At 40.3% G+C, this 107,904-nt stretch overlaps 1 protein-coding gene, 2 long non-coding RNA genes and 1 other non-coding gene across 4 annotated transcripts; all 4 read right to left on the reverse strand.

Moving 5' to 3' along the window:
• Positions 1 to 27,688: 27,688 nt before the first annotated feature.
• Positions 27,689 to 97,647, reverse strand: LOC140692880 (uncharacterized). Its single transcript, XM_072957099.1, is given in 13 exon segments — positions 27,689 to 29,362; positions 34,243 to 34,329; positions 34,777 to 34,903; positions 36,404 to 36,495; positions 37,157 to 37,605; positions 44,487 to 44,949; positions 60,043 to 61,775; positions 74,568 to 74,573; positions 83,044 to 84,220; positions 91,217 to 91,309; positions 92,414 to 92,528; positions 96,149 to 96,237; positions 97,169 to 97,647. Coding segments are annotated over 13 exon segments (5,964 nt in total). The 5' UTR covers positions 97,206 to 97,647; the 3' UTR covers positions 27,689 to 27,866.
• On the reverse strand, positions 38,032 to 40,944 carry LOC140692889 (uncharacterized). Its single transcript, XR_012068492.1, has 2 exons — positions 40,864 to 40,944; positions 38,032 to 38,299 (listed from the first exon to the last, which is right to left on the reverse strand). It is a non-coding gene; the product is annotated as an uncharacterized lncRNA (long non-coding RNA).
• Positions 48,211 to 48,282, reverse strand: TRNAW-CCA (transfer RNA tryptophan (anticodon CCA)). The gene has a single exon. It is a non-coding gene; the product is annotated as a tRNA-Trp (tRNA).
• On the reverse strand, positions 67,258 to 69,913 carry LOC140692888 (uncharacterized). The gene is made up of 3 exons (XR_012068491.1): positions 69,888 to 69,913; positions 68,697 to 68,792; positions 67,258 to 67,364 (listed from the first exon to the last, which is right to left on the reverse strand). It is a non-coding gene; the product is annotated as an uncharacterized lncRNA (long non-coding RNA).
• Positions 97,648 to 107,904: the final 10,257 nt, after the last annotated feature.

Consider the following 107,904-nt stretch of genomic DNA (forward strand, 5'->3'; position numbering starts at 1 on the left):
ACACAGAATATAGAATAGAGAATAGAGAATAGAGAACCCAGAATATAGAACATGGAATGTAGAACACAGAATTTAGAATATAGAATACAGAATTCTGAGTATACTATACAGAATATAGAATGTTGAAAAGAGAATATAGAAATACGAAAACAGAATAAAGAACCCAGAAATTAGAACATGGAATGCAGAGCACAAAATTTAAAATATAGAATACAGAATTCTGAATATAAAATTTAAAATATAAAATGTAGAACACAAAATATGGAATGTAGAATAAGGAATGCAGAATATTTAATACAGAATATAGAATATAGAACACAAAATTTAGAATATGGGGAACAGAATTTAGAACCCAGAATTTAGAAAATGGAATGCAGAACACAGAATTTAGAATATAGAATACAGAATACTGAATATAGAATTTATAATATAGAATGTAGAACACAGAATTTAGAATATAGTGAAAGAATACAGAATATAGAATTAAGAAAATAGAATGTAGAAAACAAAATATAGGATATAGAATAGAGAATATAGAAACCAGAATTTAAAACATGGAATATAGAACACAGAATTAAGAATATAGAATACAGAATACCGAATATAGAATTTAGAATACAGAATGTAGAACACAGAATATGGAATATAGAATACGGAATGTAGAATATAGAATACAGAATATAGAATGTTGAACACAGAATATAGAAATAGGAAAAAAGAATACAGAACTCTGAATTTAGAACATGGAATGCAGAACACAGTACTTAGAATATAGTATACAGAATAGTGAATATAGAATTTAGAACATAGAAGGCAGAACACAGAATTAAGATTATAGAATGCAGAATACTATATATAGAATTTATAAACAGGAATGCAGAACACAGAATTTAGAAAATAGAATAAAGAATACTGAATATAAATTTAGTATATGTAATAAATAACACAGAATATAGAATATAGACTACGGAATGGAGAATATAGAAGGAAGAATAAAGGATGAAGAACACACAATATAGAATACAGAATAGAGAATATAGAACCCAGAATTTAGAAATGGAATGCAGAAAATAGAATTTAGAATATAGAATACAGAATAATGAATAGAGGTTTTAGAATATAGAATGTAGAACACAGAATATAGAATATACAATAGGGAATGCAGAATATAGTATGCAGAATATAGAATGAAGAGCACAAATATAGAATATAGAATAGTGAATATAGAAACCAGAACTTAGAACACGGAATGCAGAACACAGAATTTAGAATATAGAATACCGAATACTGAATATAGAATAATACTAAACAATATACAACACAGAATTTAGAGTATAGAATAGAGTTTATTGAACACAAAATTTAGAATATGGAATGCAGAACACAAAATTTAGAATATAGAATACAGAATACTGAATACAGAATTTAGAACATTGAATGCAGAACACATTATTCAGAATATAGAATGCAGAATGCTGTATATAGAATTTAGAATATAGAATGAATAACACAGAATATAGAATACGACATGCAGAATATTGAATACAGAATAAAGAATATAGAACACAGAATATAGAATATGGAAAACAGAATATTGAACCCAGAATATAGAACATGGAATGCAGAACACAGAATCTAAAATATAGAATGCAGAATTCTGAATATAGAATTTAGATTATAGAACGCAGAACACAGAATATAGAATATAGAATACGGAATGCAGAATATAGAATACAGAACATAGAATGTAGAACACAGAATGAAGAACACAGGATATAGAATATAGAATTCAGAGTAAAGAATTTAGTACATGGAATGCAGAACGCAGATTATAGAATATAAAATAGATAATACAGAACCCTGGCATTAGAACATGGATTGAAGAACACAGAATATAGGATATAGGATATAGAATACAGCATAAAGAATGTATAATATAGATTGTCGAACACAGAATATAGAATTTAGAATAAAGAATTCAGAACTCAGAATTTACAACATGGAATTCAGAACACAGTATTTAGAAAGTAGAATACAGTATACAGAATATAGAATGTTGAATATAGAATGTAGAACACAGAATATAGAATATAAAATACAGAATACAGAACCGAGAAATTAGAACATGGAATTCAGAACACAGAATATAGAATATACATTTCAGAATATAGAATGTAAAATATGGAATGTAGAACACATTATATAGTATATAGAATAAAGAATGCAGAACCCAGAATTTAGAACATGGAGTTCAGAACACAGTATATAGAATATAGAATACAGAATACAGAATATAGATTGTAGAATAGAGAATGTATAAAAGAGAATATAGAATATATAATACAGAGTAAGGAACTCAGAATTTAGAACATGGAATTCAGAACACAGAATTTAGAGTACAGCTTACAGAATATAGAATGTAGAACACAGAATATAGAATATAGACTATTTAAATCAAAACCCAGCATTTTCATTATGCAATGCAGAACACATAATATACAACATAAAATACAGAATACAGAACTAGGATATAATCATGGAATTCAAAACACAGAATATAGAATACAGAATTGGAATGTGGAATATAAAATGTAGAGCACAGAATATACAATATACAATACAGAATATAGAATGAAGAATACAGAATGTAGAACACAGAATATTGAATATAGAATACAGAAATCAGAACCCAGAATTTAGAAAATTGAATGCAGAACACAGAATATAGAATACAGAATTCAGAATATAGAATGTCGAATATAGAATATAGAACACAGAATATAGAATATAGAATACAGAATGCAGAACCCAGAATTTTGAACATGGAATTCAGAACAAAGAATTTAGGGTATAGAGTTCAGAATACAGAATATGGAATGTAGAATATAGAAAGTAGACCACAGAATTTAGAATATAGAATACCGAATACAGAATATAGAATATGGAATACAGAATATAGAACACAGAACATGGAATACAGAATACAAAATATAGAATGTAGAATATAGAATGTAGAAAATAGTATATAGAATTTAGAATACAGAAAACAGAACCCAGAATTTAGAACATGGAATGCAGAACACAGAATATAGAATATAGAATACAGAATAAAGAATGTAGAATTTAGAATCTAGAATGTAGAACACAGAATATAGAATATACAATGCAGAATACAGAACCCAGAATTTAGAAAATGGAATTCAGGACATAGAATTTAGAATTTAGAATAGAGTATATAGAATATAGAATTAAGAATACAAAATGTAGAACACAGAATATAGATTATAGAATTAAGAATACAGAACCCAGAATTTAGAACATGGAATTCAGAACACAGAATTTAGAATACAGAATACAGAATATAGAATGTAGAATATAGAATGCAGAATACAGAACCCAGAATTTTGAACATGGAATTCAGAACAGAGGGTTTAGAATAAAAATACAGAATACAGAATATACAATATAGAACATAGAATGTAGAACACAGAATATAGAATATAGAATACAGAATACAGAATGCAGAATTTAGAACATGGAAATCATAACACAGAATATAGAATATAGAATACAGTAATGAAATGTAGAATTTAGAATGTAGGACACACAATATAAAATATAAAATGCAGAATAGAGAACCCAGAAATTAGAATGGAATTCAGAGCACAGAATACAGAATAAAGAATACAGTATATAGAACACAGAATATAGAATATAGAATACAGAATACAGAATACAGAACCCAGAATTTAAAACATGGAATTCAGAACACAGAATTTAGAATATATAGTACAGTATATAGAATGTAGAATATAGTATTTAGAACACAGAATATAGAACATAGAATACAGAACCCAGAATTTAGAACATGGAATGCAGAACACAGAGTTTAGAATATAGAATAAAGTATATAGAATGTAGAATATAGAATGCAGAACACAGGATATAGAATATAGAATGCAGAATACAGAACCCAGAATTTAGAACGTGCAATTCAGAACAGAGAATTTAGAATATAGATTATAGAATACAGAATATACAATGTAGAATATAGAATGTAGAAAACAGAATATAGAATACAGAATACAGAACCCAGAATTTAGAACATTGAATGCAGAACCCAGAATTTTGAACATAGAATACAGAATATAGAATTTAGTATATAGAATACCGAATACAGAATATACAATGTAGAATATAGAATGTAGAACACAGAGTATTATAGAATGCAGAATATAAAATGTAGAATATATAATATAGAACACAGAATATAGAATTTAGAATGTAGAATACAGAACCTAGAATTTAGAACATGGAATTCAGAACAAAGAATTTAGAATATAGAGTACAGAATATAAAATAAAGAATGTATAATATAGAATGTAGAACACAGAATATAGAATTTAGAATATAGTATACAGAACACAGAATATAGAACATGGAATTCAGAACAAAGAATTTAGAATGTAGAATACAGAATATAGAATATAGAATGTAGAATACAGAATGTAGAACACAGAATATAGAATATAGAATTCAGAATACCGAACCCAGAATTTAGAACATGGAATTCAGAACACAGAGTATAGAATATAGAATACAGAAATAAAATGTAGAACATAGAATGTAGAAAACAGAATATAGAATATAGAATACTGAATACAGAAAACAGAATGTAGAATACAGATTTTAGAACACAGAAATTAGAATGTAAAATAAAGAATACAGAACTCAGAATTTAGAACATAGAATACAGAACACAGAATTTAGAATATAGAATACAGAATACGGAAAATAGAATGTAGAACACAGAATATAGAATATAGAAAACAGAATGCAGAACCCAGAATTTAATCATGGAATGCAGAACACAAAATTTATAATATTGAATACAGGATACAGAATAGAGAATGTAGAATACAGAATGTAGAATACAAAATATAGAATATAGAATACAGAATGCAGAACATAGAATGTAGAATATAGAATGTAGAACATAGAATATAGAATATAGAATGCAGAATACAGAACCCAGAATTTAGATCATGGAATTCAGAACAGAGAATTTAGAATATAGAGTACAGAATACAGAATATAGAATGTAGAACACGGAATTTAGAATATTGAATACAGAATACAGAATATAGAATATAGAATACAGAATGTAAAACACAGAATTTTGAATATAGAATTCAGAATACAGAATATAGAATGTAGAATTAAGAATGTAGAACAGAAATATGGAATATAGAATTCAGAATACAGAATATAGATTGTAGAATACAGAATGTAGAACACAGAATATTTAATATTGAATACAGAATACAGAACCCAGAATTTAAAACATGGAATTCAGAACAGAGAATTTAGAATATAGAATACAAATAAAGAATATAGAATGTAGAATATAGAATGTAGAACACAGGATATAGAATATTGAATACAGAATACACAATATAGAATGTAGAATACAGAATTTAGAACACAGAATATTGAATATTGAATACAGAATACAGAACACAGAATTTAGAACATGGAAGTCAGAACAAAGAATTTAGAATATAGAATAGAGTATACAGAATACAGTATGCAGAATATAGAATGTAGAACATAGAATTGAGTATATAGCATGCAGAATACAGAACCCAGAATATAGAACATGGAATACAGAACAGAGAATTTATAAAAAAAATTACAGAATACAGAATATAGAATGTAGAACACAGAATATAGAATATAGGATACAGAACGCTGGATTCAGAACATGGAATTCAGAACACAGAATACAGAATATAGAATAAAGAAATAAAATGTAGAATATAGAGTGAAGGACACAAAATATAGAATATAGAATACAGAATACAGTATGCAGAATATAGAACAAGGAATTCAGAACACAGAATATATAATAAAGAATACAGAAATAGAATGTGGTATTTAGAAAGTAGTACACAGAATATACAATATACAATATAGAATACAGTATATAGAATGTACAATACAGAATGTAAAACACAGAATATTGAATATAGAACACAGAATACAGAACCCAGAATTTAGAACATGGAATGCAGAACACAAATATAGAATATAGGATAGCGAATACATAATATACAATTTAGAACACAGAATGTAGAACACAGAATATAGAATATAGACTACAGAATGCAGAAACTTGATTATACAACTTGGAATTCAGAACACAGAATTTAGAATATAGAGTACAGAATACAGAATATAGAATATAGAATATAGACTGTAGAACAAAGAATATAGAATATAGTGTACAGAATACAGAATATAGAATGTAGAATACTGGATGTAGAACACAGAATATAGAACTCAGAATACAGAATACAGAACACAGAATTTAGAACATGGAATTCAGAACACAGAGTTTAGACTATAGAATACAGAATACTGAATATAGACGGTAGAACACAGAATGTAGAACACAGAATATAGAATATAGAATACAGAATGCAGAACACAGAATTTAGAGCATGGAATTCAGAACACAGAATTTAGAATATAGAATACTGTATACAGAATGTTGAATATAGAATGTAGAACACAGAATATACAATATAGAATACAGAATACAGAACCCAGAATTTATAACGTGGAATTCAGAACACAGAATTTAGAATATAGAGTACAGAATACAGAATATAGAATGTAGATTTTAGAATGTAGAACAAAAACCATTGAATACAGAATACAGAACCCAGAATTTAGAACATTGAATGCAGAACACAGAATATAGAATATAGAATACAGAATATAGAATGAAGAATAAAGAATGCAGAATATAGAATGTAGAATTCAGAATAGAGAACAAAGAATTTAGAACATGGAATTTAGAGCACAGAACATAGAATATAGGATACAGAAATATAATGTAGAATATAGAATGTATAACACAGAAAATAGAATACTGAATACAGAACCCAGAATTTAGAACATGAAATTCACAACACAGAATTTAGTATATAGAATACAGAATACGGAATATAGAATGTAGAATATAGAATGTAGAACACAGATTGTAGAATATAGAATACAGGATTCATAACCCAGTATTTGGAACATGGAATGCAGAACACATAATTTAGAATATAGAATAAAGAGTACAGAATATAGAATTAAGAATACAGATTATAGAATATAGAATACAGAATACAGGAACCAGAATATAGAATATTTAATTCAGAACACAGGATTTAGAATATAGAATACAGAATATAAAATATATGAATTAGAATATATAAAGTAGAACATAGAATTTAGAATAAAGAATACAGAATTCAGAACCCAGAATAAAGAACATGGAATTCAGAAATGAGAATTTAGAATAAAAATACTGAATACAGAATATACAATGTAGAATATGAAATGTAGAACACAGAGTATAGTATATAGAATACAGAATACAGAACCCGAATATAATCATGAAATACAGAAAACAAAATATAGAATATAGAATACAGAAATAGAATGTGGAATATAGAATGTAGAACACAGAATATAGAATATAAAATACAGAATATAGAATATAGAATACAGAATGTAGAACACAGAATATAGAATGCAGTATATAGAATACAGAAAACAGAATTTAGAACATGGAATTCAGAACACAAAGTTTAGTATATAGGATAAATTATACATAATATAGAATGTTGAATACAGAATGCAGAACACAGAATATAGAATATAGAATTCAGAAAAAAGAATTTATTACATGGAATGCAGAACGCAGAGTATAGAATACAGAATAGATAATACAGAAATCTGAGATTAGAACATGGATTGAAGAATACAGATATAGGATATAGAATATAGAATAATGCATAAAGAATGTAGAATATAGATTGTAGAACACAGAATGTAGAATATAGAATAAAGAATTCAGAACCCAGAATTTACAACATGGAATTCAGAACACAGTATTTAGAATATAGAATACAGTATACAGAATATAGAATGTTGAATATAGAATGTAGAACACAGAATATAGAATATAAAATACAGAATAGAGAACTCAGAAATTAGAACATGGAATTCAGAACACAGAATATAGAATATAAAATTTAGAATATAGAATGTAAAATATAGAATGTACAACACATTATATAGTATATAGAATAAAGAATGCAGAACCCAGAATTTAGAACATGGAGTTCAGAACACAGTATATAGAATATAGAATACAGAATACAGAATATAGATTGTAGAATAGAGAATGTATAACACAGAATATAGAATATATAATACAGAGTAAGGAACCCAGAATTTAGAACATGGAATTCAGAACACAGAATTTAGAATACAGGTTACAGAATATAGAATGTAGAAAATAGAATGTAGAACACAGAATATAGAATATAAAATATTTAAACCAAAACCCAGCATTTTCATTATGCAATGCAGAACACATAATATACAACATAAAATACAGAACAGAATACAGAATATAATCATGGAATTCAGAACACAGAATATAGAATATAGAATACAGAATAGGGATTTGGAATATATAATGTAGAGCACAGAATATAGTATATACAATACAGAATATAGAATGAAGGATACATAATGTAGAACACAGAATATTGAATATAGAATACAGAATTCAGAACCCAGAATTTAGAAAATTGAATGCAGAACACAGAATATAGAATATAGAATACAGAAATAGAATGTGGAATATAGAATGTAGAATGTAGAACACAGAATATAGAATGTAGAATACAGAAATTAGAACCCAGAATTTAGAACATGGAATTAGAACACAGTATTTAGAATATAGAATACAGTATACAGAATATAGAATGTTGTATATACTATGTAGAACAGAGAATATAGAATATAGAATACAGAATACAGAAGGCAGAATTTAGAATATGGAATTCAGAACACAGTATATAGAATATAGGATTCAGAAATAAAATGTAGAATATAGAATGTAGAACACAGAATATAGAATATAGAATTCTGAATACAGAATGTTGAAAACAGATTGTACAACACAGAATATAGAATATAAAATACAGAATATAGAACCCAGAATTTAGAAGATGGAATTCAGAACACAGAATTTAGAATATAGAATACAGAATATGGAACATAGAATGTAGAATATAGAATGTAGAACACAGAATATAGAATATAGAATACAGAATGCAGAACCCAGAATTAAGAACATGGAATGCAGAACACAAAATTTAGAATATAGAATATCGAATACAGAATATAGAATGTAGAATACAGAATGTGGAATACAGAATATTGAATATAGAAAACAGAATGCAGAACCCAGAATTAAGAACATGGAATGCAGAACACAAAATTTAGAATATGGAATACAGAATACAGAATATAGAATGTAGAACATAGAATATAGAATATAGAATGCAGAAAAAAGAACCCAGAAATTAGAACTTGGAATTCAGAACAGAGAATTTAGAATATAGAACACAGAATACACAATATAGAATGTACAACACGGAATTTAGAATATAAAATACAAAATACAATATATAGAATGTAGAATATAGAATGTAGAACTCAATTATAGAATATAGAATTCAGAATACAGAATAAAGAATGTAGAATATAGAATGTAGAACACAGAATATCGAATATATAATTCAGAATACAGAACCCAGAATTTAGAACATGGAAATCAGAACACAGAATATAGAATATAGAATACAGCAATGAAATATAGAATTTAGAGTGTAGAGCACAGAATATAAATTATAAAATGCAGAACACAGAACCCAGAATTTAGAACATGGAATTCCGAGCACAAATTACAGAATAAAGAATACAGTACATAGAACACAGAATACAGAATATAGAATAGAGAATACAGAATATAAACCCCAGAATTTAAAACATGGAATTCAGTGCACAGAATTTAGAATATAGAGTACACTATATAGAATGTCGAATTTAGAATGTAGCACACAGAATATAGAATATAGAATACAGAAATCAGAATTTAGAACACGGAATGCAGAACACAGAATATAGTATATAGTATACAGAATATAGAATCTAGAATACAGAATGTAGAACACAGAATATAGAATATAGAATACAGAATACAGAACACAAAATTAAGAACATGGAATGCAGAAAACAGAATATAGAATATAGAATACAGAATACCGAACCCAGAAGTTAGAACATTGATTTTAGAATACAGAATTTAGAATATAGAGTACGGAGTATAAAATGTGGTATACAGAATGTAGAACACAGTATATAGAATATAGAATAAAGAAAGCAGAAACCAGAATTTAGAACATGGAATTGAGAAAACGGAATTTAGAGTATACAATAAAGAATACAGAATATAGAATGAAGAATAGAGAATTTAGAACACAGAATATAGAATATAGAATAAAGAAATAAATGTAGAATATAGAATAAAGAACACAGAATATAGAATATACAATACAGAATACAGAACACAGAGTTTAGAAGATGGAATGCAGAACATAGAAAATAGAATAGAGAATTTAGAAAATAGAATGTAGAATATTTAATGTAGAACACAGAATATAGAATATAGTATGGAGAATACAGAACCCCGAATTTAGAACATGGAAATCAGAACATAGATTTTAGAATATAGAGTACAGAATACTGAATATTGGATGCAGAATATAGAATGCAGAACACGGGATTTAGAATATAGAATACAGAATATTGAATGTAGAAAACAGAATGTAGAACACAAAATATAGAATACAGAATACAGAATATAGAAGGTAGAATATTGAATTTAGAACACAGAATATAGAATTTAGAATACAGAATACAGAACCCAGAATTCACAACATGGATGTAGAACACAGAATATAGAAAATAGAATACAGAATACAGAATATAGAATGCAGAAAATAGAATGTAAAACACAGAATATAGAATATAGAATGCAGAATACACAACCCAGAATTTAGAACATGGAATTCAGAACAAAGAATTTAGAATATAGAATATAGAATACAGAAATAGAATGTAGAATATAGAATGTAGAACACAGAATATAGAATATAGAATACAGAATAGAGAACGCAGAAATTAGAACATGGAATTCAGAACACAGAATATAGAATATAGAATACAGAAATAGAATGTAGAATATAGAATATAGAATACAGAATGCAGAACCAAGATTTTAGAACATGGAATTCAGATCACCGAATTAAGAATATAGAGAACAGAATACAGAATATAAAATATAGAATATAGATTGTAGAACACTGTATATAGAATATAGAATACAGAATACAGAATAGAGAATGTAGAATACTGGATGTAGAACACAGAATTTAGAATAAACTATACAGAATACAGAACGCAGAATATAGAACATTGAATTCAGAACACAGAGTTTAGGATATAGAATACAGAATACAGAATATAGAATGTACAATACAGAATGTAGTACACAGAATATAGAATATACAATACAGAATGCAGAACCCAGAATTTAGAACATGGAATTCAGAACACAGAATTTAAAATTAGAATACAGAATATAGAATGTTGAATATAGAATGTAGAACATAGAATATAGAATATAGAAGACAGAATGCAGAACCCAGAATTTAGAACATGGAATGAAGAACACAGAATTTAGTATATAGTATACAGTTTACAGAATATAGAATGTAGAATACAGAATGTAGAATACAGAATAAAGAATATAGAATACATAATGCAGAACCCAGAATTTAGAACATGGAATTCAGAAGAGAAATTTATAGTAAAAATTACAGAATACAGAATATACAATGTAGAATATAGAATGTAGAACACAGAATATAGAATATAGAATACAGAACGCAGGATTTAGAAAATGTAATTCAGAACACAGAATATTGAATGTAGAATAAAGGAATAGAATGTAGAATATAGAATGTAGAACACAGAATATAGAATATAGTATACAGAACGCAGGATTTAGAACATGTAATTCAGAACACAGAATATAGAATATAAAATAAAGAATAGAATGTGGTATATAGAATGTAGTACACAGAATATATAATATAGAATACAGTATATAGAATGTAGAATACAGAATGTAGGACACAGAATATTGAAAATAGAATACAGAACACAGAACCCACAATTTGGAACAAGAATTCAGAACACAGAATATACAATATAGGATACACAATACATAACATAGAATGTAGAATACAGAATGTAGTACACAGAATATAGAATATAGAATACAAAATGCAGAACCTTGATAATACAACTTGGAATTCAGAACACAGAATTTAGAATATAGAGTACAGAATACAGAAAATAGAATATAGAATATAGATTGTAGAACACAGAATATAGAGTATAGAATACAAAATGCAGAACCCAGAATTTAGAACATGGAATGCAGAACACAAAATTTAGAATATAGAATACAGTATTCAGAATATAGAATTTAGAATACAGAATTTGGAATACAGAATATAGAATATAGAATACAGAATGCAGAACCCAGAATTTAGAACACGGAATTCAGTACAGAGAATTTGCAATATAGAGCACAGAATAGAGAATATAGAATGTACAACACGGAATTTAGAATATAGAATACAGATACAGAATATAGAATGTAGAATATAGAATGTAGAACTCAAATATAGGATATAAAATTCAGAATGCAGAATATTGAATGTAGTATATCGAATGCAGAACACAGAATATCAAACATAGAATGCAGAATACAGAACCCAGAATTTAGAACATGGAATTCAGAACAGAGAATTTATAATATAGAATACAAAATACAGAATATAGAATGTAGAACACAGGATATAGAATATTGAATACAGAATACATAATATAGAATGTGGAATACACAATGTAGAACACAGAATATTGAACATTGAATACAGAATACAGAAACAAGAATTTAGAACATGGAATCCAGAACACAGAATTTAGAAAATAGAATACAGAATACAGAATATAGAATGTAGAATACAGAATGTGGAACACAAAATATTGAATAAAGAATACATAATTTAGAACCCAGAATTTAGAAGATGGAATTCAGAATACAGAATTTAGAATATACAATACAGTATACAGAATATAAAATGTTGAATATAGAATGCAGAAAATAGAATATACACTTTTTTGTAAATCTATTAACCTTTACCCGTTTTTAATAAACTGATAATAACATGATCTCAAACCCATCCTACTGTTAAAATAATTTTAAAAAAGAAAGAAAAAAAATTCTATATTTCCCTGCCTCCCTCTCCCACTCTCAGTGACTTGTATGTCTTCTTTTATAATTTCGTGTTTTCTTTATTTGTAATTCATGAGTTATCACCTTTCCAGTTGTACGTTTCTCATTTCTGTATCATCCTGCTGCTTTTCTATTTAGAATAGCCCTTTCAATATTTCTTTTAGCATGGGTTTAGTGTTGCTAAACTCCTGCAGCTTTTTTTTGTCTGTGAAACTCTTTATTTCTCCTTCTATCCTAAAGGATAGCCTTGCTGGATAAAGTATCCTAGGCTGCATCTTTTTTTCATTCAGGACTTTGAATATATCTTGCCACTCCCTTCTGGCCTGTAGTGTTTGTGTAGAGAAATCAGCTGAGAGCCTTATGGGGGTTCCCTTGTAGTTCACTCTTTGCTTTTCTCTTGCTGCCTTTAGAATCATTTCTTTATCCTTGACTCTGGCCATCTTGATTATGATATGTCTTGGTGTGGGTCTATTTGGGTTCTTCCTATTTGGGACCCTCTGAGCTTCCTGTACTTGGATATCTGATTCCTTCCTTAAGTTTGGGAAGTTTTCAGTCATGATTTCTTCAAAAACCTTTTCAATCACCTTTGATCCTTCTTCCTCTTCTGGGACCCCTATTATGCGAAGATTGGGACGCTTTATATAGAATATAGAATAAAGAATACAGAACTCAGAATTTAGAACATGGAATTCAGAACACAGAATATAGAATATAGAATTCAGAATATTGAATGTAGAATATAGAATGTAGAACACAGAATATAGTATATAGAATACAGAATGCAGAACCCAGAATTTACAACATGGGGTTCAGAACACAGTATATAGAATATAGAATACAGAATACAGAATATAGAATGTAGAATATAGAATGGAGTACACAGAATATAGAATATAGAATACAGAATACAGACTACAGAATTTAGAACATGGAATACAGAACACATAATTTAGAATACAGGGTATAGAATATTGAATGTAGAACATAGAATGAAGAACACAGAATATAGAATATAGAATACTCAACATAGAACCCAGAATTTTGACAATGCAATGCAGAATACAGAATATAGAATATAAAATACAAAATACAGAACCCAGAATATAATCATGGAATTCAGAACACAGAACAAAGTATATAGAAATCAGAAATAAAATGTGGAATATAGAATGTAGAACACAGAATATAGAATATAGAATACAGTATATAGAATGTAGAATAGAGAATGTAGAACACAGAATATAGAATATAGAATTCAGAATACAGAATTTAGAACATGAAATGCAGATCACAGAGTATAGAATATAGAATAAAATATACAGAACCCAGAATTTAGAAAATGGAATGCAGAACACAGAATATAGTATGTAGATTACAGAATTCAGAGCCCAGAATTTAGAACATGGAATGCAGAACACAGAATATAGAATATACAAAACAGAAATAAAATGTAGGATATAGAATGTAGAACACAGTATATAGAATATAGAATACAGAATACAGAACCCAGAATTTAGAACATGCAATGCAGAACCTAGAATATAGAATATAGAATATAGAATACAGAATACAGAATACAGAATATAATCATAGAATTCAGAACACAGAATATAGAATATGGTACAGAAATAGAATGTGGAATATAGAATTTAGAACACAGAATATAGAATATAGAATACACAATATAGAATGTAGAATACAGAATGTTAAAAACAGAATATAGAATGCAGAATACAGAATACAGAAAACACAATTTAGAACATGGAATTCAGAACACAGAATTTAGAATATAGGATAAATAATACATAATATAGAATGTAGAATACAGAATGAAGAACACAGAATATAGAATATAGAATTCAGAATACAGAATTTAGTACATGGCATGCAGAACGCAGAATATCGAATATAGAATACATAATACAGAACCCAGAATTTAGAACATGGAATGCAGAACACAGATAGAGAATATGGTATACAGAATACAAAATATAGATTGTTGAATATAGAATGTTGAACAGAGAATATAGAATATGGAATATAGAATACAAAACCCAGAATTTAGAACATGGAATTCAGAACACAGAATATAGAATATAGAATTCAGAATATGGAATGTAGAATTTAGAATGTAGAACATATAATATAGAATATAGAATGCAGAATACAGAACCCAGAATTTGGAACATGGAATGCAGAACTCAGAATTTAGAATACAGAATTCAGAATATGCAATGTATAATAAAGAATGTAGAACACAGAATATAGAATGCAGACTACAGAACCCAGAATTTAGAACATGGAATTCAGAACAAAGAATTTAGAGTATAGAGTTCAGAATACAGAATATGGAATGTAGAATATAGAAAGTAGACCACAGAATTTAGAATATAGAATACCGAATACAGAATATAGAATGTGGAATACAGAATATAGAACACAGAACATGGAATACAGAATACAAAATATAGAATGTAGAATACAGAATGTAGAAAATAGTATATAGAATTTAGAATACAGAAAACAGAACCCAGAATTTAGAACATGGAATGCAGAACACAGAATATAGAATATAGAATACAGAATAAAGAATGTAGAATGTAGAATCTAGAATGTAGAACACAGAATATAGAATATACAATGTAGAATACAGAACCCAGAATTTAGAAAATGGAATTCAGGACATAGAATTTAGAATTTAGAATAGAGTATATAGAATATAGAATTAAGAATACAAAATGTAGAACACAGAATATAGATTATAGAATTAAGAATACAGAACCCAGAATTTAGAACATGGAATTCAGAACACAGAATTTAGAATACAGAATACAGAATATAGAATGTAGAATATAGAATGTAGAATATAGAATATAGAATATAGAATGCAGAATACAGAACCCAGAATTTTTAACATGGAATTCAGAACAGAGGGTTTAGAATAAAAATACAGAATACAGAATATACAATATAGAACATAGAATGTAGAACACAGAATATAGAATATAGAATACAGAATACAGAATGCAGAATTTAGAACATGGAAATCATAACACAGAATATAGAATATAGAATACAGTAATGAAATGTAGAATTTAGAATGTAGGACACACAATATAAAATATAAAATGCAGAATACAGAACCCAGAATTTAGAATGGAATTCAGAGCACAGAATACAGAATAAAGAATACAGTATATAGAACACAGAATATAGAATATAGAATACAGAATACAGAATACAGAACCCAGAATTTAAAACATGGAATTCAGAACACAGAATTTAGAATATAGAGTACAGTATATAGAATGTAGAATATAGTATTTAGAACACAGAATATAGAATATAGAATACAGAACCCAGAATTTAGAACATGGAATGCAGAACACAGAATATAGAATATAGAATACAGAATACAGAACCCAGAATTTAGAACATGGAATGCAGAACACAGAATATAGAATACAGAATTCAGAATATATAATGTAGAATATTGAATGTAGAACACAGAATGTAGAATATACTATGCATAATACAGAACCCCGAATTTAGAACATGGAATTCTGAACATAGAATTTAGAATATAGAGTACAGAATACTGAATATAGAATGTAGAATATAGAATGCAGAACACAGAATATAGCTGTGCCTGTGCCGGCGAAAACCGCTCTGCCCTCCCCACTGGGACCCAATGAAGCTGCCCTGCCTGCAGCCGGATGGCAATCAGGTGCTCCATAGAGCTGGAGCTTGGGTCTCTCTATTTTTAAAAAAATTTTTTGAAGATGTTTTTTGTCTTGCACATCAACTTACCAGATATTTATTGAGAGTCTCTTTTACCCAGACACTGTTTTATTTATTTACTAAAAAAAATTTTTCTGTGGAGGAGGTAATTAAGTTTACTTATTTATTATTACTTTTTTTTCAGAGGGAGTACTGGGGATTGAACCCAGGACCTTGAGTATGCTGAGCATGTGCTCTACCACTTGAGCTATACTCTTCAGTTTTTTAAATTCTTAAAATTTTTTTTCCATTTTCTTTTATATTTAGGTCTTCATGAGACAAGGAAGATGGTTTTCAAGTCTAAACACTGGAGTAATCTCAATGACATTAATATTACAATCCTCATCTAACGGAAATGAAATGTTTGAATGGAAAAATAGTATTTGATATTTAGCTTTCAGAACATAGAAATGTCTCAGAAAAACTGACACCAGTGTATGTATATCTGAGGTAGTTCTTGTATAATTAACAACTCTCACAGTGATGGGAAACACTGCTTTTTGGATATATCACACATTAACTTTCTATGTCAGGAATTCCACATTGCTGTAAAATAATTTCAGTTCACTGCTATGGCAATTATGCAAATAGATGTAAACTCCATTCCTAGAAGAACTTTTAAAAAGCAGAATGCTTACGAATTATGTGTTAACACAAATGTCAACAAAAATCATCCAACAGGTGTAGAAGCACAGTAACAGAAATGCAATTATCAATATAGCTGCCCTATGAGAGTAAACTACAGCATTTCCCATCCTCTGGTCCATGAACAAAGGTTTTCTCTGCTACTGACCTAATTCATCTCTTTCTGTTGGCTCCAATTATATCTAGCAGAAGGATCCTCATTGGGGCCCGGCTCAGAGCGGTCCGTAACAATCGGACAATCCTGCTGCCTTCATGTCTTCTTGTCCTGGGCCTTGCTGATGTCCCCAGATTTTAAGAGGAATCAAATTGGCTGCCAGCCTGGAAAAGAGTGGGAGAGAGAGCCTACCTCTAATGTTTTATTTCTGAACAACAAAATAAGAAATTAGGCAAATCGGGCAGGTTAAGAATGAACAGGACAAAGAGAACATTGGTGTTGCTTATGTTCTTCACTTTACTTTTCAGTGGGGTGAGATGTTTAACTAGCATAATACAAAAAAGAATATAACTTCCCTGTGTGGCAGGGAAGACTAGGTTTGCTCATCTGGTTGGAAGAGTGAAGGCTGGGAAAGCTGAACAGTGAGAATTGAGTTGGGGGAAATGTTGAATTCCTTATTTCACCAAAAGGAGAGTTAGAGGTTAATAACTGTGTACCTTTGATAATAGAGTAATTCATATGCATTTGTTCACTTTTCATTTTTATAAAAAATATATTCCCATGGAAGTAAAAGTTCAAACAGCGTGGAAGGATTTAAATGAAAGCAAATCGTGCAATTGTTAGAGCAGTAAAATCATATATTCTTTATAAATTGTCAATATCACTACTGATTTTTTATCTCCTTATTTTACCAGTTACTGACAGATATGTGTTACATTACCACATTATGATTGAGAATTTATTTCTCTGTTCAGTTTTGACAGTGTCTGCTTTCTGTATTTTGAAGTTTTGTTATTAAGTGAATTATAAATTCAGAACTTTCATATCTTTCTGGTAGATTAACTCTCATCATTATAAAATTTTGCTCTTCATTTGTAGCAATTCTTTCTGCCTTAAAGTCTCTTTTGTCTGATATTAATATAACAACACCAACTTTCTTTTGATTAGTGTTTGCATGATACATCTTTTTCCATACTCTTACTTTCTACTTTCTTGTGTCCTTTTAAAGTGCATCTCTCTCTTTCTCTCTCTCCTTTTTTTTTTTTGGCGGTGGAGGTAATTAGGTTCACTTATTTTTGGAGGAGGTACTGGGTATTGAACCCAGGACCTCCTGCATGCTAAGCATGTGCTCTACCACTTGAGCTGTGCCCTCCCCCTAAAGTGCATCTCTTTTAAACAGAATAATTCTTTAAAAATCTAGTCTGACAATCTTTGACTTGAAGTATTTATTCTATTTATATCTCCTGTAATTACAGATGTATTTGAGTTTAAATCTACCTTCTTACTATTTGTTTCCTACTTGTCCCACCTAACTCATGCTTCTTTTTCTCTCCTTTCTCGCCTCTTTTTAGAAACAACCTGAATGTCTATCATTAAAGGACTAGTTTAATACACTCCGTCCAAACAATGATATGCATTGTAATGCAGTAATATGCAACTGTAAGAGGAGGAATGAGATCTATCTCTGTGATCTCCAGGGTATATTTTTATGTGGAAGACGTGGAGAGACATGTGTATAATAGGTTACAGTCTAAAAAAGGGTGGAGGGAATATACAGTTGACCCTGGAACAACATGGGTTTGAACTGTGTGTCCACTTACATGTGCATTTTTTCCATAAATATGTATTGCAGTACTGTGTGATCTGTGGTTGGTTGAATGGGCGGATGCTGAACAGAGGAGGAAGGGACTACTGTAAAGTTATACACGGCATTGCCCACAGGGTCGCTGCTCCTAACCCCCTCGTTGTTCAAGGCTCAACTACATATGCATACATTTTCTTATATTAAAAAAAAGGAAGAACAAACTGTAAACTTTGTAAATGGTTAGTTTTAGGGGAGGGAGGAGATTGAGTAGACAGTACTTTGTTTTATAGATTTTACTTTCATAGCATGAAAAACTTTACCTAATTAAAATACAAAAATATAGTAAAGAAAAATAAAGCAATCCCTGAATTTTGTAAAGTGACATGAAACAAATGAAACTGTGTATATTAGTGTCTTGAAACCACTGTCTGGACTATGAGAAACGCTGCCAAACAGAAGACCCAGTTTCTCCAAGAAATACGTTAAAATAAATAAAATAGAAATGTCAGAGTGCCTTACAGATTGAAAAAGAGACTTAGGTGACGTATCAACTTAAAAGTGTGCAATCATCTAGGATCCTGAATCAAATGAACAGTGTAAAAAACCAAAAAAAAAAAATCAAGCAGGGAAAGCTAAACATTTAATTGCTTTTTATAATACAAAGAGGATTTTTTTTGATGCAACAAGTATATGGCCCTATGTTTTAAAAGTCTCCATCTTCAGAAGTGTACGCTGAAATGCTTACAGGTAAAACACTGTGAGGCTGAGATTTGCTACCAAATAACAGGCGGTGAGTGTCGGTGGCGGGCTCTGGACTGAGAGCGAGACTGGCTGGCTATCCAGGCAGGTGCACAGGTACATGAGGTTCACCTGGAGACAGAAGAGGCGGCTGCACTCTTGGAGGGAGGCGATGGGAGCGGTTATAATGCGGCCGTCGCGGCTGCTCGACTAGCAGCGTCGACCAGCCGCTCGGTCCTTGAGGGCTGAGCTCAGGAAACAGCTGCAGGAGGTGTCGGGGTGCGCGCCTGGGGCCTGGGGCGGTGCGGGGACCCCGCTCCCTCCTGTTCCCCGCTGCTCCCCGACCGCCTCCGCACGGCCGGGAGCGCGCAAGCAGGTGCTCGGGGCCCGAGGGGCGGAGCCACGACGATGGAGGTGCGCCTGCGCCGGGAGGCACAGCCCACATTTCCCAGGAACACCTGCGTGCATGGCCCCGCCCAGCGTCCCAGAATCCCTTTCAAGCCAGAAGCTAGGTATCCGCATACGGGTGTCTGGTTTGTGGTCTTGAGGTCCTTGACGCTTGGTTCAGGGAGGGTCGCTCCGCACGAGCTTTATTTCGGACCCTCTCCTTGCAGATGGTGAGCTTGGCCTCTGGCCGTCCCTCCACTCACCTGACAGCGGGCCGTCCCCGGGCGGCGAGGGGTCATCCCCCGACTGGGTGGATCTGCAGCCCTCGGGGCGGGCGGAAGTTGGGCGCTGGCGGCGAGGGGGCCTACAAAGAGCTTCACGGTTAGGAGTGGAGGGGGCTCTCACTGCCAAGGAGCCACGCTCCCTGCTCGTGTGGTTGAGCGGCTGCAGTTAGAGCAGAGCTGGGGCGAGTTAACCCACGGCTCCTTTCGCAAGGCTGGCAAACGATTCCGTGAACACCGGCGCCTCCAGGAACACTCGGCTAACCCGCGGGCCTCCGCTCGCATTGGGAGGGGGCTTGTGGGCGCCGGTCAGGGGGTGGTCGGCTCGTGCGGGGCCTCGGCAGTCCTGGCCGCTGGCTCCCTGAGCAGACGCCTGTGCTTCCCTTGTTGGCCCGGACTTCTGGCGATGCCCGTCTAAACGCCTTTGCTTCTGAGCTCTCCTGACCTTTCCTAACTCTTGCTCTCCTCCCTGCATCTCATGAGTGATGCTCTTTTTACTAATTTGCCTGGTGTCTGGCTTAGTCAGTAGACCTAAGCCCCTACCTTGCTGTGCAGACGCCGAATCAGTTGACTTGTTCAATAAAGGGTCAAAATTACTGATAGTTCTGGCTTTGCAGTCTCTTTATGTAATAAGAGTGTTGTCATAGAAATCTGAATTTCATGTGTCAGGAAATATTTTTTACCCAACCATTTACATCTCATGTATTACACTCTAGTGCAAAGCATGATGCCCAAAACAAGATAAAGTATCCCAGGTGTATTCTGGGGGGCGGGGGTACCCAGGTGTAATTTTAAATCAGTGTACAGTGGTGTGAAATCATTACTCTTCAACCTCTGGGTATAGGTCTGATTTGGTATGACCTAAGATTTTTTTCAGGAAAAGACCTCTACTCTAGGCTTGAAACAGGCAATTTCATTTTGCTTCCTGTCTTCTTTACCTATAAGCCAGAACAGCCACCAAGTTCTCAGTGGGATATTTCCAGTCTTAAACACTAGAAAGGACACTGTTGGCAGGGGCAGCATGCCATAGGCCCTGAGCATCCCTACCTATTTGTGCTGGGCATCCAGGAATGCCAGGTCTAACTGTCCTTTACCTGGGCCACGTTTGCTTACAGGTTTGCTTACAGCAGGCAGTGTCTCCCAGGACAGAATACACTTGCTTACAGTTCTCTGTAAAAGCAGCAATTCTCTCAAGTGTTGCTTTTCTGTAGTGCAGCCCACTGTGCTGAAATCCATCTAGGCCCACCAGGGTCACCCTCTTGTGACTGAGGGGTAGGGGAGGTAGTGCTCAAATGTGAAGTCTGGCTACTGCTTTTGCCATGAGTAATAAAGTCCTTTGTGACCCAGGAGTCTCGTGTCTTCTGCCAGCACCCATGAAATAACAGGCTAGTTTATTACCTTGGTAGGTTACAATCCCAGACCCTTTACTGTTCTGGATGGACAGGTGAGATAACTTTTCTGAGGAAATAATCTTGGTTATTGTGCAGAAGTTTCTGCAGAGACGCACTAATCAAACATTTATTGAGGGCCTGCTTCCTACCAGGTGCCGGGTGCTGTGCTGGGTACAGGCGGTAGAGAAATGAGGATGACGTAGTCCCCCTTGTAAGAGCACATTCTCTAGTAACAGAGACAGTTGTCCCTGAGTCCTCTCTGTCTCACTTCCCAGTCCAACTCATCAGCAAGTCCTGTATTCTGTCTTCAAAACACACCCGGTGTTGGGTCACTTCCCATCACCCCTACTGTGACCTCTGCTATTTCTCCTCTTGTAAACATAGCTTCCTAACTGGTTTCCCTGCCTCTGCCCTAGCTCCACTTTAGAACATTAGGAACACCTGGGGAGTTAAGGCGTCCTGAAATTCAGGCCCCAAGCCAATGAAATGAATCAATATTCCTGGAGGGGGAGCCCTGGCACTGGTAATTTTAAAAGCTCCTCAGGTCATTCTAATGTGTAGCTGGGAGTCAGATCCACTGCTGTTGACAATGAAAAGGTGCTGAGGGCTTTAAGCAAATGGTGACTTGGTCACATTTACTAGTCAGTCTGCACAGCTGGACGTGCTGGTCCTAGTTAGATGTTTTCAGATGACTTTGGCAAACGTGGAAGATACACCGAAGGGAGCAAGATCAAGGGCAGGATGAACACTTACCTGGGCACGACATAATCTAAACGAGACCTGATGAAAAGTCTGAAATGAGGTAGTGGCTGTGGGGACAGAGAAGAATGAGCTGAAACATAGGGGGGTAAAGCCTAAATCTGATAGTCCGGGTGGTCCCTGACCACATGGTTCTGAGCCGTGGGGGAAGATCTGGGTGGGAGGCCCAAACTGGAGCGGGGAGTGCAGAGTGCATCCTTTGTTGGGCTCATTCTCATTTAAAGATTTGAATCTAAGAAACTCTACGGGAGGGGAGACAAAACTTTCAGTGCTCTAATCTCATAAAAATACACAACTTTATAAAATTGTAGGTACATACCTTTTGTGTAATGAATTTCATTTAACTCATTTTCAGGAAGAACTCAACTAAGTGCTGAAGCCAGGGGTTCCAACCCTTATTCTGTCGCTGTGTGTGGCTATGATGTCAAACAAGACACTCCAGCGTCCTGGGCTTCACGCCGCTCCCATACAGAGGACTCGATGCTGCTGACACGCTCACACGCACATTTATACACATCACCGTAGTGTGCATGCTTGCCATTTTTAATGGCTGTGTTCTAAGGGGGTAATCATTAGAGTGACATACAGAGCCATGAGGAAAATGACAGAGACAGAGGACTGGAGTACAATTAAAGTGAACTGATACCAGAAGATAGAGAAATGAAACCTAATGACTTTCACGTTTCAAAGACCAAACAAAAGTTTACCAGTACTTGGCATGAAATAGATGCTCAGAATTCAAATTTAGATCAGAAACCTGCCGTAAGGAAAGTGATGGGAAAGGAGTGTGATTAGCGTATCGATACAGTAAATCATCAAGACATGCAATAGGTAAGACACTACACAGTAGGAGCCATACATTTAGTTGCTCTTAATTGCTCTCCTTAACCCACTTGCCAGGTTAACCGACCAGCTCCCTTCCTCTGTAAACACACTGCTGATGGCCTTGGCACAGGACCTCTTGCAGTTGAGTGTGCTGCTTCCCTAGTACAGGTAACACTTGTGTTCTCTCCAGCTTCGCTGTTTGCTCCCAGAGTCGTGGGTCTGGGTGGGCCTCCCATGTTCCATAATTAGATATGATGTAACTGGTGAAACGAGTGTGGAGCTGCCTTTACGCAGACTCCGCTGAGTGGCTGGAAATGCTCGGCACACGTGCTCAGCACGCCTGCAGCAGTGAGCCTGCCTACTGCCCAGATCCTGGTTTCTAAATTGCTGCCTATTAAAAAGAGCCAGGGATTCCTGGAGAAATGGCTCATCCCACACCTGGGGGTACTTAGAGTGCAAGCTGAACCTGGGAGACCTTTGTCAGAAGGCAGTTAGCTGCCAAAAGCTTGGAGAGGAGGTGCCAAAGGACTGAAGAGCTACTTGAACGGCTCTAACTGGCTGAATGGGGGACCATTTGAGCCTCACAAACAATGATCATAGCTGCTTGTGACTGGTGAGCCGCCTGTCACCACCGCCAGTAACTCCCTTCTCTGCAGACTGCTAACTCAAGAAGATCTGAGCGTGACCCTGCCCCTGGCGCATTCTCAGGTGACGGAAGAAAGCTCTTCCTTACAGAGTGCCAGTCAGTAACGGTAGGACGACAGGATTAGAAAACTGCCACTTTGCAAATCTTGATGAAATAATCGATTCTGGCAAGGATCACCACCCCCAAACCACCAGGTAAGTGGTAAGCGGGCTGTCCACACATGGCCAGTGTCAGGGCACAGATTATCTGTTAACCACAACAGCAAAAATGTCCCTTTATGTTGGAAAGACATGGTGATCGAATTTTGCATCCCAGTGAGTCAGCCAGATATTAGTGAGACTTCGGGCGTGATGCAGTATGAAATACATCTGACGTGTTAACGTTAAAAATGTTTACCCTGAATTCATGAAGCCTTTGGCCCTAACTGCTAATCTACAGAAACTACAGGAACAAGATAAACAAACCACACATAAAGAACCAGGTAAATCCTTAAAATGAGACATTCTACAACTGACTTGCTCTATTTAAGAAAAAAAATCCTGGAAAAAAGTTGAAGGCGGGAGACTCTTGGGTAGACGAAACAGAAATAATCACCTGTGCTGTGCGAAACGTGACTGGATTACAGGGAGAATGTAAACACGAACTGAGCACTAGGCATCAGGGAATTACTGATCAGTTTTTGAGGTATGTAATGGTACTGTGGTTGTTTTTACGAGATGCACCCGTTAGTGTTTAGGGGTGAAATGTCGTATCTTCAAGTTTCTTTCCAATTGTTCAGTAAAAAATATGGCAAAATGTTAATTTTTTATGCTAGGTGGTGGATATATAGTTTTATTATTCTTTAACTTTTCTGTATATTTGAACATTTTCATAACAAAAAGCTGTTAAAAACTTGAAAATGTGGGTCAGATACTGTGAAAGTGGGGAAAACAAAGAGATCTGGGGTTCTCTACTGTCACTTGTTATTTTATAAGGACATCAGGTGCCTCAGGGCTTCAGTGGAAGACCTCATGAATGCATATTTACATAAAACACACAAAGGCAGGAAACTCAGGTTAATGCAAAGAAAGGCGCTGTGGACTGCAACACGCCACACGTTCGTTCCAGGAGAAAACGTGTTGTGTAAGGTAAGAGGTGGTATTACAAAAATTGCATCTTAAATACAGTGGTTGTTTTTTTAACACGATACTATGGCATAAGTGTAATGTGAGTACTGTGCAACCTGGAGGAAGTCTGCACTTCATGAAAGGTGACTCCACGACAGCAAGGTTAACTATCATGAGGACAAGGGGAAAGCAACTTATTGAAGAAAACACTCAACAAGAAAGCCTTGAAGATGCCAGCAGCCCAGGTCCTTGCCCCCCCAGCTCCCCAGGTCTTACTGACATCCAGATGAAGCTGCATGGTCAGTACGTGTGCAAATTGATATTCACGGCACCAGAATTTCTATCAGCTTTTCCTCATCTAGCTCAGGAAAACTTCCTGTGCGAGGCTGTCCCGTGATTTTTTTAGGAATATCCCCAACGTTAAGATTTGGCGATTCTGAGCCTTCATTTTTAAGTAGCTCCTACTACCAACAAATGACCAGTATTTGTTAAGTACTTCGTTGCATGTGTGCACAAAAAAGTATTTTCAATTTTACCAATTTCACTCTGTATCAGTTACTTCTACCTTTTTACTCAAGTCTAACTTGACTACTTATTTATTCATTAATTCCACCAACATATACCAGCCACCTACCTACCATGTGCAAGGCACTGAAGAAAGAAACAAAGCAAGATGAAACGTCAGCTCTCAGAATACGGTCTTAAATTCTGAGAGTGGAACGCTGTGGCCATTAAGTACAGTAGTATTCTCACCTGTTCCTATGTGCATTTCTACCAGTTGTCCTTGTATGCTGTTTGGGACCCCAGGAGCTCAGATCCTGTTCAGTAATTACTGCATCAGTGACGGTTTCCACACCGGTGCTTTTTCCAGTGAAGCTTCCCCCCATCATAGGAAGAGTAATCCCTGTTTTACTCATGTGTATGAGGAGGACCTATTTCAATCTTTCCTTTGAAACCGGTCATTTCAGTTCTAGTTTCTTCTTAAGAAACGACAGGCTGCGTTTTGCTTTTTTGGTCAAGCCACTCGTATTTTCTTAGGTAAGCCAAGTCCAGTATCATTTCAGTTACAAATGTTACCTATGCATTCTCTTTCCTCACCCTTAAGTCTTGAATTTCCCCCCCGGACCACTCTGTGCACTGAACTCAAACCTACTGTCCACGACTTATTTTTTCCCATTACTTCCTTGTCTTAAGATACGGGGCTGCCCTTGGTGACCCACTTTAGCAGGTTCGGTCTGTGACACACTGGCTAAGATCATGCCCTTAACTTTGTTATCTTTCGTTACTTTAGAAAACCTTCTGTGGCTTAGATCAGCTGTGATTTTCAGCACTCTAGGTCCTGGGAGGATCCAAGTAGGCAGTTTGGGCCATGAGCACAGCAGCACTCAAGAAACGTGCTTCAGTGGAAGCAGTGGACTTAATAGTGAAACAGTCCAGGGGGAACCTTCAGTTATGAATTTAGGAGTCAGGTGGTGGCAGGAGGAAAGGAACTGTGTTATTCCTTCCTTCCAGATGACAGCTGTCAAAACCTAGTGAAACTAAGACTAATGTGCTTTAAAGATAAAGCCTGAGTGTTTAATTTTTGCCTGTTTGATTAAATTTGTACACGTCTAAGGGTCATATACACAACATTAGTTTCTCTATCCTAACGTCATCTTTCATCAAACCTCCTTTAATATTTCAGTATTTAAAGGAAAGTGTAATTAAACAGTGGTCACATAGAAATCTTTAAGATATTTTCAACTTTTCTTTTTTTTTTTTTTTTTGCAAACCTACTGGCTCCACGTGGCAGTCATGGCCTCATTGGAAAAGAGAAGCAAAGGTGGGGAGGGGACCCTTTACGTACTTAAGGCTTCAAGGCTGGGAAGAACCAAAGCCTGAAAGCAGCCTTTTCTTTTCTGTTACTCCCGGATTACTCTCTAGGGTGAAACCTCTACTGGGTGGAAGCTTTCATGTTACACTCACAAGGCCTCATTAAGACGTACCTGAAATACAGGTACGACAAGTCGATGAGTTACGGGCTTTTGAGGACCCTTACTTCCCTAGGGTTTCTTTCTGGAGTGAATTAAACTGGTATCAAATAAAGGTTAAGCAGTAAATGTTTTCTTCTTAAATTTCACATTAAATTTATATAGGTTACATCCTCGTTATGAATTCTGATGCTTCTGCTGAGTGATAACTAACCTATATTGCACTTCTTTTGAATAATGTTTTTAACACATAGGACACAAAATAAAATCCAAGTGCTTAAGTTTTCAAACTTAGATGAAGTCTCCCGTATCCGTTAGTTTCGGTGTTTGGCACCTGTATGAACACGCTGGTGCTGAATGAGGTTTGTGCTCTGGGTGAAGATTTTACCACATATGCGGCATCCATAGGGCTTCTCTCCTGTGTGAATCCTCTGGTGTTGAATAAGGCATGTTCTCTGGCTAAAATCTTTATCACATTCGTTACACTTATAGGGCCTTTCTTCCGTGTGAGTTCTCTGATGCTGGTTAAGCGACGAGGAGTAAATAAAGGCTTTGCCACATTCATTACACTTATAGGGCTTCTCTCCAGTATGAATCCTTTGATGCTGAGTAAGGTTTGCACCCTGTCTATATGCCTTCCCACATATATTGCATTTAAAGGGCTTCTCCCCATTATGAATCCTCTGGTGCTGAGTAAGGTGCACACTCTGGCTGAAGGCTTTCCCACACACACTGCACTTATACGGTTTCTCTCCAGTGTGCGTTCTGTGATGCTGGGTAAGGTTTGCACTCTGGCTGAAGGCTTTCCCGCATATGTTACAGACATAGGATTTCTCTCCCGTGTGAGTAGTCTGATGTTAAATGAGAGTGGAGGAATGAGCAAAGGCTTTCCCGCATTCGTTGCATTTGTAACACTTCTCTCCAGAATGAATTCTCTGATGTCGAATGAGGTAAGTACTCTGGCTAAACACTTTCCAGCACTCATTGCATTTATACGGTTTCTTTCCCGTGTGTATTTTTTCTCCCGTGTGAACTCTCTGGTGATTAATCAGAGATGAGCTGTGGCTGAAGGTTTTACCACATTCTAAGCACCTGTACGGCTTCTCTCCGGTGTGTGTCCTCTGGTGGATGGTGATGTGTGCACGCTGGCTGAAGTCTTTGCCGCAGTCATCGCACTTGTAGGGCTTCTCACCGGTGTGGATCCTCTGGTGGATGGTGAGGTGTGCGCGCTGGCTGAAGGCCTTCCCACACTGGTGGCACTCGTACGGCTTCTCCCCAGTGTGCATCCTCTGGTGGGTGATGAGGGAGGAGACGTGTCTGAACTCCTTCCTGCACTCTTTGCACTCGTGGGACCTCTCTTTGGCGTGGCTGCTTTGGTGCTTGAGGAGGGATGGGTATTTCCTAAACTTTTTCCCGCACACGTTACACTTGTAAGGCTTGTCCCCAGGGTATATTTTTCCTTGCACGATACCGTACGAGACGTGACTGAAGGCTGCCCGGCCCTCGCTGTACACGGAAGTCTTATCATCTGACTGGGTACCAAACTGTATAATCAGGTTGGAATGCTTTTCAAAGTTACTTCGATATAGGTCATATTTACTCAGACACCCTCCTGCAGGAGCATCTTCCTGTGAAAAGACTGCCTTCAGACCGAAGTTCCTGCTGCTGGCGGGGATTCTCCTGAAGGCCGCTGGCCTCTCTGACCTGTCATACTCGTAGGGCTCTTCCAGCTTGACGGTCTTGGTTCCACCCTTTGTGAGTTTAGAAGTATTTTCCACTGAAGTACAGTCTTGGGCTTTTGCTTCCCATTCTGAAATTTAAAAGAATTATGTGTGTATATATACATATATGTTAAGTTTGCCTCTATTTGGAGAAAGGGAACTGCCAAAGCAGAAACAAAATAGTAACATGAATAAAATGCCTAAAGACTATGGCTCTGACAACCTCATAGCATGGTCCTTGAGGCTTGGGAAAGGAACACAAAGGGGCAGAACACAGGACTAGATTTGCAGAAGAGGGGAGGCCCCTCACTAGTCAACATGGGCACAGAGTTAACAGAGTAGCTCAGGTCAGGTGACAGAGCCAAGAAGAGAAAACAGACGGCAAGGCTGTGGGATGGTTTGAGGTGACTTATCACACAATCACGTACAATCGTATAAACTGTAATTCACATGACGGGTTCACAGAGCAGGCAGGCTACCCCACTCCTCCTCCCAACCTACTCTGCGCAACCCTATGTGATACTCTGAAGGCAATTTCATGGAGTGGGTTCCACGCTTAAATACATCCAGTAACTCCTACAGCCTAAAGCAATGATTCTCAAGAGAACAGTCCCCAGACCAATGGTGTGAGCACTGCTGTCACCTGTGAGTATGTCAGGTGACTGGGCCCCTCCCATACTGAGTCAGAAACTTCGGGGGTGGGGCTGAGTCCTCCAGGAGGTTTGGGATCAGTGACTTAAAGAATAAAAGTTGAAGAAAAGAAAAAGTTCAAAATACCTCCACTGGGTATCCAGTCCTCAAATAATCTAGTCTTTTCTATTCTACTCTGCCTTCTACCACACCTCACATTCAGCTAAAGTTCAAAGTTATCCACGTAACTTAAAAATACATCCTCATAATTGTCTAAATTGCCACTAACTCCAGACTCTGGGCCTTCTCCTATGATACGTTCTCCACGTATTAAAAAAATACTCATGGGGAGGAGGGTACAGCTCAGTGGTGGAGCGCATGCTTAGCATGCACGAGGTCCTGGGTTCAATCCCCAGCACTTCCATTAAAAAGTAATAATAACAATAATAAATAAATAAACATAATTACCTCCCCTCCAAAAAAAGAGAGGTACTTATGGCCCAGCTCACTTTTCTCCTCCTTAGAATCCTAAACTACAGACTAGGCTGAATCATACAAAATCGCCCTTGTTTTGTAGGCCTATATGGCTGAGTATCAGCAGTTTTATGTGGTTCAACCTAATATAATATTGGGCCCACAGCAGAACTTGGCCTTATGTTATTATTTCACAACTTTGTGTGTTTCTTCTATTTCCAGCTCAGATGCAAACTCTGGAAATGGCTTCTGCTTCCGCACTGCTTGCAGGTCTGGGTACGTACACGGGTGAGGGGAGGGAGCCGTTCTTTCATTATGCTTCCGTGAACTGTCTGAATTTATGAACTACTTTTATTACTTTGATTCAAATAGAAAAATTAGACACTAGAAAATGCCTACGAGGAGGAACGTTAAATGAGAAAAAGCAGTACCGTTAACTAGTGTGAAAACTCATTAGACTAGACTAAGTTATGAAAATGCAACAATGAGATTACAAGTTTTAAAAGATATTTTCTGATTTTTGATAAATTGGCTGTATTTCTTTAATTGTTATTTAGTACTAGAAATGTTGTTATATTACTTTTTCTATAGGAAAAAAATTTAAAACAACTCTCTCAAACCAGGATTTATTACTCCTCCCACACAAAAAAAGAGAATGCTAATGGACTGTGTGGGTGGGTGTGTATACACACAAAAATGACGTGACAGTACCAGAAGCTGAGCTTAACTTTCACATAATCAGAATCAGTCTATGACAGAGGGGGATGGCTCAGTGGCAGAGTGCCTGCCTAGCATGCACAAGGTCCTGGGTTCAATCCCCAGCACCTTCATTAAAAAATAAATGAATAAACCTAATTACCTCCCCCTCCCAAAAAGCAAACAAGAATCAGTCTATTACAGAACCATCCATATACTTGAGAAGGAAGTACTGAAGTTATAATTAACAAGTGTTAAGTAGCAAGTCTGAATGATGACCACGAAGACATTGCTACCGTAAGCTTACATTTCTAAACCAAATCAGTTTATTGGTAATTCATGAACTGAGATGATTAAGCACGGCTTAAATTTGTGTACATAACTAAGCAGAAAGGAGTGATTAGAAGAGTTAAGTATCTAACAGTGGTATGATATTTCTAACAGAAGAGATCAGTGCTGATCAGGTGGTCAAGGGATGCTGGATGAGGTGGGTAGGTCTGGTTTGGGCTGAACCTGAAAGAATGGCTGGGTCCCTATGACGGACAGGACCATATCAAGTTCTGACACAGGAACGGACACCAGAGACCAAGAATACTGCTCTGTCTGTGAGTCATGGGCTTCCGTCCCCCGAAGTATGACTGATGAGACGCCCCACCCAAAGGTTCAACTCATTGCATGTCTCTAAGCTGGTAAGAACATAACATCCCCGGAGGCCACAAATCAGGCAAAAGCAGGAAGACCGGACATAGGCAGAGCAGAAGGTGGCTGAGAACCTCCTCCCTCCTGCTGATGACCCTCAGCTTCCACTCGAGGGTGCAGGGGGCCTAGGAGAGGAGGCTGGCAGGAGTCCGCACACTGTGTTCAACCCCACATAAGGACAGGCTAGAGAACAAACCAAACCCCCCAAACCTCACCTCTGCGGGAGAAGAGGAACTTGCTTTTCTCAGTTCTGCTGCTCTTTGGTGGAAGCAGAATCTCCCCCCAAAATACATAACCATAAACTGCCCCGCTTGTGGGTTTACAGCCTTAATTTAACCTGAGTCATCTAAAAACTCAAGTGGTCCCCGGCGGGCAGCACCTCCAGGAAGCCGGTCCTGACCCCAGCGCAGGCTTGCTTCCACCATGCCATGTGTCTGCCTGGGGTTCAGGGTGTGCTGAACTTAGTGTGCTATGGATGTATTTCGCATCACTCTGCCAACTAAAGCAAACAGACCATAAGTTATAAGAATTAGCTTTTCCAGTAGTATGACCCTTACAATACCTGATGACCAGATAAAGCTAACTTTTTAAAAAAAGTGAAGCAATTCACTCTAAGGTAGCATATTACATGGTCATTATTGTTTAATTTACTGTTAATCCTGTATTCCAGCATCAGTGTTGGTAGATATACTAGAAGTCAGTGCCTTAAATTGAAAAAAAAAAGGGAATAAAAAAAGCAAAATGCAAAAGAGTACTGGGTACTTCTTTCATATACAGGAGATAAAAGAATATATTTATGATTTATCTCTGCAGAGAGAAACACAGGAAGGACAAACCAGAAACAAAGGAACATGGTTACCCACAGGGAGTGGCTGGGGACAGGGCAGAGTGTAGACCTTTCTATACAGGTTTGACTTCTGAACCATGTTAATGTTTTTACATACTCAAAAATCTAAAATTAAATAATCAAGAAATAAGAAAATACTGAAACTGAACACAGATGGAATCAAACAAGCTTAACTGTCTATCAAACTGCTAAGATAACCAGAAGGGAAGAATTCAAGTAACTTCTGCACCCAGTATCCTGTGTGCCTTTAGTGGAATATATTCTAAGGACATGAAGAAATTCTGAACTTTGCCTAAGCAGTTTATTTGAGTGATAGTGCTATAATTCTGAGACCATTTTTGTGTGTATTATGTGACAGAGAAAATGAGTAAATATACTGATGTTGGGAACCAGGTGATTCACTGCGCGAGAAAGGAAATACAAGATGGATACGGGAAGGGACAAGATGGGCTCTTGCGGTGCTGGACCTGAACGAGAGCTGTCAGTATGAACTCGTGACTAAAGACGCCCACAGACACACACACACGTCACAGCTCTATCTACTGAACAGATGTTGGAGCCACGGTACCCAGAGCAGTGAGTGCCCTGTCTGCCCAGAGCCTGGTTTCTCATTGCTGATCCCCATTAATGAACCACTGTTCCCTAGAGAAATTCCAGCTCTAAGCTAGGTAAGAGGTGAGCCTAAAGACCATGCCCTGCCAGAAAGCAAGGAAATGCTACAAGACTAGAGGGACGTCTCAGAAGGACACAGGACTTGCTTTGAAAGTCTCCCCCTGCCCAAATTTGTGACACTTGAGCATCAAAAAAAACCCCCCAACACCTGGAATTAAAGCACTAATAACACATTGAATTTTAAAGAATTCCATGAGACCGCAGTGATACATACACATAAAAACGGGGGCAGAGGAGGGACAGCTACTCTTTACAGATTAATCACTTAGAAGAAATGGTGGAATTGAAATCACCATTTTGCAACCAGCAATGTAATAAAGCCAGGATCCTCAATGGACCTCACATGAAAGGTCATCGGGGAACAGAACAGTCACGTGGCCCTCAGGTGTCAACCCACAGATTACAACACAGGTGCAGGAACTGGGTGGATGGGGCACACAGCTGGGGGACTTGTCTGCATAAATCTGGCTTTACACAGTCTTACAATTTTTGATCTTGTGATCAAAAGATGTTATCTTGTTAAATAATTAGAAGATTTTAAAAAAGGAATGAGTTAGGAGAGTGGAGGCAGGGGGCTACAGGGTTTTGTCAGCAAACAGAATAAAGGAAATGCAAAAAGAAGTTAAGACGGTTTGAAATTTAGGATTTTAGGGGACACTCACATATACTTAAAAATAGAGGGAACGAACACAGTGAAAGCCCCCAACAAAGTTCCAAGGGATGGAACCCCGGGGTTGAGGAGAAGCAGAAAAGGTGTAAAAATGATGTCTGGAATATCTCTTCCTGAAGACGGTCTCCATGAGGAAGCAATGCCAAGCAGCTCAGTGTTCTCGACAGGCTCAGGCGTCTTTGTGCAAAGTGACCTGGCCACATTTAAAACCGACTTCACCACACGGAGGCTAATACAGGCTCTTAACCACAAAGAATCCCACCTGCTGGCTGTTCTCTCACCTGGACTGGGGCCTTCTAAAATTTCTTTTATCACCATCCATGGTTCTTCCAATATGGGAATCACAGTTGGTCTGTACACTGTAAGTCCTGTTCAGGAGGAAGAGAATGAGTTTTGTCCTGGAGCTAAACAGTTGTTCAAATTTTATTACCTGACTTCTCATCCCCGAGGATGCACGGACCTCTATGTGAAAAGAATGGCTCACGGACATGAGCTAATGGATTAGGTCACTGTCCTTTCCAGAGCTGGCACAAAAATTCCCTGCCACCCTGGAAGATATGTGCATAGAGACCATGGGATGGGGGGGCAGGGAATGGGTAAGACACAGAGTTGGGGTGGCCCTGGGAGGCTGGTCATCATAGTTTCTTATGACCTTCCACTTAGAAACCTTTCATTTGGGAAAAGAGATTAGAACTTGGCCATTTCTGTGCCTGGACAGGAGATGCACGCTCACCTCTGTGCCAGCCCATTTTTAACAGCTGAGGAAAGAAATACTCTGGTGGGTTTGCTTGGGGGGTGGCACGGACGATGCTCACCCAGAGAAACCATGTTCCAGTAGTTCTGCAACGTGACGGTCTTGTACAGCTCCTTCTGCACAGGGCGCATGAGCTCCCAGTCCTCTGGGGTGATGTCCACGGCCACGTCTGTGAATGTCATAGATTCCTGTAACAGCAAACGTAACTTCACTTGGTTCGAGAACTAGCAGGAAGGGGACAGGGATGGCACAGGGGCGTGTGTGGTGAGGACCACAGAGCCTTGAGCTTGGGAAGGCCCCTAAAGTCTACCTAGTCAACACCTTCTCCCAACATATGGATGAGCAGATCTGAATGGGACATCCTAAAATGAAGCAGAATTTATCATTTCTAGTGCACGCATGGGTGGCTCCATCTTAAACAATGAACAGATTTAAACACAGATGACAGAGAGCTGAATGGCTCTGCTTTTCAAGTGCTGCCTGACGAATTAATTACATGTGTTATAATTTGAAATTTTAAGACATCCTGTGCACCCTGTGGTGGAATGCAGAGCCCCTCCTTCCCTCCTGAAATGAAACTGGTACCAATACCCACACTCAACTGCTGTCCTAGGTACATCTCAGTCTGGCAAAAGGTGCATCATTCTGCCCTTCTTCCCTTTGTTAAAAAACATTTCTTGATTATTCTCACGTTTTTCAAATTAAAAAAAAATTTTTTAATTAAAAAAATGATATTGGAATTTTGAAATCACATTCAAGTTTATAATTTAGGGAGAACTGACAGATTTACAATATTCAAGGCTTCTTTCATGTCCTATAGAATGACACAGGACTGCAAAATTTATACTATGTTTAGTTTTAGTTATTTTAAGCTTGGGGGCTAATACTGCGAGCGGAATCTTTTATTTCATTTTCCCATTGATGCGATTTTTATGTCTATGTAAGAAAGTGAACACTTTTTGTATGTCATTTTCCATTGCAGTCACTTCACTCAAACTTTCTATTATTGTTCCTAACAGTTTTTCCCTTTTCTCAGGTTTTCTGGATAAACATTCATATCTATAAATAATAATTTTACTCTGGTTACCAATTTCAGACCATGTCTATTTTTTACAGTAAACTTTTAAGATGGCCTGAGTTGCTCTTCTTTAAAATAACAGACTTGTAATCAACAGTAACACCAGTAACACATGGCCTTGAATTACCTGTTAACAAAGAAAAATGATGCTGCAACTAGTGTTTAATCTCACTGTGACTTTCCTGATCACCTCCTGAAATCCAGGCTCGCAGGTCTCACAATATTTAATCCTCACCCACCTAAGAGGAGTTGAGAGGTGAGTGGCTCAGGCTGCGAGCAGTTAAGTCTTGCCCCAAATCACAGGCTCAACAGCAGAACCAGGAACCAAACCTAGATGCACCTGGCTGTGGAGGGCAATCCCTCAGCCCCTCTGTGCTACTGCTGCTCACAGCCGCAAAGTGAGGAAAGGGACATCAGGGGAAGCAACGGACCCCGTTTCTTACGCAGGGTCTACACCCACCTGAACAGGCCAACATGACTTACGGGGGGAAAATGGAGGCTCGGGTGCCTATTAGGACTTCTGGGGCCACAGAAGTTAAAGGGCCAGGTTAGAAAATGTCCTCACACATGAAGACGGAATTTTCAAGCCACAGAAGAAACTGACACTCACTTTGGTCACCAAGTCGTTCAGCCACCCTCCTGGTCTTCCTTTGGGGTCTTCCTCTGGGATCTCTTGCCAAAGGGTAGAGTTCTGCGGAGATGCTAGGGAAGAGAAAGAGTTCACAGTGGAGGTTAGCCCTTTCTGAAGAGCCGAGGAAACTCTTCACCAGTCGATGCCTACATTTTCTTAAAGTGAGGAGTCAGAAGAAAACCAGAAACAGCATACCCACTTCAAGGAACCAGAGGGAAGGGTCAATGGCTTATCCTAAGACATCAGCACAGGCTTCAAAAGCAAGCCTGCTCTGGGACTCTGAAGAGTATGTACCAAATTCACAACGTTCTTCTCAATCTTCACACAACATAAATTCTGGGAGCTGTCTCTTAGTGGAAAAAAAATTTCTCTGGACACTTTTCTACCTGTTTGGAAGTATGTTACCATAAAATCCAAGTCAAAAAGCAAACAATGTATCAGCAGAATGGTTCAAACCTCTGTAGAGAAACTTCCTGAGGGCTCACCTGGGGGGAACTTGGTTGTGTCTGGTCCCAGTTTTGTGACACATGTGGCTGGGTTTAGAGAATGTGTGTTTGTTTCTAAGCACGCAGTAGGAGAAAGCCATGGGGGGGGAGGTGCTCAGGTGAAGCCCGTTCTCACCCACTCACTGACCTCCATCCTCCTAACCCCTTCAAAGGGCTGCTCTCTGACATGATGGCTCTCTCCTCTGACCACCCAGGATTCCTCCCCTCTCTGCCTGACAAGCCTTACCTTCTTCTTCCTCTAGAATCTGAGTCAAGTCCTCCACCAGAGTCACCACTTCCTCGCCGCTCCTCGGGTACTGGGACTTCACCCAAGTCCTGACCTCCCCGGGCAGGATGGTCAGGAATTGCTCTAGAACCAGCAGCTCCAGGATTTGCTCCTTGGAGTGAATCTCAGGTCTCAGCCACTTAAGGCAGAGCTCTTGGAGCTGATTCAGTGCCTTTCGAGGTCCAGCCAGGTCTGGGTACAGAAAATTCCTAAAATTCTGCCGACAGGTCTCAGTGTCCCGCAAGAGCCTTGAAGCGAGGGTTTCCTTATCCACACCACGGGGTCCGCTCTGAGCCCTGTCTGGCTTCCACATGAAAAGAACTTGGGCGCATGAAGAACTGGTCATCCTCTTACTCGGGGTGAACACTGCTACAGGCAGGAGGGTCAATCTGTCAATAGCCTTTATTTCTCTGGGAGTGAGCCAAGTGTGTGAAGTTGCATGCTAGAGTCATAGAGACACTTTTCAAGAGAACAGAGTCAAGGCAGGGTTGGCAGCAGCCTAACTTACAAATTCTGGGCCCAGAACTTGCCAGGATGGTGAATAGACCCTGAAACACAAGAACAGACCGCAAGGTCGAGAATTTCTGGCGCTCTCTGCCATACACACACACACAAACAGAAGCAGACAACCCAGAGTGTACAGATAAACACAGACTTCACAGTGGTCTCCTTCCCTGAAATCCTCCGACTTGTAAGACAAATGCAACCTGCCGGGGCACAGGTTGGGACAGCCATAAAAGGTGGGGGTAGAAGCAAAGACTTGAACCCTGGGCAAAATGTCAGATAAAACTTCTAACTTGTTGAAACAGAAATTAAACATTCGTTTACACAAAATATTTTAGTCAACAGATTATACAGAAGCTTTAATGACTGAACTGGTTCTCAGAGACAACAGAGCAAATCTGTTACTCAGAACAAACTGGGAGGAGAATTTCTTCTCCTTTAAGTGCTCAAGGTTCCCAAGGGAAACGGTCAAGAACTGAGGGCGAGCCGCTGATGCTCTTTGGACATTAACGCCAGCCTGTCCCAGGTCTCCACTCCCTGAGAGCTTGGGCTGGAAACAGGCAGAAGAGACCGGTGCGGGGTGAAGTCTCTGAAGATCTTCTGCAGAACACAATTCCTCATGAATACATTTGAAAACAGGATTCCCAAAGAAAACCTCTTTTGCATGCCTGGTCTGGAGGAGAACCGACACCACTGGTCCAAGGGCTCCGGCTCCGATCCCTCCTCCACCCCGTCGAGTCCTCTGAAGCCGGCTGCTCCCCAGGCCTGCAGGGCGGACGCGCCCCTGCCTCCCCTGGGCCCTAGGCAGGTCTCCCTAACTCCGCAGCAGCAGGGCCGCGGGCCGCTGCGCCGGGACTGCCCCGCAGCGTCCACCCCGCAGGCCGCCCGCGACATCCTCACCTGCAGCCAGACCTACGGACGCGCAGCCGAGCGGCCCGGGGCAACAATGGCGGCGGGCGCGGGGCCTGCGTGGCGGGCTCGCTCCCGCGCTGCCGCGGGGTCTCGGCCCCGCCACGTCCCGCCCCGGAGGGCACGGCGCCTCGGCCGGAGCCGGCTGTCCAGCCTGGTCCTGGGAAGCCCGGCCCGGAACCCACCGCGCCCCGGCTTCGCCGCGACCTCGCCTCGGCGCCACTGCGCATGTGCCCAGGCCTCCCCGCCCCAGCCGCGGACCGTGGACCCGTCTCCATGGCAACCTCCTCCACCCATCACGGGGATCTGCTTGCCAGCGGCTACGTTCTGAGGGAACCATAAAGTTTCCCTGGGCAGAAGCACGACTGGGGGGAGGTCGGGGAGCTACAGCATCTGGGAGACGGGGAGCCGGATAAGGGGCGGAGATGGAGCCTCGCGCTAATCAACCAGAGAAAACGCGGTGCCGGAGTTCCTAGAGGAAGGATGGGCAGGGAAGCTGCGGCTCTTAAGGCAGAAAGCTCCAAAGTGCTGGTTCGGGCTTTACTGCTCATAGCCATTCACTGCTCAAGGTTTTGAGTCCCTCCTCAGGAATCTGATCCTGACATTCTCAGATTGGAAAAAAGAACAACACCCAGCATCATGTTGTTTGTAAGAGACCCAAAACATACATAAAGTGCATGAAAATAAAAGGATAAAAAATTATTCCAGGTGTTCCCATTAGCTAATGCTGTCTTGGCAAACTGCCCCAAAACTTAATGATGTTAAAGAATAAGCATTTTGCTACTATGTTCTTGGATTCAGTGGGAAAGGAGTTTGGAAGGGGAACCGTGGACGTGGCTCTCCTCTGCTCCATTGTGCCTGGAGGCTCAGTTGAGGTGATTAGATGGCAGGGAGGGCCCACTTCCAAGATGTCTTTTTCACTCATATGTCTCCTGGTTGGGCTGAGATGGCTTAAGGATGAGTGCCTCATGTGGCCTTTTCAGCATGAAGGGCTCAGCTGGCAGCTGAGAGGTGGCTCCCCGCTCCAAGAGCAGGTGTCCTATGAACTAGAGAAGCTCCATGGCTGACTATGACACAGCCTCAGACGTCGCATAGCATCACTCCCGTCATACTCTTGGTCAAAACCGTCACTAGTCTGTGCAGAATCAAGTGGAGGCAGATGTAGACCCCTCCTCAGGATGAGTGGAGACTCAGAGTCTTAATATTACACCCTAGGCAAGTTTGAACAACAAGACAGTTGGGTAGCGTGATGGTCTTTGATGTGTCAACCCCATCCCCTTCTATTCAATCAAATCCTAATCTAGGTCGTTTGTAAAGTTGTTTTGTAGGTGTGGTTAAAGTCCATAAACTCAGCTGAATTAATCAAAGGAGATTATCTTAGATAAGTTGGAGGGTCTGAATGAATCAGGTGAAAGGCCTTAAAAACAGAACTGAGGCTTCTTTGATGAAGAAGCAGCTCTGACACAGCCTCCAGCCCACCCTTCCTGACAGACTTCCCTACAGATTTGGACCTTGCATAGTCAACATCCACAATCGAGTAAACCAATTCCTTCCAGGAAAATTCTCTTACAATCTACATTTCCCTCCCGTCCTCATCATTAGATCAGTAATGAGGGTCAAGTCACCACAAAACCCAACAAGGGAAGTGCTGGGCTTGATAAGGGAGGAAGGGGACTATTCAGGTGCTGCGGGCCCTGGCCAGTTTGTATCGGTAGGAACCAGGGGTACAGGGGCCTGAATCCCCAGAATGCTGGAGCAGGGAGTGTAGAACATACAGCTGAGTCCTGGAGAGTTTATTGAAAAGGTGCATGCTCCTGTGATAAGGATTCGAACACTCTGGCGAGGATGCCAGGAGATGCTAACACACTGCTAGATGGGCTTTTGGAGGCCTGGAGTAATAGATGGCTCCACCCTGAACAGAGATGCCAGAATTGCTTGGAAAGCAGTGAAAAAAAGGTGTTAAGAGACTCAGAGAAGTGAGCAATCCAGGACAGGCAGAGGATGTAAGGCTGGAAAATGTACCAGCTCTGTTTCATTGGGAGGCCAGAAGACCCGCTGCTGGGATACAGAATGTGCTGGTGGGAGGGGCACCAGCATCCCAGGGAAGCACAGTGGGGGCTGTCCTCCGCAGGCTGAGGCTGCCTGCAGGGGCTTGTTACAGAGCTGGGCTCATTTAACCTCGGAAACAAGGACCACATGACGGAGCAGTAAGGTCAAAGTGGAAGGGGTGTGGGAGACCGGAGGGAGCTCTTTACCTTCAGACAGCAATGGAGACAGTGGAACAAGACGCCTCGACAGGCACGACACGGGCAGGGCTCGGTCTGTACCATCAAAGGACATAAAGGCCGGATGATGGAGAAGTTGAGGTTAACATTTGCTGACCAAGAAAAAGAGGAAAAACACAAAGTAATCAAAATAGGATACAAAGTGAAGACATTGCTATAGATTCTACGCAAATAAAAGATGTTATAAGAGAGTGCTGTGGACAATGTACGCCCACAAGTTTAGATAATTTAGATAAAACGGAAAATTCAATTTCAGTGATTCAGCAGGCGGCCGTCTTCTGAGCACTGCCCGCCGCTGGCCACAAGAGGGCGCGCGAACCCGCCCTTTATGACGGCCTACCGCCACTCTGGAGCGCATGCGTACTTCGCCCGCGGAGGGGGCGCCGCGTCCACGTGGAAGAAAAAGCTTAGTGTCCGCTTCTCGGCAGAAGCTTCCACTTTCTAGACTGTGCCGGTGTGTCTCATTCTTTACTTTCTCATGTAATATTTTATCAGGACTTATTTTACATCCATAGCCGTTTGTTGAGGCGTTAGAACGTCGTTCTCATAACGTGAGGGAGTATTCCATAAAATTCAGAGAAAGGAGACACAGACAGCAGTGAAGGAACGGACAGAATGTCGGCTCCTTCGATCCCAGTCCGAGCTGGAAGTGTAGGGGGAAACAAGCGCCTCCCGAGACGTGCTTTCATTAGATTTTTAATGTTTCATTTTACCTATAATGCTAAACTATTTGAAAACAGATTGAAAAATGGCATAGTAGGGGTGTTAAAAAATCTCATTAAATTTTAAGTTTACTTGATTCAAAAGAAGACTTACAAATTTACTGCCTGGCTTTACTGGACTCAAACTCATCAATAATACCTAAAAATATACTTCTTACCTCATCTTGTTTTCACTTGAAATAACTGACATGTTTGGCAATTTCTCACGACCCAGTAACAACCTTAAATAATTTTTCACTAATTTCAGTTTTTCTCTAGAAGGACTCCGTTGTGACTGCAGTGGGCTATTTATCCCCAAAGACTAATTAAGAAACTTTCTTCATTTTTATGGGTAGACAGCCCACATGTTAAAACATCTGTGTTAGATTTTTCAAATAAAGGAAAACGAACGCTTTAAACAGTTTATTGCAAGATGGGAGGCACGCTTACTTAAGTTGCTTCATAAAGAGCAACCCTGAGCCCAGCAAGTATTTTTTTTTTTTTGGCGGAGGTGGGGGGGCACTCTCCACAATTCCTGGGGGACAGCCCAAAGAGCCAGTCTGGTCTCTGGTCACCACTGTGAGACAATTTCACTGGTAGTAAATCCTTTGGGTTGTTTCCCACAGAACTATCATGCCCCATTGGACCAAGGAGAAATTTTGTGCACTTTGCCACAGGAAAGAAAGTGGTAGTGTTCTTCACAAAGACTCTCAGCCTCCGCGGGTTGCTGGGGGCTTTCTGGATTTAGTTTGTTAATCCAGCATTTCTCCCATAGCCTTGTCATTTAAAGAGTTATTTCCAGTCCATAGAGACAGAATGGACCTGAATAAAAATTACAAAACCAAGCCCTTTATTAGATACTTAACAAGTTAGCCTTAAAAATTTGAAAACATCTTGAAAAAATGTCACAATCCCATACCTGTGTTTAAAGTGGGAAGTCTCCCTGCCAGTCTCAATGATCTTCTTCTGCAACATGGCTCTGAGCTATGGGAGAAAAATACATCCACACCTGTCCTTCCTGGCTGACTTTACATAAAAGGAAAGACAAAATTGTATCCAGTGGTCACAATGTTTCTTCTCAAGAGAAGTGATCACAAGAAGACAACACATCAAAGAATATATTATCAGAGATTCCAAGGGCCATTATAACTGCCTCTGGGAGTGAAGAATTCTGCAAACTTCGGGCAGATAGAATGTTACTTGGTGTCAGAATGAGTGTCGTTTATCTTTGCCTGTGAGTTCCGACTGCTTTCATCAGCTAAATCACAGTACTGAACACAGTTCTAAATATTCTGCCTATGTTGCCACTACCCTAGCAGCTAAACCCTAATGGGTAAGAAAGACTCTTATAAAACCAAGGAAAATGAAACAAAACAGTGGCAGAATTACTACTGTATGTTAATTTTATTGAAATGTTGTTCATAGGTATAAATGACTACTCATAAGTATTATATTGCTGAATAATGTTGGCCAAGCATTTAACTAAAGTTGCTGTTTAAAAGTTTGCTAAATGATTTGTCAGTTATACCTCAATGAAGCTAGGGGGGAAAACAAAAAAATTAAATTAAAACCTTTGTTAAGGGGGAGGGTATAGTTCAGTGGTAGTGTGCATGCTTAGCATGTACAAGGTCCTGGGTTCCATCCTCAGTATCTCGTTAAAAAATAAATAAACCTAATCACTGCCTCAAAAAACAAATAAAAACAAACAAACAAAAAAGAATATTTTTAAAAACCTAGTTAAATGTACCATCAATATGTTCTGTATTAAAGTATAACAAAATCACACATTTCAAATAATCCTCTGGCAATGGATGAACATCAAAGTGTTTCCCTACAAAGGACTTGCCCCCGGAGTACCCCCATGTGTCCTGAACATGAACCCCATAGAAGAAGTGAAGACTTGAATGACCTCTCAGCCTGTGTAAGGCTGGTGTCAGCCTCCCTTGCGTGGGACTCCTGAAGCGCCTCTTCCCATCCTAGCAGTTCTGCTGGATAAAGAAGGCTGCAGATGGTGAGGGGTAGGAAGGCTGGGTCAGCAGTCAGCGACTCCATCTAACCAGCCATCTGGGATGCTTCAGCAGTCCTGGGCCTGTGGAGCGCCGCTGTCTACACCAGGCGGAGGCTCCGATTGGGGTGCCACCAGCAGTAGTTGGAGCTGGACAAGGTCCCTCTGTGAAACTTCCGGGCTCCCAGGACAGGACCTTCGTCCAGCCCCCTGAGGACCGGTTCAGGCTTCCTGGGACACCCTCTCAAATTCCTTTTTCTTGACCAGGACTTGGTCTCCCTTCTGGTCCCACACTGATACCTTCCACTGCATGGGAGGTTCCTGGGCTATTGCAGGCCTGCTGCAAACCTGGGGGAGGGCAGAGGGCAAGTGAGGCGAAGGCTGGGTCATGGCCACGAGCCTCCATCTGGCTGTTCATTCTGGCGTCCCATCAGCCTTTCTTTTCTGAACCAGTCACTGTGCCTTCTTCGTGCCCCCAAGATCACTGCCATCCAGATTCTGCAAAATTCCAGGGCGTCCTTGTCATCTACACCCTCAAGAACGCCTGCCTGGACTTGGAGACAAGGGGTGCGAATGTCCACGCAGCTGGGAGTCACCCAGACTAGATGGGGAGGTGTCTTTAGTGCACAGAATGTGCATGTGAGGAAATTAGGGATTTTCTCGAGGCCTCTGGATAAGACTGTGTCCCTAGGAAGTGGGAGGAGCTCCCTTGGGGAAAGCCCCCACTCACAACTCACAGGAAAGGTTTGAGCCGACAGTGAAGACGTCCGGGGCGCGTGGCTTCCCACCTCTTTCCGGGAAGTGGACTAGGACTTCCTCTCTTGCTCACCTGTGAGTCTCTGACCAAGCCAGTGGCCCTCTCTGGGCCTCCTCAGGGGAGATCGGACCTCCTGAGGAGGTTCACAGGCCTGGTAGTCGGTGGTCGGAAGGGCTGAGGCAGCAGAGCATCGCTGCGGATTCTTGGGCCCACGTGGCCCAGGTCTGGAGCACGCACAGGCCGAGTGGAGATGGAGGCTGCTGAAGGCGGAGGTTCCACTGCCTTCAAGGGCGGAAAGAACCGAGGTGCTTCAGCACCGAGGTCTGGACAGCGCCCTTCTTGCGGGCGGGAGGCGCCCGAAAAGGAGGTGTCCCCATCCCCTCTCCCAGAGCTTGGGTCTGGAGGCGAGGGGGAGGGAGCCGGCCCTGCTGTGCTGACCCGACAGGGACAGACCACAGACAGTTGGAGACGGTGGACAAGCATGACCCCGGTAGAGCTATCCCAGAGCAGCATACCAGGCCCGACCCTTGGGCAACCCCACTCCTGTGCAGGTAAGAGCGCAGCCTCATCTCCACTCCAATCCTGCCCTTCCACTGCTCAAGGGCAACACAATGTTAAAACTGGAATTTCTGCTAAGAATCTAAGACAGTAGACATCAGAAACGCGAGTGAGTTGTGAGGCAGGCCACCATGCAGAATTGGGAAAAAAAAAAAAAAACTCAAAACAAAACCCCCCAAAAAACCGTAGGGCCAAGAACCTGCCAGAGGACTGCTAAGTCCCTCACCTATATCAAAGTGATCCTAGGAGCGACTAAAGACATTTCTATACTTTTGGAAAGAGCTTCACAGGAACGATGGTGAGGAGGTTACTTGTTCCATTGTTCAAACCTAGTGAGAGAGGTTTTCAGAGGCCAGGTGGACAGCTTGATATGTGTCCCCTGGGGTCTGGGGACTCAGTGGCCTAATGTATGTATTCGCTCAAAAAAACTAAGGAGCAAGAGAGGCCTGACTAGCTGCTCATGGTCAAGTTGAAAGAGGCATTTGTACACTTTTTAATGCACAAATTTGGGGGCAACAGATGCATGAATTCTTCCCATGGTCTGGATATGATCTGCATGCATGAGAGGTGGGGGAGGTCCTCTCAGGCACTCTCCGTCAGAGGGGCTGCCTGGAGGGCTGATCACGTCTCCCAGAAGACAGTCCTAGATGTTGCTCCAGGAGAGGGCAACCAGCTGAAGTAAGAATATTTTCACCAGGGCTAAGTGAAATTCAGGAGAGGGGTCCTCAGCATTGAGGGAGTCTCTCAAAATTCCACCAAAATTCCAGAGAGTAGGATGCCTGCTGATGACACTGCTGACCATGGAGACTTTCCCTGCACCCTTGTTTATCTTCCGTCTGTGGGTGCAGACCCAGAAGTGCAAGGCCAGTCAATTCATGTTCAGAGATTTGACTATTACATAGGATGGCTGTCATAGTCACAGCCTGGGGGAGCATTTCTTATCTCAAAGTGACCAGAAAAGTAATGGAATTGCCCCTCACCCTATTCCCTCCCCTTCACTCTCTTGTCCATGAAAAGGAGAACTAGAAACTGAATATTCCTTTTAAAGAGATAATAGGAAACAAAGTCACTTTATGATCTCAGCTCAACTGTTGTACATACTCAGACCTTTCCAATCCAGATTCCTTGGAGACAAAATGTAGCTGGCTCTGCATCTGTCAAGAGAGCATCTCTCTGGCCAAGTGTTGGTCCCAGGGCCTACCTGGCTGGAGATAAGGAAACGTTGAGCAACAATGGGCCAACAAAATATATCAAATACTGTGTCTGCAGCAAGGCTGGTCTGTCTTTTAATTTTACCTTCCTTTTAAAATGAAGCAATACAACCAGTTTGGCGTGGAGCAGGAATGTACAAATAGAACAGAATAATCTATAGGAATTTTAAAAATTTAAAAATATCTGATGCATTGGCGCAGGTGGGCTAAACCTTTGAAATTAAGTGTAAGGCAATTTTTCTATCCTTTTCTTTCTCCTCATCCCTACTTTTTCTTTCTAAGAAGTGACACTTTGCCAACAAAAAATACTCTTGCCCCAGTTTTTCTAAAAATGTATGCTGCTTTTGTTTTCTCAGTATTGAGGGGAACAAGTGCTTATTAATCTGAAATAAATAAGCTGAGGGTTAAAACTGATGACTGATAAATCTTCTTTTATAACAAAAAGAGATTGTAATGATAAAATATTATCTGACAGTTTTATGACCTTTTACAATTTGATTTCTGAATATATGAAAAGAGGATTTATTAACTTACATAAGAAACTTGAAGGACATCAGTGAAAGTTCAAAATTAATAAAGTTTGCATAGAACTAATTCTTAGGCTAGAATATCTACAAAATAGGTTCTTGGAAGTAAAATTCTTGAAAGAAGAAGAATCTAAGGGATTTCATAGTATCTGCTTGACATTAAATTAATGTTACATTTAGGAGATTTAAGTGAATAGAAAGGTGGTGTGTTTCTGCCTTAGCCAAGGAGGCAAGACTCATTTAAGACAGTTATGTTGAAACTCATGCTGAAATGTGGATCTCTAGGGTTAAGTACTGATTTCACTGGTTCACTGTAGCAAGGGAAACTCACAGGAGAGGAGGTGGGTGGGTGCTGTGGCCCCAGCCTGTCCTCCAGCCAGTGGCTCTGAGAAAGGATTTGACCCCCACCAGTGAACAGAGAGCAGGACCACGTGTTAGCACAGCCCCGCCCGTTGCCGCACACTGAGCCTTACCAGATTGCAGAGGATGAGCAAGGCTGATTTCAGAGTAGGAGTAAGATAAAAGCAAGTGGTTTTTTGTTTGTTTGTTTTCGTTTTTGTTTTTGTTTGTTTGTTGTTTTAACTCTGCAGAACTAGGAAAAGAGAGTATAGGTCCCAACAGAAGGAAAACATACCACTGAAAGTGATGGGAAAATGTTCAGATTTTTTTCCCTCAGAAAAACAGTATGAGGCTTCCGCCAAGATATGGCTTCTTCGAAATGAGGTGTGAAAAGCCTTATGGAGCAACTGACAGTTTAAAAGAGAAGAGAATGAAACAGAGGACCCCTTAAGGAAACTGAAGTGACAGTAGTGGAATCACAGTGCACTGTCTTTAAAGAGCAGAACACAAGTTGCAGAATATGGAATCCCAGATGGTGGACAGCACCTGAGAAGACAGCGCAGAGGGCAGAGAAAATGTAAAAACAGGAAATATTTTGAGAGATTATAGATGTAGGGGACAGAGAAGTATAATTATCCATCCATTTGCTGGTAATTATTCACCATATGGAAGGGTGACTGCACTCCTGGAAAAAGTCTAGAACAAAAGGAACAGAAGCAATGTTGAAAAATATACCGGAACACTTTTCCATACTGGCTGAAAAGTGTTCTTTTACAATTATTTTAATCTCCTCTGCTCCTGCCTATGTCCCTGTTCTTCACAGCTTTAAGGATGTGAGCAATGTAATTCAATACAAACTTTTTGATCATAGGTTAGCCAGTCTCACAGGTTAAAAACAACTCGCTGAACTTTATTTTGTATTTCTCTTACTGTGAAAAAAGTTATTTTCACTTGTTTAGGAATGACATTTCGTTTTTTTAACACTGTTTCGTTCTGTACCTGTTTTCTACTGTGCTGTAGCTCTTCTTTTTTTTCCTTCTTCTTAACCGTAGCTTTTCGGATGACAGGGAGAGCTGTCGGCAGAGCGTGATTCCGGGGGAAGTGCCCAGGGGACCTCAGATGCGAAAACGCCGCTCATCTCGGCCTTCCTGGAGTTGCAGGATAAAACCCCAAGGAGCTCAGACTCCCTGGTTCGTTTGTGGGAAAAAGCAGGCGGTCATGACCTCGACGTGACTTGAACACGCAACCTTCTGATCTGGAGTCAGACGCGCTACCATTGCGCCACGAGATCGCGAGGGAAAGCTGACTTTTGATCTTTTAAGGCTCTTCCCTCCTGCACATCCCAGTCGCTTTCCTATTATTGCTCCTTCGTTTTTCGGGTGAACTTCAGGTCAAACGATAGGAAAGGAGAGAGGGGCAGGCCCTCGGCGCGGCTGCGCGAGCCCCGGGACCCTCAACCCAGGCTGCAAGACTGCAAAACCCGAATCCGGGTCCGCGGAAGGATGGAGGGAGTGATGGTGCAGGAAAGGGTTAAAGGCGGAAACCAAACCCGGACTCTGCAGGCACACCTGGGAAGCGACTTGGCAACTTATTATAAAAATAGCGCTCTCGAGTCCACCCCTCCGGCCCCGCCCCTACTCCCACCCCTTCCCAAATGTAAAGCTAAAAGTCGTTTTTGAAAATTTGAACACTATAGAAGAGTGTAATAAAAATCAAAACCTATAGCCCCATCTCCCGCTGTGAAGCATTCTGTTGTATTTCTCTCCAGGTTTCCTTCCTCCCAGGTATACACAGGTGTCCACCCGTGTTTGCTAAACCTTCTTCACTGTAGAATATATCAAAGCTGCAGAAAACGGCACAATGCAGGGGTAACAGGCTGAGCTCACCTGCCCCACCAGACCGGCCAGCCCCCGCAGAGCATGAAACTGCCTTCCTCTCCCACCAGCAACCAGTCGTGACGTTTACTGAAAGCTTCTTTGCTTTTCTTTACAGTTCATTACCCAAATGTGCATCCAAACACACTATAGTTGTGTTCTGTCTGATGTACATGTTACTTTTAATTCGCCCCTTTCTCCTCACACCCTCCCCTCACCCCAGCGAAATGACATGGTGACCCTCTTGGCTCAGGGTTTCCGGACGTTTGCGTTGTCACCGTGTCTCCTGACCCGGGATGCTAACTTGGATAATTTAGTTAGCACGCTTTCGCCTGTGGTCCTCCACTATATACTACTATTTCCCTCTTGGTAATTAATAAATATTTGGGGGTAAATGCTTTCAGACTATGCAAATACCCTGTTTCTTCTCACACTTGCACCCACTAATTTTAGCATCCGTCTTGACTGCAACAACTAATACTATGGTGTTTGTCTCATGGTGATTTTCTTTTTCCCCTTTTCCTTCTACATTGATCATAATTCTTCTATGAGAAAGAATGGTTCTACTCTCCCATTTACTTATTATATACTATATATTCAATTATTTGTTTGCATCAATACAGATTCATGGATATTGTCAAATTCCATCTGTTTAATCCATAGAACATAATTTATTATATTGTTTCTGAATATTTCTCAGCTTTGTCTATTGTAAGCTCCTTCAGGTTGGCTCCTTTTGACCTCTGCCACCCTATTTTTAGCACTTCCATAGTTTCTGGCACAAGATGTTCCAGGCTTGTCTTGTAGTTTCCCTACACCAGCCCTGGAATCAACCATTTCTCCAAGGAGTCCTGGTTCCTGTTGCTGGAGAATGGTGCTTAGAAATTCAGATCTGGGTGTTAGATGTGCTCATTGCAATGTGATGTCATTCTCCTTTTCATTCTTTGTAATTTCTCTGACACTGAGAAGCCCAGATCTCATTAGCTACATGTATTTATTATAAATACACGTACAGGTATACACACATGTGTGCATTTATGTATGTTTCAGAATCACTAACCTGTGCACCTGTAAGAAAAGATTGACTAAGAGGATTTACTTTGTATGTGTACAGTTTTTTGTCTTTAGCTTTACAGTCAAAATATTGTTTTGCACAGTTATTTAGGTTAGTTCTTCTCTTCCCCAAGCTCTTCACTCTTGGTTCGATTATTTCTCCATAGTACAGTTATTATTTTTGTATTCCATTTCAGGTTCATGCAGGCACACACTGCTTGATAGTTTATTATTTTCTATAAATGTTTGCATTTGTAAAACATTACCACAGTTCTAAGTGCCAGAGCTGTATGAAAGGTACCAGAAACTGTGTCACTCTCTTGTCATCTCTATTTCCCAGACCCACTGCCCCTTTCTTTCCACCCACCCCGTAGGTAACTAATCTCTTCAGTTTCTAGTTGATCCTTCCTGCATTCTTTTGCACAAATGGGCAGGTATATGCTTATTTTATTACATCTCCTCCTTTCTTAGATAAAGGATAGCATACTATAATGATTATTTTTGCACTTGGCTTTTTTTTAGCTCAGTAGTTTTTTCCTGGTAATCACTCCATGTCAGCTCATTGAGATCTTTATTTATTTTTTTACAGCTACATAGTACTTCCTGGTGTGGATGTAAGCATAGCTTATTTAACCACTTTCCCATGATATTTTCAAGGTTCATCCATGTTAAAGCATGTATCAATACTTCATTCTTTTTGTTGCCAGATAATATTCCATTGTATGGATATACAAATTTGGTAGAATTACAATCTACCAAAAATCAAGTGGGAATCAGATTCTCCTCCACCACAGGTTTTGTTGTTTTCTGGTTGTTAAAGGCTGTAGTAGTCCATTTGTTTAGTGACTTTAGCAAATTACTTTGGCAAAGTCTATATTCCTTGTTGTGTGTGGTTACTTTAGCATCTCTGTTCCTTAGCTTGTTTTCAGCTAGTTTTCTGACAGAGATTTCCTTGAATTCCAGGTGCTTTATTTAAAAAAAAGAACAGCAACAGCAAAACTCTCCCATTTTTTTTTCAGACTGGCTCCATGCTGGCCCACCTTTAACATTTAGCCAGGCTCACACTAAGCCTAGAAATAACATGAGGTGAAACCTTAGCGTCTTCTCAGATCTGTTCTGAGTTTGTGTCTTTCTCTCTGCATGCACGAGGCTTTCTAACCTCCCCCACATATGTAGTACTTTGGAATGCCCTAATTTCCCAAAGAAACTCTTCCCAGCTTTTGCTCCTGGGCCTTAGGTGGTCCAGGGATGGGATGGGGCACAGGCAAGGAAAAATGCCACAAAGCTTTCCTTCTGCTTTGAAGTCATCCCTTTCTTGATTCAATGTTCACTTGGTTGCTGAAAACCTTTGACTGTTTTCCAGAGTTTCTGACAAACTTAATTTTGGCAGTTCCTGTGTTTTTGATGTTTCTGTGTGGGGAGGAGAACTTGAAGCTTCCTACTCTGCCATTTGGCTGATGTTACCCATCTGCCTTTAAATAACTTTTTCTCTGCCTATAGAATGCTGGCTTGACAGTTATTTATTCTTTTACATTTTAGAGACACTATTCCTTGGTCATCTACCTTCCTTAAGTTTTTCATTGGTAATATAATGCCTTTTTCCTTTTCCTTTTCAGCAGATCACTATGTGCCAAGTATACTGACCTTTCTAGTTAAGCTTTTGGGGGATGGCTGAGCTTGTTGAACTTTGTGAGTTGACATCTTTCAATAAACTTGGAAAGTTCTCGATATTTTTTTTTTGCAAATACCGCATCTGCCCACCGTCTCTCACCTGTCTTTCTTGGACAGCAATTACACGTAGATCCCTTGATCGTGTCCCACAACTTTCTTACTTCTGCTCCTTCTAGTCTTATTGCTGTCTGTTGTTCAGTTTAGATTATTTTCTACCTGTTTACAAGTTTAGTTATGGTCTGTTTTCCATTGTGCGAAGTCTGCCTCTAAAGTCATCCAATGAATTTCAAGTATCTTACTTTGCAGTTTTAAAATTTCTGCTTGATTTTTGGCAGAATTTTAATTGTTTTTAAATACTCGATCCCGTATTTAAAAAAAATCAGTTGTCACCCTCTTGTCTTCTACTTTTTTAAACATATAAATTATAGCAATTTTGACTGCTCACTCCACGCCTGGATTGCTTCTTTAAAAATTTTTATTTAAGTCGTTTATGATTTTTTAAAATTAGGGGGAGGGGGGAGGTGATTAGGTTTCATTTACTTACTTTAATGGGGGTATGGAGACTGAACCCAGAGCCCTGTGCGTGCTAAGCAAGCGCTCTGCCACTTGAGCTACAAGCTCCCCTGGGATTTGTTTCTAGGACTGTTCTGTTACCAGTCACCTGTTTTTCTCTTCTGTGTGTGTTAACTTTGTTTTTTTTCCTGGGCAATGTGGATGATACAAATTTTAGAAGCCCTGGCTTGATTACACTAACTTCCTTCCCTTCTGCTTTGTAAAGCCATGAGCACTGGCCCCATAGAAAAGCCACTGAGGGAGATGGCAGCTTCTCTCTCAGAAAACACAAGTCCAGAACCTCCCCAGGAGCTTCCCACTCAAGGGAAAGAGCAACTGTCACATCAATCCTCTTCTCACATTTCCAGATATACCAGGGTTTCCCTGGCATACCTACTGCCTGGGGATGTGGAACACCAGGATTTTCCATGGCGATAATATCACCTTAAGTGACAGTGTGGTGCTCTGCTCACATGAAGGATTCAGAGGAATTCCTGGTGCAGATCAATGGCAGGAGTTGAAAGTTTTCTCTCAAAGATATGGATCCTGGTCTCCTCAATTATTTTGCTATTCTCAAAAGCTCATTTCTTTCTTCTAGATATTTTATATGGAAAAAACAAGGCTCCTTTTCTGGTTTGTATGGGATGCAAAAATTCTCAAACTTAGCGAAGGCAATGTCAAAACAGCAGTTTTTATAAAGGATGTGACTGTGACGCTGGCAAAGATGTCGGGGCAGGATGCACTCTTGTACACAGCTGGTGAGTCCAGAGATTCTGGAAGGCATTGGGCATGTGTATGAAAAGGTCTTATGAATATATGTACTTTGCCCCAGAAATTCCACATAAAGGTAGCTGATTTTAAGGTGTACACTGCACCCTGAGGATGGTGCCCCATCCTTGTAAAGTACTGCCTGAACGCTGGCACTTGGGGTGTACCTTCAACAGGCCATTTCCATCTCTAAAATCTATCAGCCTGGTAGCTTCTAGGGATGTGTGTGCTATGACCAGTGGATCCCATGATAATATGCATGCTCCTTTACCTCCTCTGCTGTAAAGTAGGTTCTGTGGTTTGATGTGATGTCACATGGGTGAATCAAATATTCCACAGTCCCCCAGATAGTGAGTGGCTTTGTCTGAGGCCTTGCAAGCAGGAAAGGCAAATACCAAGAGTATGGGTTGATTCAGTCATATGAATTACTGTTGCTTCCAGAACAAAAGGGTCCAGCATAGCCAACTTGCCACCAAGTGTCTGACTGGCCTCCTTATGGGATGGTAACCATACTAGGGACCCAGCATTGGAGACCCTGTTGCTGGACGGTTGGATGGTCAGGAGTTGCAGTAGCTAAATAAGTCTTGCGAAGGGGCAGCCTATGATACTGGGCATACACAGAGCTTCTATCTCTGTCACCGTGGCTCCTCCATTCATGCTTGTACTGCAGCCCTGGGTGACTAGACAGAAGCCGACTGGCATTAGCTGAGATTTTTGATAGTATAAGAGTGTAAGTATCAGGTAAGACAGTGTAAGTACAGAAAGCCTTCAGAGAGACCTGGACTATGGGGAAAAGTCTGACTTGTACACAATTAGAATCCTGGAATAGGGAGGAAGCAAATGGGGAAGAAGCACTATTTGAAGAAACACTGGCTGAGAATTTCCCCATACTGAAGGGAGACATCATAGCACAGTCTCAGGCTAGAAGTGTTACAAACTCTAAATATGATTTAAAAACAAACAAAAACCTCTACACCTAGGCAAATCACATAAAAAAATTAATGAAAACCAATGGCAAAAAAAAAAATCTTAAAAGCAGCTGGAGGAAAAATAAAAAGAATGCATACGTGAATTTCAGAGAAACTCTGGAAACCAAAGACAATGGAATGCCATTTTATTTTAGGCGATGAAAGGAAAAAACAGCAACAATAATGAAAAACAAATGCCAGCCTAGAACCCTTATCCCAGTGGAAATTCCCTTCCTAATTGAAGGCAAAATAAAGGTATTTCAGACAAAAGCTGAGATAAGCCACTGGAATGCTATGATAAATGCCCGAAAGGAATTAACCAGGCAAAAGGAAAATGATCCCAGTGGAACACGGGATTTCAGGGAAGAGTGCACACTAGAGTAGGTAAATACGTGAGTAAGTATAAATAAACGTTGCTTAAAACAAGTGATAATATCCTTTAGAAGTTAAAACCTGTAGAAATAAAATATATGACAACCATGGAACAAAAGGCAAAGAGTAAATGGAATTAAACTGTTAGTATTTTCAATGCTTTCAAATGCTGAAATGTTAATTTCAGGAGTGCTCCAATAAGCCGAAGAAATTTTAATTAAGAGCAATAATTTCCAGACATTTCAGTATCAGGATAATGCTACAATTTTGTCGTCATTTGTTTTTTTGGGGGGTAATTGTTTGTTTGTTTGTTTGTCTATTTATTTACTGGAGGGACTGGGGATTGAACCTAGAACCTCATGCATGCTAGGCACGGGCTCTACCACTGAGCTAGACCGTCCCCTTAGGACAATGCTACAATTTTAAAAATTATTGAGCAAACTAACATGTTCTATTTATGTGGGTTATATCTATTGATATTTATTGTATTTGAAGTTAAAATGGGAAATTTTTGAAATGTTTAATTTATTAAAAATAACTATTAACTACATATTTAAAATATTTTTAATAAAATGTCTTCAAAACAAAAGATCAGTACAAAGAGTGGTATTGATTTAAATATCTGCAAATCTCTTTACTGTCTGACCATATTAAGTTTGCCAGGGCTGCCATAACAAAGTGCCACAGACTAGGTGGCTTAAACAACAGAAATTTATTTACTTACAGTTCTGGAGGGCAGAAGTCCAAGATCAAGGCGTCTGCAAGGCTGATTTCTCCTGAGGCCTCTCCTTGGCTTGTTGGTAGCTACCCTCTTGCTGCCTCTTCACATGGTTGTCCCTTTGTAAGTGTGGTGACCCTCTGTGCATCCAAATTTCTTCTTCTCATAAGGACACCAGTCAGATTGTATTAGGATCCACACTAATAGCCCCATTGTAACTTACCACCTTGTTAGAGGCCCCTTCTCCAAATACAGTCATATTCCAGGGTACTGGGAGCTAGAGTTTCAACATATGGACTTGAGGGGGACACAATTCAGTTGATAACAATGGCTCAACTGAAGATAGCTGAATTCTGAGATCTTCTTTTGCATTAAATCTTTTGCAATATCACATGGCATGCAGCTTCTGAAAAACACCACTCTATACCCGTGAGAAAAATGAGAGTGAAAAAGGCAAATAATGTCTTAAAATTATTATGAAAATAATTCTGAGAACCACTGCTCTAGAGTAACAACCAAAATAATATATGAACATAAAAAATTAAACTGAATGGAGCAGATAATGAGATAATGAAACATATCTGATTAACTGAAGGAAATGCAAGAAAGGAAAAAGAAAAGAAACAGGTAAAACACATAGACTTACACCCAAATATATTAGTAATTACATTAAATGAAAATGGATTACATTCATCAAATAAAATATAAAGATTGTTACATTAGGTAAAAATAAGACCCCAAGTATATACTGCTTACAGGAGGCATACTTTAAATATAATGATACAGTTAAAAGTTAAAAAAATGATGAAAAGACATGTACCATGTATTTGTTTGCTTCTGCTGCATAACACATAATGTAAACAGTAGCTTAAAACAACAACTACTTTTTAGTTTAGAGTTCAGTAGATCAGAAGTCGAAGCACAGAATGGTTGGGTTCTCTGCTCAGGTCTTAAAGGCCAAAATCAAGGAGTCAACTGGGTTGAGTCTAATCTGAAGCTAAGGAAGAGGCCATTTCCAAGCTGAATCAACTTGTTAGCAAAATTCAGTTCCTTGAAGTTAAAGGGCTGAGGTTCCTGTTTCCTTGCTGGCTGTCAGTCACAAACTGCTCTCAGCTCCTAAGTGATGCCCACCTTCCTTGTCACATAGCTCCTCTACCTCCAAAGCCAGCGATGGAGAATGTCATCTCATGCCAACTCATGTTGACTCCCTCTCATATGCCAAATCTCTTTCACTAGGAAGAGCTCCATACTTCTTAAGGTCTCAACTGATTTGGTCTGGCCCTCTGAACGTAATTCCACTATTTTGAGTCCACTGATTTGGGAGCTTAATCATATTTGCAAAATTCCTTCACAAAAGCACCTAGTGTTTGATTGAATAACTGGGAACTGCATGTATACTAGGGGCTGGGAATCTAGGGACCAATTTAGAATTCTACCTATCACACCATGTAGACCCTAACCAAAAGAAAATTGTTTTGGCTATATTAATATCAGAAAAAACAGAATTTATGACAAAAAACATTACCAGAGATAGAGGATACTTGATATTGATAAAAGTGTCAACTCAACAAGAAGATATAACAACCCTAAATTTATATTCACTGAATAATCTACCTTCAAGATATGTAAAACAAATATTAATAAAAATAAAAGACTGATCCACAATTATTGTTGGAGATTTGAAGACACCATCCTTAGCAGCTTATAGCTTATTTAAGAACGTATATGAAAATGCCAAGGATCTAGAATTACAGCAACAATTTTGAAGAACAAAAGTAGAAGACATGTACCATCAGATGCCAAGATTCACTATAAATCCACTTTCACTACGAGTATTTGGTGTTCAATGGAACAATGGAATAGGATAGATAGTCTAGTAATAGACTCTCAAATAATCTGACCTTCTGATTTATCACAAGGGTACCACCGCAATCCAAGGGGGAGGGGAAAAGATGGTCTTTTTAATAAATGATGTTGGATAGATTGTATACCTGCATGGAAAATGTTAATTTTGACCTCTACCCCCGCCACCACATATAAAAACAAGTTTCAGATGGATTGTAGCTCCAAAGTGAAAAGTAAAAGAGCAGCTGTGCAGAAGTAAATGCAGGAAAATATCCTTATGACTGAGTTAGTAAAATACTTCTCAAACTGGGAACAGAAGAGCAGTAATCATAAAAGGAAAGATTGATGACATACTCATCAAAGTTAAAGACTTCTATTCATCAGAAGACATCATTCAGAGAACTAAAAGGCAAGCTGCTGATGGGGAGATGATATTTGTAATAGAAATACCTAAAAAATATCTTGTATCCAGAATATATAAAGAATTCTACAAATAAACAGAAATGTATCAATTAAAAAATGGGCAAAGTCTTGAACAGGCATTTCTCAAAAGAGGATATTCAAAAAAGCCAATAAACACCTAAAAGGGGACTCAACATCATTAGAAAGCAAGGAAATGCAAATTAAACCTGTAATGAGGTACCACTGCACACTGGAACCAGGCTTTGGCACTCTACCAGTCCATGGAAACTGCTCTAGTAAAGGTGCCCCGTGTCATCCCCATCCCCTGACCCAGTGGACACTTTTCAGTTCTTACGTCATTTGAACCTGCTGACCATCCTGTCTTGAAATGCTTGGCTCTAATGCAGGGCTGGAAGACAGGGTTTAGGTGTGGTGAGAATTTGAAGGTTGAAAGGAGCAGTCAGTAGAGTTGGCATCGAGTCATGTAGACTGACAGTAGAGTATTTTAAGGGTAGTATTTCAAGGTCAGATCCTCAAATTTTCCCATCAGAAAGTGGTACATTTTGTCCAAAAAAGATACCTCTCTTGGTAATAGTTAATAAATTTCACTATTAAAATTCAACCAGAAACAGTAATTTTAACCACACTATCAAATTATTCATTTAAAAATGGGAGACGGCTCACATAATTTATCCAATACCCACTTCCCAATATTAAATACTTATCCTAGCATTGTGGGAGGGGTATTTAATTTTCTTCCCTTCCATCTCCACTGAAGTGTAGCTCATCATACCTTGTCCTTTTCAGGTATCAGGTCGTCAGTCTGTTAGGGCCTTCTGGTATCAGGATCATAGCCTCTGGGTTCCCATTTTGACTCCAGACTTTTAGTGTTTCCAGAACTTCCAAGCCTGGGGAGTCCTTGGCTGCTTCTCGCTCTATACTCCATTATGCAATGTCCTGTGGGGCTGGACAGAGATCTTTTCATCATTGTGATCTTTCCTTTGGTGCCATGTTGAAAGTGGAACTTATCTCTGAGAACTACATGTCTCTGGTCAATAACCTGGACACAAATTCCAGATATTCTTGGATACATTTTTCATCTACCTGACATTTCTATTACCTCCTCCAAATGAAACTGAGAGGGTCAGGGTGGTAAGGTGCTGGATAACTTCTTTGGAATCTAGGTGGCATCAAAGCCAGTTCCCATGCTGTTAGATCCATGATCACTCCTGCCCTGCCAATGTATATCCAGAACCTACAGTAATTCCTGGAACATAACAGGTATCCATAAAAGTCTCACAAGGTTTTTTGTGTTTATATAAATATGACACGCTCACTGGAAAGAAAAAGTAAAAAACAGAAAAGCACAGAAAAGTAAAACAAACAAAAAACACTAGATTCTCCAACAAATCTAAAATAACTGCCATCAACTTTCTGGAAACCATCCCTTCATTCACGGTGATCAAAAGTTCACACAAATACATAGTTTTACAACATTCATACTGCACTTACATTTTCCTATTTTCCTAGCTTTCCCTCTGCCCCTTAGCTCACCACTTCTCCTTTTCTCCCTCCCTTCAAGGTACCCAGTATTTACAGCCTGGTGTATATTCTTCCATACTTGTTTCCATGCTCATTTAACTACATACACACATATATACATAGAGGATGTGGTCATTACTTTAACAAAAATGAAATTTTCTACATATACATGTATGTAATAAAGCAATTATGTATCAAAAATTGTGGAAATATCTTGAAGTCAACGTGTGCAGGTACAATTCATCTAAAAAATTACTCTCATGTTTCATGGTATGGCTCTATCAACTTATTCACCCACTCCCCTATTATTTGGCATTTACTTTGTCTCCAGTTGGGCTTGTCTCTATAAGCAGTACTTTAATAAACATCCTTATTTATGCATTTTTTTGCATTGATGCTGTTATTTCTGTGGGGCAGACTCCAAAAAGTGAGACTGCTGGGTCAAAGGTTTTTAAAATTTTTATTAATAAATTTAAAATATATATTCCTGAATTGCTGATGGAAATATAAGTTAATATAACCATTTTGCAAGAGTACATGGTCTGCCAAACTCCACTAGCAAAAGATCTCTTAAATTTTTGCCAACTCCTTAAAGTGGAAGTAACATCTCACTGGTTGTTTTAATTTGCATTTCCCTGAGTACTATTTAGGTTCATAATAATTTCATAGGTTAATACATTTGAAGTTGCTCTTCTGTGAATTGCCATCCAGTCCAGATGGATTAAAAACTTCAATGTAAAAAAATAAAATTATCAAAATCTTAGAAGCAAGTTTAGGAAACTATGTATAACCCTTTTAACTAAAAGGGTAAATCAAGAATATAAAAAATAAAAGATGTGAATATTTTGCTATAAAAATTAAAGACAAAAATCTTTTACTATATAAAAAAGTATAAAGAAAAATACTAGGTTGAAAAAAATTTGTAACACACATGACAAAGGATTACTATTTCAAGCATATAAAGAGCACATCCAGATTTATAAGAAACATAGACAAACCAATAGGAAAACAGGCAAAAATATATATAGGCAATGCATTGAAGATAATTTGTTAAATGAATAAAATATGAAACTTGGATGAAGGCTTTCACGTGTATTTTACTTTTCTTTATTAAGAATTTTCTTATAACTTCTAAAATTTAAAATGACCAATTGCTTTTCCATATTCTTGTATCTCTTTAGTGTGTTATTTCCTGGCAAATTGCTCCTGAATGTTTCCCCAAATGCATAAAACAGTTTATAAGATTCTTGTGGAGTCCACCTCTGGATGACAATTTATTATTCTCTATATTAACTGAGTTTCTCGCTGATGTATTCTTTGATGTACAGTAAGGCTTGAGCTACTCCTAAAGGCTTTTGCACATTCATTACATTTATAAGGTTTTTCTCCTGTGTGCATCCTCAGATGTACAGTAAAGTCTGAATTAGTTCTAAAGGCTTTCCCACATTCTTCACACCTATAGGGCCTCTCCCCAGTATGAATCCTCTGATGCAGAGTTAGCTGTGATAGAGTAATACAACCTTTTCCACATTCCTTACATGTGTAGGGTTTTTCTCCAGTATGTGTTCTCCAATGCACTGTAAGGTACGAACCCCTCCTGAAGGCTTTTCCACAGACATCACATTTATAGGGTTTCTCTCCACTATGGATTTTCTGATGTTCTGTGACATGTACCATCTGGCTAAATGCTTTGCCACAGTCATTACATTTAAATGGTTTCTCCCCAGTATATGTCCTTTGATGAGTATTAAAGCCTGAGTTACTTGTGAAAACCTTCCCACATTCATTACATTTATAGGGTTTTTCTCCAGTATGCCTTCTTTGGTGGACAGTAAGCTGTGATGTGTTAGTGAAAGCTTTCTCACACTCATTACATTTGTATGGTTTTTCTCCAGTATGGGTCCTCTGATGTACAATAAGGTATGACTTAGTCCTGAAGGATTTTCCACAATCATAGCAGTTGTAGGGTTTCACACCAGTATGAATTTTCTGATGCTCTTTGAGATTTACCATTTTGGTAAATGCCCTCTCACAGTCAGTACACTTATATGGTTTCTCCCCAGTATGAATCCTCTGATGTACAGTTAAGTGTGATTTTATTCTGAAAGATTCCCCACATTCATTACAGAGATAAGGTTTCTCTTCAGTATGAATTTGCTGATGTATAATTAGAGATGAAGAACGCATGAAGGCCTTTCCACATTCGTTACATTCATATGGTTTCTCTCCTGTATGCATTCTGTGGTGTACAATAAGACATGAATAATTAATGAATGCTTTCCCACATTCATTACATTTATAGGGTTTTTCTCCTGTGTGAATCCTCTGATGTTCTGTGAAATTTGCTATACGATTGAAAGCTTTCCCACATTCATTACATTCATAGGGTTTTTCCCCAGTATGAGTTCTTATATGTACAATAAGGCTTGAATTACTTCTATAGGCTTTTCCACATTCATTACATCTAAAGGGTTTCTCTCCAGTATGAATTCTCTGATGAACATTAAAAATTGTGGTATTCTTGAAAGACTTCCCACACTCATTGCATTTATATGGTTTCTCCTCAGTATGGGTCTTCTGATGTACACTAAGATATGACTTATTCCTAAAAGCTTTCCCACAATCATTACATTTGTAGGGTTTCTCTCCATTGTGAGTTTCCTGATGTCGTGCAAGTTTTGATTTATCACTAAAAGCTTTCCCACACTCGCTACATTTACAGGGCTTCTCTCCAGTTTGAATTCTCTGGTGTTGATTAAGGTGGGCACACTGGCTAAAAGATTTTCCACAGACATTGCACTGATAAGGTTTCTCCTTAGTATGAATTCTCTGATGTACCATAAGTGATGAAGAAGCAATGAAGGCCTTTCCACATTCATTACATTTATAGGGTTTTTCTCCAGTGTGGATTTTTTTATGTTGACTAAGATATGAAGGCTGGCTGAACATTTTCCCACATTCACTACATTCATAAGGTTTTTCTTTAGTGTGAGTTCTCTGATGTTGAATGAGTAATGACCTGTAACGGAAGGCCTTTTCACATGTACTACACGTGTAGGGTTTTGCTTTATTACTGGTCTTTTCCCCTAAAGTGAGTTCTGAAGCAGGGCTTACAACTTTGCTGCCTTCTGTATCCTTGAAATTTTTCACCCCCAAATGGGTATCTGTAATCAAATCTAAATTACTCATAAATTTTTCCTCACTTATTTGGTATTTGCTGTGGGGTTCTTCTGTGACACCTCCTGGTTCTGGAAAGAGAACAGATTCAAATCTAAAGCCTTTCTGAATAGTGGGAATTTTCTTGTGCATAATTATTCTTTGACTCAAATGACTCTCCTGACTATTTTGCAATCTCAATACCCTGTCGTTCCATTTCCATAATCCTCCAATTCTGGTGTCGCATAGACCATTCTCTGTCAGTTTCTCTCCTATGGTCTCCAGTGGTAAGTGTTCTTCGGACACATCCTCTGTTGGAATAGCATTCTTGGTTATAGGTTTGGTCTCCAACTCTGGGAGGGAAAAAAAAATTCAAATGACTTCTATTTCCTAAGTTGAGGAGACCTCACTAAATAGGATAACAAAAGGGAAGCCTGAGTTGATAATACAGGTTTTTAACTGCTTGCAAATTGGCTTTGTTTTCTAGGAAGAAGGAGGCAGGGTTAAGGAAGTCTGGTTGAGCAAAGAACCAGAGTAGTAAATTCAAGGAGTTTTTTTCCTATTAAAAAATTTCATTCGTGGTAATTCTTCTACCATCTAAATATTTTTCCCCTTTCTCAAATATTTCTCCCTTTTCTCATTCTTTTAGAGTCAAGTTCTTTAGAGAGCATTCTTCATAAGTTGCGATTACTTCCTTGCTTCCCATTTACTCCACAAACCAAACATTCATCCCCAACGATACTTCCTATTTGTTCTCATTCTTTGTTCACTAGCTTTTCTGTGAGCGCTTTCTCAAATGTCCCTGCCAGAGTAGTTTTTTTCAAGTCTTTGTATATACTTTTTTATAGAACATTTATAGAATAAGACATTTTGATTTTTAATAAATAGGTTGAATAAGCTAGCCAGAATTAACATACTTGTGAATATTACAAATAGTGATTATGATTATCAAGGGTAGTTTTGCAACCCCTTAATGGATCTTAAGAACATTTCTGACAGTTTGAAAATTTTCTTAAAAATTATACTGTGGGATGGTGGTCTTACAACTTGTTTATACATGCAACTTAATATTTTACTTTTTTTTATGTTTTTAATGAATAATACATTTTATTTTGATATTGATAGAATTCAAACCTACGGAAAATTTACAGAAGTAGTACAATAAACGCTTAGATACTGTTCACCTTAATGGGCACTATATGGCCTTTTGTGTCTGGCTTATTTTATTTTTTATTTTTATTTTTTTACATTTTTTATTGATTCATAATCATTTTACAGTGTTGTGTCAAATTCCAGTGTTCAGCACAATTTTTCAGTCATTCATGGACATATACACACTCATTGTCACATTTTTTTCTCTGTGATTTATCATAACATTTTGTGTATATTTCCCTGTGCTATACAGTGTAATCTTGTTTATCTATTCTACAATTTTGAAATCCCAGTCTATCCCTTCCCACCCTCTACCCCCCCATTAATATTTTACTTTTAAAAACACTTTTAAACTTCTTATAAATTTCTAATTTATTTCCAGGTAATTATATCTAAATGTTTAAAAACAAACTGAATCAAAATCTTCTATGGGTAGTAAAATGGTTTTATGACTTTAAAATTCAAGGTAAGTAAAACTTTCAATGGACTCATAGGGCTAGACAAAGATCTGAATTCAGGGCCACCAAAGAAGACAACTCTAGAATCCAAGGACTAAAATCCAGCTCATTTAAATGTCTATTTGAATGAAGGTGACAGGATTGTTAAAGCCCCTGTGTGCACAGCCCACCAAAGTTAATCCTCTGTGGAAAAAGATAATACAATCCAGAGCCTCAAAATATTGTTATAGGTTTTCATAGCAATGTCTGGCAATGAAAAATTATAGACAAAAGTCAAATGGGAAAAAAATTAAGAGAAAAAATGGATAACAGAAACAGGTCTAAACGAGATCCAAATAATTGAGGTTTCAGACATAAACCTTTAAAATAATCATAATTAGTATATTCAAGAAAGTAAGACAAGATTAACAATTTCACCAAATAATTGCAAAGTATAAAATAAGAATCAAATAGTAATTCTAGAACTGGGAAATAAATTACAAACTCTAAGGACAGGCTAAAAGCACAGCAGATATGGCACATGAGTGTATGTCTGCAAAAAGGAAAATAGGTCAATAGAAAATATCCACACTGAAGCAGAGAATGATGAAAAACTTGAAAACATTGCTTTAAAAAACATAAGAGCTATACAGGATAGGGAGAAAAGGTCTATCACAGATGTAAGAAGAGTCCTAGCAGCCTGGAAAGAGAAGTGAGGGAAAATGGAACAAAAACAAATTAAAAGAAATAATGCCCAAGAATTTTCCAAAACAAATAAAAAATATTAAGCCACAGATTTTAGAAGCCAAATGAATCCCAAGCAAGAGAAATACAAAGGAAATTATACTAAGGTACACAGTAGTAAAACTGTTGAAAAGTAAAATCTTAAAAGCAGCCAGAGGGAAAAAAATGACAGATTTCCTTCAAAGAATGAGAATTACATCAGAGGTTGCAAACTACAGCCAAATCTGGCTCACTACATGCTTCTGTATGTCCAGCAAGAGAAGAATGGTTTTTACATTTTAAATGGCTGAAAATCCATTAAAAGAAAATACATTGTGACACATTAAAATTATATGAAATTCAAGTTGCAGTGTCCAAAATTGAAGTTTTGGTGGAACACAGCCACACTCTGGTTAACATGTTAAAGGGGTGTTTTTGTTCTATATTGGCAGAGTGGAGCAGTTGCAGCAGAAACATTACAACTCTCAGCCTAAAATATCTACTCTCTTGCCTTTTACAGAAAAAGTTGCTGACTCCTGAATTAGATGGTTGACTTCTCAACGGATTCTATGCAAAACAGAAAGCAATGAAATGATACCTTCCAAATGCTGAAAAACAGTAACTGTCAACCTAGAATTCTAGAATTCTAAACTTACCAAAATATTCTTCAAAAATGAAGGTTAAACACATTTTTAGGAAAAAGAAAAATGGAGAGACTATGACACCAGAATATCTGAATAAAAGAAAAATATTAAAGGGCATTCTTTATGTAGAAGAAAATTAATCCCAGGAAGAAGTTCAGAAATGAAGAAAAATGAAGAGAAAGAGAAGGTAAACTATCTAAATGAATCCAGACTGCATACAACATTAATAATAATGTCTTATGAAATTTCACATATATAGAAATAAAACACAGAACTCCAATAATATATAATTGAGGTCAAAATGAATAAGCTGTTCTAAGTTCTTGGCATCATTTGGGAAGAGGGAAAATTTATCTTACACTGTTGAATCAAGGATGAACGCTTTAAGGGGGAGGGTATAGCTCAAGTGGTAGAGCGCATGCTTAGCATGCATAAGGTCCTGGGTTCAATCCCCAGTACCTTCATCAAAAAACTAACTAACTAACTAAATAAAACTAATTACCTTTGCTCTCCCCTGCAAAAAAATAAATAAATAAAAAAGGAAGAATGTTTTAACCTCAAAGTTAACTACTAAATAAATAACTTTAAAATTTATAATTACTAAGTGATTAGGGGGGAAATAAAAAAATGAAAGATGATAAATTTAACAGAGGGCATAAATGGGGAGAAAAAGAATACAGAACAGGCAAGATACCTTCACAGAGGGTAGATTTAAACATTATGTAATTGTATTATGTACAAATGGACTAAAAACTCCAGAAGATATAGACTGTCAGGTTAGTTAAAACAAAAATCTACCAAAATGCTAATCATAAGAGAAACAAAATACAAAGATATATGAAAGATGACAGTGAGCAGATGAAAAAAAAAGTATGATATTACTAATAACCAAAAGAATGATGCTATAGTAATATTAATATCAGGCAAAATAGACTTTAAAGCAAAAACAGAGATAAAAAAGATACTTCATAATGATAAAAGGTCCAATTTACCAGAAAGATGTAACAATTCTAACTTTGTATTTACCTAAAAACACAGCTTCAAAACACATAAATAAAAAACTAAAGGAACTAAAATAAGACACAGATAGATCTACAGACATAGTGGGAACTTCAAAAAATATTTCTTACTAATTGATAGAATAAGCTGACAATCAGCAAGTAGATAGATTTTAGGAACATAATTAAGAGCTGACATATCTAGAATAGCAATCAAAACCTATAGACTACACATTTTTCCAAGTGTACACAAAGTGTTTACAAAAATTGGCCAGGTGGCAAAGCAAATTCCAAGAAGCCTGCAAAGACTTAAATTATATAGAACATGTTCTCTGACCACAGTAGAACTTAAAGCAACAAGACTACCAGAAAATTCCCATATGGTACAACATTAAGGAAAAAAACCTCTAAATAACCCGGGGGCCAAACACATCACAATGGAAATGATCAAATACTTTAAACCCAATAATTATGAAGGTGCTACATAAAAAAACATGACATTGCCTCGATAGCCTTCAACACATTAGAAAAAATGGCTAAAAGTTAATGATACAACTATTTAACAAGTTAGAAAAGTCAGCAAATTAAACCTTAGGAAAGTAAAAATAATGAAATAAGAGAAGGTAATGAAACAGAAATCAAACATACAGTAGAAAGGATTAAAAATTATTTTTTAAAAGCCAAATAAGATTGACAAACTCCAGCAAGATAGATTAAGATAAAAGAGAAGACTCAAAAAATTTAATATCAGGAATGAAAAGGGAGACATCACTTCAGATCCACATAGGCATTTAAAAGCTAAACAGAGGATAGCACGCCCCCAATTTTAAATTGTTTATTAGATGGATCAATTCCAAGACAAACACAACTTACTCAAGTGAAACAAAAAGTGGAAAATACGGATAGTCCTGTAACTACAAAAGAATAGAGCCATAATTAAACACCTTCCTCAATAAAAGTTTCAGGTCAACATGGCTTCCCTGGTGAAGTCCATACAATTTGTAACTTTCCATCTCACAACTCGTTCTTGTCCTCACTGTAAGTTGATGGCCTTGCTTCATATTTTACTGAGAATATACACATCATTGTGAAAGAATGCCTTGAAATTCCCATCACCAGTTGACCATATCTGCTCCCATTTTCTCCATCTTGCCTAGTGTTACAGCAGAGGAGGTGGCCCCCCTGCCTATCCAGGGTAAATCCTCCTTTTCCATTCTAGATTTTATCCCTTTTAACCTTCTCAGACACTTCAGTTCTTCAGTCTTTAGTTCTTTGTCTTGCAAGATCAATTTCTCCCTCTTCAGTGGGGCATCATTCTTCTTAGCATTAAAGCATGCCAGAAAAGCTCCCATCTCAAAAATAAGTTTTTTTTTTTATTCCTTTCTTTCATCCAGCCACTTCCCCATTTCTCTTTCCCTCTGCATATGGAATGGGGGCTTTCTCTAAAGAGTCATCTCAACTATCTCCAATGTCTACTTTTCATTCACTCTCTAAAAAACTGTAACATTTGAGATATAGAAAGAATATATGTAACACATCTGCAACTCATGGATGGCAACATAATAGTATGAATATGCAAATATTCTAGAATCCATTCATTCCTTTCCATTTCCACCAACACCCTAATCGAAGTTATTACCCTCTTTTGTCTAGAATATTTTAACAACTTCTTCACTGATTATCTGCTTTATGCCGTTAAGTTCAATTTTCATACACAGGGTTATATCCTAAAAATCCTTGACTAAAACCTTTCAGTGCCTTTGCACTCACTTTGTTTAAAATCCACACTCCTTACTTTGGTCTATGGAGCCCTGAACAGGAGACAGTCTCCTGCCTGACTCTTTCTGATTTTGTACCAGTCTCCCTCTCCCTGTACTTCAGTCATGCAGCCTCCTTTGATTTCTAGAACATACTGCATTCCTTTCTGTTGGCATGCTCCTCTTCTCCTCTTCCCTTGGCTGGCTTCTTCTGATCCTTCAAGCTTCACCTTAAATGTCACCTCCTCAGAAGCCTTCCCCGACCACACTATCTGAAGGAGACATCCTCATCCCCAACCCAGTTCCTCTTTCATATCCTCATAACTAAGTTATTACAACCATTACTTAGCTTGTTTTTGTTTATTTACTTGTTAATTACCTATTTCTCAAAACTTAATCTTCATGAGGGCAGGAACCTGGTCCACCTTACTCACTACTGTAGACATAGTACCTAACCCAGTTCACAGTATACAGATAAATATTAAATATTGATTATTTAATATTAATAAATATCGATTAAATACATAAATACTGTGTTTTTATTGTCAAGAGATATACTGTTTGTGTTCTCAGGTAGTTAAAACTCTAGGGGAGAGGAGGAGAGTCCCCTGAAGTTGCAGGTGAAGAAAGCTAAACAATCAGTCAAAAGGTTTAGCTTAGAAGAAATCAGTGGTGATCCTTCAGAATGCACTTTCAGGAGAATTGATGAAGGGAGAGATACCAGATAATGGTTAAACAAATGAGAAAAACGTGAAGTTAACTGGAGAGGATACAACTCAAAGGGGTATTTTATACATGCTTGAATGACGAAGGAATGAAGGAACAATTATGAAAATCATGTTCCCAAGAAAGTAAAGTAGGATGGGATGGGAACTAAAAGTAGAGGACAGAGAGGGGGAGAGGGAAAAGGAGAGGGAAACAGGGAGGCAGGGAGAGAGGAAGAGAGGGGGAGAATCTTCTCCTCTGAGATAGCTTTAAGCAAAGACACCCTCCAAAATATTTCAGATGTTCTACTCCAACCAAGACCTATTAGCTTCAAATAAATACCATCCTTCTCATTCTTATTAACTCACCTGGGTAGGGGGTTCTTGAAATTTCTCTCACTATCACCCATGGTCCTTTTCCATCTTCCAAATGAGATATCATGTCTGGTTTGGAAACTGCAAGCCCTGTTCAGAGAAAAAGGAATAGGATTTGACTGTGCCTATCAGCAAGAGCTAGTGTCAGATTCAGTCTCAGCTCTGGCTCTTCTGTGCAGAGGTGCCCCTGTAAGAAGTTCTAGAAGTGCACTGTCCAATACAGCTGCCAACAGCTACATGTGGCCATTTAACTTTAAATTTAGATTAGCTAAAATTATATACAATTTAAAATTCAGTTTTTCAGTTGGATTAGTCAGATTTCAAGTTCTCAACAGCCACAGTGTGGTGGCTGCCATACTGGACACACAGACACAGAACATTCCCACACCAGAACATTCCATCATACAGCAGCGTTACAGTATATACCTTACACAAAGGTAGCTCAAGGAAGCTCAACACTATGATCCGACGCTTGCTGGGTAACAGATCATGGGAATAATCTCAGTTTAGAAAGAAAATAAACATTTGTTCCTTTCTTTTTAAAATTTTTTTATTGACGTATAGTCAGTTTATAATACCGGGTTAATTTCTGGTGTACAGCATAGTGATTTAATTATACATATATATTCCTTTTCATATTCTTTTTCATGATAGGCTATTATAAGTTATTGAACATAGTTTCCTGTGCTATACAGTATGGCCTTGTTTTTACATGGTTTCATGAAAATTTTCCTTGTAGTTTCAATTGTACAAGATCTTCTGCCAAAGTTCGGTAGGTATTCTGTGAGAATTGCTCCGCATGTGGGTATGATTTGATGTACTCATGGGAGAGGCTGAGCTCCGTGTCCTTCTACTCTGCCGTCCCAAAGCCCCTCCTGTTCCTTTCTTTCTAGAGGCAGTGATAATTCTCATTTATAGAAGTGACTGAAAAAACTTCAGTCTTAAATCTCACGGACTGCCAACAATCTCCAAGATTCCAATGAAATATGTATTTCTTACTCTATAATGGGTGGACTATTTCGTTAAGAGCAAGGAATAGCATGACTGCCAACAATATGCCCCTAAAATTATGAAATTTTAATGCCTAGATTCTCACCCTAAATTCAGTTAAGTACTTTAAAGGGTCTATATTTTCAGTACACCTGGTCCAATGGGCAGACACATAAACACAGAAGTTATCCTTACCCAAGGAAACAAGATTCCTATAATTCTCTAGCATCACATCCCTGTGCAAGTTCCTCTGTGTTGGATCCATCAACCGCCACTCTTCCAATGTGAAGTCTATGGCCACATCTTTAAATGTCACTAATTCCTAAAACAAATACAGAGATCACCCAGGGAGTGTACAATTAGATGTGATAGGCAGAGTAACACATACAAAACTGGGGAAGAAAATTAGAAAACTAGCAGTTTCCACCCAAATCATCTCTTCTCCCTCAAAATCCTGCCTTACCTATAATATCAGCTCTTTTTCAGTCCTATTCTATAAGATATAACTTAATAAAAGACATAGTCTATCATGCAGATTGTAGACAGAGGAACTATTTTGAGTGTATTTAAAACACAGAAATTTTTCTGTATATCCCTTATGAGATATATTGTGAGGGGAAAAAGAACTGCAAAAAATAAAAATAACATATTTTCAGTAAATGATCATATTGTTGGTGGCAGTGATGGAAATGCTATTTTATAACTATGGTGTGTGTAGTGTTGGACAAAGCAAATTAGTATCCTGACATCACTGAGAGCCAGTAAATCTGACATGGAAGAAAGAAAATATAAATGTATTATCAATGAGACTATGCACAAACTCCATAGATCCAAAACTGAATTGGAAGTATCGGTATAAACTTATGAAGTATTTTATTTTTAAGGAAAACACCCCACATACACCAAGCTTCATCTACTGATGAGGCCCAGAAACAATAACCAAAAAGGCAGCATTATACTGTCTGGACTGCGGCCCCTACATATTACTTTACACTACAAGAAACCAGGGCCGGGAACTTTCTGTTATACTAAAAGGCAAGGAAACTGTCAAAGATTACTAGAATCACACCTAAGACACGGGAGACAACTTGAAGAGGCTTCCATTGGCCATTGATGGGAAAATTTAAACACCAATAAGAATAATAATCGTAATGAATTTCAAAAATATCTAGTACATTTAAAGTTATGATTTCATTATAAAACCTTAAGGATACTCATTGATCATCTTTGGAGGATGCCTGGAAACTGGTAAGTAAAGAGAAAGAATCAACCCTTTGCCCTTCTTTTCCTATGCAATATATATATATAGCTTGTTCAGTAATAAAATGTACTCAGGAAGTTGACGAGGGGAGGTTTCTCTTCATGGAAGTACTCCAGCTAATACACGAAGAAGGAACGAAAGAATTAGAACATTGCCATTTACAACCTCTAATGAATTAAAGGATTGTCAGTGGGTGCTGACACACCAAAAAGGCCTTAACTAGGCTTTATGTAGCTTCTGGTGGAAGATACCAGAAATATGAAATACCAATGGCAAAAACATTAAAAAAAATCAAAATCTGAATCTGATCAAGCCTCTAGATTTAACTAACAATATAAAGGGAATACAGGGGAAGGAATAGCATCTTAAAAAAAACTCCACAGGGATGAAATCAGTAAAATCTATACTGTGTGAAATTCAATTAACATTAAGAATTAGGAGCAGTAAAAGAGGTGCTTTCTCTTTACTCCCCTTAGACACAAGGCTAAGGATTACCTTTACCAGTTCTGGTTCTTCTGTCTGAAGGTGAAGATCTTAATCTGGCTGGGAAACTTCAGGACTCTGAGGGGATACAGGACAAAATCACTCAGTAACAGGTTGCCTGCTACCTACAGCGGAGCCTCAACAAGCACCATCAGCCCACTGTGGACGTGGTATATGAGATAACCTCTTTCACTGTTTTATTTAGGGATGAAATTAAGGTCCCATAGCAACATCCAATCATAATCTTCTTTCACCTTGTTTGAGACAATAACAAACATACACAAGGCTGAGATACAACTCCATAATTTCTAAAGGAGACTTTTAACAAAGAACCTACCAAAATAAAACTAAACTTACAATAAGGGGTCTCAGATGCTACATAATTCTCCTTTTTCATAAGAGGATGAAATCTGTTTCTTGGAAATTACCTATCTTGCTCAAGAATAATATTCAAAACCTACTAAAACTATCTGTTTCTATAGTTGGAAAATCATTACAGTGTCTAGGGGTGGAAGCATGTTTTAATGTTCATTCAAGAAATATGCCAGGGACCTCTCACAATATTGTTTTCTTCAAAACCTTAGACACTATATGCCTACAAGGGCTTGATTTTATAAATGAAGGGAAATTTTAGTATACCTTTCAGTAGTACTTATTGATTTTAGGTTTTGTGCCATTTTAAAAAGTTATGGGTAATAGAACTATTTACTTAAATTTCACTGAGAAATATGTCATCTTAGTTCTCCCCTCTCAAGTTCTTATCTTAAATAATACATATATTCAGCTTCCAGAAAATTTAAGATGATGTGAATCTCAAACTCTGATAATTAGAGATGGGTTTGATCAGGGCCTGTATTACACAAATACTTAGATCTTTTCAAGGGTGTGTCTTAAGGACCATACACCTGTTATGCATTCTTGCTACAAAGACTAAAGGATCACTACTGTAGGTTATTATGGGTCATTACCATAACAAATTCTATGTTGGTACACCTTTCTTCTGCGTCTCCTATTTCAAAAAGTCACTGCTAAAACACAGCTTTAATCACATTAATACCCACCTCAAACACACCCAATCACACACACTTACATACACACACTTAAATATTTTCAGGGAAACATTAAAAGATTCAGCTTAAATCTCCAACAACCAGTCCTACCATTCACAAATTTCGATCTTGAATCACTAACTCACTCACTGTTCTCTGCCTCAGAGCCTTGCCTTCTCACCTGAAGTATCCTCACAAATAATTTAGGACAATTTAAATCCCACTGGTAATCAGGTACCAGCTTAAATCTAACCATCCTCACGAGCTTTCCATGACCAATGTAGCCCATGCTAATAACCCATTTCTTTCCTTACATAGCACTCATCAACTTTATCATACTGCTCAGCAACTATCATTCACCTAAATAAATTATGTAACTATTTCTTTCGTATGCCTTACCTCAATGAGACTGTAAGCTCCCTACAGCCAAGCACTGTGTCTTAAACATCTTCTTTCTCTCCATGTCATCTATTAAGCTTGATCACTTCTTAATGGGTAGAAAAGAGGAGAACACTAAGAGTGGGCACAAGGGGAATGGTCCCTATGAATTAAGTGGGTGTGTGTGTGTACATGTATTTTTTTTCAATTTCCTAAAAAAAATTTTCCAATTGGAAAATACTGCATTCTACTACCCAATATCTAACTGAAATTTCCTAGGAACAATAAAAATTTAACATCATAAGTAAATTTCCCAGACTGCCTATCATATCTAAAGATAGCCTAGATATTTTTTGCAAGGTCATGCATCTTGGTATTTAGTTCAATATGCATAGTGGATCTTCCTATAGATTACAAGCTTTACTATGATGAACTCAACTTTCATGAATCAAACAATTTGATTCAGTTACCCAAAGGGATGTGGGTGAGGTAGAGAAGTCACATGACTTAAGGAAAAGTAGACATGCTCTCAAATCAGGACAATAGGTCAGAACCAGAGGAAACCCTAACTTACCAGAGGTCCAACTGAAAAAACCACAGCAGCCATAATCTCTTCCTTGGGGCTCCCCTCTCTGGAAAGAGTGGAGTCCTGCAAAGACATATCTAAGAAAGAGAAATAAGCCATGAAAACCAATCCTGCCTTGAAAATCTCAGACTCAAAGTTTGCAAGGCTGGTTCAACATCTGCAAATCAATAAATGTGACACACCACATTAACAAACTGAAGGATAAGAATTATATGATCCTCTAAATAGAGGCAGAAAAAAAGCATCTGATAAAATTCAACACCCATTTATGATAAAAACTCTCAACAAAGTAGGTATGGAGAAAATATACCTCAAGATAATAAAGGCCACATATGACAAGCCTGCACAGTACTGGAAGTTCTAGACAGAGCAATTAGGCAAGAAAAAGATACAGAAGGCATCCATATCAGAAAGAAAGAAGTAAAACTGTCACTGCAGATGATATAATTTTATATATAGAAGCCCCTAAAAGACCCTTCCAAAAACTGTAAGAATTAGTAAACAAATTCAGTAAAGTTGCAGGATATAAAATCAATATACAAAAGTCTATGTGTTTCTATACACTAATAATGAACTATCACAAAGAGAAATTAAGAAATCAATCTCATTTACAACTGTTTAAAAAAAGGATTAAATACCTAGGAATAAATTTAACCAAGGAAATGATAGACCTATACATTGAAAACTTTGAGCAAATGGAAAGATTTTCTGTGCTCACAGATTGGAAGAATTAATGTTGTTAAAATGTCCATATGACCCAAAGCGATCTACAGATTCAATGCAATATCCATCAAAATCCCTAAGGCATTTTTCACAGAAGTAGAACAAATAATCCTAAAATTTGTATAGAACCACCAAAAAAAATCCCAAATTGTCAATGCAATCTTGGGAAAGAAGAACAAGGCTGGAGGCATCATGCTCCCTGATTTCAAACTATATTTCAAAGCTATAGTAATCAAAACAGTATGGTATTGGGAAAAGAAGATACAGATCAATGCACTAGAGTACAGAAATAAACCCACACATATATAGGCAAGTAATTTATAGCAAAGGAGCCAAGAATATACAACAGAGAAAAAACCCAATCTATTAAAAACATAGTGTTGGGAAAACTGGACAGCCACCTGCAAAAAATGAAACTGAACCAGTAACCTACATCATATACAAAAATTAACTCAAAACTGATTAAAAGATTTGAATGTAAGACCTGAAACCATAAGACTCCTAGAAGAAAAAATAGACATTGGTCTTGATGATGACTTCTTGGACATCAAAAGTAAAGACAACAAAAGCCCAAACAAGTGGGACTACATCAAACTTAAATGTTTCTGCACAGCAAAGTCAACAAAGAAAAGGCAACCTATGGAATGGGAGAAAATATTTGCAAATTACATACCTGATAAGGGGTTAATAGCCAAAATATATAAAGAACTCACACACATCTCAACAGCAAAAAACAAACAAAAAAACCCGATGTAAAACATGGGCAGAGATGAACAGACATTTTTCCAAGGAAAACATACAGCTGGCCAACAGCTACACGAACAGGTGCTCAACAACACTATCACCAAAAAATGCAAATCAGAACCACATTGAGATCTCAACTCACACTTGTAAGAACGACTATTATCAAAAAGACAAGAAATAACAACTGTTGGCAAAAATGTGGAGACAAGGGAACATTTTTGCACCACTGGTGGAAATGTAAACTGCTGCAGCCACTACGGAAAACAGTATGGAGCTCCTCAAAAAATTAAAAATACAACTGTCATATGATTCTGCTATTCCACTTCTGGCTATTTATCTGAAGGAAAAGGAAACACTAACTTGAAAAGACAACTGCACCCCCACGTTCACTGCAGCATTATTTACAGCAGCCAAGACATGGAAACAACTTCTGTGTCCACGGATGCATGAATGCATGAATGCATAAACAAAATGTGGTATACGCCTACAGTGTAATATTAGCCACAAAAAAGGAGGAAATCCCGCCATTTGTGACATGGATGGACCTTGAGGGCCTTATGAAAGTCAGAGAAAGACAAAAACCTATGATCTCATTTATATGCGTAATCTAAAAACAAACACCCCAGACTCAGAGACACAGAACAGACTGATGGTTGGGGGGCGGTGCTGAAATGGGTGAAGGTGGTCAAAAGGTACAGACCTCCAGTCATAAGTAAGTCGTGGGGATGTGATACAGCTTCGTGACTATAGTAGCAACAGTGTATTGCGTATCTGACAATTGAGCCAGTCAGGAAAAAATGCCTCGGTCACCCAAAGGCAGAACAGGCACCTGTCAGGGACCCGCTACTTAAAGCCCAGGACCGAGGATCTCCCTCCCGCAGCAGCCCCGTTTCCCGGACTGCCCTTCTCTGGACCCTCGGGGTCCCCCTCCTCCCTCCACCGAGGCGCGGCTCCGGGAAGGCGGGAAGGTCCAGCCGCGCTCCCGCCCCGCCCCAGTCCCGCGTCGCGACCCAGCGCCTCCAGGCCGCCGCCTCCTCCTGAGGGAGGCCGGGCCCGGTCGCCTGTGAGGTGGGCCGGTCAGCTCGGGGCCAGGAGCACAGCCGAGAGCGGCCCCGCCCCAGACGCCGCGGGAGCCCAGCGCCGGGGGAGGGGCGGCGGGAACCGGGCCGGGTGCCCGGGGCGACGAGTACCTGGCGGCCGACTGGGGACCGGGCGCTCCCAGAGCAGGGCGGGAACGCTTCCAGCAATGGCGTCGGCGGCGGGCGGCCGCACACGCGCAGTGCGCCTGCGCAGCCGCGGGGAACTACGGCGCCCAGAATCCTCCGCGCGGGCCCTGCGCTCTCCCCGCCCCTTCGTCGGCGCTGGGGGCGGAGTTGGCAGGTCGTCCCCGGACCTAAAATTCCGTCAGATCGAGAGGCCGGGGCTGGGCGTCAGGCTCAGGCACTAGAGATACAAGGAAGAACGAATGACACAGCCCTTGCCTCGGGACACTTCCGTGTGATTAAAGAAATAAAGCCACTGCGAGAACAGAAAGGGAGCCTCTGGCAACTTGGGACCCCAGACGCGGGGGCGTCGGTGGGTGCGTGTCCCCGCTGCCGCCGCCAAGTTCCCTTTCCGCGAAAATACCGTGAAAAGTAGAGTTCCTTACGCAGCTGTGGTGCCTGCTGCCAGCTGGTCTGCTTTCGGTCCATGGACAGTGTTTATTTCCGTGTGCTTTGGAGGAAGTCATTCTGGGAAGAGGGTTTACTGCGTTAGGGAGCCAGTACTAAATTAAAAAGTTTGCCCAGCCTGAAGTGGAAAAGCGCACCTGTGTGAGGAAGACTCTCGCACTTGAGAATCTTGGCAAGTATTTATCCACCTTAACATTATTAAATCTATAATTTAAAAAACGTTTAGATGCCGTCTCCTTTTGAAGGAAAGAGTGCTTTTTATTATTGCATAAAGCACTGTCTCATGTATTTTGAAATGCAATTGTTAGCATTTCCACCTTTAGCTGCTACTTACTATCTCAAATATCCTAATCTTGGAAGTTTAGCATGCCTGAGAGATTTCTGGAAAGGACATCGTTTTCCCCTAGGGAATGATCAAAATAACAATGTTTGGTTTATTGTGCAGAGTTATGAATACTTTTGTCTAGGTTTCATTTCTGCTCTTTATTGAAACAAACTTATTTGCCAAAAAGAAAACATTATAAGAACATTCTTTGACAAGAGTGTCATTTAATATTTTGGCCTGTTACGGTTTCTATAGTAGGTACTCTGATTGAGCTAATTGTTCAATTTCTATGTTGCTGCATAGATATACTGCCTAATCTGTACAAAACTTCAAAAGTCCCACATTGAAATAAACTAGTCGTTGTTTTGACAGGGCTTATGTTTCACAGACTTGCCATTTGATATGCTCTTTTATCTAATTTTTCAAGTTCGAAAATCAGTGTGTTATATGGATGAAATAAAGAAAACGTGAATTGAAAAAAATCAAGGTAACAAGCTGTTTAATAAAATACAGTACGTTTTCCTGCTTTCTAGGCATGTATTTTTGTACCTCCTCAGAGTTTTGTGCCAAAACCTGGTGGTGTAGGGAGACCACACCACAGCCCACTCAGTTATGTTACCCTAACAGTGGCTCATACTTCAAAAGCCCTGCATTTCCAAACTGAGTCCAGATGCCCCATGAAAAACTGCCCCTTTTCAGTGCCTCAGGCTTACAGGTGTGTAAGCTGAAGGCAAGTCTGCCTCCTGTGGAGAAGGTCCTGAGGTGCTGGGTACCAGAGCATTATGTAGAAAGAGGAAGAAGTAGCTCCAGACCACAGACGTCTCAGCCCAGGGAGATGCTACAGCTGGAGGAGGGCCCGAGGGGAGCCCTTGCAAGGCTCAGGGCTCAGACAGGAGCCCTTCTCCCCAGACACAGACGTAGTGCCACCTAGAAGAGTACAGAACAGGTTATGATCAAAGTAGGACACAAATATGTCTGGTAGAGTTTTGGTAACATTCTTACTTCATGTGCTAGGTGAACTTTTCATGAGTGTCTGTTTTCAAATCATTTTTTAAATTCAGCACATCTTGTGTACTTTTCTGTACAAATACTTTCCATTAAAACTATTTAAAAACTGGAGCATATGGAGATGCCAATTTCCCACTTACATAAAACATTTGCCTTTTGTCTCTAGTCCAGATCTCAGTCCCATTTTGAGTTGTGCTTTAGGTTCCTCTTGCTTACCCATGACACTTACACAACTATCATTACTATAACAATGACAACATTATCACAGAATGCAGGGGAAAAAAATCAACCAACTAGTTTGTATGGGACTGAGTTGTTATGACAAAGTAGAAGACAATAAAAAGTCCCCAAGGAGTACTGGATGTGCTATAAGTTTATATGCAATTGTGACACATCCATAACCTAACTACTCACATAGCTATGAAACTAGGGGCACTCAGGAAAATACTGCACAGATGCAATAATACTGAAAATTGTGTGTATCTAGCATATGGAAAGTTACTGAAAGATACAAGAAATGAACAAATGCAAAGACATACTATGTTCCCATATAGAAAGGCTAACACAAAACAAAAACAAAAAAAGGCTAATAGAGATATAAGAGGGGAAAAAAACTTACTGACAATAAAAAGCCAAACACCAGCCTATGAAAAATATTTGTATTAAATGTTATATGGTTAATATCTTTATCATAAACAATTGAACAAATTAAGAAAAGTACTAATACCTGAATACTTAAGGAACCACTGAGAGCAAATGAAAATTCAGGCAAATGGGACTTCTCCCCCGCCTGCTAACTCTCCCCAGAGAAACCTGACCTTCTCATATCAGCCTTGCTCCCCACAGTGGCTAGTTCTATGTTTCCACAAAAGCAAACCACCTCAAAGTGCCCAGCTTTGCTTTACTTTTGAGGAATTGACTGGTTTCATCAGCTCCAGGACCTCTCTTGGGTTGGATACCCCTAGGCCTGGTGACAGTGGACGGAACAGACAAAGAGTCTATGGAAGTAAAAGCTGCAGGTTAAGAGCGACTATGAAAGTGTGGAAGTATGGGCAGGTGACTGAGAAGCACAGGCAGGCAGGGGTTCTCAGGGGACAGGAGTCTCCAGTAACTTAGACACAGCGCCCATTCCAGGGGCTGTGTTGGTACATGAAGGTGTTTAAAAAATTCAACTGAATACATACGAAGATCTAATTGGCTTTATTAAATGATTCACGAATCAGGCAGCATCCTGTGCAGCAGAGAGTTCCCTGAGGAGCTGGACAAATGGATGGTTTTATAGGCAGAAGGAGGAGGGGGTAAGGAAAGGGCGGATGACATCATCTTCCTTAGTCGGGTGGAAGGGGCCTGTGTGGCAGGTGACCTCACTGGTGCTGACCAGAAAATTTCCAAACTGACAGGTTAAGACCACACTCCTGGGGTAGACTGAAACTGCAGTTAGGTTAGGCATGAAGGTTTGAGGTGGGCTTTGCACAAGTGACTCCATTTGGGACCCACTGTCTTTGTCAGCAATGGCCATTCCTTTGCCAGCGTTCCCTTTGGATCCTAGAATGAAAAACCAACCCTGCCCTCATCCTGTGCTTCTGCAGTAGGACTTCCTTCCTTGGCTGTTCAGTCAAATATTCCTCCTTGTGCTGCCCCAGTTCTGTGCACAATGCCCAGAACGGTATCTTCCATCTTGTTGGTCAATTTGCTAGTCACGTTAAACCTGCTGGTTTTCTCACTCTACTGCCTTCTGGGTTTGCAGAAGGCAGGATGCCCTCACTCTGTACTCTGTCAGCAGGCAAGTCTCTGACCCTTGGCTGGTGGACACAGATCCTGAGATGTTACTTTCTTCCTATTTCTGGTAACAGAATCCTTGTAGGAGACCCATTCTACACGGTTTGGATAAGGCTAAAACTACTCCTCTGCCTCGCTCCATGTCAGAGCACCCAGTTCCCTTGGCCGCGGCAACATGTGCAAGGATAGATGTGTAATCCACACCAGTCACTCCAAAGCCACCTGTGCCTTTAATGGCACCAAGGACACAAAACCCTCTCTTCTCTGGAATCAGCAGCCTGCAGAATAACTGAAGTCAAGAGCTGCCAACGCAAGATAGACAAGCAACCTAAATGTCCATCAACAGATGATTGGATAAAGAAGATGTGGTACCTGTATACAAGGGACTATTACTCAGCCTTAAAAAAGAATGAAATACTGCCATTTGCAGCAACATGGATGGACCTAGAAATTAACATAATAAGTGAAGTCAGTCAAAGACAAATATATGATATCACTTATATGCAGAATCTAAAAAAATGATACAAGTGAACTTATTTACAAAAGCTCTCACCACACTGAATCTGCCAGCACCTTGATCTTGGACTTCCCAGTCTCCAGAACTGGGAGATGGCTGTTTACAAATAAGCCATTTAGTCAATGATATTTTGTTATAGCGGCTCAAACAGACTAAGACATCACTTCATTAAAATATGTAACAGTTGACCCTTGAACAACATGGGTGTCTACTGTGCAGGTCCACTTATATGTGGATTTTTTTTTCAATAGTCAGCCCTCTGTATTCAATGGTTTTGTATCCGTAGATGCAACTAATTGTGGATGTCCATAGTTGGTTGAATCTGCGGATGCAAAAGCTTCAGATACAGATGGCCAAGTGTACTACAGCACTTTATATAAGGGACTTGAGTATCTGTGGATTTTAGTACACATGGGGGCACCTGGAAACCAATGAGAGAGAGAGAGAGACAGAAATAGAGAGAGAGAGAGAGACAGAGAGAGAGAGAGAGAGAGAGAGATATTCTCAACATAATTCAGTTTGCCAGGTTCTTCATCACATGATTTAATCCTCTACAACCCTGTGAGAGGAATGATCTATTCCCATTTTACAGATAAGGAAACTGAGGCAGAGAAAGAGTAAGCACATAATTGCCAAGTGGAGGTGGTGGAACTCAAACCCATTGATCTTACTGCATAAGTCAAATGTTGGCCCTTGGATGATGAATTTCTTCTCACTCGAGCATGTGGCATATTGAGAAATAGCCAGTGTTTTAGGCTCTTGAGGACGTACAACCTCTGCTGCTGTAGCACAAAAACAGCCAAACACAATGTGTGAATGATGATGTAATAATGTAAACATTATTTACAGAGACAGGCAGTGGCAAAGGCCTGGTCTGGGGCCAAGGGCCCTGCTCATCAGTTCCCTCTCAAGGAGGTGAAAGGGTCAGCTCCTCTGCCTTTACTTTGTTCCCAGGTAGACCAGTCTCCTACCCTGACTTCAGAGCTGGGCCCCCTTCAACGTGGTTTTTTTTTTTTAAAAGAATTATTTCCAAAACCTCTTTCCAGTCCTTTCCATTCCATTTCCTACTGTTTTCTTTGCTTTCCATCACTGCTGGGTTTATACTTGAGCTTGACGTCTACTACCACCACTTCTTCACAGTCTATTCCTCTACTTCTCCCCAGTAATAGAACTCAGGCCTGCAGAGGGGGTTATAGGAATCAATGACGATGAAAAAGACGGTCTCTGCGCTTCCCTGAGGAAGCATGATAGTTCTGGTGAACCAGTCCCACGAGGCTGCGTAACCGCCGCGTCCAGAGCTGAAAAGCTGGCGGCTGTTTTGAAAAATCAAGATTATACTATTAAACTTTGGTAAAATTTTCTAACTTACAAAAAAAGAAGTAAAGGAGATCATGTGGAGGGGGCAAGAGCACAGTCTGGCTGCTGAATGTTCAAAACACGATAGGATTTAGGAGAGAAAGAAGAAACCTGTAACTAACTACTGTTTCCTCTCCATCTTTTCTACAATCTTTCCACACAATATAGCAGAAAAAACCCTGACGTGTGTAAAGTGTTTTGCTAAATATTTATTTGAACTTTTGCTTCTGTGTTTCTGATCCCACCACACGGGTCTTTGGTCACCCACGTAACTGATGCCAATAGACCACTGTGGCTTCGAGCCTCTGCTACCTTCCTGGGGGCTCTGGGGTACAGCTACGGCCAACAACGTACAGAGGACAGCCACCAAAACTGGGAAGGCGTGAGGCCCGAGAGACGGCGACTTCTTCACGGCGGGGAGCTGCCTGTCCTCCAGCAGTCACTGTCCCATGTGCCGCGTTCCATACGTGACACGAAGGTGTGTCCTTGTGCCTCACGGCTGCCTCAGCTCTTCTCGACGGGGGCCCTAGGGATAACAACACACCAGACCCGTCAACTTTTCAGACTCCCAGCATCCCGGGGGCTTTTTCTCAAAGTGGCACAGCGGAGTTTACAGAGAACAGAGTAAGCTAAGGACATGAAATCTCCCTAATACTGATTGTAGAAAATTCACCCCATGCCAGAGGTGAGAGAAGGGGGACTTGATCAAAAACGACAGTTAAGACTCCGGCCCATCCTCTGCCTCGGGGTCACTTCCAAGCAAGTGTAAAGTGAAGCCGCACACGGCAGAGGGACGACAGGGACCTAAGTCTGCGACCAGCACAAACCATGGGAACATGATTAGAGCCCACGTTTTATGTCCGTCAAATGGTATAGTAGCCTGCAGGGCTGGGGAGGGAATCCAAAGCACATTCCAACCGCTGAATCTTTTGGTTTTTGTAGCTCGTGGAAAAGAAAGGACACTCTTCCTGTGTCTAGGTCTCCACTTGGGACCAAAGGGGAACAACTCTGCGTCTTCCCGATGACAAGAGTGTGAGCCTAACCGACCGAGTGATGTCCTTCAAAGTGAGATGCCGTGGCAGGCATGGGTGTGGCCAAGACGGGGCCCTGGGTTTCACAGGATGTACTGCTACCCAGTTCCAGGGATTTACTGAATTTCCACAGAAGGGTACGTTGGGGGCTGCAGGGGTTGGGTGAGAGATCAACATTTGAGATTTCTAGCTGGAAGAGTTCAGAATGATCAAATCAACGGATATAAGACACAGGCTGTTCATGGCTCAAAACTATGTATTACGCAAATAGAGACAGACACCACAGAACTGGTCCTCAAGTTGCATCTACACGTCTTCTACCTAAACACTCAGGGATCGAACACAGAGACAAGACCAACTTACATTTTCTCACATTCAGGAACTTCTCAGGGCTACCCTTCAGTGTGAATCCTCTGATGTCTGATGAGGGATGAGCTGCACTTAAAGCTTTTCCCACACTCACTGCATCTGTAGGGTTTCTCTCCACTGTGAGTTCTCTGGTGTTGAATAAGAGCTGACAAATGAATGAAGGCTTTTCCGCATTCATTACATTTGTACGGCTTCTTTCCAATGTAGATTCTTTGATGTTTGGCAAAATTTGAGCTCCGGCTGAAGGTTTTCCCACACTCATTACACTCGTAGGGTTTCTCTCCAGTATGGATTCTCTGATGCTGAACAAGATGTGTGCTCTGGCTAAAGGTTTTCCCACATTCGCTGCATTCATATGGTTTTTCCCCGGTGTGAACTCTCTGATGCTTAGTAAGGGAAGAGCAATGGCTGAAGGCTTTCCCACACTCCTGACACTTGTAGGGTTTCTCTCCCGTGTGAGTTCTTTAATGTTTGATGAGAGCTGACAAATGGATGAAGGCTTTGTCACACTCGTTGCATTCGTACGGCTTCACCCCTGTGTGGATTAACTGGTGCTGCACGAAATGGGTGCTTCGATTGAAGCCTTTCCCACACTCGCTGCACTCGTAAGGCCTCTCTCCAACGTGAATCCTCTGATGTATCGCGAGGGATGAGCTTTCCGTGAAGGCCTTCTTGCATTCACTGCACTCGAAAAGGATTCTCGTGTGAGTCCTCTGATGTTTGGTTAAGTTGGCCCTGTGGCTGAAAGACTTGCCACACTCACCGCAGCTGTAGGGCTTCTCCCCGGTGTGGACCCTCTGGTGTCTAACGAGCACCGAGTGGTAAGTGAAGAGCTCACCACAGTCGTTACACTTATGAGGCTTTTTCTCTTTATAGGTCCTCTGCTTTTTCATTAGGGTTGATTTCTGTTTCATTCTTTTTTCAAGGGTATGAAAGGCATAGGATCCTTTGGGAACTCTGTCTTGAGGGAGGAGGACTGACTTCTGCCCGAAGTTTTTCCAGTAAACATCACGCTCACGAGCCCTCTCTTCGGAGAGTGAATTCACGTGGGAGAGCATTTCTCTCAAGTGTCTCTCCTGATCTCCTTGCTGGTTCTCTACCCAGTTTTCACACTCGAGAGCTGTTTCCAAGTCGGAGTCATAGACGCTACTCCTTGTCAGCCTGTCTATTACTGCAACCTGGCATGACTCCTCTTTGGAAAAATCTTGCACTGAAGTGGAATCTTTGCTCTCGGGTCTAGTCTCCAAGTCTGAAAGAAATTGGAAACGCAAATTTCCTTCATTTTCTGAGTTCAACAAAAGGGCAGTTCTGTAATGGATAAGAGTTAATGAAGGTGAAAAGCATAACTTCGACGGGTAGTGGATTTGACTCTTGTAAGATGATTTGCAAAGAGAAGCAGATGGAGGGAGACACATGCACAGTATATGCAAAGATCAGAAGAGCTTATCCAGGAGTCAGAACAGGGGAAGGATGATCAGAAAGACAGGAGGAGGGACGCAGATGAAGCACCATGTCACCAGGTGGACAGGAAGTAAGTTCCTAGATCAGGACGGGGAGGAACAAGCTCTCATAGAAGACCCAGTGCTGTGGTAAATACCCCAGCGGCTATCACCTTAGTGTAGAGTGCAACTTCGACTTCTAAGTTTCCAGTCAACCAACTCTACTCCAAATATGCGTTCCATTTAGTTTAACCTTCCCTAACAATACTTTCATAATATGTCCCTGTTCAAAAATCTCCTATGAGCTCCCAAAGGCACAATGGCAAATGTATTAAACTATGCATGTACAAGGTTATTACTCATTACAACACCGAGGTAGCAAAAGACTGGTAACATCGCAAATATCCTAGTATAGAGAACTGATTAAACTGTGGTGTATGCACACAACGGAGTACGTGCAACTTAAAAAAATAGGAGAATGACCTCTACATATCGCTATGATGCGATCTTCAGGAGATATTAAATAAACTTAAAAAACACAGCAAGCTGCAAAGGAAAGCGTATAGTTTACTATCTTTTGTGCAGGGAAAAAAGGGGGAGGGAAACAAATACACAGACATATTTGGTTCTATCTTCCAAAACCAAAGACGGACAAATGAAATACTAATAAAAATGGTCACCTATGGAGAACAGAGGAGACAGGACAGGGAGGGAAGCTAACTTCTCTGAATATATCTGATATCAAGCTATCAGAAATTTTATATCCAATATGAAGCTACTTTATAAAACTAAAATAACTTCAAGAATGTGGTTCAAAAGAAGACATAAATAGACCAGGGAAATAGAAGAGCAATTTCAGAAATAAAGCCAAATCTATATAGGAATTAGGGACAATACAAAGGTGGTATTTCAGTCAGTGAACTAGAGATAATTTGTTTTACCAATACTTGGTGCTCTGATTTAGAAAATTAAGTTAGACCTGCCCCTCATTCCATATAGCCAAATGAACTCTGTTCATTCATCTACTCTCCCACCCATTTATTCAACGATGACCTCCTGAATGTCTGTCCTACACGACGCTAGTGCTAGGCACTGCGGGAAAACACACACACACAGCCCCTATGTGCACGAGGGGAGAGGAAATTTAGTCTAACACTTACAAATACACGTAAGAGTGCACCTGCAGTAAGTGCTAAGAAATAAAAGGTGAACGATGCTGTGAAAGAACATAGAGGGGTGAGGGGAGGCTTCCCTGAGGAGGTAAATCATGGAGCTGCCATCAAAGTGGAGTTGGGGTTCAGGTGGGGGTCCCAGGTAATGGGAACAAAAGCAGGAGGTGAGCGTTCCAGGTGGAGGGGATGATATGTACCGAAGCCCCAAGGTGAGGGGGACATTCAAGAAAAGCACAGCAGCTGAGAGCACGGGCTCCATGATCAGAATGCATGAGTTCCACCCCAGCTCTGCCACTCCCTCGCCGTTGTGACCTGGGGCAATTCACTCTGACTCTACTTCAGTTTCCTCATCTGTAAGACAGGGCAACGACACTACCTACTTCATGAGGAATGAAAACAGTACCTACCTGAATGAGCAGTAAATGAGAATATTTACAAAACACTTAAAAACAATGACACAGCACAGGCCCTATGTAAGTGCTTGCTGAATCACGAGAACATGAACTGAGATAAGCTAGCGCTGGTGCACGGAGGCAGCGGTCTCACAGCGCGGTCTGCGGGCCCCTGGGAGGCTGTAGCTTCAAAACTACTTTCAGAACAATGCTTAGATGTTATTTGCCTTTTTTGCTGTCTTGACATTTGCACTGATGTTGCAAAAGTAATGGTGGTAAAACTGCCCACAATTTCTGTACAAATTAGGATAAGACACCAAATATACTAGGAGTTGTTCCATTTTTCCCCACCAGGTACTCAGTTAAAAAAAAAAAACAAAAAGCCAGTTTCATGGAAAAATGTCTGAGGAAACAACAGGAAACATTATTAATATAATAAAATTAATTTATTAAATTTCAAACCTTGACCACATGACCTTTGAATATTCTGGATGATGGACCAGGAAATATTCATAAAGCAAGTCTGCTCATATCAAAGTAGGATGGTTGTCTTGAGGAAAACCACTTGTGTGATGGTTTGAGAGCTGAACTAGCCACTTTTTCCACGGACCACCATTTTTACTAGAAAGAATGACTGACCAACTGTTATCTTTGTTGGATATTTGGTGTGTATTTTCTCAAAGCTGACAAAAGAATGTGCCTTCTTGCAGAAATTAGAATTTTAGAAAACTTTTATCTACCACTGAGAACTTGATAGCTTCCTAAAACTTTCTTTTCTGATACCGTCAGTGGTGATACAGAAAATTGTGTGTGTGTGTTTTTTTTAAAACGTGATGTGTCAATATTTGGAAGATCTGCATAACTCAATGAACCAGTATTTTACAAAAGATCAACAGATTTTAATGTAAGAGTATGAAAAACTCATGGATACGGTTTCAGGTGCACACTGGATCTGATCTGTAAGAAACTAACACTTGCCTAGTCTTGGTGTGGTGTCAGGAGACTAGCCAAAATCATCTGAAAAGGCTATAAAAATACTCCCCCCTTTTCCAATTAAATATTGGTGTGAGGCTGGATTTTCTTCATACAGGTCAATGAAAACGCCACATCACAAGAAACTGCGTCAGAAGCGGGTGAGAATACAGCTGTCTCCCACCGAGCCATCCATCAGAGACACTTGCAAAACTGCAGAAAGGGGCCCTTCTTTTCAGTACCCTTTTTTTTGTTGTTGGAGAAAAGTTGTTTTTTATTAGAATTGTGTTGTGTTAACACGTAATGGGTTTCTAATTGTTGTTTAAAAATTAAATATCCGGTAGTTTAAAATCTTTCTCACTTTTAATTTCTAATATAGTGACTATTGGTACATACAACACACACAAACAGTAGCTCTTCAGGGTCCTCAATGATTTTGGGAGTTAAATTACGTCCTGCGATGCTAAAACCATTAAGAGTTGCTAAGAAAGGGTATAAAAATGGAGGGAGAGTAGGTATGAGATAATGCTGGAATAATGAGTAAAGGACAGATTTTTGCAAGGTGGTGTAGGCCTCAAAGATTTTGGCTGTTATCCTAAGAGCAATGAGAAGCCACTGACATGTAAGCAAAAGGGTGATAGCATCTGACCTGTATTTTGAAAACATCACTCACTGCGATATAAAGAATGGAGCTTAGGGACGAGGGTATGGCTCAGCGGTAGAGCGCCTGCCTAGCGTGCAGGAGGTTCGGGTTCAATCCCCAGTACCTCCATCAGAAAATAAATAAGCCTAATTACCTGCCCCTCAACAAAATTTTTAAAAAAGTAAATTAAAAAAAAAAGGGAGTTTATGGGGGTAAAGGTGGAATCAGGGAGATTATCACAGGAGTCCAGGCAAAGGAAAGGGAGATGGAGGGATGTTAACAGTGAAGAAATATTTAGACCTTGAGCAGATGAACACAGTGATGAACTGGATAAAGGAGGGAGGGGCAGTTGAAGGACTGTCCATAGATTTCTGGCTTATGCAGTCTGATAAGGTGGTGAGTGTCATTAAGACAATTACTAGAAAAAGATCCTGTTGGGAGGATGGAGAATGTGGGCATATATCTGGCATTCAGTTTTAAATATGCTGAGAACAGGAGCCCCAAGGGGAGATCTGGGGTGGAAACACCGACCTGGGATTCACCCAGGGAGAGAGGGTAATTGGGTTGTGGGAGTGGACGAGTCGCCCAAGGAGGAGGCAGAGGCTGCACACAGCTGGCCAGCTGGACTAACTGACCCTCAGGTATGTCTTGTCTGGCCCACACTGTTTATACAATTTTTGAGACCAATTGCCAACACTTAAAAATAGCAAGATTTCACACAGAAATTCAAATTTTGAGCTTCTTAAAAAAAAAACTGGAAGCATGCAGAGTGATGACCAATTAGAGCAGAGGCTGCCAACTACTGCCCACTACCCAGGTCTAAATAAAGTTTTATTGGAACACAGCCACGCTCCCCACAGAGCCCACAGGACTTACTACCTCCGCTTCCTGTGGCTGCCAGCCTAGAGCAGGAGGGACCCCTTTCCGTCGAGGCATGTGCTATTCCAGCTTCCGAGGCCCCCCCGACCCCCTCCACCCCAGTCCTGTTACCTCCTGACCCGGGCAGCCACTCAAGGCCATGGTTCCAGGTACTGAGGGGAGGGGGATTCCAACCAAACCTTGAGTAGCTCAAATATTTAATGGTTCAGAAGAGACAGCCAAGCAGATAGAACCAGAGAAGTAAGAGGCAATTCCAAACGGATTAAAGGTTTAAAAGGGGGAAAGAAAATGAAAGGACAAAAGAAGAGAACAGAAGCAAGTATTTTTGTAATTGCGGCATGAGAAAGGACTTTCTAAGTGCTAACAAAAGACAGGAAACACAAGATTGTGATACATTAAGTCTGTATGTTAAGAAGCACAGCCAGATGGAAAGGCAAAAACTACAAGGCACATCTGTAACATAAAGATTAACGACCTCATATATGACGAGTTATTGTAGATCACTAAGAAAATGACAGTATTTCCCACAAAAAAAAGAAGGGTGGTGAACACGCAAGTCACGAAACAGACAGGTCTCCAAGGGGAAACACATCTCTGTCCACAGGGGCGGATGTAATAACTCTGTATTCAAAAGGACAAGAAGATTTAAAAAACAGAATATTAAGGGAAGATTTTCTTTATGAGAGACACATACTACAAAGTGTAGTAATTACAACAATAGGTTATCACAGCACAGACAGCCACGTAACCAGGGACTCCAGAAATAGACCCAAGTATGCATGGGACCTGGGTTTACCTAAGAGTTAGCACAAATCAGTGATGAAAGATACATTTTCAATAAATGACATTGGACTATTGGCTTTAAGTAGGAAAAACAGATAAAATTAGTTCCCTATTTCACATCATATACAAAAAAAAATACTATCTTTAAAACAAAGCTCAAGCATTTTAGATTAAAGTACAGATTATCTTCCTGACATTTGAATAAGGAAGACAATTCACAAAAAGCAAAAACTATTAAAAAAAAGATAAATCTTCTAACATTAAAAATGTTAAATTATGCTTGTATAATACACCATAAAATAAAATAAGCCACAGACTAAGAGAACCAATTTTTTCTCACTGATTTGTAATGGTACCTTTGCCATCTATTAGTATTTAAAATATATAAAGAACTCTAAGAAATCAAGAAAAAGATGTGAATGGCCCACTTTCTAAAGCATGCAAAGGGTAACTGCAGGTAATTTATAAAAGAGGAAATGTGAATAGCTAACACAGGAAATACTCAAACCCACTCATAACCAGAGAAATGTAAATTAAAAAAACATGAAACATCATTTCATATCCATCAGACTGACAAAAATTACTACATCTAAGAGCATCAATTATTGGCCAGGATTGTGGTGGGGCCTTGGCTGATCATGTGATACTTCAAGGTCCAGTGCTGCGTATTCTGGTTATCTACCCTAACCCAGCTCTCAAGGTGAACGTAAGGAGTCAGTAAAAGGATGATCATTGCAATTCTTTTACTAATTAATGTCAAAGAAGTGAAAATAAACTTCACAGTTTACTCACACAACTGGACTTCTTTCATAGTAGTTAAAGTGCATAAACACAAATTATATGTGTTAATAGAGATTAATATCAAAATACAATGTGAGGGTTAAAAAATTGGGTTGTAAAAGAAAAAGTACACTGTATGTACATATTGTTTTTGGCGTGTGTGTGTCTACACACACACAGACATTAGAATGACTCACACCAACTGCACCAACCAGTTATTTCCAGGGGGAAAGAGAATGTAAGAACTCTAAATCTGTAACCTTTTTTTATTTCTTAAAAACTGGAAAACACCAGACATTTATAAGAATGGCTAAAATGTAGAAGACAATCAAGTGCTGGTGACGATGCAGAATAAGGGGAACCCACCCACTCCTCCCACCTGCTAGTGGGAACGTGGTTGGTACAGTGACTCTGGAAATCTGTTTGGTGAGATTTACCAGAAGTGAACAGCACCTGCCCCGATCCAACAATCCTACTCATACGCACGTGTCCGACAGACGGGCGTGCCTGCGTCCACCGAGGGATGTGGGAAACAGCGCACACAGCAGCGCTACTCAGACAGCCCAAACCCGGAGACGCCCGCGAGCCACCACGGGAGAAGGGATAAACAAGCGGGCAGGGTGACACGATGGAAGACTGGACGACACTGAGAATGGGCAGACTGCAGCCACACGCAACAGCACGGACGGATGTCACATCAACATTCCGGGAAGGAGGCCAGACACATGAGCACGCACAACGTGACTGTCTAACTAATAAAGGTCAAGAACAGGTAAAACTGATCTGGTGTCAGAAGTTAAGCAAATCTTGGAAGGAGGGAGGTAACTTAAAGGGGCCACAGAGATTCTTTCTGGGGTGCTGGGAAGTTTGTTTCTTGATCTGGGTGATAGTTTCATGAATGTGTTCAATTTGTGAAAATTCACAGAACCGTACATCTATTTCACATTACAAAAAAGGGTGAAAAAAGAGAAAAGGCAAAAGGAAGCAAACATTAGCATGTGTTTGATCTGGTGTTATTTCCTTGACCTTCGTATGTATTTAAAACGCGACATAATTTAACATAAGACATTTAGAAAATAAAAGCACGTCGGCACTCCTAGCGTTCTCTCTCAGGCACTGAGAAGCGCCACTTCCTCAGTGTCCCGCAGGGCTCTTCCTCTTGAAGCCCCCGTCTACCTGACTCACCTGAACAGCTGCTTTTGGGTGCTTTTCTCTCAAGCACCAAGGGATCTTTTCCATTCTCCAAATCGTAGTGCTCAGCTTTGGAAACTGGAAGCCCTGCTCATTAAAAAGAAAGGGAGAGAGAAAAAAAAGGGACTTAGCTATGTGTGATGGGCACCAAGGTCGATCCTAGAGCGCAGCCCCACGCCCTGGAGCTACAGAGAAGACAGGCTGTTACAGGAACACCTGGGACGAGGGAGGGCAGGCCTCTGAGTGAAGCTTCAAACAGGTGCGGCCAGAGTCTGGGCCTGGTAACGAAGTCTACATGCACTTGAATAGACAAATCTTTGCACCTGTAGAAATAGAAGAGACTTTCTCTTTATTTCTTTATTGCAGGAGTTCCAGCGAGACCTTGCAGGTTAGACCTCAGCTTGGACTGAGGAAGGAGTTGGGCAAAGGGGGACTTCAGTGGCACCACCACGTGGCCGGGACTGTGGAATCCAGTGGTTGTCTTCTGATGGTTTTCCTTTCTTCCTTCTTAGTTACTGGAACCAATGCTCGTAGGGAATGTATTACATGAGGTTTGGGAGGAGCCAACTTCGCTCCCTCCACCCCTCATGTAAACACGTACATGTACCTGCACATGTGCTATGCACGTGCGCATGCCCACATGCACAAGCACGCACGTACACACACACACGTGGGCAAAGGATCCAAACTGGCCAGAGCATACTTCACCTCCCCGATTCAAGTAATTGTTTCACTGATGGACACATGGCCCAATTTCCTGAATCTCCAGAACAGAAGCACTAGCTTTTTTGCCTCAGTGCTCTAACTGGAAGAATCATGGAATCCCAGAGCGGCCAGGGGCCATCTAGCCATCCGGGGAGATCCTAAGATAAAGCCAACAAGGGGCAAAGCCAAGCCATGTGACTGAAAAATAAATAAACAAAAGAGATTCCTGACAGTATCCCTGGGTCCCTTTTCAACTAGTGTAAGTCTGGTTTCTGCCACTCAAATCCAAAGACTCCTGACCCAAAGCAAGCACAGGCATTTCACCAAGAACCTAGAGCAGAAAGAGATTTCCTCTGGGCCCAAAGGGATCAACACGTTCCGACCCCCGGATGCCAGAGTGAAGGTTCTGCTCAGCTACTTCACTTTCAATAAAGTGCTGATGCCCTCCCCAGCGTGTTGCAGGTCGCGGGGAGAGCCCGTCCTTACACAGTGAGACCAGGCTCCTGTAGTTCTCCAGCATCACGTCCCTGTGTGCCGGGTCCAGCCTCCCCCACTCCTCTGGGGTAAAGTCCATGGCCACGTCCTTGAACGTCACAGGTGCCTAGGACACAAAACATGCTTTTGTTCACAGTCTCTCACTCAGTCATCTTCCTCTCACCCCCTTGTTTCTGTTGGCCCTGGAGCAGAGGCACAGATAAATTCAAACAGGAGAAATGACTGTGATAAATGACAAGCATCCGAACATGTTCAGATTCTGAACATTCTGCGTAAAGTCACTGGGTATCAATTATGTGCCATATCCACTGTCAACATGACAACTGTAAGAAGGAAGAGCAGGGTTTCTCCATGGAGAGACTGCAATTTTTCTGGGGAATAAAGACTTAAAACATGAACCACTGAGTCAACAATGTAGTCTGGCAAAGTAAGCAAAATGTAGGTGGAGGGGAAAAAAGGCATGCATGAATAATTCTCCTTGTGAGTCCTCAAGAAAAATCAATCTCTACAGAACCTGTGACTGGAGAAGTCATGGAATGAACAGACTGACAGCAGGCATCTCTGGTGAAGCGCGGAATCAGGTCAAGGCACAGAGCATTAAATCGGAAAATGACAGCAACAAATTAATTAAGGGTACAGATAGACCAAATAAATGTTTACATGTAAATACCACAGAATTAAGTTTATATAACAGAAAAAGTACAAAAACTATATGGACATAGATACATGTCAGCACTGAATGCTTCTCTTTCCATAAAGCCAAAGAGAATGGGAACAACATTCCAGGTTGTTGAAATAAATATACACCAAATGCTACAGCTGGATAGAAAACATCTTCTATTTAAATATTCATGAAGCATTTGCAAAAGTGACAAAGTAAATGTTAATAAATTCTAAAACAGAAATGGAACAGAGCAGTAACTGATACTGAAAAAATATATCAAAATTTCAAAATAATAATGAAATAAAATACAAAAATCAAAGCCAAATGGCTGAAATTGTACTCAAAGGAAATGTTTCCATTTCATTAAAAAAAATGTCATTAAATGAACAAAGCATACAAGTCAAATTAGAGAAAGAACCTAACAACTAAGGAAAGCAGAAAGAATTATAGGATAAAAACAGAAATTAAGGGGAAGAAAAATAAGAAACTATGACACCTGGGAAATCTGAATAAGAGCAGTAGGTTATAGCACTGTGCCAATGATAACTTCCTGATTTGGGGGAAAAATAATAAAGCGAGGTAAAATGCTAAATTTTGAAGAATTTGGAGAGCATATGAGAAATCTTTCTACCATTTGCTACATTTCTATAAGTCTAAAATTATTTCAAAGTAAAGTTTCCAAAAATGGAAATAATCTGAGACTTAAAAAATAAGAAATATCCTTGTAAAATAACATAAAATGTAAAAATCAGTAAGTAGCAACTAAGTAGACAAGATATTATGAGAAAAAATGACTTTGATCCTACAAGCTGCATATCTAGAACTAAACCGACACTCAGTGGGAATCAGCTTCCAAATCATCAAAAAAAATAGAATAACAAAAATGCAAGCTACTGCACAAAAGGCTGAAAAAAATACAAAAGAATAAACAAAGCATAATAAGCAGAATTATAAAAATCACATGACAGGAAAAATGTGAAACATACACGGAATCATATTAATGTGAATAAATTAATTTCCCTTATAAAAAGGTTTCTTAAAATAGCCACGTCCTCTTTATGGAAAGGAGACCCAAACAAAATCTCCAAAGTTGGGGCTGGGGGAATGGAAGGAAATACAGTATACCACATGTCTAAATACAGTAGTACAAACTCAACAAAAACATGTGGAAAAATATACACCCAACTGTCATCCTCAGTAGGCAGAGGGGACTGAATTTGGGGAGGTAAGTATGAGTAATACACTTTTATATTTATAGGTGTCTATGCCATTTACCCGGTTACAATGAGAAAGAATTAAAACTTTAATATTTTTAAAAATCTAGTAAGTAAAAGATAAATAGCCCAGGCAAATTCGAGTAAGAAAAAAGTTGGAATATTAGCAAAAACAAAATCTAATGCAATGCAAAAAGGACAGTTTTAAAAATTTCCGTAAAAGGTTTAACCCATCCTGAAGCTGTGACAAGTCTTTAATCTAATATCAAAGTGCTGAAATGCATAAAGCATTCCCCCTTCTTCTGGGACCTGCACCCTGATTTTCCTGGGGCTGCTGCGCCTGGCCGCCTTTAGTCCACACAGTTCAGGGAGCACTAACTCCATCTCTGACCCATGGGTGGGATGTGCATGTGTCTGTGCAGGTTATTTCCCTACTCTGATCATTACACCCAGATTCAGCCAACAATGGTCCAAGAACGGGGCTAATGCCTGTTAAAGAGCTAACCTCAGGACTTCTGAAATGACCAGGAGCGAAGATGCCCTTTCTCCCTGATCTTCAGTATCGGAAGATGTGAGCCTAAATTTGTCTGGGGCCAGCCTGCACTAGGAGAAGAGCCTGCTTGAGAACAAAACCCACAGGGAGAAAAGGAAAGGTCCGTGAGACGGGGAGAACAGGTTGTTAGGTTGCTGCTGGAGCTCAGTTTTAGCCAGACCTGTAGTTTTCAGTTATATTAGTCCATAAATACCTCCTTAAAATTTTATTTTATTTTATTTTATTATTTTTGGGGGAGGGCAGGTAATTGGGTTTGTTTGTTTATTTATTTATTTTTAATGGAGGTACTGGGGATTGAGTCCAGGACCTCATGCATGCTAAGTACATGCTCTACCACTGAGCTACACCCTTTCCCAGTAAATACCTCTTTTTGCTTAAGCTAGTCTGAGTTGAGTTTTCATCAGCTGCAGCTTAAAGCTTCCTGACTAATAAAGTCTTCAATATTAACATATGGCCTTCGAGAACCCAGTGGAGGCACATAAGTACAGAAGCATCCTGAGAAACCACTCTTACAAACAGCAGCAATGTGCAATGTCTACTTTTTACACTTTCGGTTAAACTGTAGCGAAGAGAGAGGCCAGCTGAGGAATCTTTGGGTTGTGGTATGACACACATCACAGGGAGCTCTTGCCTCCTACCCAGCTTCATTTAATAAAAATCTTCAGACATACAAAAAGTGGAAAGATGGATGTACTAATCACCCACAGACTACAACTACTGCTTCAATTCAACAAGCCTTAATACTTGCCCTGGGGGAAGGGGGAGTTTGCAAAGTAAAGCTGCAATCTGGTAACAGTCCACCTCTTAAATACTTCAGCACTCATCATCTCAGAGGGCTGGATTCTAGCTCTTTAAATTAAGCCTTGCCTAGGCTTCCTTTTCCAACATTTCTTTGAACCACCTGAGCACTGAGTATGTTCATAATTCACTCCAGTACTTAAGGCACTTTCTTAAACTCCTACTTAACAGTCATGTGCATGCTGTTTCCCCAACCGAAAAATAAATTCTAAGGGGTATGAACCACACTGTCTTTTAAATTAGTTTCCCAAGATACCAAGCACAGAAACTAGCTTCCATGCCTGTTTAGTGACAGTAAACACTAGATGGAGAAGGTACCAAGAGGAAGTAGAAAACATTTTCCACTGAGTCCATTATTCACTTGCGTGGTCTCTTAGCAGCAGAACTCAGCTCTGTAGGTGGGCTCCAGCAGAAACAGAAGCTCTGCATCAGAAAGCAGGGAGCACGCCTGTACTCCAGAAATGAGGTGTTTCAATAATCAGCAGAGACTCTCTCACCTGGGACCTGGCTGTGAGGTGCAGAGCTGCCACTTCTTCCTCTTCTGTGCTCTTCTCTTGGGAGAATGGAGACTCCTGGGAAGACAGAGCTAAGGGCAAGAAAGCAGTAATGATGGGGCTTGGATCTATCTTGTGACTCAGATTTACACATTTAAAATTCCCGCCATCACACTAATGGTGCTCCCTACAAACACTGCGACTGCAAGGAGCCTGAAACAACCCAGGATCATGGAGAACGTCCAGGAGTGTTGCTACCTGGGGCTTAAATTCATCCAGTTGCCAGAATCATAACACATCCTGGAAGACGACACTCTCTGGTCTGGACATTTTTTTTCTGAGCTTAATTTACATTAAATTAAAACGGGAAAAACAGGCTCAATGATTCTGAAAAAAATCACCCTGCATGCTTAGTTCCAATGTAGGTTGCTGGATCCCAGCCACAGATAATTATCATTAGTTGAGCCTGGGGTACAATCTAGAAATCTAACAAGCCCAGGTCGGGGCAGGGTGTGGATTCTGGTGCAGGAGGTCACAGACCAAACTTCCAGAAAGGCTGGTCTAGGACAGCCTGTGTCAGTCAGGGACTCCTCTGTCTGTTTTCTCCTATGGAAAACAAAAATATCTGCTCTACTGAAACCATAGGGTTATTGTGCAAAGGGGAATAACAGGTGGAAGATACTTTTGCCAACCAAAAAGCTAAATTCTCAGACCCACTGACAAAGGTTAAGATGGTTATAATCACCCGGGAGGAGAAAGGTGTGAGGAAAAGTGAGGCTATGCTCAAGTCTCGGAAGCTAACGTTTCGCTTACATTTTGGGGTGGCTTTGGAGGGCCCACTGTGCACCCAGCCGGTGTGGAAAGGGAGGTGATCCCACACTAAGCCCTCCACTCTCTCTGAGAGCCCGGCCATCCCCAGACAAAGACGGCAGCGCTCTGCCCAGAGCCCTCTCCACCGACTCCCGCACAGGAGGCAGAACCTGGTCCGGCCCACAGCTCAAGTTCGGCACCAGCACCTCTCACCTCTCTTCCCGGGCATTTCGGCCACATCTGTCTCCATGGTGACCACCTCCTCCTGGCCCCCCCCGGGCAGAAGAGTGGAAAGCCCCGAGGCCTGGTGGTCCTCCTTCCTGCCTCCCCTCTGCGGGCTCCTCCGAAAGGCTTCGCTCCGGTCCCGAGCTTGAACCTGGAAACCCGGGACAGCACCCCTGAGGCCGGGTGCTCACACGCCTGGCGCTGCCGCTCGGAGCTGCTCGGGGACCGGGCGGCGGGAGAAGCCGGCGTCGGGACTGCAGCCTAGGGGCGGGCGCGCAGACGCAGCCCCCGGCCCGCGCCCGCCCACCGCCCGGACTCGGACCCGCGCCCCTCGGGGCCTCGGGGGTGGGGCTCGTGTCTGCCCTCGACGCCCCTTCCTCCAGCGCGCACTCCAGCCCGGCTCGGCGCGGACTGACGCCCCGGGGCCGCCGCCGAGGCCGAGCGCAAGCAGTCGCACCGGAGCAACAACTCACCTCCCACCGCGGGCCTGACAAAGGCTGCCAACTTCTCGGGCCAGCGGACCCACGCATGCGCAAGAGCGGGGGCACGGCTGGCGGGCCGCGTCCGGCTCGGAACTACGTTTCCCAGAAGCCCCCGGGCGTGGCCCGACTCCGCTCCTCAGCAGGTGGGAGCGCGAGTGGCGCGCCTCGGAGACTCGGGGGAGCCGCGGTCTCCGTCCCTCTCGGAGGAGCGGTCGCTTCGCTTGTGCGGGGTCCCGCGGACAAGCGAGAGCGCGAGCCGCGGAACCGCGTCTTTGTCGGCCCCGCGCTTGGTCGGCACGTGGGGCTGTGAGGCGTCCTACTCAGATCACTCCAGTGTAAGAGTTACAGCACACGGCTTTCCTCGTATCCTTGCCCTCCCCAAACTCATCCTTTGCCTTCAAACAATGTGAGAGGCGTGCTGTGCAAACCGATGTTCATGCGGCCGCAGACTACCGGTGACACTGAAGATTCACGTGCGAGACAGGTGAGTTGAAGAAGATTCAACCAGTTGCAACACATCTGAGCAACAGGTTCTCTGCAAACGTAAAACTGAAATTTATCAAGAGATACTCTCTCAAGGGAACAAGGTTAATCTAATTCTGTTTTGGACAAACGTACCCACTTCAAACAGTATGTTTAAACCGCCCCCTTGTCTCAGTGAATGATGTCATTGTCCACAAACGCATTCGTAAAGCCAGAGCTGGAGTATCCTCAACCCTCACTGTCCATTTATCATCTAATCCTATTCATTGTATTTCTTGAAAAACTCTCCAATTTGTCCTTCTTTCTCTTTTCGTATCAGCATCACCTTAGTTCTAGCCACCAACATTTCACTAGGATTACGGAACCAGCCTCTTAACTGATTTCCCAGACTCAGATTTTCTTTCCCTCCAATTACCCCCCACATTTCTGGCCGGCAATCATTCTAAAGCAAGAATGAGATGTCACTTTACCGTTTAAAACTCTTCAATGGTTTTCACACACTTTGGGAAAAGACGATTTTTAGTTTCCAAAAGAAAGCACCCCTTATGCAGTTCCCATTATCCTATGTGGTATGCACACATTTGTGTAACCCCCTCCCTCCCCTGGAGTGTGGGTAGGACCTGTGACTTACTTTTAACCAGTAGAACACAACAAAGATGACATGATTCTAATGCTTGTTTTGATAGAAAAGTCCTCCTTGCTGACATTGAGGAAGCAAGTATGATGTTGGGAAGACCCAGATGACAAGTAACTGTCAGTCAACAAGAACCTAACCCCTGCCAACAAGCCCCAGGTGCTTGGCAGTGGATCATTCCTAGTGGAGTTTTCCTTCACATGAGAACCCAGTCCCGGCTGACACTCTGGCAGCCAGCTGCGGAGGACCTAGCTAACCTGTACCCAGCCCGTCACCCACAGATACTGTGAGTTAATAGGTGTGTGCTGTTTTGAGCCAGTAAGTGTATAGTTATATTGTTACACAGAAAAAGATAAATAACACAGCATCCTAACATAAATGGCCAGCTCCTTGCCCCAAACACCGGATGCCTCTGGAAGGAGGGAGGTTGTTGGGTTGAGAAAGTATTGAAAAATTGATTGGAAACCCTCCGGGAGACAGATGACGACAGTGGGTCCTAGGGGTGTGTGTGTGTAGGTGGGGAGGGAGTGGCAGCAGCGATGGAAGCCTCCAGATGCCACAAGGGGGCTGCAGGGGACGCTATAGGGAGTGGGGGTGCTTTCTGTGCTCCTTTCTGTTCACTGCCACATTCCCCCGGGGAGATCTTTGCCCATTCGTTCACCTCTGCACTGGGTAGCCTCAGAGCTGGGCTGGGAGAGGAGTGGGTACTAACAGACACAAGAAGATGCATCTCAAAGGGTTTTATCCACCCTTCTCCCACCCTGATACACACAAACACCCAAACACACACATACACATGCAGGTACACAGGCAGTGAGCCAGATGATTCCTGCAAAGAAGAGATGGAGGTAGAGAGGTTCCTTGTGGGATAAGATCACCTGGTAGGGAGGAAGGTGGTAAATGGACAGTGATCTTGCCCCAATTTTAACACCATAGATTCTCTGCTTTGAAAATAACTCAAATTTCCCTAAGCCCTGCTCCCTTCCCCACATACATACAGATATTTCATCCACAGCTTGTGCCCTTCCTGGTGAGTTGAAGGAGGTATAGGAAACACCCCAGGATTTCGGTTCCCTTCCCTCCCTACATTACCAGCTTATAACCTGGGCTTGGGGAATATAGACCCACAGGGGGAAAATAAGATATCTGATGTATTCTATTGCTATAAAAGAAAAACAATGGTCTGAATGACCTGTAACAGATAACACAAAATTAGTGGGCCACTTAGAATAAAAAAATTTTTTTTTACTGAAACTGCTTTACTGCTATTTATCAAGGGGTTCTCCCCTTTGTTTTTGAGTCTCTGTGTACAACTACCCTTAGTCAATCAAGACTCAAAGACAGGTGTTGTATCTCATTTTAATGGCTATTCTGAAAGCTTTTGCTCTTAAATCTAGCCATCTCTTCCATCACCGAGTATCCAGTAAGCACCTCCTTACTGTTTCCTACTCCTCTATCCCAGAAAGCTCAAGATGTATGTATTTTAAAAAAGATACCCTAAAAGAGTTAAAGGAGGACGTAAGAAATATTAAGCAGGAACCCATCATAGTGGCCAATACTTGATTGGCTAGCAGAATGTGTGAAACTGAACAGGGAATTGAAAGCTGGGCTATCAGGTTGAGGAACTCTACTCTTCCATAAGAGATCAGGAAGGGAGAGAACCTTGAAAAAATGTGAAAGAAACGTTAAGCAGTATGGAGACTGACTAGATATTCATATAATGAGAGTCCTAGAAAGAAAGAAGAAATAACCAGGGAGAGGAAAATATTTTAAGAAATAACAACCAAGAATTATGGAGAAGTAAAAGTTACAGAACTTAGATTGACAGTGCTTGTAGAAAGTCAAATGGGAAAAGCATGAAAAGACACCACATGTTACAATAAAATCTAACAACGTAAATGTGGGTTTGCAACCTCAGGCGTTCCCGATGAGCAGCAATAGTCTCTAGGAATGAAGCAGCTGAAGGGGTCTCTCTGCACGAGTGGTAGCTCAGCCAGACTCAGTGGTTTGGTACATTAATAGTACGTATATTTCCCTCCAGCAGATGACAATCCCCTTCTCAATTTGACAGAATATAGTGAACGTATCACAGGATTTGTCAACTAAATGGTACTGGGCTCTTGGCTCAAACATCACTTTTCCTTTGGTGTGACTTTGGGCTATTTACTGCAACTCTCTAAGCTGCCACTTGTTTGTCTTTAAAAAGAGATGATTCCACACGTGAGTGATATCATATGGTATTTTTCTTTCTCTTTCCGGCTTGCTTCACTTAGAATGATGATCTCTAGGTCCATTCATTTTCCTGCAAATGGCATTATGTTATTCTTTGTTATGGCCGAGTAGTATTCCATTGTATAAATATACCACAACTTCTTTGTCCAGTCATCTGTCAATGGACATTTAGGTTGCTTCCATGGAACATCGTGTAGACTTTGCGTGAATGTGGGAGTGCATGAATGGCCAAGACCCATGCGTCTGCATTGTGAGAAACTGGTCTTGCTCAGGAATGTGGCCATGGGAAAGTTGCTGAACTCTGCACCTCCTGTTCGTTATCTGTTGAATGAAGTTTATTGTCCCTACCTTGAATGATTGTTGTGAGCATTAAGTGGAATTTTCATATGGAACATCAGAAAACAGATACTGGAGAGAAGTCTTATGAAGATAGGAAAATGTGTAGCTGGAACTCATACCATCAGAGTGTTCACAGCAGGAGGGATTATAAAGTGCATGAAGGAGCCTTAATTTGGAATACACCATTTACTCAACACCAGAGAATCCCAAACGCAGGGAAGCCTTATGAATGTGGTGACTAGAAAAATGTTCCATGATTATTTGGGTGATGCGCAGCCCTTACAGTGCATCAGAGAATTCATGCTGGAGAGAAACCCTACAAATGCAATGAATGTGGGGAAGCTTTTGTTCAGATAACTTCATTCAACCCCAGCTAATGCCCACTGGAGAGAAACCTTATGAATGTCATGAATGTGGCAAAGCCTTCAGTCACAATTCATCCCGTATCAAGCATCAGTTTGTTCACACTGGAGAGAAGCCCTGTGAATGTCACAAGTGCGGGAAGGCGTTTAGTGACTGGTCAGTCTTCATTCAACATCAGAGAACTCATACTGGAGAAAAGCCTTACATGTGCGGACAGTGTGGCAAAGCCATCAGTCAGAGCTCAGATCTCATAAAACATACATGAGGCCACACTGGAGAGAAACCCTACCCCTTCAGCCAGAGTTCGTCCCTTACTCCGCATTGGAGGGTCCATGCTGGAGAGAAACCATCTGAGTGTCGTGGGTGCGGGGGATCCTTCAGTTGAAGCGCCCGACCTCCTCCACTCAGAGGATTCACACCCGACAAGCCCTGTGAGGTCAGGCATGCGGCCGCCCCTTCCGGTGTAGCTCAGCCCTCATCAGGCATCAGAGACTTCACAGTGGAAACTTCCTCTGAATGTGTGGACACTTCACTCTGTTAGATACCAAAGACGCATCCTTCCACAGGTTGTTACAGTTGTGGTACTTTTATCCTGAGGACAAAATCTCTTTTGCTTTGTCATCTCCTCTTTCCTAGAATCTTCGTTCTTTATCCTTCTCCCAAGGCTGCAGTTATGACTGTCACATCTCAGAAAGTAAACATTATTTACTCTGGAATCTGGCAGCCTAATCCAGTATCCTGTTTCATACAGTTCTGACAGGGGAGTTGGGGCGGTGGCGGGGGGGAGGCAACTGAGCCAGTATTTTTAGAAAATATTTTAGGAAAAAATGTAGCCTACGAAGCATACCCTCATCAGATGAGATTACCTGGGGCTGTCTGATGAAAATTATACGGCCTTAAGAAATTTTACATGTACTTAATGAAAACACGTATTATTTTTTGGTCACACCGTGACTTTATGCATATGCGAAGCATTTTTCTTTGTTTTGACCCTTCCTAAGCTTAAGCTGATCTTAAGGTCCCTTTTTAGGTTTCCATGAATTATTTCCCCTTCCTTTCTTCCCTCTGTTGGAGGCGTTTTTCAGTTACCCAAGAGAATTGTTGCATAGGATTGGAGTCTCTTGACTTCCCCATATCTTTACAGATTTACCAGCCATAACTTGAGATTTCCCTGCTGTATATTTTTTCTCATGAAAAGGGCTATTCTGAACTCGCCATTCTCACTGAATTTCTCACCTTTCCCTTCGATTTAAAGCAACTACGGTGTCAGATACCGCTTGAAGTTCAGCAGGGCTTGAGTTTCAAGCTGAAGAGCAGAACTGGAAGGAGAGAAGGATTTGTGTTCTGAAAATGAGCTGTGAGACAGAGGACTCTGAAGGAACGGGGACTTCTGGAAATAATCTCCGACATGCCCAGAATCCTTAGTAATTTTTAGAAATGTAAAGGGGGCAAAAGAGTAATCTGAGTGTCCATCATTAGACTCAGACCTCTTAAAATACGTTTGTTAATGTAAGAAAGTCATGTCACAGATGTTTCCTCCTGGGAGCCCACTGGCTTCGTTTGAGGATAGAACTTTGCCCTGCCTTCAAGGCCCAGTCTGGCAGAGCCTGGTTTAGAGCTGAAAACTCAGGGCAGGTGTCCTTGAACAAAAGGCCTGTCCTTGAACGGGTGGATCGCATGAATTTGTGTGTTTAAACACACACACATGTGCACACACTGCATTAGCGTGGGCTGCCCCCCAAACGGACTCTGAGGCAAGAGTTTGGGTGCACGCAGTTACTTCACAGTTGATCCTAAGACGCATGGTGAGGGAGTTGGGGAGTGAAATGGTGGGAAGGGGGAGAGTCATTAGGAGGCAGTTAATGAGCAGGTGACCACTGAGGCTCCGTGTCCCTGAGGACCCCCTGAGACTCTGTAGGACACATCCCTGACTTCTCCCAGTGAGGGCCCGGGAACCTGCGTATTTATTCACCACCTCCCTTTCTCTTGGTTGAGGTTTACTCTTGGAGTGTTAACTGCCTGGCACTTAGGTACATCTTTGATTGTATCTTTAAGACACAGTTGCAGAAGTGGAATTTCTGGGTCAAATAGTATGCATGTTTTAAATACATATCGTCAAATTGCAGCCCCCACCCCCGTTTGCCTTCCCCAGAGCAGGTGTTGCTCCCCCCACAGTGGAAGGGCTATTTGTGACAAGGGGGCCTCCGAGCATAAACCAGCAACTGTGAGGCTGGGGGGCTGTGCTGGGGTGGGGGAGAGGCTTTTCACCTCCTACTGTTCGCAGAGGGCAGAGATGGTGAGCTGTGATAAAGTCAATGGCAGTCTTCTTTCCCCCTATTTAGACACTGAGGGACAAACATCTGGATTTTTTAAAGGAACAATATGGCGAGTATAATTCCCATTTAAAGGGGGATGTGACCTCTTTCCCTTGCAGGGATGCAGCCTCCCTCTGGGAGAGGCACAGGTGGAACTTGGGGTACCCAGTGGTGTGCTGGTGAATTTTCAGCAGCTGGCTCTCTGGGGTGGGGTGGGGTGGGGCGGCGGGGGCTCAATTTGTAGTATTTGCCATTGTCTGTGGTGTAAATACTCCCACCATGGCTGACTTCAGGCTGCCAGCAGCACTGACTGCAGACTGGGGAGGAAAGGGCACGCCTGGCTGTCATGAGTGGTGAGGATCCTCCCACACACCACTGGGGACTTCTCTGTTTTATTGGAGAAATAGCTGTTAGTCCCGTTCTGTCCATTCCATCTATTTACCATGACGAAAATAGGACACTTCGTAGGCATTTCAAGTACCTTGAAATTTTCCTGAGTGTCTCCATAACCCAGACTCTCAAAGATCAATTTTCTAGCTCCAGCTGATCCTGTTAGCAGGACCGCTATTAAAGGATTCCCAGTGACATGTGCACCATAGTTTGTGTGAATAGCGCCCCGTGAAGTCACATGGAGGACAGCCTCCAAATAGCAGTGGAAAGATCTCCAGGGAACGTCTCTTTGGGCTCCCCATTTGGAAAAGACTGTGGAGATAACTGGTTAGAAGTGCATAACAACAGTCTAGGACAGATGCAGAGAAGTCTTGTCCAAGAGGCAGGTTGCAGGTGATGGACAGTCCTCATGAAAACCCCTAAGTTGGATACGTGCCAGAAATATAATTTTAACATTAAATTAAAAATCTCACAACATTGTAAAATGACTATAACTCAGTTTTAAAAAATGAAAAAAAGGCTATTCCTCTCCTAAAAAATCAAATGTCACAACATTGTAAATCAACTATACTTTAATTAAAAAAAATCAGATACTACTGCTTAGCTCCTAAATAGGAGGGAGCACTCAGCTGTTATGTATTAAGGACATTACGTGTAACGTAATGTATGTGTGTTTGTAGAGATCTCAGGCATTTCATGTAGATGAGATATCTCAGCATCAGAAGTTAAACTAGAGAGAAGCCATGCAATGCAGTAAGTGTGGGAGGGCCTTCAGTAATCCCTGACACTAATTTGATATAAAACAGTCTATACTGGAAAGAAACCCTCTGATTATCTTAAATGTGGGAGCACCTTGGCGGTGACAGGCCCCGTGCAATAAGATTATCTCTCTGCAAATGGCCACGGTGCCGAGGTTGGGAAACCCTCAGAGAAGCAGTCGGTCATGGCGGCATGTGACCAACAGGTGGCAGTCATGTCTGCTGCCGAGCTGTTAACTCAAAGGCGTTCACCAGCCGCACAGTTAACAGTCCATCACTCTTCCTGCAACACACATGCACACAAGTTATTTTTAAGTTGTCAAAGTGAAATATTCTTTGCAACAGATTCAAATAATATAGGAATATATAAAATAAAATGGAAGGGTTCCTCTGTTCCCCCTTCAAGTCTTACTGTTAATTAAAGAATTAGGTTTGAATCTGTGTTATCAATCCAGATTCTTTTCTTAGGCATGTGTTTGTGTGTGTGTATATCTGTGTGTGTGTGTGTGTGTGTGTGTGTGTGTGTGTGTGTGTACACATGTAACTTGGATTGTACTATTTCTTTTGTTTTGCAGCTCACTTTTAGTTCTCAACGTGATACAGTGAACGTCTTTACAAGGAATTTGGAGCCACCTGACTTTTTAAATGGATGCATAGTGTCGTGGTGTATGGATGTGCCATGATTTATTTATATATCTTTTTACTGATGGGCGTTTGAGTTCGTTCCAGTTTTCTTGCTGATACAAGCAGCTCTGTGGTCATGCTGCTATTTCTGTAGGATAGATTCCTGGAAATGTGATGGGTCAGGGTGTATGAACATCAGAATTGTGGTGAATCGGCTGTACTAATTCATGCTCTAACAGTTTCCCCACACTCTCAGCTACATGGGACACCATCAATATTTTACTATTTTTAGTTTATATCTTACTATATTTCATCCTTAATGGGGTTAGATGTCTTTTTGTATGTTTACATTTTCACATGCTTTTAAGTCCATGAATTGTCCATTCATTTCCCTTTCTCATTTTTATATTAGGTTTTCTTTTTATCAACTTGAAGTAGCTCTTTATATATTTTTCTTATTAATGCTTTGTCTGAATTTTGAGTTTGAATAAAGGATGAGTTAGGGATAAAACTTTATATTTTCTCAAATAGCTAGCCAATTGAACTAACAGCCTTTATTAAATAATTCCTTCCTTTCTTGTTGTAATGAAATGCATGCATACCTGGGCCCAGTGTTAGACACTGTTCTGTCTAATCTTGAGCTGGGTTCCCATTGCTTTACTCACTGTCTTGTGGCTGGTGCAGAAGGAGGGGGGATGTTAGCTGTGTACTGAGATGTACAAAAGCCACGAGGGAGGAGAAAACATGGCAAGGGATTGGAAGAGCCAGAGACTAAAGGAGGAGTGTGGGTGAGAGGAGACGGGGTGGCGTTGGGTTGCGAGTGGGCTCAGAGTGGTCAAGGCACTGCAGGGTGCTTACAACTGGATCTTTATTCTTAGAGCTAGGGAGCCAGGGAAGGATTTTAACTAGAGGAATAATACGATCAGATTTATATCTTACTCTGCTTTCTCTGGGCTTCTGTTTCCACCTACGATGGAGTAACTGGTACCAGACTAGTCCTCCCACTGCAAACTTGTGTAAAATTTGACAAAACATAAGCGGTAACTATTTTCAGGTGGTGAGTGACAGGCAGCACGAAGAGCCTGATCCCTGACAGCAGGAGGAGCTCTCGCGGTGCGCCCCATGGCCACCCACCTGCCTGTCAAGGAGCCATTCCCCAACCATGACACATGGTGCTGGAGTCTGGCAGAGCCCGGTGGGCCCACTAAGCTGAGTGTCCAGAAGAAATCAGGGTCCCAAGCAGCTGAGGCAGCTAGAAACTGTGGGGCGAGGCACACAGAGGAGGGAGTTGTGTAGAGGAGCCCAGTGCCCCACGCATGTGCATGACGGCTCAGTAAGGCTGGTTCAGAAAAGCTTTCCCCGGATGCGCCGTGGAGGAAGGATTGGAGGGAACAGTGATGGGGTGGATGCAGGAATTCCAATTTGGAGTCTGTTACTGTAATGCAAGCGAGAGACAGTGGTGGCTCTGACTGCAGTCATGGGACACAAAGGGTGAAGGTTCCTGAGATCCTTGGGATGGAAGATGGTGATGGAATGGATACGGGGGTGAGGGAAAGGCATGCTGCCCGGGTTTCTGGTTTGTAGTCTGGTTGGATGCCGGCAGCAATCTCAGAGGAAAGAACCACGAAGAGGGCCAGCTTTGTTGGGTCAGGATCCGGAAAGGTCGTAGGTTTAATTCTGGATGTATTCGGTTTGAGGTGACTGTGAAAGTGAAGTTTTAATATTTAGAATGTAGTTGCAGACAGAGCTCTGAAAGTCTGAGCTGGAGACATCAACGTGTGCCAGTGGTAACTGGAGTCCTGGGAAGGGAAGAGCTCATCTGTGGAGAGAGAATAGCTTGGGAAGAGGACGTGGTCTTGGCTTGAGCTTCAAAGAGCATCTCATCTTTTTTTTTTCAATTTTTCCAGGAAAGGGTAATTAGGTTTATTTATTTTAATAGAGGTACTGAGGACTGAACCCAGGACCTCGTGCATGCCAAGCACATGCTCTGCCACTGAGCTGTACCCTCCCCACAAAGGGCGTCTCATCTTTACCAGCCAGAGACGTGTCCAGTTTCCCACTACATTATCTTGTTGAATAATGTAGAATCTTACAATAACCCTGA

The sequence above is a fragment of the Vicugna pacos genome, unplaced genomic scaffold, assembly GCF_048564905.1.
Source record: "Vicugna pacos unplaced genomic scaffold, VicPac4 scaffold_18, whole genome shotgun sequence".
NCBI classification, from domain to species: domain Eukaryota; kingdom Metazoa; phylum Chordata; class Mammalia; order Artiodactyla; family Camelidae; genus Vicugna; species Vicugna pacos.